The 144,179-nt window shown below is 35.3% G+C and overlaps 3 pseudogenes across 3 annotated transcripts in view; 2 read left to right on the top strand and 1 right to left on the bottom strand.

Moving 5' to 3' along the window:
• Positions 1–1,247, top strand: part of LOC306647155 (kelch-like protein 2) — a 1,662-nt pseudogene extending 415 nt beyond the window's left edge. The window contains exon 1 of the transcript in view: positions 1–1,247. This exon is cut by the window's left edge and continues 415 nt beyond it. The product of the transcript in view is annotated as a kelch-like protein 2 (transcript).
• A 32,022-nt stretch (positions 1,248–33,269) lies between these two features.
• Positions 33,270–35,221, top strand: LOC306647154 (serine/threonine-protein kinase D3-like; annotated as a pseudogene). The gene has a single exon. The product of its transcript is annotated as a serine/threonine-protein kinase D3-like (transcript).
• Positions 35,222–44,357: 9,136 nt separating this feature from the next.
• On the bottom strand, positions 44,358–125,167 carry LOC306647153 (son of sevenless homolog 2-like; annotated as a pseudogene). The gene is made up of 19 exons (XR_013766928.1): positions 125,135–125,167; positions 122,164–122,278; positions 120,935–121,099; positions 99,463–99,666; positions 97,002–97,145; positions 93,397–93,456; positions 91,157–91,285; positions 79,958–80,085; positions 78,659–79,317; positions 78,085–78,166; positions 76,050–76,171; positions 63,249–63,352; positions 61,422–61,644; positions 59,813–59,932; positions 59,499–59,660; positions 54,108–54,225; positions 51,797–51,969; positions 46,674–46,790; positions 44,358–44,781 (listed from the first exon to the last, which is right to left on the bottom strand). The product of XR_013766928.1 is annotated as a son of sevenless homolog 2-like (transcript).
• Positions 125,168–144,179: the final 19,012 nt, after the last annotated feature.

Genomic DNA, 144,179 nt, shown 5'->3' with positions numbered 1-144,179 from the left:
ACACCTATACAGGACAACATTTTGCAGATGTCATATTTAGTGAAGAATTTCTCAAATTGGGCATTGAACAAGTGTGAAGCTTAATCTCAAGTGACAAATTTACCATTTCCTCAGAAGAGAAGGTATTTGAAGCAGCAGTAGCATGCATGAACCACAAGGATGTGAGGCAGCAGTTTATGTCTCCACTGATCAAACATGGTAGAATTGGTTACCTTTGCTTTCTCAGAAGTATTTGGTTCAGAGGTTTGAAGAGGAGGCATTGGTCAAGAACAGCAGTACTTGAAGAGATCACCTCATTGAAACTACAAAGTATCATTTGCTGCCAAACAGAGCAGTGGATATTAATGAAGAGCATCCAGACTTGGCTGAGGACACCATGAAACTTCCCAAATTGATGGTGATGGTTCGGGGCCAAGCACCAAGGGCTATTCAAGGTGTGGAATGTTATGACTTTTAGGAAGAAGGATGGCACCAAGTGGCAGAATTGCCTTCCGGAAGATGATGGGCAGGCATGGTCTACATGATTGGGCTTGTTTTTGTTGGTGGTGGCTTTAATGGCTCACTAGGAGTTCACACAGTGAATTCCTATGACCTGATGAAGGACCAGTGGACCAGTGTTACTAACATGTGAGCCCAGAGAATCACTTTGGGAACAGCTGTGTTAAATGGATTGTTATATGCACTGGGAGGCTTTGAAGGGAGTTAAGGTTTATCATCTGTGGAAGCATATAACATAAAGTCTAATGAATGGTTTCATGTAGTACCAGTGAACATGAGGAGGAGCATTGGTGTGGGTGCTGTTGGAGGTTAGCTCTATGGAGTTAGGATGGAGCTTCATGTTAGTGTCTTAGCACAGTAAAATGCTATAATGCTACAAGAAATGAATGGACCTGAATAGCAGAAATGAGCACTAGAGGGAGTGGAACAGGTGTTGGTGATTAAACAACTTAATTTATGCTGTAGGAGGTCATGATGGCCCTTTAGTATGAAAAGCGTTGAAGTATGTGATCCCACCACAAATGCCTGGAGACTGGTTGCAGATACGAACATATGCAGAAGAAATTCAGGAGTTCCTGCAGTTAATGTACCGTTATTTGTTGTTGGAGGGAATGATGGTTCCTGTAACTTGGCATTGGTAGACTATTATAACCCAACAACAGAACAACGGACAGTGGTGTAATCTTGTATGGGCACAGAGAGAAGTTATTCAGGGGTGAAAATTACTGGATAAACCATTAAGAGCCTGAAGCACATTTTCAGCATATTTACACATAAGAAACAAGCTTCAACAAGTATTTCTGAAGTGACTGAGAACCTAGCACTTCTCCACTTGTAGTTGCACTTTCTCAGCAGAAGATAAAATAGGCTGCCATTACAGGCTTCGGATGTTGAAGATTATTTTTGGTAGAAGCACCGTGTAGGCTATTTTTGCAATCAGCAGCAGCTGAGTAAACTTTAGTAAGAAAAATAGACTGCAGTACTTATTCTGTAATCTTTAGCTAACAGTTGCTTTCATAAAGACTAGTTCTCATCAGCCTGGAATGACTATGGGTCATTTTGTGAAGGAGGATTAATGTGTATTCTTGTAAAATTAAGTTTTATCATTATTCCTTCTCCTGAAAATCAGTATACTAAGGAACTAAAACTCTCTGAACAGGTATTAAAATCTGCACAACTATACAAAATGATTGAGGAATAAAACTATTTGTTTTTATAAATATCTTTGATTGGCCAGGCACATGCCTGTAATCCCAGTGGCTTGGGAGGCTGAGGCAGGAGGATCACAATTTCAAAGCCACACTCAGCAAGGATGAGACACTATATAAATAAATAAATAAATAAATAAATAAATAAATAAATAAATAAAAGGGCTGGGGGTGTGGCTCAGTGATTGAGTGCCCTGAGTTCAATCCACAGTACCAATAAATAAACACATAAATAAATAAAATTTTTTATTTCATGAAAATAGTAAATTTTGTACATATAAATGTGTGTTGGTATGCTTCCTTTAAATGTTTGAAAAGATATTTGAAACTTGATTATACTACTTATATATGGCACAGTACTTTGAATTATGCCAGTACTACATTGTAAAACAGTTGTATTTTTTGATATTTAACAATGCTTAACACTTTAAGATGCCACTTTTGAGGAATGAACATGATGCAATACACTGGAATAGGAGTGATGCCAAAATTTAAAAAATAAAGTATAAATTATGCTTTATTATTTGGTTTCATCTTGGTCATGGTTTGGTATTTTTAAATTTTTTCTTAAAGGAACACTTGGCATGAACATAACTGCAGGTTTTGATGAATATAATAAATGTATGGAATTCAAATGAATTTGCATGGTCTTAAGAACTTTTTTGTTTATATAAATTTAGCTGTTATTAACAGAAGAGAGTTTTCTGAGAGTAGCCATTTTGAAGCTGAAGAAATGTCCTGGAATTTTTGGGGAGACCATTAGCCATGACTTTTTTTAGTGTCTCTTTCCTTATGTTTTTTTATATCTCTAACACCCTTCTGCTTTTACTGTCCCCAACATGTTCTTTCCTCTTCCCCTTTTGAACACTCAGCTTTGAAACTTTGTACCTTTTGTACCATTCCTCTCTTTCTGTTTGGTTCATGTTCAACTGTGGTATTATGCCCTGCTAATCTGTGCTCATCATGCCATCTTCTTGCACTTGTTTCATCCATCAATTTCACTTATTTGGAGCATCGCTGTGGTAGTATCTGTGACACTGGCCTGCAAACTGCATCCTCCAGGGGCTGATAAAAGCACCCTTGGCCTTCTCACACAGGGCCTTTTACCACACAGGCAGTAGTCAGGTCAAGTGAATGAACCCTTATGTGAAAACAGATTGGCAGGATACCTCTGCATCTCCAGGTCAGTTCAAGGGCCCCTTGGAAACTCAAACCTAGAGAATTTCTGAGAATAGCCTAGTAGTAAGCAGCAGCAAAGTAGGTGGGGCCTGGCATGCAGAGTGAGCACATCTCTCTTAGCTTGCGAGCTCCTTCCAGGCCTCCATCACACATGCTGAGTGATTGACCCGTCCTCTGCTCATGAGGGATCATGGCAGCCACCCACCTCCACTTAGAAGTCATACTTTCCCAGTTCTACCTGTCTCCTGTTTGGGCATTGTAGCAAAGTAGGGGCAGTTGGTGTGATGTTTCCGATTTCAATCATCATCAAACACACCGAGCTGCACTGCAGCTCCCCTGCCCTGAGCTGTCCACAGTCATCATTCCATGAGGCTGGTAGGGCCCTAGACGAGCTTCCTCACTTGGCAAAATTCGGGCGAGCCCAGACCTGGAGGTGTATGTTCAGAGGGCAATGCTGTTTGACAGGTGGTAGGCTGGAAGACTCATGTGCCCTCCTTCACCCTTCCTTCCCTCCCAGGTCCACTAGACCTGGTGGGGGCTAATTGCCTGCAGCAGGATCGTGGTGGCCTGGCTGCCACGATGCCTGGTGAGGCCAAATGAAAACAGCGCCACCTACCTAGTCTGCAGGGTAGTGCGGGCTGTCAAATTTCAGCGGGACCCATGATCCTCCAAGGAGTTGGATCAATGGAAGACCCAAGGGGCACGGCTCCAACACAACCTGACCCCCTCTTCTTCTGGTCAAAAATGTTGGGATCGCACTTCTTCAATACAGCAGGTGCCTGGACTCGCTCCCTTCCCCTTCTCTCACACCATCACAACTGAGTGATGCTTGTCTTCAATCTTGGTCTGAAGTGGCCAGGACCTGAAGGCTCTCTGGTTGCCATGGGAACTGTGATGCTTCCTGCTGTGATGCTGCCTTTCTGTGACATCAAGTGGTATGGGCAGTGCAGCCAGGAGCTCAGGGAAGCCACTTACCAAAAGCCATGTTGCCCAAGGCCCAGAAACACCCACTAGGGAGCAAAACAAAGTGCATTCTCCAACTGGAGCCTGGAACCCTCCCACCCTCCAACCCAACATGCCTAATGCCAGCCCCTTCCTCTTTGAAAATTGGAGCACTTGCATCTTTGGCTCTCATATCACAGGAGCACTGGTAACCAAGCTAGGCATTTTTTGAGAAGGATCAAAACAAGGTAGAAGGGTTTTGAATGAGAGTGAATGATGAAGGGTTCAATGGATATGACTTTCTGTAACTAATCTCACTGTAATGAATCTTGAGAGGAATTGCAGCAAATATATCTAGTGGAAGTTTGAAAATTGCATGAGGATTTTTTCTGCCAGCAAATATTGTTCGTGGGATCATAGACCTCATGAGCCATCGCCTCTTTCCTTTGTCTTTTTATATTTGTCGGCAGGGTTTTCCTAAGTGGCTTAAGAATTCTGTATTTTAGGGAACCTTGCTTTTCCCTGGAGAAACACCTTCCTCATTTCTTCCATACTTGAGTTGAAAGACAAGACCCAGCTCCTCCAAGGGGCTGTGCATATTGCCCAGATATCTGCTGGTAAGAATGTTTCAAAAGAAATGTCCAGGAGGAATAAAAAGAGTTAGAAAGGAATGAGTAGATTGTGATTGTAATGGTTTGTGGTTCAGGTGTGAATGATCTCAAAAATCTCCTTTATACTAGTAATCTGAGCATACAATGCTCCCCACATATGCCTCACTCTCCTCCTACCTCAGGCTACCATGGATCACTGCAATCATTTCTTCACAGTGTTCAGCTAGAACCCTTTTCCTTGGTAAAGAAACAGGGACAGGCCTGGGGTTATAGCTCAGTTGATAGAGTGCTTGCCTTGCAAGCACAAGCCCTGGGTTCGATCTCCAGCAAGCAAACAAACAAAAAAAGAAACAGACAAATCTTTCTCTTCTGACCTCTCCCCAGTCTGTGTGTCTTGACATGCCACAAAGGTTACTTGCAGGATTGTTTGCAAAAGACAAATTAAAAATTCATTAGAAATTCTTTGGCTTAGACTTTGGGTGTTTTTTTCTGCAAAGCCTTTTCCAGAATGGGAATGGAAATGGATTCATTCACCTACCTTAAAGAACCTCTTCAGATAACACCAACCCTCCAATGTCTCAAAATTTTGTCCTCTGCTAACTTCCAGGAATACAACATGCTTGGAAAAGCACCAATTTTAAGTGGAAGCTCATTCCAATGAGAGTTGTCAGCATGAGGCTTCAGTGGCAATCAGCACTGCTTTCTGAAGTGCAGGTATTCCTGGAGAGGAGACAACACTCAGGAACTGATGGACTATAGCATTCTCATGAATATGCTCATGTGGGTATATAACCAGCAAGTTCTTGAAGAAGAAAATGCTCACCAGGATTTAATGGCATGAAATTCAAACTGTCAAGTGCAGTTGTCTTGCAGAAGTAGTAGCCATCTGATGCATAATCCCATGCTCTCTGCACATGATATGCACTTCTACACCAGGGCGTTTTCCAAGACAACCTCAATGTCAACTGAAAACCAAGAGCTGAAGACAAAAGACTGTTGTCCTTGACCCTGCTTTTTCTCAATCTCTTGTGTTCTGGAGTAAGCCTCTATTGTTTCCTCCCTCTTTCCATATAAATCCCTGTCTCCTTTCTCTTCAGCTGACACTTCTCTCTCCTCTACCCTACTCTAAAATCCTCCTCTCTTTGCTCTCTCCCCAGAGTCATTTCTCTCTCTTGGGATGATCATGTTGGGCTCTTTGTAGTGATTTTCCCCTGAAATGAGGATCTGTGCTCTGTACATGAATTTTTTTTAGTTCATCTTCCCATGATCTCAGATGGGCAGATCACTGTTAAGACACTTATTGACTTTTAGGAATATTTTTGTCACTGCATTTCTGAGACCTAGAATTTTTCCTTGTGTTTGCAAGAGGTGCTCACTCAGATTCCAGAGGAGAGCTTTGGCTGTTAGTTAAGGGTTTGTACCTTGGGACGTCCTGCCTGGGCAAGTTGACACTCCGGCAGGTGGGTCACATCTGCCATATCTTGTGACCCAACACTAGTCTCTTTTATTTTAGAGATGCCATGTGTTTTCTTTTGTGGCTTTGGTATTTCTTGTTTATAATTGAATTTTCCAGGAGATTAAAAATCTATGCTGTTCTGGGCATGGTGGTGCACACCTGCAATTCCAGCAGTGAGGGAGGCTGAAGCAGGAGGATTTCAAGTTCAAAGCTAGCCTCAGCAACTTAGCAAGGTCTTAAGACAGAGTTTAAATCAACATAAACTCTGTCTCTAAATAAAATATCTAAAGGGGGCAGGGCATGTGGTTCAGTGATTAAGTGACCGTCTTCCTCGATCCCTGTTTGCCCCAATTCCTTTCCCCTCGGGGGGCGGGGGGAACGATGCTGCTACTGTGATCTCATCCACTCGGTATTTTAAAGAACAGCCTCACAGAAGTGAACTGTTACAGCATCATATGGCAGAAGGTGTTTGCCCAAGACACTGTGTAGTCAAGGACTTCCTCCAAGTGTGCCCTCTTTAGCACACGGCAGCTGTCTTCATTGATATTACTACTCAGTAGTCTTTCAAACATCCACTGAACCTGGTGGTTTACTGCACTTATGGGGCTCCTGGGTTGTGTGGGAGATGTGGAACTGTCATCAGTGTGCTGGGCTTTGTGTATACAGTCTGGCTCTTCCACTGTTGCTGCCAGTCTGCTCTGCACAGAACCCCAGCCTCCCCTCTATGTAGGCAGGAGTCACCAGCTAGAGATCAAGGTGGTGCCCAAAGGAAACCCTTGCTAAACTAAGCTTCCTCTTGAGCCCACAGAGCTTCCTCTCCAGGAAGGAGAACACTCACATGATGGGATCAGAAAGCTCCAAGGTCAGGAAACTACCCTGCCTCAAAGGAGAGCCACAGCACAGAGAAGTACTAGAGTGGCTGTTTATTTCCCTGGAGCAGCTGAAAATTACCAAGTCCTGGGTAAGTTCTCTGGTCTATTCTATTCCATTCATTCCTTTATTACTTTTTTTTGTGTTTTTGGTGGGGGTAGGCTGGGGATCCTTAGGTCAATGGGCTACGTCAATCACTTCTTGGTTACTATCTTTCATATGTCATGCAAGCTTTGCATACTCTTGTCATATGTTCACTTATATCTGCAAACTTGATTGCCACCTCCTTCCCAACCCCCAAGAATTATTCTTCGTTTTAGAGTATGCTTTTCTTTATGCATGTCTACAAGGTGTGTTTTGTTCTGGAAGCTATTAGAAACAGGATTGCAGACGATGCCACCATTCTTAATTAATCTTCATTTTACAACAATTAATATCAAATTCTTTGCAGGGCATGATGGAGTGCATTAGTCATCCCAGAATCCTCAGACACTGAGCCAGGAGGATCCCAAGTTCAAGTACAGCATGAGCAATGCAGTGAGGCCAAGCCTCAAAATAAAAATGGCTGGGGATGTGGCTCAGTGGTTAAGTGTCCCTGGGTTCAATCCCCAATGTAGGAAAAAAACAGACTGTTAATCTCTATGATTTGTGCATATTAATATTTACAACAAACTTGATACAAACCTATATTCATATTTTACCTGGGGAAATTTTAATACCAACATTTTTTGTTAGGAAATTTTTAAATGCAGGGCAGAACTGAAAGGATGTTTCCAGTGAGCATATTTAGGTTCATCACTTCAGATTTCCTAATAGCACTAGTGTTCAATATCTGTTCAGGTTTTTTTTTTTTTTTTTTTGGCATGGGATTTTCACTTTATTAATGTCCCCCCACGACTGACTGGATGGCACATTCTGTCACAACCCCCACTCTCCTTCATGAATATATTCATGTGTTTCTCCTGGGAGGAGTGGCAGCTGTTAAATCCAGTACAAAAATGCCTCTACCAGAGTGTGATACTAGAAAATTGCAGCAGCCTATGTCCCTAAGTAGGTGCCAACTCCTGAGGACAGCATGTGCAGGACTAAGGCTGTCCATCCTCGCTGCTTCTTTTTCTGCACAGAGCCAACCCCAAGCCCCGCACCCAGCAGTGGGCCCTGGCCCACAGGCGGCTACTGGGACCAGGCAGGACAGGGAGAGGCTTTCCCCAAGCAGCCTGGCTCCCTCAGGTGGGGGCAGGCCCTGTCTATAGCCAGTTTCTAGGACTGGGACAGCCCAGTGAGATGATTTCCATGCAGAACCAGCTCCCAGCCCTGGACCCAGTAGCAGGCTAGGGGCAGCTTTCTTTGGAAGCACTGCATTATCAAGTTCCTCCAAGACGTCAGCCTACTGAAGGCTGGGAGGTGATATACTGGAAATCTACAGGGACACTATAAGCCAATAGAGGAAATCTGCAATATCTCAGAGTCCCACTGATATCTGACCACCATGAGAAAACAATGGAAGAAAATGTCCAAAACATACCTAGATACTATATCAATAAAACCCAATGAAAGCACAGCACAAGAAATGTCAGAAAGGGACTTCAGAATCTACATAATTAAGCCAATCAGTGAAACAAACGAGGAGATGAAAGACCAAATGCAGGCATTGAAGGAAGAGATGAAAGAGTAAATGCAAGCATTAAATGATTGCACCAATCAACAGTTAAAAGAACAAATATGGAAAGCAAAAGATCATTTCAACCAAGAGTTAGAGAAAATGAAAAAAAAAAAAAACCAGAAACCCTACTCCTCAAAGTATTTCATGAAATAGAAGACGAGGGAACCCTCCCAAACTTTCTATGAAGCCAATATCACCATGATACCTAAAACAGACAGAGACATATTGAGGAAAGAAAATTTCAGACCAATATCCTTAATGAACATCGACGCAAAAATTCTCAACAAAATTTTAGTAAATTGCATACAAAAATATATTAAAAAGATAGTGCACCATGATCATGTGGGTTTTATCCCAGGGATGCAAGGTTGGTTCAACATCCGTAAGTCAATAAATGTCATTCACCATATCAACAACTTAAAGTTAAGAATCACATGATTATTTCAATAGATGCAGAAAAAGTGATTGATAAAATACAGCACCCCTTCACTAGAAAATATAGGGATAGTGGGAACATTCATTAACATTGTAAAGGCCATCTATGCCAAGCCCATGGCCAATATCATTCTAAATGGTGAAAAACTGAAAGCATTCCCCCTAAAAACAAGGCAGGGATGCCCTCTTTCACCACTTCTATTCAACATTGTCCTTGAGACTGTGGCCAGAGCAATTAGGCAAACCAAAGAAATTAAAGGGATACAAATAGGAAAAGAAGAACTCAAAACTATCCCTGTACACTGATAACATGATTACATATTTAGAGGAACCGGGAAATTCCACCAGAAAAAAAAGAAAAAACAGAATTGGAGTGCAGTATCTAACTTTTTAAATTACAAAGAATAAAATTATAGACTAAACCTAAAGAAAGTTAATAGAGCTGCACAGAAATTAAGTTAATACAAAAGAAAAAAAATTAAACAATAAAAGATACAATAAGGAAAACATAAAATAAAAACACTTTAGGCTAAGGAAACAAAAGAAAACTTAGGAAACTTTTGCCAAGTTGTTGAAATGAACTGATTCCAAAGAAACTGCAAAGTACTAAAACTGATCCTACGGTGCTGGGAGTACAGCTTTGCAGTATAGTGCTTCCCTAGGATGCATGAAGACCTGGGTTAATCCCCAGAAACACACACACACACACAACCAACCTCAGAAGAAATAGAACGTTTAATTGTACTAAAACAATAGAAATTGAATCAAAGATTGAAAATCTTATTATTAAAACAAAGCAGGTTCAGGTGGGTTAAGAGATTATTTTTCTCAAACTGGATCATTGGAATCTTAAATGAACTCATACAGAGAATAGAAAAAAAAAAAGAAATATCCCCTACATTGTTTATAGTAAGTATAATCTTGATACTAAAATCAATGAAAATGCAAGAAAGTAAACTTAGTTATGAAAGCATTTGTAAATATCTTAGTCAAAAGATTAACAATTATACTAATATATTTAAAAATAATACAGCATAATTATCCTGGGTTATTTAAGAATGCAAGATCACTACAGCATAGAGGATCTACTGATGCAACTAAAATATTCAAGATTTAAAGAAAAACTAAGTATCATTTCAATAATGGAGAAAAAAGGGGGCTGGGAATATAACCCAGCACGAGGCCCTGGGTTCAATCCCCAGCACCAAAAATAATAATAATAATAGTGCAGAAAAAGTATTTGCTAAAAATGAATAAATACATTAGAATTCAATATCCAGTGATTACTGAAAAAACTATTAATTGGTAATAAAGAAGAACAGCCTTAATTAGATGAACTAAAGCAATAAAAAGACTGGAAGAATTCTGGGAAGACCTCTAGAGTCTACTGAGAGTTTACAACTTTCTGGGGTAAGCTTGGAAAGTTAATTTCAAGTTTAGCTCTTAGCTTAGTAACGCATCCCTCACCCCATAGCCTCACTATAGGCAGCCATGCAGGTGCTTCTGGTGCAAATTTCATGCAGGTTAGGGGGATCAAAGTGGGCTATAAGACCTGAAATGACAAGTTTGCATCTCAGGCTGATCCTTGACATGGAGTCATCCTATAACAATGAAAACAAAACAAAACAAACAAACAAACAAACAAAAAATAACAAGCCCTAGGGAAGGGAGACAATCCAATTATCAGATACTTACCACATCATTAGATTCAAATATCAAATTTTCACCAAATCACAAAGCATACAAAGAAACAGGAAATATGGCCCACTTGAAAGAAAAATAAGAAAAAAAGCATCCCAAATAAGGACAAGATAACTGACTTAACAAGACAATTACTTTAAAACATTGTCTTACTATGTTTTAAACAACAGAAGATATGTAGGAGAACCAAGAAAATGATGTATGAACAAAGTGGAAATTTCAATAAAGAGTAGAAAACCTAAAAAGAAACCAAGATTCTAGAACTAAAAATACAGTAACTAAACTGAAAAATTCACTAAAGAATTTGAAGAAACATATGAGCAGGGAAAAGAAAGAATTAGCAAAGTTGAAGATAGGACAATAAGAATTATTGAGTCTGAGGATGTTTTCCACATATTTAAGAGACTGATGCAGTTTCAAAATTAATTTATGGTATTGAACACACAATGTAATTGTAGGTAATAACACAAGTATGCAATTTTGTGACAATAATAACCAAAAGGGGGGTCAAAAATATAAAGAAGCAGAATTTTTGTGTGTGATTAAAGTCAAACTGGCATAAATTCAAATTAGAGTGTTATAACTTTAGGAAGCAAAATGTAATTTCCATGATCACCACAAAGAAAGCATTTATAAAATATGCACAAAATTAAATGATAAAATAATCATTTACATATTATGCTACAAAAAATCCACTAAACACAAAGTAATACATGAAATGAGGGACCAAAAAAGCTATAAGGAATATAGAAAACAAATGACATAATGAAGAAATAAGTCTTCCTTACCATAAAACTACTTCAAATGTAAATGGATTAAACTCCCCAAAGGACAGAATTGTCAGAATGGAAAACACACACACACACACACACACACATACACACAAACAAAAAGGGAAAAAAATGAATGAATTATATGATGTCTACAGGAAACTCACTTTAGATTCAAAGACACAAACAAATTGAAAACGAGTGGAAAAAGATATTATAAGTACCACATGGCAACCAACAGAGAGCAGAAGTGGCTATAATTTTAGAAAAACATCTTTTTTTTTTCCAGTGGGGGGGATCAAACCTAGGGCCTCACATATGCTAGGCAAGTGTTTTACCCTCTAGACAAAATAGTCTTTAAGTCAAAAATGTTACAAGAAACAAAATAAGGACATATTTAATAAAACATATTTTATTATAATAAAAATGTCTTCTTTCTGAACATAGTAAGAATACATAACAATTATAAACTTCTGCATTCCTAATAGCAGGCCATTAAAGTATGTGCATCAAAAATTGACAGAATAGAAAAGAGAAATAAACTGTTCCACAATAATAGATGAATTCTTCAATACCCCAAGCTCAATAATGGATAGAATAAGCAGACAGGAAATAAGCAAGAAAACAGAGGACGTAAACAACACAATGTACAAACTAGATCTAACAAAAAATACAAACACTCTATATGACAATATAATTTATATTCTTCCAAGAGTTCATGGGACATTCTCCAGGACAGGCCATATATTATGCAACAAATTAAATCTCGGTGCATTTTATAAGATGGAAATAATACCAAGGATCTTCTTTACCCATAACATGATAAAGCTAGAAACTGAGAACGAAAGCTAGGGATGTAGCTCAGAGTTGAGTGCTTGCTAGGCATGTGCAAGGCCCTGGGTTTGATCCCCAGCACAAAAAAGGAGAAAAAAGAGGTAGAAAGAGAAGAGGAATGAGAACAATAAGAAGGAGGAAAAGTTAAGAAAAGAAATGAGAAACAGAAAAAAAAGTAGAAAATTGGTGTCAACTAAGCAACACTCCACCAACCAAACAACGAAAACAATAAAAAACCCTAATAGAAATTAGAAAATTAAATACAAGTAGAACCACAATGAGTGTTACCATTTGCATATTAAAGAGAACATCTGACTTTGGTTTTCTGGGATTTTATCACACAGTAAAGGGCACAGAGGGGAAAAATAGAGGTTCAATGGACTAGACAAAGAGGGATGAAGGGAAGGGAAGAGGGACGGGAATGGGAAAGACAGTGGAATGAGTCTGACATGACTTTCCTTTGTTCACACATGAATACACTACCATGAAATCCACCTCATGTACAACCACAAGAATGGGACCCTTATTAGAATAAGTTGTATTCCATGTATGTATAGAATATCAAAATACGTTGTCATGTATATCCTAAAAATAAAAAATAAACACAATGAGACGACATGTAATACCCATTCGGATTTTTTTGAAGTGTTGGCAAGAAGGTTGAAAATTTGGAAACTAAGGGCACTGCTGGTGAAAATGTAAAATGGTACATTTGCTGTGAAGAAAACAATGTAACAGTTCCTTAAAAGTTAAAAATAGAATTGCCGAGGACCAGCGATTCTGCCTCTTGCCATATACCTAAAAGCAGAGTCTCAAAGAGATATTTGTGCACCCATTTCACAAAAGCATTGTTCACAATAGCTAAAATGAGGAACTGAAGTGTCCATCAACAGATGAATGGACAGGCAAAATGTGATGCATACATACAATGGAATGTTGTTCAGAGTTTAAAAGGAAATAAGTTATGATGTCTGCTACAACATGGGTGAATCCTGAAGACAATGTACCAAGTGAATAAGTCAATCACAAAAATAAAAATAGTGTGTCATTGAACTTCTGAGTAAAGAACATAGAGGAATCAAGATTCACAGAGAAAGAAAATAGAATGGTGGTTAGTAGGGGGCTGGGGGAGAAAGGATGCGGAGTTATTGTTTAGTAGGTACAGAGTTTAAGTTTTTCAAGAGGAATAATTCAAGAGAAGGATATTAGTGATGGATACATAACAATATCAGTACACTTAATATCACCATACCATACACTTATAATGGTTAAAACAATAAAATTCATGTTATGTGCATTTAACCATAATAAAAACATTGAAAACACTGAAGTGCAAAAAATTAAAGCCAGATAAGATATTTTACAACTTTGAAATAGGGGAAGATTTCTTAAAAAAGAAAAAGTACAATCCATAAGGGGAAATACTGATTACATTTAAACATGAGGTATTTGTTTATTAAAATATATCACACAGAGAAAAGTCATGTCACAAAATGGCAAAAGAGGTATTACAATCAACAAAGTACTTCTACCCTAAACTTTGTAAAGAACTCATACAAAGCAAGAAGAAAAAGATAACCTAATTTTAAATGGGAAAGGTCAATGGTATAGAGAAGGACATATGAATGACCAATAGATAAATGAACATATCTCACACTCAGTGGCAATCTGTAAAAGACAAGTTGAAACTATAATGAGGTATCATGAACATATTACAACACCAAGAGTGGGTGAGGGGATGTGGAATGAATGAAGTATTTTTGGAGTACATGCTTATCCTAGAGTCTATTTACATTAGTTTCTTAAAAGTATAAAACTAATATGTTATTTATGGATATATATTCACGTGGGCCCTGTCTCCTGGTAGGCCTATGTGGTCAGGAGACAGACACACCAAACAGACCACTCGGGGACGAGGGTTCTGCTCTGTCCCCTGGAAGAAGATCGACATGGCATGTGCCTTTCAGTCCTATCCTCCTTTCCTATGTTCAGTGAACAGGATGTTCTTCTGTGGTCTGTAAGACAGTTCTTTGGGATCTGTGAAACAGTCACCCTCTGTGTTCACACGGCAGTTTTTTACTTTCTGTTACCAACCTATAATCTGCCAAATAGGCTAGTAACTTTTACACAAGGCTTGACCTTTAAGATGTATGGCTAGCTTAACTATAAGCATATAAAAGACAGTGTTATGTGCAATAAAGACAGAAGCAGCTTCCTCTGTGACAAGTGCTCCAACTCTCCTGAATAGAGCTCTTCTCCTCAGATCTTTGCACAGTCTGAATCCTTTTCCCATCATATGCTGAAGCTTCACTTGGATAGTGCAACTGGCTCTACCTCCAATCTTGAGGTCCACGCAACATATTCATTTATAGTAAGACTATAAAAATGATCAGGAAACCAATTTTGTTCAAGTGTCTACATTTGCAAGGGTGAGGTGAGGTTGTCATTAAGAAAGGTCACATGAAGAGTGAGAAAATATTGATAAAGCTCTATTTCTTCAACTGATGAGGTTGGCAACATTATTACTCTTTTTAAAAACTTAACGTGTATATTTTATATTCTTTTGTATACAGACATGTTTCGTAAGAATGTTTATGTAAAAGAAGAAATCCTCCAAAACTAATTATTTTTTAATCTTTTACCCAAAATCACAGGTTCCAGCTTAGTCTAATCTGGTTTGAAATGTAATACAGGTTACTACACGCACACACACACACACACACACAACACAGATGAGAAATGCATTAGAATAAAAGATTCAGGGAAGGCAAAATTTATCAGAAAAATGTGGGGGAAGAGAGTCACAGTAAATGCCATACATATACTAACTGTATACAGTAAATGTAGAACCTCGTAGGAATTCCATTTTGATTTAGGAGAATAAGGTATTTAGAAATTGAGGTAAGAAAAAAAGGAATGTTAAATAGCCAATTTTAGGGAAAACAGAACATAGCCAAGTAGAAAAGAAAGAAGATCAAGAGGTAACTACATTATTCTCAAGGATGATTTTAACCTCTCTTCAGAAAATGCCCAGAAACCTAAAAATTAATTTCCTCAAATGCCTTTTATTGTGAGGCTCATTTCCCTCGTCTTTTTTTTTTTTTTAAGTCAGGCAAAGCTGACACTTTAAGTGCAAATGTTATACTTCTAAAGCAATAATCCACCATTGTTTTCTGTAAATTGTAGAAAACTCAAATGTCCATGTGATATACCAAGTTTTAGCAACTTTAATTAACAAAAACAAACAAACAAAAAAGTATGCACTTCTGTTTTGTTTCTGGTAGTAAACTCTAGTCCAGCATTGAAAGGCTACTTTATGGGCTACTGTTTCCAATACTTATCTGTCCCCTTAATTAGGACATTCTTTGCCTACTTTTCTAGTCCAAAAGTGATTTAAGTAACACCAGCTTAATCCTAAATAGGCTTCTGGTGAGACCTTTTGGCATGTTATTCTAGTTTCCTGTTCTCATCATGTGGACTCTGGAAGCAGCCAATGCTGAATTTAAAATCTAGAGGTAAATTATGGTGCCTCTGGCAAGTTCTTAATGCTCTCTGAATCTCAGATTCCTAATATATTAAAATAAGAATAAAATGTCTACCTTTGAAGAGTTGACTATTAATTGTGTAAAGACTTCTTATGGGACACTAAGAAAGCAGTTCTTAGAAAAAATTTATTTCATGGAGCACATTCAATAAAAGAAAAAAATCAACAAATAAACAAACACTACAACTCAAAGCCCTAGAAAAAGAAGATCAGAGCAACACCAAAAGTAGTAGAAGACAGGAAATAGTTAAAATCAGAGCTGAAATCAATGAAATTGAATCAAAAGAAACAAATGAAAAAATTGACAAAGTAAATAGCTGGCTCTTTGAAAAAATAAACAAAATTGATAAACCCTTATTGTTAGCCACAATAAAAAAGAGAAAGAGAGAGAAATTCACTCAAATTACTGAAAATCAGAATGAACAAGGAAATATCATGACAGACACGAGTGAAATATAAAACATAATTAGAAGCTATTTTGAAAATCTATACTCCAACAAAATAGAAAATCTCGAAGACATCAAAAGGTTTCTAGAGACATATGAATTACCTAAACTGAACCAGGAGGACATACACAATTTAAATAGATCTATATCAAGTAACAAAACAGAAGAAGTCATCAAAAACCTACCAAGAAAGAAAAGTCTGGGACCAGATGGGTTCTCAGCCAAGTTCTACAAAACCTTTAAAGAAGAGATCATTCCAATACTTCTCAAAGTATTTCATGAAATGCAAAAGGATGGAACGGTCCCAAACTCATGGCTATGAAGCCAATATCACCTTGATTCCTAACTTAGACAAAGACACATCGAGGAAAGAAAATTTCAGACCAATATCCTTAATGAACATCGACGCAAAAAATCTCAACAAAATTTCAGCAAATCACATACAAAAATATATTAAAAAGATAGTGCACCATGATCAAGTGGGTTTTAACCCAGGGATGCAAGGTTGGTCCATTATCCAGAAATCAACACATATCATTCACCATATCAACAGATTTTAGTCAAGAATCACATCATTATTTCTATAGATGCAGAAAAAGTATTTGATATAATACAGCATCCCTTCATGCTCAAAACACTAGAAAAAATAGGGATAGTGGGAACATTCCATAACATTGTAAAGGCAGTCTATGCTAAGCTTATGGCCAATATCATTCTAAATGATGAAAAACTGAAAGCATTCCCCCCAAAAACTGGAACAAGTCAGGGATGCCCTCTTTCACCACCTCTATTCAACATTGTCCTCGAAACTCTAGCCAGAGTTTCCTTAGACAGACCAAGGAAATTAAAGGGATATGAATAGGAAAAGAAGGACTCAAACTACCCCTATTTGCTATGACATAATTATATATTTAGAGGAACTGGGAAATTCCAATAGAAAACTTTTAGAACTAATAGGTGAATTCAGTAAAGTTGCAGGATATAAGATCAATGCTCATAAATCCAATGCATTCTTATACATAAGTGGTGAATCTTCAGAAAGAGAAGTTAGGAAAACTACCCCATTCACAATAGCTTCAAAAAAAAATAAAATACTTGGGAATCAATCTCACAAAAGAGGTGAAAGACCTCTACAATGAGAACTACGAACACTAAAGAAAAAAATTAAAGAAAACCTTAGAAGATGGAAAGATTTTCCATGTTCTTGAGGACACAGGAAGAATTAATATTGTCAAAATGGCCATACTACCAAAAGTGCTATACAGATTCAATGGAATTCCAATTAAAATCCCAATGGTGTACTTTAAAAAAATACAGCAAGCAATTATGAAATTCATCTGGAAGAATAAAAAACCCAGAATAGTAATCCTTAGCAGGAAGAGTGAAGCAGGGAGTATTGCAATACCAGAACTTCAACTATACTACAAAGCAATAGTAACAAAATGGCATGGTATTGGCACCAAAACAGACAGGTGGATCAATGGTACAGAATAAATGACATGGACACAAACCAAATAAATACAATTTTCTCATACTAGACAAAGGTGCCAAAAATATGCAAGGGAGAAAAGATAGCCTCTTCAACAAATGGTGCTGGGAAAACTGGAAATCCATATGCAACAGAATGAAACTAAACCCCTATCTCTCACCTGCACAAAACTAAACTCAAAATGGATCAAGGGCCTTGGTATCAGACCAGAGACCCTTCATCTTATAGAAGAAGAAGTAGGTCCAAATCTTCAACTTGTTGGCTTAGGATCAATTTTCCTTAACAGGACTGTCATAGCTCAAGAAATAAAAGCAAGAATCAACAACTGGGATAGATTCAAACTAAATAGCTTTCTCTCAGCAAAGGAAACTATCAGCAATGTGGAGAAAGCCTACAGAGTGGGATAAAAACTTTCCCACTCATACTTCAGATAGAGCACTAATTTCCAAAATATATAAAGAACTCAAGAAACTCTACACCAAGAATACATATAACCCAATCAACAAATGGGCTAAGGAAATGAACAGACACTTCACAGAAGAAGAGCTACAAGCAATCAACAGATACATGAAAAAATGTTCAACATCTCTAGTAATAAGAGAAATGCAAATCAAACTACCCTAAGATTTCATCTCCCCCAATTAGAATGGCAATTATCAAGAAGACAAACAACAATAGGTGTTGACGAGGATGTGAGGAAAAAGGTACACTCATACATTGCTGGTGTGGTTGCAAATTAGTGCAGCCACTCTGGAAAGCAGTGTGGAGATTCCTTAGAAACCTTGGAATGGAACCACCATTTGACCCAGCTATCCCACTCCTTGGCCTATACCCAAAGGACTTAAATTCAGCATACTACAGAGATACAGCCACATCAATGTTCATAGCTGCTCAATTCACAATAGCCAGATTGTGGAACCAAACTAGATGTCCTTCAATTGATGAATGAAGAAACTATGGTGTATATATATGTATACACATATATATACACACACACACACACACAATGGAATATTAGTCAGCCATAAAGAATAAGAAAATTATGGCATTTGCAGGCAAATGGGTGAAACGGGAGAATATCATGCTAAGTGAGATAAGCCAATTTCAAAAAACCGATGGACAAATGATATCACTGAATAAACGGATGATGACACATAACTGTGATGGGAGGGGGGCAAGAATGGAGGAAGGCAGGACTATATGGAGGAAAAAGAGGTGTAGGAGGGGTGGGGGGGAAGGAAAAAACAACAGAATGAGTCAAAAACTATTACCCTAGGTAAATGTATGATTACAGGAATGGTATGCCTCTACTTCATGTACAGAGAAACAATGTATCCCATTTGTTTACAATAAAAATAAATTTAAAAAAGACTTCTTAAGTGTATATTTAGATACTAGTGGTGAGATTCTTAGTTCTATTTTCAGACCTGCTTCCCAGGATGTCTCTGAGTGTGAACCTAAACACCACCTCCATCTCTGGTGGATAGCCGAGTTGTTTTTCTGCTTTGTATCTTCCAAGGTCCTGGCAAGACCTAACAGTTCTCTGGCCACTCATTAAAAAATGACACCTGTTCCATGGTCCTACACAGTCTTTGTCTGATTTTAACTCTCCTGCACAGACTGCAATATCTTACTTGCTCTTTTCTTTGGAAAAGTAATATTTTCTAATTATAGAAACTTATATTTTCTAATTTATAATTATAATTTCTAATTTCTAATTATAGAAACTTAACTCTCTGCCTTTTTTCTCTCAAAATTGTCCAAAAATATTTCCTTACCTAGAATGATTAGGTCAGTTCACCGTCTTCTTTTTTAAGCTGTCATGACTGTTTTCTCATCAGATACCCATGGCTCCTGTGAGGGCCTGTTTTCTCTACTAGCCTCACAGCCCAGTCCATTCTTTCATAGAAATATTCCACAGTATAATGCTATAGAAAATATATTAGGGGGAAAACCCCTAGGTTCTTTTTGTTATAATTTTTTAAAATTTTTACAGACTGCATTTTGATTCATTGTACACAAATGGGGTACGAATTTTCGTTTCTATGTTTGTACACAATGTAGATTCATACAATTCATGTAATCATACATGTACACAGGGTGATGATGTCTGTCTCATTCCACTACCTTTTATACCCCTGCCCCTTCCTCCCCCTCATTTCCCTCTACATAATCTAATGTTCCTCCATTCTTCTCTTACTCCCCAGCCCCCAATCCCCATTATGTATCATCATCCACTTATCAGGGAAAACATTCGGCCTTTGGTTATTTGGGTTTGGCTTATTTCACTTAGCATGCTATTCTCCAGTTGCATCCATTTATCTGCAAATACCATAATATTATTCTTCTTTATGGCTGAATAATATTCCATTCTGTATACATACCATAGTTTCTTTATCTATTCATCTGTTGAAGGGCATCTAGGTTGGTTCCAAAATCTAGCTACTGTGAATTGAGCTGCTATAAACATTGATGTGGCTGCTAAAGCTTAATTATGCTAATTTTACCCCTAGGTTCTAACCGCAGTTTTCACATTTACTAAATATATGACTTTCATCAAGTCATTTAGTCTACCTAAAATTTAGGTTTTTCCCACACACAAAAGGGAATGATATGTCCTAAAATATATATTATTACTTAGGAGACTAAAGACAAATGCAATTGTGCAAGTGAATGAGTCTTAAAAACTGTAGTTCTATGCTATGTAGATAGTATTACCCATTCAGCAAAGAGGCGGTATGGATTAATGATAAAGACAAAATAATCTGAACTCCAACTGACAAATGGAATCCTGGCTCTATCATTTACAAGCTCTACCTTTTGATGTTTAAAATGAAGATTAGAGTACTTAGTCCATGTAATAGCTCAATGACAGCTACTGCTCCTATCATTAAACAACTACTGTGCATTAGGCATTTTAATAAGTGCTGTTAATAAAATGAAATTAAGACAGACCTGGCTAACAACTTTGCTAAAATTTCTATCTCCTACTCCATATGCTACATTTTCAAAATCATTTATGTCATTGATATTCAAAGCAAATAAAAGTCTAAGTAATAAAGCATTTGCATAGAACATCAAGATAAGACTCCAAAATTCCACTATATAATTTCTGTGAAAAAGTCCAGTCACCACATAGTGATGAGCATTTCTTTTCTCAATCTGTCACTTAAGCTGAAACTGTCCCAATGACTACTGAGTAAACTGATATGTTTCTGTCAAACATAACTGAGCTAAGACAATGTCTCTCAAATAAAATCCGGAGACCATCTGCTTCTCAATCTCCCATGATGCTAATTTGAAGATAGATTTCTGGGCCCTAGAGTACAGATCTACAGATTCAAAATCTCTGGCTGGAAAATGTATGGATCTACATTTTTAATAAGTCCCCAAGGTGATTTGTATGCAAATTCAATTTGAGAACTAATTTAGCTTCTTAATATTTTTTTAGTTGCAGATGGACACAACACCTTTATTTTATTTGTTTATTTTATGTGGTGCTAGGGATCAAACCCAGTGCTTCACCAAGCACTCTACCTCTGAGCCACAACCCCAGCACCTAATTTAACCTCTTAATTGTCTTTATCCCTCTTACAGAATGTATCAGTAGCAGATAAAATGTTCAATAAATTGCAACTTATGTAGCTTTATAAAGGACATTCAAAACATCAAAATGAAACTAAAACATGGCCCAGGGTTGTAGTTCCGTTGTAGAGCTATCATGTGTGAGGCACTGGGTTAGATCCTCAGCAAAACATTAAAAAATAAATAAAGATAGTGTGTCCATCTACAACTAAAAATATTTTAAAAAAAGAAATGGAGAAATAAACCAAATAGAATTTTATAAGTGATCCAGTTTTATTTATATCATGTTATCTTCTGAAAGGAGCTCATAATAGGGTTATTAAAAAAACAAGTTTAGTTCACCTTAAAAATCCAAGTGAGATTAATTCAAAATAGATTATATTTTTACAACTGCCTTCCTATAAACTGTTAAAGAGAAGTAATGCCATCTACAGGGAACCTTCAGAACAGTCATATTTCTATGACCCACACTCTTCAATATTTAAAATCTAAGTTAATATGTAAGTAACATCATTTAACAAGGAAACTTTCAGGAAAGGGGTAAAAATAATTGAAAAGGTTTGTGATATAAAAAAAAAACACTACCATTATGGATTATCAATACTTCTTAAATTAACCTAACTTCACTTCTAAATCCACCTAACATGATCCATAGATGTTTGGTTGGAACTGCAGCAGGTTAAGATGCAAAGCTATACAACTTCAAAGATCTCTAAAGTTACAGCTAGTAGAGAGAAAACACTCCAGTCATTGGAGATTAAACCAGTGACAATTTTCTTTTTCCAAACTGTTGGATCCCCCTTTCCTCTTGAGTAGCATCACCTTTATCTTCTCGGCTAAATTCTCTAATACTTTAGGTATTTAGTAGTCTATTTCAACTTCCAAGGCTCAGTCCTGTTTATTTTAAAATCTCCTATTTCATAGACAATTATACAACCAAGTTTTTTCCTCTTTATGCAACATATGGCCATTCTAACTGCAGATAATTTCATTTTATATTCTTCCCCTCTCTCTGCTGTCTTCCTCTTGGGAAATACATGCTAAAAGAAGTTTCCTTGTTGACATGGCTTAATTTAGGATAAATATTAAAACTACCCGGAGTCTTTAGTAACAATACCACACCTCTAACTTTGTTGGACTGGGATGAGGGTTGAGTATGGATTCTGTGGCTTTCAATGAATGATCTCTCATGCAACCTGGCTTGAGAAATAATGACTTACTGTGGGGTTAGAGCCCTTTCCCTAATAGCCTCCAACAGCACTCAAAGTGGTTTATGAGTTCCAACATGCACAGTTTCAACCCCCACTTGCCCTTCTTGCTTGTTCTTGAGCTGTTTCCCCAGTCACTAGCAATGTCTTGAACTGAACAGTTAAGCTATATGCTAGATGACCCCCAGCTAATGGCACCACACCTCATTCATTTGCTGTAGTTACCCACCCCTGCCTGATTGCCATAGAAGACTTCAAGCCCACGGCTCATGGCTTAATACTAGATCAATCCTCAGACTGGAAGAGTACATACATCTATCCTTCTATGACACAGTTCCCACATCACTCCTACAATTCTGCCTCCATGCCCTGAAATAAAACAACTGAGTTAATCTGGATAAATCCAACCAGAGGAGAAAATGTTGGTTCTTCCCTTCTTACAATCATCTTGAATTTTGAGTTATTGCTTCAGCCATCCTTCCTATGGTTTCTGAGTGCAGATGCACTGTTCCCTTCCCTGTTGGGAGAGCCCAAAGGACTAAACCTCATTCCCAAACACTGTAATCCTCCAAGAAGGAAATTCTCCCAAGATAGATAGAAATTCTTCCCTGATAGTTTGTGATAAAACAAGTTCCCTCAACTGGTACCCTTCAGTAAGCTCTCTGCAGTACTCGCCTGCCCTGACAGTAGGGGTTCTCTGACTTCAGACTGTGGAACCTGGCATGTTGTGATACCTATGTTCCTATTGTTCCAGAATGGGGTGGGAGAATCAATACAAATCAATTCTACTGTCAGTGCCTTAGGTCAGTTCCCCAGAAGCAGACAAAAATGAAAGTATTCAAGTGATTTATTATGCAGTGATAAGTAAAGGGGTGGGGCTAGCAAGACAGGGAAGGCAAGCAAGGGTGAGATTTCAGCAAATTTGTGTAGAAGCTCACTTCAGTGTGATTCACTCAGAAAATTTTTGACTCTAAGTTGCATCTTTCTGGCATAAAGAAGTTGGGCTTTCATAAAGTATATCTATGGATACTTCAGGTCAAAGACTCACAAACACTACAAATTAAAAACTACAGGAGGGCATAAAAAGTGGAGGATGAAAAGGGATGTGAGAAATTCAGCTGGACTATGACAGTCAATGTCAAATTTATTTTCACAATTCCATAATGTTATGGAACAAGCCAGAAAGTTGCCATTTGTCCTAGGACCTCACTAATAATAGGTAGTGCTTTCTGTAACTATCAAAAGCATCACACATTTACATGAACTTCGTGCTTCAATGAAATGCAGGGGCAATATAACCAAAGTATTTTCAAAAGGAAAAAAGCAAACATTAAAGACTAAAATAAGCCTGAAAAGGAGAGAACTATTTCCTTTGCTTTGATCCTCAAAGCCTCTAAACAGAGCTACTTTTGCTCTTTCTTGGAAGCAGTCCCCTGCTTTAGATGTTTATTTTCTTTAAAGCTATTTCTGAAACATTCACAAAGTTACAGGGTCTCAATCAGTGTTTATTTTAACACATAAAATGTGCCATTGAGCAACAAAGCTGGTAAATACCAGAACTTTGGAACCAGTGTGATGGAAGTCTGTATGTGCAGAAGATAATCATAACACAAAACAAAAGTGACACAGCATAAAAATCACTTGATAAATGTGTACAGAACTACAATTGTTGTTATTCAATAATCTTTCATTGCTTCATGTAAACGAGTTAACTTAATACCAGTGTTTTTAAACCAGATTCCCCTGGAAGACAATCGAGGAAAACTGCATGAGCCACACAAGTGCACAACCCTGGAACTGGGCTTTCTATTCTCACTTCATTCTCAAAGGAAAAATTTTGTAAAGGTACACTTGTTTCCCCAATGTCTTGATTTTTCTTCTTAGTAACTAACTATGGTATTGTTCACTATTTAGATTACTTACACACTTATGGTGAGAAGAATAAAACTTTGGTCAATGTAAGTATATAAGAAAATACCCTCAGTTTTTTTTTTGTTTTTTGGTGCTGGGTTTCGAACCCAGGGCCTTGTTCTTACAAGGCAAGCACTTTACCGACTGAGCTATCTCCCCAGCCCTACCCTCAGTTTTTTAAAGTAAAAGAACAATTAAGCATCAAAGATATCATAAGAAGCAGAAGATAAAATTATTGCCTTAATAACATAATAGTGAAATATTTTAAATTTACTTACTTTCAATACAAACTTTGGTCTACTGGTTTTAATTGAGAACATTATTATATAGTGATATATTTCTAGAATTTGATCAATTTACCTCTAGTTTCCTGAAAGTGTGTCAAATTAACTATGATGCTTCACTATTTACTTTTGGCAGACTTTAAGCTAACCTCAAAACCAATTTTTATTTGAGTAACTGACCTCAATGTTTCTTTTTAGCACAACCTGAAGCTGAGGCTAAGTAAACCTGAGGTGGATTTCAGGCCCACTGGCAGGTAGGCAGTCATTTTTAATATTGTAAGCAGATCATATTGTCATCCATATATCAGCTCTCTAGGGACAAGCTGGAAAAATCTGTAAACACAATCTTCCCATGCTTCACTCTCTTTAGCTTACACAAGTTGTTAGAAATTTGGGTAGGATGGTTAAACATTTCACCATGGCAATTTCTGCAAGGAAAAAGAAGGAAACTTCAAACGATTAATTTTTCTTTAGCAACTATATATGGAGTACTTAATATTAGGCAATAAGCCCAGTAGTTGCTAAATATAAGTCAAATGAATAACCATGTATAATGTTTAGAGAATTTTTAAATCTCTAAACTGTTAAAGCTGATGCATGTTAAAGCTGTAGCAAACAAGGGAAAACAAAAACAGATACACTGGACATTATTAAAATTCAAAACCTTAGTACTATAAAAGACATACTACCAAAAAATTAGGACAACCTGAAGAATAGGAGGAAGTATTCTGCCAAGTGTACATTGGATGTTTACTATCCAGAATATATAAAGAACTCTAAAACTTAACAATAAAAAAACAAATAATTTGAAAATGATTCTTTATTCTAGAGACAAGATAGTCAATCAACATCATTAGTTATTAGGGAAATGAAAATTTAAAAATCCACAAGATCCTATTTCATACCCCCTATGATGGCTGTAGTTGAAATGACAGACAAGAGCTTGCAAATACAGTTGGAAAATTCTTCAAAAAATTACACTGAGAGTTCCCATATAACCTGGCAATACCACTCCAGGCACATACCTAAGAGGTCTGAAAACATGCTAACAAACACATACACACAAAAAAATTCTTCCAAATAAATTCTCACAGCAAATCACTCATTATAGCTAAAGAATGAACAAGTAAAATGCTGCCGACTGATGAATGGATGGGTAAGATGTATACATTCATAAAAAGAAATATTATTCAGACATAAGGAGAGTAAAAGCATGCCACAATATGGATGAACCTTGTAAATACTGTGCTGAGTGAAAAGCTAGACATAAGAGGCCATATAATATGTGATTAATTCCTATGGCACGAGCAGAATAGGCAAATGCATAGAAACAGAGGTTAGTGACTGCCAGGGGCTGGAGATAGGGATAAATAAGTAACTGCTAATTGTATGGAGTTTCTTTTGAGGGTGATGAAAACTTTTTGTTTAAAATGAAAATATTTTACTGTCACGTACAACTAATTAGTACAAATAAAATAAAAATTTAAAAAAGAAAAGAGACTTTGAAAAAAACAAACATGAAAACATTTAAAATTACATAGTGGTGATGGTTTATACAACTGTGTGAATATATTTCCACTGAATTGTGTACTTTAGAAGGGTAAATTTCATGGGTATGTAATCACTGTCAATTTAAAAGAAATGATTCTTTGCGAACAAAAAATCCAAAAATGTCTTTGTATTTAGGAAACCAAAATTTTTATTCCTCAAAAAATTCTCCTTTTATAACTTCACAATACTTCAGATAAAAGTGACTCCCTTAGCTGGGTGTGTTGATACATGCCTGTAATCCCAATGACTTGGGCAACTGAGACAGGAGAATCACAAGTTCAAAGTCAAGCCTGAGCAACTTAGTGAGACCCTGACTCAAAAAAAAAAAAAAAAAGACTGAGATGTAGCTCAGCGCTTCTGGGTTCAATCCCAAGTACCAAAAACAAAAACTGGATACCTTAAGGCGTAAAAACATTTTTAAGTTTGTTCACATTTATAAAAGGTGCAGAAGCTACAACGTGGATGAGATACAGTTCTACAGGTTAAAAACTGCCACAGATGCAACTTCATAAAATGTGATTGTTGCACCATGTAAAGTAAGCACAAAACAAAGGAAACAAAAATGAAATCTACTTAATTGGGTGCATTTTTCTTTTAGAAACAGATCTGCCTGATTTTATTTTAATTTTTGAAAAATAATATGAATGGGCCGGCCCACTGACTCCCATGCTGAAGTCGGATGCCATCACTGAGCCTGCATGCCTGCCTGCCCCCTACTGCTGAGGAACACTGCACTTGCCTCTGTGCTGACTCACCACACCCTCGCTGGGGCTCCCCAGCTTCTTTGGAGACTGGTGCAGGCATTTTTAATTATTCCTGAGGGCATGGCCATCATCATTGGAAGGGCAGCTCCCTTCCTGAGACACCTACAAGACACTGGAGGCCCTTTGACAGGAATCAGGATTCAAGAAGAGGAAGTACTGGGAGACTCAGGACCAACTCAGAGACACTGGGTGAGTCTCTCCCACTGGGTGAGGCTCCCTGGACTGGTCAGTAGTCCTGGAATGCAGGGAACTTCGTGGAGTAGAGTTGCCAAGTGAGACTCCTCCACTGGAGCCATGAACCCAGACAACCGGGAACATTATAGAGGAGGACCACCCAGCAAGAGGCTTCAGTGTAGAGCAAGGGTCACAGGCCTGGGCAGTAGATCCAGTCCCCAGGGAACATTGTAGAAGGAGGCCGCTCAGAGAGAGAGTCCCTCAGAGGGCCAGGGTCCCCAGCCCAGGTGGTAGTTCCAGGCCACAGGGAACACCACAGGGGAGGGATGCCCAGCAAGAGTCTCAAATGCAGGGCGAGGCTCTGTGGCCCAGGAGGTAGGTCTAGACCCCTGGAAACGTTGCAGAGGAGGGCTGACCATCCCTGGTGGTAGTTCTGGATGGAAGGGAACTTCTTGGAGGACTGCCCAGCGAGAGGTCCCCACTGGGGAGTCTTCCCCAATAGGCAAGGCTTTCCCACCAGGGTAGTAAAACCAAAGACACAGGCCCAGAACAGCCATGCCCCAGCCCGCAGTCTAGTCCTCCTTTTGACAGACCATTGGTCAGCAAGTGGAGGCGGCTCTGACCACCAGCAGGAAATATACCCCACCTGAAGGCTACCACCCATAGAGGGGCAGATTCCTTGTGTATCACTGCATTATCAAGTTCCTCCAAGACTTCAGGCTACTGAAGGCTAGGAGGTGAGTTATTAGAAATCTACAGGGAAAATATAACTCAACAGAGGAAGTCTGCAATATCTCAGAGTTTCACTACTAGAGGGTTAGATACCTGAGCAATATGAGGAAACAAGGGAAGAAAATGTCCCAAACAAACCTAGATGCTACATCAATAAAATCCAATGACAGCATGGCACAAGAAATGTCAGAAAGTGAGTTCAGAGTGCACATAATCAAAATGATCAGAGAAGCAAATGATGAGATGAAAAAGCAAACGCAGGCTCTGAATGATCGCACCACTCAAGAGTAAAAAGAGCAAATGTGGGGAAGCAAAAGATCATTTCACTGAAGAGTTAGAGACACTGAAAAAAAAAAAACCAGACAGAAATCCTTGAAATGAAGGAAACAATAAACCAAATTAGGAACTCCATAGAAAGCATAACCAAGGATTGAACACCTGGAAGACAGAACGTCAGACATTGAAGACAAAATATTTAATCTTGAAAACAAAGTTGACTAAACAGAGAAGATGGTAAGAAATCATGAACAGAATCTACAAGAATTACGGGGTATCATGAAAAGGCCAAATTTAAGAATTATTGGGATAGAGGAAGGCACAGAGAAACAAACCAAAGGATTGAACAATCTATTCAATGAAAAAATATCAGAAAATTTTCCAAATGTGAAGAACGAAACAGAAAATCAAATACAAGAGGCTTATAGGACTCCAAATGTACAAAATTACAATAGACCCACACCAAGGCACATTATTATGAAAATACCTAATATACAAAATAAAGACAGAATTTTAAAGGTTGCAAGAGAAAAGAATCAAAATTATATTCACAGGGAAACCAATAAGAATATCAGCAGATTTTTCAACCCAGAACCTAAGAGCCAGAAGGGCCTGGAACATTTTTAAGCTCTGAAAGAAAACAGATGCCAACCAAGAATCTTATACCCAGCAAAACTTACCTTCAGATTTGAGGATGAAATAAAATCCTTCCGTGATAAACAAAAGCTAAAAGAATTTACAAAAAGAAAGCTGGCATTACAGAACAGTCTCAGCATAATATTCCATGACGAAGAGATGATAAACAATGATGTAAATCATCAAAGGCAGAAACTACCCTAAAGGAACAGCCAAATAAAGGAGAAACAAAAATGAGCCAAATGACTGGGAATACAAATCATATCTCAATAATAACCCTGAATGTTAATGGCCTGAACTCATCAATCAAAAGACATAGACTGGCAGATTGGATTTAAAAGAAAGATCCAACAATATGCTGCCTGCAAGAGACTCATCTCATAGAGAGATCCACAGACTAAAGGTGAAAGGATGGGAAAAATCATACCATGCACATGGACTCAACAAAAAAGCTGGAGAATCCATCCTCATATCAGATAATGTGGATTTCAAGCCAAAGTTAGTCACAAGGGATAATGAAGGACATTTCATACTGCTAAGGGAAGCATAAATCAGCAAGACATAACAATCATAAATATCTATGCCCCAAACAGTGACTCATCCATGTACGTCAAACAAATCCTTCTCAATTCCAGAAATCAAATAGACCACAACACAATACTACTAGGTGATTTTTAACCTCGTATTAACCTCTCTGACCACAGGACAGATCCTCCAAACTTAAATTGAAAAAGAAGCCACAGATCTCAATAACACAATAAATAATTAGACTTAACAAACATATATAGAATAAACCATCCAACAAAGAGGGAATACACATTCTTCTCAGCAGCACATGGATCCTTCTTTAAAATAGACCATATTTTATGCCACAAAGATACTGTTAGCAAATATGAGAAGATAGAGATACTACTTTGTATTCTATCAGACCATAATGGATTGAAATTAGAAACAAGCGACAGAATAAAAAACAGAAACTACTCTAACACCTGGAGATTAAATAATATGCTATTGTATGATGAATGGATAACAGAAGACATCAGGAGGGAAATTAAAAAATTCTCAGAGGTAAATGAGAACAAAGATGCATCATATCAAAAGCTCTGGGACACTATGAAAGCAGTACTTAGAGGAAAATTTATTTCATGTAGCGCATTCATTAAAGGAAGAAAAAATCAAATAAACGACCTAACACTATAGCTCAAAGTCCTAGAAAAAGAAGAAAAGAGCAACACCAAAAGTAGTAGAAGATAGGAAATAGTTAAAATCATAGCTGAAATCAATGAAATTGAAACAAAAGAAACATTCAAAAAAATTTTAAAAATAAAGAGTTGGTTCTTTGAAAAAATAAACAAAATTGATAAACCCTTAGCCACACTAACGAAGAGAAGAGAGAAAATTCAAATTACTAAAATTTGGAATGAACAAGGAAATATCAGTACACACACAAGTGAAATACAAAACATAAATAGAAGCTATTTTGAAAATCTATACTCCAACAAAACAGAAAATCTCGAAAACATCAAAAGGTTTCTAGAATCATATGAATTACCTAAACTGAATCAGGAGGACATAAACAACTTAAATAAATCAATTTCAAGTAATGAAATAGAAGAAGTCATCAAAAGCCTACCAACAAAGAAAAGTCTGGGATTGAGAGACTTGGGACCAACTCAAAGCAGCCGGGTGAGTCTCTCCCATTGGGGAGGCGTCCCGGTTGGGGTGGTAGTCCCGGAACACAGGGAACTTTGTGAAGGAGAGCTGCCGGCGAGACGCCCCTCCCCCCGCTGGAGCAGTGAACTCGGACAACTGGGAGCATTGGAGAGGAGGCTGCTCAGCACAGCGCTGGGACTCGGAGCAACCACTGGGGCTCCGGCGGCTGGCCAGGGGAGGAGCGGCGAGGAGAGCTGTTTGGACTCAGAGAGACCGCTCCTGAACACCCCTGCCCTGAGGAGGAGGAGGAGGAGTGTGGCTGCTTGGATTCGGAGTGACTACACCAGAGCTACAGGCAGTTGCCAGAGGAGAAACGGTGCAGCGAGCTGTTTGGACTCAGTCCACTTCTGAACATCGGGGCCTGCCCTCAGGAGTAGGAGGAGGAGGAGCGCAGCCACCTGGATTCGAAGTGACTGCACCAGAGCTACAGGCGGTTGCCAGAGGAGAAGCGGCGCGGCGAGCTGTTTGGACTCAGACCACTTCTGAACATCGGGGCCTGACCGGAGGAGTAGGAGGAGGAGGAGGAGGAGTGCGGCGGGTCATTTGGACTCACAGTGACTGCATTAGAGCTCCAGGCGGCTGCTTAGAGGAGGAGGCGAGTGGTGAGTTGTTTGGACTTAAAGCGACCGCTCCTGAACACAGGGGGCTGCGTGGAGGAGGAGCGTGGTAGGTGCTTGGTCTCGAGTGGCCGCACCAGGGCTCCGGGCGGCTGCCCAGAGGAGGTGTGCAGCAGGTCACGTGGATTCAGAGCCACTCAGAGAGACCGCTCCTGAACACCCGGGGGGTTACCTGGAGGAGGAGGAGGAACGGGGAGGGTCACTTCGACTCGGAGTGATTGCCTAGGGCAACAGCGTTTGGTGGGAGGAGGAGGCATGCAGTGAGTGGCTTGGACTCCTAGTGACCGCACCTGAACACTGGGCAGCTGGCTGGAGGAAGAGGCATGCGGCAGGTCTCTGGGACGCAGAGCGATTGTATGGGGCCCCAGATGGCTGCTCAGAGGACGGGCCGCATAGCCAGGCGATTAGGTGCAGAGCAGGGTCCCAGGATCTAGGAAGCTTCTTGGTGGAAGAGACGCACAGAGACACGCCTAGGGCGGAGTGAAGGTTCCAGGACTGCGGGCAGATTCTCTGAGGAGGGGCAGGCTAAGGAGATTCATCTGCAAACGGTGAGGCTCCCAGGCCCAGGAGGTAGGGCCGGGTCCCTGGGAACGTTGCAGAGGAAGGCAGCCCAGCCAAGGTGGTAGCTGTAAATTCAGGGGAACTTCTAGGAGGAAACTGACTAGCGAGACCGCCCCACCGAATGAGTCTTCCCTGCCAGGTGAGGTTTCCCCAAAAGGACGGTAAAACCAGAGACACAGGCCCAAACAGGCCTTGCCTCAGCCTGCAGCCTAGGTCTCCTTTGGATGACCATTGGTCAACAAGTGGAGGCACCTCTGCCCACTAGCAGGGAATATACCCCACCTGAAGGCCACCACTCCTAGAGAGGCAGCTTCCTTGTGGTGCACCACATTATCAACTTCCTCCAAGACTTCAGCCTACTGAAGGCTACGAGGGGATATATATAGAAATCTTCAAGGACATTGTAAGTCAATAGAGGAAATCTGCAATATCTCAGCAGTCCACTGATACCTGAACAATATGAGAAAACAAGGAAAGAAAATGCCCCAAACAAATCTAGATGTTACATCAATAAAACCCAATGACAGCATGGCAGAAGAAATGACAGAAAAGGAGTTCAGAATGTACATAATTAAAATGATCAGGGAAGCAAACAATGAGATGAAAGAGCAAATGCACGCACTGAATGATGAGATGAAAGAGCAAATGCACGCACTGAATGATGAGATGAAAGAGCAAATGCAGGCATTGAATGATCGCACCAATCGACAGTTAAAAGAGCAAATACAGGAAGCAAAAGATCATTTCAATAAAGAGTTAGAGATATTGAAAAAAAAACCAAACAGAAATCCTTGACATGAAGGAAACAATACACCAAATTAAGAACTCCATAGAAAGCATATCCAGTAGGATAGAACACCTGGAAGACAGAACCTCAGACACTGAGGACAAAATATTTAACCTTGAAAACAAAGTTGAACAAACAGAGAAGATGGTAAGAAATCATGAACAGAATCTACAAGAACTATGGGATATCATGAAAAGGCCAAATTTAAGAATTATTGGGATTGAGGAAGGCTTAGAGAAACAAACCAAAGGAATGAACAAGCTATTCAATGAAATAATATCAGAAAATTTTCCAAAATCTGAAGAATGAAATGGAAAATCAAGTTCAAGAGGCTTATAGGACTCCAAATACACAAAATTACAACAGACCCACACCAAGGCACATTATAATGAAAATACCTAACATACAAAATAATGACAGAATTTTAAAGGCTGTGAGAGAAAAGAACCAAATTACATTCAGGGGGAAACCAATACGGATATCAGCAGATTTTTCAATCCAGACCCTAAAAGCTAGAAGGGCCTGGAACAACATTTTTCAAGCCCTGAAAGAAAATGGATGCCAACCAAGAATCTTATACCCAGCAAAACTTACCTTCAAATTTGACGATGAAATAAAATCCTTCCATGATAAACAAAAGCTAAAAGAATTTACAAGAAAGCCAGCATTACAGAACATTCTCAGCAAAATATTCCATGAGGAAGAGATGAAAAACAAAGAAGCAAATCAGCAAAGGGAGGAATTATCCTAAAGGAATTGTCAAATAAAGGAGGAACCAAGTAGTGTCAAATAAATAAATAAATAAAAATTTAAAAATGAACCATATGACCGGGAAACCAAATCATATCTCAATAATAACCCTGTCTCATAATCCTGTTCTTGCTGCCACTGGAGTTGGACTTGATGTAGCACAGAGCTGGGAAAAAGCAATTCGCCAAGCCCTGATGCCAGTGACCCCTCAAGCAAGTGTTTGCACTTCTCCAGGGCAGGGGAAAGACCACAAAGATCTGTCTACCAGTATCTCTGTATCTAACTGTCAGGTCCAGGAGAATGTGGACATCAGTACTGTTCACCAGATCTTTGCAGATGACAGGTGCTTGGTTCAGGCCAGTTTGGCATTTTTTATGGAGGAAAACATAGAAAGACTGGAAGGGATGTGGCTATTAAAGTAATTGATAAGATGAGATTCCCTACAAAGCAGGAAAGTCAATTCCGTAATGAAGTGGCTATTTTACAGAATTTGCACCATCCTGGGATTGTAAACCTGGAATGTATGTTCGAAACACCAGAACGGGTCTTTGTGGTAATGGAAAAGTTGCAAGGAGATATGTTGGAAATGATTCTATCCAGTGAGAAAAGTCGCCTTCCAGAATGGATTACAAAATTCATGGTCACACAGATACTTGTTGCTTTGAGGAATCTACATTTTAAGAATATTGTGCACTGTGATTTAAAGCCAGAAAATGTGCTGCTTGCATCATCAGAGCCTTTTCCTCAGGTGAAGTTGTGTGACTTTGGATTTGCACGCATTATTCGTGAGAAGTCATTTCGGAGATCTGTAGTAGGAACTCCAGCATACTTAGCCCCCGAGGTTCTCAGAAGTAAGGGTTACAACCGTTCTCTAGATATGTGGTCAGTGGGAGTCATTGTCTATGTGAGCCTCAGTGGCACATTTCCATTCAATGAGGATGAAGATATAAATGACCAAATCCAAAATGCTGCATTTATGTATCCACCAAATCCATGGAGAGAAATTTCTGGCGAAGCAATTGATTTGATAAACAACCTGCTTCAAGTGAAGATGAGAAAACGTTACAATGTTGACAAATCTCTTAGTCATCCTTGGCTACAGGACTACCAGACGTGGCTTGATCTTAGAGAATTTTGAAACTCGAATTGGAGAACGTTACATTACACATGAAATTGATGATGCTCGCTGGGAAATACATGCATATACACATAACCTTGTATACCCAAAGCACTTTATTATGGCTCCTAATCCAGATGATATGGAAGAAGATCCTTAATTATCAATGAGCTAACTTCAATAAGGAAGAATTTTATTTTATGGACTGATATTTTGCTTCCTAACTATTATTTGTATGTTGTCATCTGCAAGGAAGCAAAGATATGAGGAAATATAAGGAATTGGTGATAACCAATACTGTAGTTCATGCATAGGTACAGGAAGGGAAGCTGAGTAATAACACATAATGGAATCAAGGGGAAGTTTTCTATAAATTTTTATAGCATAAGTAATAACTGGTTTTGTATTTTTTCCTGTTCCTTCACTTCAGTACAATAATGCCACTTAATTTATCTTCCCTCTCCTGATCTTACATCATTTATTATTAAAGGCAAGCTACCATAGCTTGACTAAATCTTACAAGGATTGTAAAATTGATTACTAAACAGATTTGCATTGAAGCAATAACTGTGAGGCTAACAGTATGTGATTTACTATAAGGTCTTTTAAATGTTTGTCTAACGGACCATAGAGGCATTGAAGCATTTTTCCTAGATGCCTATGGAGAGCCAGCTGTTTTACCTTTCTTGTTTACATCAATTAAGACTCTAAGGCAGTGATTCCTTACTTTTTTGGAGCTGCAACGCTCTCCATAAAAATGAATTGTCATCTTTTGTGAGTATTTTTCAGTAGCTACTAAGATAATTCGGAATGATTGGTGTTACAAAAAGTAGGAGTAGGAACTGCTGGTATTAAGTATTGTGTGGTTATGTGTGCCTTTGTGTAGCTCAGTTCTGCTGCTAAACACTGATGTTCCCACCTGACACCATCGTGTATCCCATGGGTGCAAATCTGAATTTCAATTACATAATTGATATTTTTACCCAAGATTGAATAATTTGAGGGAGAAAAGAAATATATACTAAAAGGCCAGTGTAGGTCAGTTAATGCTATCTATAGCATCACTATATAGCAAACAGTATCTCTTTTTCTTCCCTCAGCATATTGGAGGGTTTTCAAGTATCTGGAATGTTTTTAAATCAGTATTTTATTTTAAGCAATTTGGGAGGCTGTGGGTGGGATAGACATGAAATACTCAGTTATGAGGGTTGGGCTGTGTTATCAGCCCAGCAAATGAAAGAATGGAGTAAGTACTTCTTTTTACATTCAGCTCCAGCAGCCAGCTATTTAAAATAGTTACTAATAAAGGTTGAAAATCCCTTATTTGAAATGCTTGGGATCAGAAGTGTTTCAGATTTGGGTTTTTTTTTTTTTTTTTTTTTACAATATTTACAAAAACTTTACTGGCTGAGCATCCCTGATCTGGAAATCTGAAATCCGAAACTTGAGCTCTGCATTGCTTTCAGATTAAGGATGGTGAGCTCAATGGTAGTGTTTGCCAAATATGCACAAAGTACTGGGTTTGATTCCCAGCACTGGGGGAGACAGATTAGGGATGTTCAAGCTCTATTTTTCCCAAAGAAACTTTAAGATCTGGGATCCATTTTAAAAAATATATATATAATGACTTTTTGTTTCTTCATTTTTCAGTAATCTCTGTGACCACTGTTTGTTTGTTCTCCTTCTTCCTCACTCTAAAAGCAAACATTTGGAGTCAGAAAATCTGGGTTTAAGTCTTTGGCTCCATTATTTATTACTTTTGTTGGCCTGGGTAGACAACAGCCTGTTTTGAGTGTTTAGTCCTCAATTGATTAAATGAGGACCACAGTTCTTTCCTCTACTTTCCTCAGTGGTTACAAAGATCAGATATGAATGAATGTACTCAATAATATCAAAATTATAAAAATATTATCCATTGTCCATTGAATAAGTAGTAAAGGAAAAGAAGATCTTGTATCAACAGACTAAGACTGAGAGGGCCTTTAGAGACCCCAAAAGCTACTGTTGAACCTACAACAAAAATATCCTTGAGAGAATAGAAACATTATGCAGTGGTTATACAGTCTAAGTTCTTTATGTTTTAATTTATCCTCACAACACCACATGGTAAATTATGAACCCCATCTTACACATGAAGAAACTGAGGCACAAGGAAATTAGCTGCTGAAGTTCATACAGTTAGTATGTGAATATGAACCCAGGCAGAATCTCCCCAGAATCCCTCTTTTTCTTTCTTTTTTTTTTTAAGGTACTGGGGATTGAACTCAGAGGCACTCCACCACTGAGCCTCATCCCCAGCCCTGTTTTGTTTTTTATTTAGAAACAGGGTCTCACCGAGTTTCTTAGGGCCTCACTAAGTTGCTGAGACTGGCTTTGAACTCGAGATCCTCCTGCCTCAGCCTCTCAACCACTGGGATTACAGGTCTAGAATCCCTCTTAACCCTGCTGGCCATTATACTGTATGCGATCCTTTGTGGATATATTTTATTGTGGAGAGATATTCCACATATGTCATTAATGTATTCTCACAGGGCAGTTGCCTCTGCAGTTAAACCAAATTAGAGAAAACTTTCCGGATTTTTCCCTGTGTCAGAGGATGGCTTCCCCAAATTTCTCCAAAATCTGTTTATGCAAAAGTGCACAAAACAGAAATATTTTGAGTCACTACTGTGGTTTTACTGCATAAGGTGAAAATTAAGTGGAATGTTCATTTGCTATTCGTATATAATCAAACTTTACAAGCCATGAAAATAATTGCACTCTTTTTGTTAAATGCCTAAGTTTTCTAAAAAATTTTGTAAGGGCACTGTCAGATAATCTGGAGTTGAGTAATTACTCCAGATACTGTATAACCCGCATAACCTTCTGTCTTGAAATTGTGTTTGTATAAGGAATAATTGCTAGAAACATTTGATAATGTACAAAGTAGTCTATGATGACATTCTTCAATACATTTTTATATTTTTTGTTACATCCCACTTTTTGTAAATATGCTCTAAGAAGCTTGATAATAAAATGTATTTCTGTATCACTAAAAAAATAATAATAATAATAATAAACCTGAAGGTTAATGGCCTGAATTCATCAATCAAAAGACATAGACTGGCAGATTGGATTAAAAAGAAGGATCCAACAATATGTTGCCTACAAAGGACTCACCTGATAGAAAAAGATACCCATAGACTAAAGGTGTAAGGATGGGGAAAAACATACCATGCACATGGACTCAGCAAAAAAGCTGGAGTATCCATCCTCATTTCAGATAATGTGGACTTCAAGCCAAAGTTAGTCAGAAGGGATAAAGAAGGTCATTTCATACTGCTTAAGGGAAGCATAAATCAGCAAGATATAACAATCATAAACATCTATGCCCCAGTGGCTCATCATGTATGTCACACAAATCCTTCTCAATTTCAGAAACCAAATAGACCATAACACAATAATACTAGGTGATCTTAACACACCTCTCTCACCACTGGACAGACCTTCCAGACAAAAATTGAACAAAGAAACCATAGATCTCAATAACACAATCAACAATTTAGACTTAACAGACATTTATAGAATATACCATCCAACAAAGAGTGAATACACTTTCTTCGCAGCAGCACATGAATCCTTCTCTAAAATAGACCATATATTATGCCACAAAGCTAATGTTAGCAAATACAAGAAGATAGAGACACTATCTTGTATTCTATCAGATCATAATGGATTGAAGTTAGAAATAAATGAAAGAGTAAAACACAGAAACTATTCCAACATCTGGAGATTAAACAATATCCTATTATATGATGAATGGATAACAGAAGATATCAGGAAGGAAATTAAAAATTTCTTAGAGGTAAATGAGAACAAAGAAACATCATATCAAAAATCTCTGGGACACTATGAGAGCAGTACTTACAGGGAAATTTATTTCATGGAGCGCATTTAATAAAAGAAATAAAACTCAACAAATAAACGACCTGACGCTACAGCTCAAAGCCCTAGAAAAAGAAGAACAGACCAGCACCAAATGTAGTAGAAGACAGGAAATAGTTAAACTCAGAGCTGAAATCAATGAAATTGAAACAAAAGAAACAATACAAAAAATTGACAAAATAAATAGTTGATTCTTCGAAAAAATAAACAAAATTCATAAACCTTTAGCCACACTAACAAAGAGAAGACGAGAGAAAAACCAAATTGCTAAAATTCGGAATGAACAAGGAAATATCACAACAGACATGATTGAAATACAAAACATAATTAGAAGCTATTTTGAAAATCTATACTCCAACAAAATAGAAAATTTCGAAGACATCAACAGGTTTCCAGAGACATATGAATTGCCTAAACTGAATGAGGAGGACATAAACAATTTAAATAGACCAATTTCAAGTACTGAAATAGAAGAAGTCATCACAAGCCTACCAACAAAGAAAAGTCCGGGACCAGATGGGTTCTCAGCCGAGTTCTACAAAACCTTTAAAGAAGAGCTCATTCCAATACTTCTCAAAGTATTCCATAAAATAGAAGAGGAGGGAACCCTCCCAAACTCATTCTATGAAGCCAATATCACACTAATACCTAAACCAGACAGAGACTCATCAAGGAAAGAAAATGTCAGACCAATATCCTTAATGAATATCGACGCAAAAATTCTCAACAAAATTTTAGCAAATCGCATACAAATACATATTAAAAAGTTAGTGCACCATGATAAAGTGGGTTTCATCCCAGGGATGCAAGGTTGGTTCAACATCAGGAAATCAATAAACGTAATTCACCATATCAACAGACTTAAAGTCAAGAATCACATGATTATTTCAATAGATGCAGAAAAAGCATTTGATAAAATACAGCACCCCTTCATGCTCAAAACACTACAAAAAATAGGGATAATGGGAACATTCCTTAACATTGTAAAGGCCATCTATGCTAAGCCCATGGCTAATATCATTCTAAATGGTGAAAAACTGAAAGCATTCTCCCTAAAAACTGGAACAAGGCAGGGATGCCCTCTTTCACCACTTCTATTCAACATCATTCTTGAGACTCTAGCCAGAGCAATTAGACAAACCAAAGAAATTAAAGGGATACGAATTGGAAAAGAAGAACTCAAACTATCCCTGTTCGCTGATGACATGATTATATATTTAGAGGAAACTGGAAATTCCACCAGAAAACTCTTAGAACTCATAAGTGAATTCAGTAAAGTAGCAGGTTACAAGATCAATGCTCATAAATCCAACGCATTTTTATACATAAGTGATGAATCTTCAGAAAGAGAAGTTAGGAAAACTATTCCATTCACAATAGCCTCGAAAAAAATAAAATACTTGGGAATCAATCTCACAAAAGAGGTGAAAGACCTCTACAATGAGAACTATACAACACTAAAGAAAGAAATTAAAGAACACCTTAGAAGATGGAAAGATCTTCCATGTTCTTGGATAGGAAAAATTAATATTGTCAAAATGGCCATACTACCTAAAGTGCTATACAGATTCAATGCAATTCCAAATAAAATCCCAATGACATACTTCACAGAAATAGAGCAAATAGTCATGAAATTCATCTAGAAGAATAAGAAACCCAGAATTGCCAAAGCAATCCTTAGCAGGAGAGGTGAAGCAGGGGGTATCGCAATACCAGGACTTTAACCATACTACAAAGCAATAGTAACAAAAATGGCATGGTATTGGCACCAAAACAGACAGGTGGATCAATGGTACAGAATAGAGGACACAGACACAAACACAAATAAATACAATTTTCTCATACTAGACAAGGTGCCAAAAACATGCAATGGATAAAAGATAGCCTCTTCAACAAATGGTGCTGGGAAAACTGGATATCCATATGCAACAGAATGAAACTAAACCCCTCTCACCCTGCACAAAACTCAACTCAAAATGGATCAAGGACCTCGGAATCAGACCAGAGACCCTGCATCTTATAGAAGAAAAAGTAGCTCCAGATCTTCAACATGTCCGCTTAGGATCAGACTTCCTTAACAGGACTCCCATAGCACAAGAAATAAAAGCAAGAATCAAGAACTGGGATAGATTCAAACTAAAAAGCTTTCTCTCAGCAAAGGAAACTATCAGCAATGCCAAGAGAAAGCCTACAGAGTGGGCGAAAATCTTTGCCACTCATACTTCAGATACAGCACTTATTTCCAGAATATATAAAAAACTCAAAAACTCTACACCAAGAATACAAATAAGCCAATCAACAAATGGGCTAAGGAAATGAACAGACACTTCACAAAAGCAATCAACAGATATATGAAAAAATGTTCAACATCTCTAGTAATAAGAGAAATGCAAATCAAAACTAAGATTCCTAAGATTCCATCTCCCCCAATTAGAATGGCGATTATCAAGAATACAAGCAACAACAGGTGTTGGCGAGGATGTGGGGAGAAAGGTACACTCATACATTGCTGGTGGGGCTGTAAATTAGTGCAGCCACTCTGGAAAGCAGTGTGGAGATTCCTTAGAAAACTTGGAATGGACCCTCCATTTGACCCAGCTATCCCACTCCTTGGCCTATACCCAAAGGACTTAAACTCGGCATACTACAGAAATACAACCACATCAATGTTCACAGCTGCTCAGTTCACAATAGCCAGATTGTGGAACCAACCTAAATGCCCTTCAATTGATGAATGGATAAAGAAACTGTGATACACACACACACACACACACACACAATGGATTATTACTCAGTCATAAATTATGGCATTTTCTGGCAAATGGGTGAGATAAGCCAATCTCAAAAAACCAAAGGACAAATAATCTCGCTGGTAAGCAGATGATGACCCATAATGGGGAGTGGGAGGGGGGCAAGAATGGAGGAAGAAGGGACTGTATAAAGGGAAAAGAGGGGTAGGCAGGGTGGGGAAGGAAAAAAATAACAAAATGAATCAAAAACTATCATCTTATGTAAATGTATGATTACACAAATGGTATGCCTCTACTCCATGTAGACAGAAACAAGATTTATCCCATTTGTTTACAATAAAAATAAATTTAAATAAAAGAAATATGCGCTGAGCTGGATGGCACAGTGGCACATGCCTATAATCCCAGATACTGCAGAGTCTGAGGTAGAAGCATCACAAGTTCAATGCTAGCCAGGGCAACTCTTTCAAAATTTTAAAAACCCTATCTTAAAATAAAAAATAAATATGGCTGGGGATGTAATTCATAGGTAGTGCCCATAGTTCAATCTCCAGTATAACCAAAAAAAGGAAAAAAAGTGCATTAAATATGTGAATGCATTAATATGGTATTAGACTTCTTAATAGCAATTATGAAAGCTAGAAGATAGTAAATAAAAATGATTCAAATTCTATAGTTAAGCACACTATTAATAGTTGAATGTATAATATACTTCCAGATATATAAGAACTTAAATATTTATATTCTTTGGTATAATTTCACAGGTAGCCATAAAAGTATGTGCCCCTACCAAAATGAGGGAACATATCAAGAAAGAGATCTAAAAAATAAAAATTCAACACAGAAGGGAGTTGATGTGAATTTCTAGGATGATAAAGAGAGTTCTAAGATGATGGCTGGGTCAGAGTCTAAGACAGCAACCAGTCCAAACTGGAGAATGCCAGGAAGGAGGTTTCCAGGTGGAAGAGGAGAAAGGGAGGGGAGGGGAAGGGAAGAAAAAACCCTGACAGATTTTCTAATTGACCTTCTCTCAAAAATTTGCTATAAAAGGTCAGGGGAACACCAAGCAATATATCTTAAAGAAACAAATATATGTTTTAATGAGGAAATTCTTAAACTTCAGGAAAATGAAATATAATAAACACCATTTGATCTAATAGTGAATAATATTTGCCCCAAATGTCATAAGTATAGGCAAGGTAGAACATGGAATCCTCATTATTATAAAAGGAAACCAGTAAACATTATTTAAATTAACGATTCAAAAGAGGGAGCAATATAAAAATATCATTTATAAATGAGGAAGTGTCAATGGGGAACAAGAAAAGGGGTGAGGAGACATGGGGTAGGGAAGTTCTGTTAATTTCATTTTAAGTGTTTAACCAGTTTGCATTGGTTGCTAGCCTCTGACCATGAGCCACTGAAAAGACTGAACTTTTCTCATAAGACAGGAATTCCCGCTACTGTCTAAATTATATACATTTTACTATGTTAGAATAACTAGCAGAGATTCTCCAGACTGAGAAAATTATTTCCAAAGCTGCTGTGATTCATTTTGGGTTATTTTTGTCTTAAACGAATGACCACAGAAAGTTAACAGCATTTAGATAATAAATTATGAAATAATTTAGATTGATAGAATAATACTTTCCTTAAAATATTGCTTTAGGTAAAATGTGAAGAAATAAATCATCCAAGGCTAGCCTGAGAACTTAATAAACATTTAGAACATTTAGTATAGTCATCCCTTGGAATCTGGGACTGGTTTCAGGATAACCCACTCCACAGATGCTTAAGTCTCTTACAATGCATAATACTGTTATAAAATGCAATGTATTATAATGTATTTGCATATAACCTACATATATCCTGCAACTTTAAATCCTTTCTAGATTATTTTTACTTATTTATTTTTTGGGGTGGGGTACTAGGGATTGCACATGCTGAATAAGTGCAATACCACTAAGCTACAACCCCAGTTTTGTTTTGTTTTTTTTACTTCTATGACAGGGTATTACTAAATTGTACAGGCTGACCTTGAATTTGCAATCCTCCTGCCTCAGCCTCCTTGGTAACAGAGATTACAGGTGTTTGCCTCCATGTCCAACTCTAGATTACTTGTAATACCTACTACTATAGAAATATTACGTAAATAGTTACACTGTTTTGTTTAGGCAATGAGGACAATGAAAAAAGTCCACATGTGTTCAGTACAAATGCGAACACCTTAGGCATAACTGCATTTTTATTATGTGGCTGACGGAATCCATGAGTATGGAAGCTGCATATATAAAGTGCTGACTGTGTATTATTCCTACAGGAAAAATGAATTGGAAAGGGTGGAGAAGACAGGCAACAAATATGACATAAGTGTTCATTCTATGCTAAGCAACATAATAGGTGTTCTACATATTTATTTCATTTGATCCCTAAAATGTTTGAAGGTGGTAAATAATTTGTTCAATATCACACAGTCCCTTGAACAGACAGGTTATAAAATGATTTTTAAAACTGTAACAAAATTTAAGCAGCTATAAGTAAAAATTCAATTTATTTATAAAAAATTATTTCAGATTGGGAATACAGCTCAGCAGTAAAGGGTTTGTCTAGAATGCATAGGGCCCTGGGCTCAATTTCTATTACCACAGAAATAAAGAAATAAAGAAGGAAAGAGAGATAGGGTGAAAAGGAGAGGGGAGGGAGAGAGAAATGTTGTTTTATTCTTTCCATGTTGCTAGGCCCAAATGTGTTCAAATACAAATTTGGTTAACCTGTTTATTATTATTCTAGTCATTTCATTAGATTCAACTTAGGGTCATAGTTATAGTTATAGTCCTTCTATTGATACCTATTGGAATGAAAAAAATTAATTTGAAATGGTAGGTAACATGCATGGTTTTATTTTTTAAATGTCAATGTAAGGTAATACATAATATACACATAGCACAGAATTTTGGAGGGCGGATACCGGGGATTAAACTCACGGGCACTCAACCACTGAGTCCCATCCCCAGTCATATTTTGTATTTTATTTAGAGACAGGTTCTTAGTGAGTTGCTTAGCACTTTGCTTTTGCTGAGTGTGGCTTAGAACTCGTGATCCCCCTGCCTCAACCTCCCAAGCTGCTGGGATTACAGGCATGCATCACCACACCTGGCTCATAGCACAGAATTTTATCACCATCTTTCAATGTGTCAGTATTTTTTAAAAATTAAACCAAGTATTCCTTGTACCTAGAATGCGTTTTTCTTTTTTAGCTTAAATGAATCCCTCTCTATCACATTCCCTTTCGATTTTCCTCAGTGAATTTACGTGCTTATTTTCTTATTCACTGCCTATTGCTCCCTTTCAAATGGAAGTGGGGCCCCATAAGTACTAAATAAATCTTTTTGAATGAATAAATTAGAAAATAACATGCATAAATAATGCACAAATGTGATAATCACTATTTAGATGCCTCTTTCACACTAATTTGTTTGCAGAGGATTCTATAGTTTGTTAATTACAATGATGAGGAGAATTATCTGAATCATAAATTCCAACCCAAATGCTTTGTATCAAATACTTACCACAGGAACTACGTTCTGAAGAAGCAGACACCGGTGTATTTGGAGAGGTTAGTGTTGACACCATTGATTCAAGCTCAGTTTCAGCAACCTGACTAAAGCTTATTATCTTATAAGTTTCTCTTTCTAATGTTGTTGGATGACTTCGCACAGTGCCTGAGGTAGAGCCAAGCTGCCCTGAATTAGGCCTTATTCCAGGAGATTTTAAGGAGTAGGTTGATTTTCTAGGCTAGGAAAAGTAAACAAAATTAATATTTATTTGCATATACTTTGTTTTTATGAGTTAGAGCTACATTATTAATTTTCAAGGAACCAGTTAAAAGAGTACAACGAAATCTCAATCTGCAGGGCCAGTTTGTGGCATTTTATTAGTAACTTCTGGATTTAACTGGATTAATTTTAAAATGGACCTGAATATAAGTAAATCCCTTTTAGTAAGTATAGAAATAAAATGCTTGAAAATTTGTGTCATCAACAACTTTTTTGCTCCTAAAACACTTGCATCTAAACTTTCCTTTCAAATAATTTATATCAATTTAATATTTACTAGGGAACATAATTTTAATATAATATGCTATGTGGTTCATTCTTTTAAAAAATTCTCTTTTCCCCTTTTCTTATACTACATGTTCAACCTTTACAACAGTGCTTTAAAAAGTCTAGTGAAGAGTGTTATCATTGTTCCTTACCCTAATCTCTGTCCCATCTTTAAAACTATGGCACTGGTAACCTCACAAAAATATACGAAGGTGAGTTGGGGTCTGATGCTGTGGAGAATGCCTATAATCCCAGCTACTCAGGAGGCTGACGCAGGAGGATTGCTAAATTTGAGGCCAGTCTGGTTGTTGTGATTTGGATATGTGGTATCCCCCAAAATCTAATGTGTGAGACAATGCAGGAATGTTGAGGGGGGAAATGATCAGATTAGGGGGCTATAACATAATGAGTGGATTAATCTACTCCAATGAATTAACTGAATGGTAACTATGAGCAGGTAGGGTGTGGCTAGAGGAAGTAGATCATTGGGAGCTGTGCCTTTGGGTTTTTATTTTGACTCAGGTGAGGAGAATTGCCCTCTGCTTCCTGGTCTCCACATCTTGAACTAATTCACTTCCTCCATGCCCTTCTGCTTCTGCCTGATATTCTGCCTCACCTCAGGGCCAAAGCTATGGGTCCACAGACCATGGATTGAACCTCTGAAACCATGAGCCAAAATAAACCTTTTCATCTCAAAGTTATTCTTGTTGGTCAGTAATGAAAAGATGACTAAAACACTGAGTAACTTAGTGAGATCCTGTTTCTAAAATAAAAAAAGACTGGGGATATAGCTTGGTGATGGAGCCCTTGCCTTCCATGCATGAGGCCCTGGGATAGATTTCTAGTACTGTCCTGCACCTCAAAAAGAGTTGAGTTAAAAGCTCAACTGGGCCAATAACTAACTATTCAGTCTTGAAAAGTTATATAATCTCTTTGAGTCTTAATCTGTTATGTTTTTCATTCATAAAGAAGGATAATCTCTATTACACTCATGTGAGGTGAGAGAGTATTCAACTAGCTAGATTACTGCTTTCCCAAAGCTGGTCTGTTTATAAATATTTCTACTTTTTCCCAAATCTTGCTTCACTCTCATTACTTAAAATCAGTCTTCCACTATTTTTGTTGCCACTGCAAACCTGTGAATAACTAGAAAGTGTAGAAGCAATTCCTAGTGTGAGAGAAGGGTTTCACTGACCACCATGGACCATGGAGCCCTAAGGCAAGAGCCAGTGTTCAAGCCCAAAATGCTATAATACTTCTGCTTACTCCTTCCCAGGTCCTTTCACTTCCATTGTTCCATTCAGCAACCTGCTAGGCTCACATATTCTCATACCTGTTCCTCTTATACGAAAAGGGATCAAACATGAGTAGATAGATAAGTGGCACTAAATCAAAAGATACATCAGAGTTTATCAAAAAAGGTGACATCTTCCCTTACAGTATACATAAGTTTAGAAATAGTATACTACTATAAACATCTAAAAATAGCTATTTGATTATAATTTAAGGGAATAGGGTGTTAAATATTGAAAATAATATTATTCTTCAAAACAGAAAAAATTTCCAACATTGTCATGGACTTACAAATTGAGGAGGCTGTTTGCAGTTTTGGGGTTCAATTTCTAGTTACTTGTTGAACAAATAATCAGTAAATGCTTCTTCAGATGAACTTCCGATGGGGTTAAGGTTATTAAAGAACCTCTGGAATTAAAGATAAACACCTAAGCATGCATTTTAGATCTTATTACAATAAGATTCTATTCAAATTTTTAATACATAAATTGTATACTATTTTAATAATTTTGGAACATATATATAAATACACATTTAAACACAAACAGATATGGCTAAAATTAAATTCTGTTCCAAAGATATCCTTGCACTGAATTTAAAACCTATCATTTAACTTGATTCTTACTTCAAAGGTAATCGGGCCTTTTCTAAATCATGGTAGCTCACAACAACCTTTTTCTCTTCAGAGGGCTTAACTGTACCTCTATCATTTGGCCTAACTTGGAGCTAAAAATCTTTCTATAATCCTTTAATAGGTCATGAATCTTAGAATACACATAATATTTGTTAGTTAATTTCCCAGCATTTTTCCCTATGGCTTCAGAAACATCCCCCTAGTTCTTTTTTTTTTTTTTTTTAACACGTTCATTCCTAACATTCTTATAAAAATTCCTGTTCTATATCTGAAATACTTTCATGCATACTTGTTTCAATATTCTCTTCTCCAGTAGTGTGTTCCAAACCAGGAGATAATGAATGTGCAAAAATGTTTCTCATTCGAGAGGTATTCTTAGAGGTATTCTTAGAGGTGGATCGCGGACTAGCTGAAACTAGATCCTGAATAAAGCTACAGCTAGGATATAGCTGTTTATGCTTTTCAGCAGGATTGTATTCTGTTTCCAGTTATCCAGCACCAGAAAACACCAGAAGCATCTGATAATAATAATTCATGAGCTTTGAACAAAATTCCATCCTTATTTTTTGTTGCAAGGGATCTTAGGTAATTCTTTAGAAGTAGTTTTGTGCATGAGTAGGTACCAGTACTTTCTGATGGCTAAAACTGTTGCATAAATTTCTCCTGTCACTTTTTACAAAAAAAGAAACAAAGACTCCTATTTAGTTGAACCACCACACTCTCTCTACTAGATTTATTTCTGAATTTAAACTCAGGTGGGATCAATATCTCTCCTAAATTACCAAGATACTTTTGAGTACTTTGGGATTATATTAACACTTTTAAGTAACCCACATGCTATTTGCTCACAAATTGGTACAATAACTGACTTAAAGGCCTGAGAAAAAGTTTATGCACTTCTAAAAATAGTAAAACTTCTTTTTTTCAAAGAAGTTTATAAAATTCTAAGTAACTACAGAATACCTAAATTATGCATTTAATTTGCTTTTGGTTACAAGCTATGAAGCCTAGCTATCAGGACAGTTACTGATTATGCCACAAAAGTAAAGTTAAATGTAGGCCTTTTACCCTTTACAAGCACTTTTACCATGACATCCAAAATACTCCCATCTTATTCCAGCAAATAAGAATAATTAAAATCTTCAAAGGACCACATTATCTAAAGACTAATTTCACACAGTTTACCACAGAATTGATTTATGTGGGTAATATTACCTTCAGTAACAACTTTTGGGGACATCAGCACCAAAGCTTTATTATACCTATGGCTTTATATGTGATGTCAAATGAATTTTGTTTAAAGCTCATGAATTATTAACTCTTCTACCTTTAATACACATTATATTTGTTTCTACTTCCTGCAGTATAATGTTGTCTTTCTTTTAACTCTGCATATCTCTTTATTATACCTGCTAAACTGATGGTATTTTCTCCATAAACTTAGCCATAGAATTTCCACAGCACACACTTTCCATATTGCATTAAAAATTTAAATAAACTGATCTTCATTTAGGGATCATTCAAATATGGTATCAGTCATCCTATAATTTTTGGAAGAATCAATTTATCAAAAGACAAATCTTTTCTTATCACAAATGCCTAACTATATCTTACCAATTGAAACACTGTTTGCCAGAATATACCAGAATTGACTAGCTTTCTTTCTGAAAATTCAATATTTTCAAACTGTGATTCATACACAAAATTATACTTCATAAAATTCAAATTGTATTCCTTTATAAAGCTTTGTACTCTCCATAATGAAATCCACTTCTGCAGGGAAAAAACGAGTAGGGGGAACTCTTCATGGCTGTAAATTGCAGTACCTGCACTGAAAGCATGAAAGCAGGGCAGAGGCTGGGAGGCCTCCTCAGACTAGGGAAGCAACAGGGTCTGTGAGAACCAGAGCCAGGTACTGACCAGTACTCAAATTTTTAATGAAGATTATTTATTTCATCATTTTAAAACTAAAAATTTAGCAAATGAAGAGATCACAACATCTGGAATGTTTATAACACCTGTTTAGTCCAGTCACTCTACTTTTTAATAAGATTGCATAATTTTTATGGAAGCAGTATTCTAGTCAAATGGCACAATTAAAAGATGAACAGATTTTTATGTGTTACCATCTTAATGGCTCAGTAGGTATACTTATCCCTTAGTATTTCTACTAATTATATCATAATCAGGAGTAAGTTGCCAAAACTGTTTAGAACCAAAATTGTAGTTAAAAATCAACAATAGATGTTTGCTAATTAGAAAGAGTATTCAAAAGTAATAAACTTTATAACTTATTTGTGTCAAGCTCTAGTATAAAAGTATTTCTATCAAAAATATTTTATCCTTATCAAAAAATAATTACCAAAATATTTTGCAAGTGAAAATTTAACTTACTAATTAGGAAATAGATGTTTTTAGATGCTTTGCCCCCTCAAAACATAAAAACATAAAAAAGAAAAAGTAATCTCAATAACTAGAAACTACCCTGTTTATATTTTACTATATTTTCTGATGTTTTATTATGTGTGATCATACATACCAAAGTAAGTAAATAGAAACTTTTTTCTGCAAAACTGGGGTAACACCATATTTATTTTTAAACTTTTTTTTTGTTTATAGTCAATTGTTCCCATGTAGTTTACTTATCTTATAAAGCACAGATTTTTAACTCTATTGTATTTCATTAGACATGTTCCAGAATTCATTTCACTAATTCCCATATAAGTAGTTATCCAGATAAAAGTCTTTTAATTCTTCGTTATAAAATCAATTATTAGTTCATTTTGCCTGTATTTTCTACATAATTCTTACGATTCTCTTTGAAAAATCCTTAGAAGCAAATTTCTGGATTTAGCTTTATTTCATTTATAAGTGGTTTAGAAGCAAATAAAAGATACTTATTGAGTTTGGAAAAATGTACTTTAAAATTTCTAGTATGACTTTTTTGTTGCTTTTTAGGCATTCTGCCAATTTCAAGAAAATTGTATCACTCCTCTAACAGAAACAATTTGTTTTCATATTCAAGTTAGTTGACTTATATTACATAAGCCAGTGGTAATTTAAGAACTTTTAGAAAGTTGCAACAGCTGTATTTTTTATTTTTTTCATCCTTTGCTCCAATTTCAAAATACTATCTAGTTTAAATTTGGTTTGTAAAATGAATAGCTTAGTTTATCCACATTATAAATGTACTTTGACTCAATCATAAAGAAGGCACCCCTTTTCCCCAAAATGCTTTAAATGATGATAAGAAACCTAGACCATAACAAAAAATTCTATTAGCAGATATGCTACTGAGATACAAATGCTTAAAGTACTATTTCAAGAATACCCAACTACAAGGTAACACTATTTCTGTGGGAAAGTGTATTGTGAACTCTAATCTGAGCTTTTAAAAAAATTTTTGTACTTGTACATGGGACAGCATGTACATATTTTGTTTAGTTTTATGTGGTGCTAAGGATTGAACCCAGTGCCTCATACGTGCTAGGCGAGTGCTCTGCCACTGAGCTACATCCCAAACCCCATCTAATCTGAGATTTAATAACACATTTTCCTAACCCTGTGAAGCTCCACATCAGACAAGGTGGGCCCAATGAAATAAGTAATGAAAATCGCTATTTACTTTAAAATAATTATCTGCTTGCATTTTCATAAATGATATGCTTTAGGTCATTCTTTCTTAGGACTGTAGGGTATTTAAAATGGGAACAAAGAGTATTAACATCTCATAATTTAGGAGGGTAAGAATGATAGTGGCTATTTTCACTCAACATGCCCAACCTTAGACTCCGTTTAAGAGTGTAGCAAAATTTTTAATGTGACAAGTGAAATTATTAAGGTTGACAGCTATAATATGTTCTGAATTTCAAATACATATGATACACTAAAATTCATTTAACATAAACCTGGCATCACAATTTATTTATTTATTCTAATTTACATGGCATCCCATATTTTTTCATGTTACGAAAAAAGAACAATCCTCACTCTCTTGGGGACAAAAATTTCAGTGAAGACAGAAATGGCAACAGGCCACTAGATAGACATACTGGCAGAGTAACAACCAAAATAATGCATTCCCTTAATGCTCAATTTGAAATGAGACAAATCCATAGAATACACCAAACATAAAGTTTCTAAGAGGGTTCATTATCAGATTTTCACTGCTAAAATATTAGCAAGAACACTTGTTCCCAGTGAACTGAAGTATATCTGTAGAAAAGTCAGAAGATGCACAATTATGGTACCACAATATCAACATTACACACCATTGTTTAAAATAGAACATCAATTGACAGAATTTTTTTAAAGTCCTTTTATGCTGTGCATACATACCACTCTTGCAACTCTTGCCCTACTTAAGTACAGTGATCTTCTGAAGAGATGAATACTCATGTTATACTGGATCAATAAAATATCTAAAATGGTTATCCATCAATGATAGCATTAGTAGTGGATTTTCTTTTCACTGCATGAACATCAGAAAAGCTACTTCTGTTCTACTTTGTCATTCACTTTTTTCTGGAAGTGTTGCTTGAACCAAGTCAACAAAGAAATGATATTTTCAAGAGAAGTACATCATATTAATAAGTGCAGAAAATGTCGATATCTAATATTTAACTGTTAATTAATATTAATATTTAACTGTTAATTAACAATTATTAACTCATTATTTACAAAGCAAACTAAACAGCATGATATATGATTATGATATTTCTTAGAGATCACACAGGGCTTAACATCTTCACTTTTAAAGACAACCAAAGAAAATATTTACCCTCATTTCTGGCTCTATCCATAAACAGTAAGGCTCATTCTGATATTGCTGAATTTCTCCAATAATTTCAGCCACTTTCCTCCTCTTACTGAAATTGATTAAATCTTTCCCTTTCTTTTTTAAAAAATCATGATTCCCTTCTTCAGTCTTCAGAATATTTATTAAATATATTCCTAATGAAAAAATATTTAAATGAAATTTATTTTAAAACTGGTGATTTAATCAATCATTTGGGAAAACAATCTAGTAAAATTGAAAGATTTACTAGCAATTCCACTCCAAAATGTTGATAATGCAAGGCTCTGATAGACCTTATGATTACCATCAATTCTGCATTAAAAATTTTTAATGTAGAAAAAAATTAAAATTAAAAAGAAAATAAAGGCTACTAGTCTAAGAAATAGAAAATTAAGCTTTCCTTAACCCTGTTTACAAAGTCTGAATTATAAGTTTTAAATCTATTCTAACCAAAATTTTAATGTTTCATTTTAAATATTTATTGTCAATAGTCTTTAAGTGATCAATACTGTAAGCATTGTCGGTTAATAGAGTTCAGACTTAAACTGTTTTCTCAGAGTCCATAATTTAGATAGAAAAAAATTATTATTTTTAAATTTTTGACAATAAAATCTTTAATCTCCTTTTCATGTATAATTACTGATTTATTTAAACCAGTGGTTATCAATTGATAATTTCACTCCTCAGAGTGTGCTGGGAATGTCTGGAGACATTTCTGGTTATCATGACAAGGGTGTTACTATAGAGTGAATAGGAGACTTAGAGGCTACTAAACATCCTACAAGCACAAGACACATACATATTTATTCATTCCAAAAGTCAATAGTACTGAGGTTGGAAAATCTTGATTTAAAAATTATGCAATTTAGTCATGTACCACATAATGATATGTAGATAAAAATTGAACTGCATATACAAAAGTGGAACTATAATACTGGAACAGAGAGACTAGAAGTATTGCCCAGTGATAAGGACACGTGCTTAGCATGAAAGAAGCCCTGGATTTAATCATCAACATGCACACACAAAAAGACTAGAATGAAGCTGAAAAATTGTTGTAACATTATAATATATTACTCAAGTGTTTGTGGTAATGCTAGTGTAAACAAACCTACGTTTGCTGCCCATCATATTAAAGTATAGCATATAAAACACACCATAAGTAGGACAGTGATCCCATAAGATGATAACTGAACTGAAAAATCCTCATTGCCTAGTGATGTAACTGTCAAGATGCCAACATGACATATTATTCAAGTGTCTGTGTAAACAGCTGTCAGAAAAAAGAATAGCACATTTGACAATGAACAGTGCTTAATACTTGAAAATAGTAATAAGTGACTATGTTACTGGTTTATAAATTTACTACACTACACTTCTTTATCATTACTTTAGAGCATACATGTATTTACAATGAAAAAGTTTACAGTAAAACAGAATTCTATATTATGCCACAAGCAGTCTCATATGTATCCTCTCATGTTGAATGCATCAAGAGGCCACGTTCAAGGCAGGCGCAATGGCACATTCCTACAGTCCTAGCTACTCAGAAGGTTGAAGAAAGAGGATTGCTTGACCCAGGATTTGAGAACTGCCTGGGAAACACAGCAAGACACCATTGCAAAACAAAACAAAACAACAACATAAAACAGACAGGCAACATTGAATAACTGAAACAATTTACATTTGTGTGAGTACACTCTGTTTGCACAACAGAATTTCCACTGATGCATGTCTCAGAACATGTCCCTGCAACTAAGCAATGCATGACTGTATTAAGAAAAATTCAGTTTATAAAACTTTGCCAAATATGATATATAATAGTTCTGATTCTGAGTTTGTTTTTATTAGTGAATTAAAATTATGCATAACAGTGGAATTGGTTGTTACATTTTTGTACATGCACACAATATAATAATATAATTTGGCCAAAGTTGTTCTAATTCTGAGATTAAAAAATCACTTAAAAGCATTTAGTAAAGAGAAAACAAACACAGTAGATATGACAAATATGTAAAAATAATAGTTACCATTTTCTCAGTGCCTGTTCTGTGACAGAATTTGTATTACTTAGTACAAAATATATTTTAATTCTTAAAACTCCATGAGGCAATTATTATAACCTGCATTTTATAGACAAAGAAATAGTAGAGCTTCAGGTTTTATTTATCGATACAGATAGCTAACGAAAATAGACAAAGTAAAATAAGATACCAATTGACCTCTAAAGACAGGCCTCTTTGGGTTATAACACATTCACCCTCAAAATAAATATCCATCTTCAGTAACTTACCAACAAAAGGCACACAAGGTGGATTGACTGACTTTAGTTTTACTAGGTATTTTTTAAAGTGATCTTGACTTAATTCCATAGCTTCATCCAAAATTCTCCGTTTTCTTTTATGTAATGCCTTAAAAACATAAAATGAGCATAATTTTTATAATTCAATCATATTTATGGATACAGAACTTTAGAATTTATAAAATTTTGGAAACATTTAAAAATATTTTTTTTAAATTAAGAGATATGTGGTAATCCTTTGGGCATCCGCCTAAATGATTTCTCTTCTTTTATCTTTAACATAAAATTTTAGGTTTATTTACATTTTTCTAATTAGAAGGTTAAGCAATCAAAAATTTTCATCCTCAGGACCTTGTTAGTCATAATTTTGATTAGCCAGAGTTTGAAGTCATAGGTTTAGAGAAGAAGAATCATAATTTTTCAGTATTTAAGTGCTTTGCCACTGAAAGGTCTTTGGGGGATACAGGTAGAATTTTGGTAAGGAGTTGACTGCAGGAGAGTGAGGAAACCTGAAAAAAATTAGTGAATGTAGTAAACAGGTATTTATTTTAAAATTTCATTGTTACATTTTCTTACTAGAAGTTCATTAGTTTATAACCTGATTAAGGGCATGCACGTGCACAAAACCACAGCAAACATAATTCTTGATGAGAACCATTCAATGCATTTCCTTTAAGCTGGGAAGAAAACAAGAGTGCATCATAGCTTTTATTCAATACTGTATAGAAGTCCTAGCTAAAATGGACAAGAAACAAAATAAAGAACTAGGAATTTTAAAAAATGACACTATGTACATAAATTATGACTGCCCACAAAGAAGCTCCAAAAATCTACCTGCAGAATGTCAATAAGAGAATTTAGCAATGTTGCTGTTAAAAAAATCAATAAACAAAAATCAACTAGATATGAAAATCTTTCATCATAAGGAAAATATGATTTTTTTTAAAAATCTAATATAAATCTAACAAATATAGCAGAAAGTCTCTGTCAAGAAAACCATAAGATAGTATTAAATGAAAAAAATAAATGGAGAGATATACCATGTTCCCAGTTGGGAAGATTCATAACTGTAAATTGACACTAATTGATTTTACAGATCTAATGCAACTTCATTAAAGTTCCACTTTTCAACCTGTCATGATGGCAATGCTTGTAATCCCCACTACTCTGGAGGCTGAGACATGAAACTGTGAATTCAAGACCAGCCTCAACAATTTAGCAAAATCTTCACAAAATAGCAAGACACTGTCCTTGCCACCACCACCAAAAAAAAAAAAAAAAACCCTGGAAATGTGACTCAGTGATAAAGTGCCCCCAGGTTCAATTCTCAGCCCAATAATAATAATGATAACAATCCAATTTTTTTAAAAAAATAAAGTTTAAAATAATTCTAAAATATATATATGAAATTAAAGGGCCAAGAATAAGTCACCCTTGAAAGACTGGTAAAAGTTTGTTCTACTTTCTTTTAAACAAATCAGTATAAAGTAGGCTCAGGTTATAGCTCAGTGGCAGAGTACTTGCCTACCACATATGAGGCACTGGGTTCAATCCTCAACACTACATAAAACTAACTAAATAAAACAAAGGTATTGTGTCCATCTGCAAATAAACATATTTAAAAAAAGAATTAGTATAAAGTTATGGAATCAAAATGAAGTCTGTAAAAATAAAAAAATTTTTAATAAAAAGATAAAGTTATGGTAAGTTATATATGTGGCATAGGAAAAATCAAATTGATCTTGAAAAAAAGAAAAATAAGGGTTGGGTTCATAACTCAGTGATAGAATACTTGCTTAGCACATGTGCAGCATTGGGTTCGATCCTCAGCACCATGTAAAAATAAATAAATAAAATAAAGGTACTGTGTCCACCTATCACTAAAAATGTAAAAAAATAGAGACCAGAAACAGGTCTACATATATGGACAATAAATTTATTACAGCTGACACTGTAGGTCATTCAAAATATGGACTATCAATAAATGTATGCAAACAACTGGGTAGCCTTATGGAATGAAATATGAAATAATAGGGGCTGGGGTTGTGGTTCAATGGTAGAGTGCTTGCCTAGCATGTGTGAGGCACTGGGTTTGATTCTTAGCACTGAATGTATATAAATAAAACAAAGGTCCATTGACAACTAAAAAAATACATTAAAAATTAAATAATATTCCAACCTCGTCACATATTCAAAACACATTTTCACCTAGAGTAATGACTTAATGAAAAAGACAAAACATTAGGATAATAGAAGGGGACCTATTAAAGTGAACCAAAAAAACATATATAACGAAGAAAAATAAGTAAATTTGACTACATTAAGAATTCTGGTTCATCAAAAGACATCACAAAAAACATGAAAAGGAAGCTTATCTGGGAAAAGATATTTACAACACATATAAATGAGGAAATATTAGAATCCAGAATATAAGAGAATTTGCACATATCCATATAAAACTTAAAATTTTTCCATAAGAAGAAAGAACCAATAAAGTTTTAAAAACAGGTTCAAACTCATTAAAAATCAGGAAAATATAAACCAAAACTACAAGAATGGAAAAGTTAAAAGACTTGAAAATATCAAGTATTGGTGAGAATATGAAATAACTGGATCTCATATATTTCTGAAGGGAGTGTGAAATGGTACAATTACTTGAAAAAACAACTTGGCAATATCTAGTAAAGTTGAAGACATCAATACCCTATCATTTAGCAATTCTATAAATTCTACTTTTAGAATAACATGTTTGGGTATATAGGAATATATGTAAAGAATGTTCACAGCAATATTGTTCATAACAGTTTCACAATGGAAACAATCCAAATGACTATTAACTAATAAAAACATGATTAAATTTTGGTAAATTGATTTTTATAATTATGATATAGTTATGAAAAAGAATGAACTATGGATACAAACAACATGAACTAATCTTAGGAATATAATGCTAGTAAAAGAAGTCGTTGAAGAATTAAATTCATATAAAATTAAGAAACATGCAAAATAAATCAATGTAGTTTAGATAAATACATAGTTAAATTAGATAAAAGAAAGAGAATTAAAAGCCTAAGGTTCATTACGGTGCTTGGTTTTGAAGCAGCAAGGAAGGAGATGGAAATGGAGAGGCTCTTAGACTGAATGCCAGGAATATAGATGTTTTTATTCTTTATGCCTTATATATAATTTTAAAAATACTGTTGCTCAACATTTTTTAAAATGAATGCTCAGCCTCTAAAATGAATAAAATGCCTCAGTTTTTCAATAACTGGGTTGAAATAATTAATCTAAACAGACTGTGTTAATTTCTTTAATACATAAAGTTCATAAAAGTCAATAAAATGCAAATACTCAATTATAAAACTACAAACATAAAAGCAGTTTTTCTTCTTCTCCCGTCTAATTACAATGCACTAAAAGAATTAATAAAGAGAATGTATGTTTTTCACTATTCTTAATATTTATGCAACTCCACTTAGAGGTTTAGGGTTTGTTCTGTTTTGTTGTACTAATATGGAATCATGTTACAGTCACTCTGAACTTTCTTATGGTATTTCCCCGCAAATATCACAAATATTATTGTAAGTTAATACACAAAAATCCCAACAGTTTTTCTATATCTGGACAATATTCCATATTATAAGATAATATATTTAATCATTCTACTACTGATGGACATTCAGGATGTCTCCAGTTTCTGCTACTACAATAATGATGCAATAACTGTATCTTCATACATATAACTCTATGGTTTGGTGCTTTTCTTTCTTTAGGATTTTATTTCTTTAATATTCTGGGTCTCAGAATATGTATATTTTAAATTTTCAACACATTGCTAGAGGGCTTTCCAGAAAGATTTTATAAATTTACATTCTCAAAGGCAATATTAAAATAGTTGAGTTTGCTCCTTCTTAGTTTTCACATAGAGAAAGACTTTTACAGAATAAAAACAAAGGAAGAACCCATAGATTGAGAATGATTTGAATCCATATATCAAAATAGTATAAAATATTTAAATGAAAAAGCAGACAAAATAAAAAGACACTGAAAAAATATAGTTTGACTGTCTTAATATCTTTAATATACACAAAATTCACATAAGTCAAAAATTAAAACATCCAAAAAGAAAAATGAAAGATGACATAAATTAAATAAATCATAAAGAAACAATAAAAGTTACCAATAAATACATTTAAAACTATTCCAACTCACTAGTGGTCAATAAATACATTTGAAACTATTCAACCTTGCTACATTTTAAAAACACAAGGTTAAAATGAGAATTTTTATTTTTAGCCCATGAAATCTGCAAAGTGTTTAATATAGTAATACCCAGATCCATTTATCATTTCTTGCTAGAAAACCCTTGGCAAAACTACAAAAATTCTTAACATGTGCAAATCCTATTGAAAATCCAGGATTTCCATCTCTAGAACCTTACTCTAAGGAAATAATCAAATTTTTACAAATACTTTTGCATATGGATGGTCCATGATAAATTATTTCTCACAACAATAAATTTCAAAATAACTTTATTGTTCCACAACAGAATGATGGAATAAACTATGGGTTTATGCATGAGACAGAAAACTATATAATATTTTGTGTAAACAAGATAAAATAGGAAAGTATTAATAAAGGTGTAGGTATAAAAATCTACATACAGTATAATCTCAACTCTGTTATTTTAAGACATAAAATGTTTCTATGTTCTGTATCTCCTGAATTTTATATAAACACTAAACTCATTATTTTATAATTTAAAAAAATAAAATAAATTTAAGTTTCAAAAAGGGTCCTTTACATGTTATTTTTTTACTATAACGAAAGGTGATTAAGAAGTTATTTGTTTAATTTTATTTAATATATTTTGTCATTTATGTGAGATTATCATGTGCCATTAAAAAAATCCATGTGAAACTTTATCAAATTTATGTTGAACATATTAAAAAGAGACACAAGTACCATATTCTTTGACAAGTCCTAAGCTTACTGGTATATATTGATATATGTTTTTAATATCTTTAAATCTCTATGTTTAAGGTTAAAATATGGATTTATAAAAGATTAATCAAGCCAGGAGTGGTTGTAATCCTAGCAACATGGGAGGCTGAGGCAGGAGAATCAGAAATTTAAGGTCAGCCTCAGCAACTTAGTGAAACTCTAAGCAACTTAATGAGACCCTGCCTCAAAATTTAAAAAAAATTAAAAAGGGCTGGGAATGTGGCTCAGTGGTTGAGTGCCCCTGGGTTCAATTCCTGCTACAAAAAAAAAAAAAAAAAAAAAAAGATTGACTCAAAAAGTCAGGAAGTAGAAGCAATCCCTTTTACATTCCATTTTATCTTCCCCCCAAAGCATGAAATATTTAAGCCTAAAACTTACCTCAAAAGTATGGGCTAGTTTGTATACTGACACTGAATTTACTGCCCTGACTATCTCCAATATGCCATTAAAATTATTCAAATCTTGAAACCTTGCAGAATTTCTATAATTCTACTTAGAATTGCCACTCGTTCTTTAAAATTTTCTGCTTCCACAATGCATCTAATAACAACAACAAAAAATTCATGGCTTAGAAAAGTTTCTCCACCTCACTTAAAAAACAAGAGACCTCATTAGAGTCAGAATTCAAGTTTAAATAGGACTTAATATTATGACTGTTTTGAAGCAATAATAAAGAATAAACATAAACTTACTTTTCAAACCACAGGGTGAGATTTGTGGTATGACGAATCAATTTTAATAAATTTTGAGAATTTATCTCTTTATCTTCTTTGGTCCACACACTCCCTACGAGTTCAGAAGGTTGGACTTTCCTGTGAAATAAAAAAAAAAATCAATACAATTTAATTCATAAAAGATCAGTATCAAGGTTATTTAACAATATATAATTTTTAAAAGATAGTGAACCCACAACATAAATTGACAAGCATATGAACAATTCAGAAAAATAGACATGAATGCCATAAACATGAAAAAAATACTTTCTCAGAAAAAAACTGCAATAATTCCGTTTTACTGCCAAAGCAACAAAAAGCAACAAAATCTTAATAACATAAAATTTGCAAAAAATTAAAAATTAAAAATAAGAACTCTGCATCTCTAATATGCAAGCAAAAACTGATACAATCACTTTGTAAAACAATTCAGCTGGATTTTCTATTACTAAAGATAAACATACTAACTGACCCAACAATTCTACTGTTAAGTACAATATAAACTCTTACATAAAGTTAAAATAGCACATTTACAAGACTGTTTAGTGAAGCATTGTTTGTAAAAGTGATAAACCCCAAACAATCTACAGGTTCACCAATAAGAGACTGGATAAGCTGTGGAATATTCATATTACATAAAATAAGTAAACTAGAACTATATTCATGGACTTTAACAGATATCAAAAAGAATACAAGTAAAAAAAATGATGCAAAATAAGTGTATTTAAAATGTGCAAACCAATGCTATATATTATTTAGGGAAATATATATATATATATATATATATATACCCATGTATGTGTACATATAATATATGTATATAGATAGATAGAGAGAGAGAGAGAGAGAGAGAGAGAAAAGAAACAGAGGAAGAGTCAACATCAAATTCTGGGTAGCTATTATTTCTTAGGGGAAAGGAGAGCAATGAGATTAGGAAGAATTGTAGAACTTTAACTTTATCTGTAATGTTTTTGTTGTTCATGAGCACTCATTACATGGCTGCTTATCATTGGGATAAATTCTCCAGATATTTGTATTTTAAATTGGGGGGGGGGCGTTTCCTGGATACAGAAAAGATTTCGATGGAATGAGAGCAGTAGGGGCTTACTTTTGAATAGGTAGCTGTTACATGCAGGGTCTGCAGTCTTCATAGGAGCGTGGGTCATAAGTAAAAGAAAAAAGCATGCTTCATTTATTATTCTATGCATTTAGCTATCTAGAGCCTAACATCCCTACAGACAGACCTGGCTTAATAACCTCAAACTAAAGCAATCCGAGGAAGTACTAAGAGTAAGAGAGGGATGAATGACTTGAAATCTGTTGCTATTGTACTGCAGTGGCCTTCATCCTGCCATTCCTCTTGTGAATGACTGCTCATCTTTAACCTAGGTCTATATCGCAACAAGTTAGAAGACTGTGACCTACAAAACAGACTGTGATGAAAGACAGCTATGAGCTTTCCTCCAAACCCAGGAGAACAGATGATGTACTTTTAAGCACTCATGAATATTTAGCAAAATGTTTCAAAAATAGGGAAGAGCAATGTTCAAGGTTTTTGAAAACAGACCAAGAAATTACAATTATCTACCTGTAGAGATCAGATTCCAAAAATGTTAGCTGGCGTGCAATTTCTACTGGATGAAGTGTCATAAGATCAAATGTTTCAAACTGTCCTTGTTTACTGATATGCCATTTGATTGGTGGAGGTGGACTTTTAAAGGTAATATTCTGGTTTATTTCATTTGCCTGAGCTTGCTTCTTCCTCCTGATGATCTTAGCAACTGACTCTACCCATTCCTTCATAGCTTTTCCTAGGAAAGAACAAATAATCAGAATGACTTTTACTTGACAGACATACTGTGAATCTTTGCATTAATCTTTTACATTCACCCCAGCTCCAATAATTATCAATTCATGGACAAGTTTTGCTTCATGAAACTCCAAATCATGTTTTCCCTTCCCTTTCTTTATTTTCTTTATCTGTTTTTTGGTACTGGGAATTGAACTCATGGGCATTTTCTCACTGAACTACACCTCCAACCCCTTTTTATTTTTCATTTTCAGACAAGGTCTTGCTAAACTGTTAAGGAGCTCACTAAATAGTTGGGGCTAGTCTTGAACTTGTGATGTTCCTGTCTCAGCCTCCTGAGTCACTGGTACTACAGGCATGCACCACTATGTCCACTTGTAGGTTATTCTTTAAACAAACTCAAGAATCATATCATTTTGTCTACATTTAAGTCTTTCTCTCTAAGAGACTCTTTAAAATAATCACAGTATCATTATGACATATAATAAGTGAAGCCTTTTTTAGATTTTTTATTTGTTCTTTTTAGTTACACATAACAGCACAATGTATTTTGACAGATGATACATACACGGAGTGTAACTTTCCATTCTTGTGGTTGTACATGGTGTGAAGTGACACGGGTCATATATTTGTGTATGAACATGAGAAGGTTATATCCAATTCATTCAACTGTCTTTCCTATTGCCATCCCCCTCCCTTCCCTTCATTCCCTTTATCTAATTCAATGAACTTTTTTAGGATTGGCTTATTTCACTTAGCATGATATTCTCCAGTTCCATTCATTTACTGGCAAATGCCATAGCTTCATTCTTCTTTATGACTGAATATTCCTCCATTGTGTGTATATATATATATACCAGTTTCTTTATCTATTCATCTGTTGAAGAGCCCCTAGGATGGTTCCATAGCTTAGCTACCAATTGATCTGCTATAAACATTGATGTGATTGTGTCAAAAAGTGAGGTCTTTAAATCTCCAAATATTTAGTTAATATTCAATTATCTGCCTCTTCAATGTTTTCTTATAGTTGTTTTGTTTTAAAAGAACATAAATAAGATTTCAGCTGGAGAAGCTGAAGCAGGAGGATTGAAAGTTCAAAGGCAGCCTCGGCAACTTAGCAAGGCCCTAAATGACTCAGTGAGACCCTGTTTCTAAATAAAATATGAAAAAGGGCTGGAGATGTGGTTTAGTCGTTAAGTGCCCCTGGGTTTAATGCCCAGTACCAAAAAAGACTTAAATTATACATATTTTAATTTAATAGAAAATGGCAAACATAAAACATTGAGGTGACATAAAATTAAATAGTTTTAATTTATTAAAGAAGACTTTTGACTTTTTTAAAGTCAAGCATATAGCTCAGTGGTGCAACACTTGCCTAGCATGTGCAAGGGCCTTGGTTTGATCCTCAGCACTACAGACAAATAGTAATATGAAAAGGCAAGGTTCAGATAGTTCTAAACCTATGTGAGCTTACTAGAGACAATAAATATCATCAAATGTTATTTTAGCTTTTTAAAAATGCAAAGTAGCTTAGATTCTTAATCACACGATTTTGAAAATAAACAAGTACAACATAAGATTCAATAAAAACTTTAAATAATGTACCTCTTACACTTGAAATGATGGATTCTAGTCTTTTACACAATTCCACATCACTTTCAAAGTCATAAAAATGGTGTTCAACCCACTGGCAAAATACATTTAAGATCCTGGTAAGTGAAAGAATCGTATTTTAGTGAAACCTAAACATTCAATTATACTTCTTTCACTTTTATAATGCCACGCATATTTTATATGCAAGAACCAATGTAATACTTAGAGTCTCTGTTTTTAATTAGTACCTTAAGTGCCTCAATAATAAGGAGAAAATCAATCTCCATAATATACAATGTTTTGAAATTATACTTTAGCTTGTAGTGGTGGCACACACTTGTAATCCCAGCTACTTGGGAGGCTGAAGGAGGAGGATTACAAGTTCAAGGCCAACCAGGGAAACTTTCGTAAGACCTTGCTTCAGTATAGAAATAAAAAGGGCTGAGGATGTGGGTCAGTGGCAAAGTGCCTCTGGGATCAATCCCCAGTACTGCAAAAAAATAAATAAATAAAAATAAAAATAAAAAATTATACTTTCGTTTTTTCCACGGGGCGATCCAAGATGGCGGACTAGAGGGTGACTGCATCTCCAGTCACTCCAGAACCCATGATTCAAGAAGGGGAGGCATTGAGAGACTCGGACTAAAACAGAGCCACGGGGTGAGTCTCTCCCAATAAGTGAAGTGCTGCCCGGGTGGCAGGCCCGGATTTGGGTAGCTTATTAGAGTAGGGCAGAGCAGCTAGAGTCTTCCCCAGGCAGCTCTGCGCGCTCCAGCAGTGGGCTCCTCCCACAGGGTCAGATTCTCCAGCATCTCGGAGCAGGCCCCCCAGTGAGAGCCTTTCTGCACAGAACTAAGCTTCAAGTCCCTGAACCAGGGTGGCGAGTTACAGCCTGCAGGTTGCTTCAGGGACCAGGACAGGGCAGCCAGGGACTTCCCCAAGCAGCCCGCAGCCTGGCCCCCTCCGGCAGGAAGCGCCTTTCCAGGCTAGCTTCTCAGAGCAGGCCTCCCAGTGAGAGCCTTTCCACACAGAGCCAGCTCCATGTCCTGGAACCAGTAGTGGGCTAGGGGCAGCTTTCCTTGGAAGCACTGCGTTATCAAGTTACTCCAAAACTTCAGGCTACTGAAGGCAGGAGGGTGAGACACTGGAAATCTACAGGGACAATATAAGCCAATAGAAGAATTCTGCAATATCACAAAGTCCCACTGACATCTGACCAATATGAGAAAACAAGGGAAGAAAATGTCCCAAACAAACCTAGATACTATATCAATAAAACCCAATGACAGCACAGCAGAAGAAATGTCAGAAAGGGAGTTCAGAATGTACATAATTAAAACAATCAGGGAAGCAAACGAGGAGATGAAAGAGCAAATGCAGGCATTAAATGATTGCACCAATCCACAGTTAAAGGAGCAAATACGGGAAGCAAGAGATCATTTCAATAAAGAGTTAGAGATATTGAAGAAAAACCAAACAGAAATCCTTGAAATGAAGGAAACAATACACCAAGTTAAAAACTCCATAGAAAGTATAACCAAGAGGATAGAACACCTGGAAGACAGAACCTCAGATATTGAAGACAAAATATTTAATCTTGAAAAAAGTTGACCAAACAGAAAAGATGGTAAGAAATCATGAACAGAAACTACAAGAATTATGGGATATCATGAAAAGGCCAAATGTAAGAATTATTGGGATTGAGGAAGGCTTAGAGAAACAAACCAAAGGAATAAACAATCTATTCAATGAAATAATATCAGAAAATTTCCCAAATCTGAAGAATGAAATGGAAAACCAAGTACAAGAGGCTTATAGGACTCCAAATATACAAAATTACAACAGACCCACACCAAGGCACATTATTATGAAAATACCTAACATACAAAATAAAGAGAATTTTAAAGGCCGTGAGAGAAAAAAATCAAATTACATTCAGGGGGAAACCAATAAGAATATCAGCAGATTTTTCAAACCAGACCCTAAAAGCTAGAAGGGCCTGGAACAACATTTACCAAGCCCTGAAAGAAAATGGATGCCAACCAAGAATCTTATACCCAGCAAAACTTACTTTCAGATTTGACGATGAAATAAGATCCTTCCATGATAAACAAAAGCTAAAGGAATTTACAAAAAGAAAGCCAGCATTGCAGAACATTCTCAGCAAAATAGTCCATGAGGAAGAGATGAAAAACAACGATGCAAATCAGCAATGGGAGCAACTAGCCTAAAGGAATAGCCAAACAAAGGGGAAAACAAATCATGACAAAAAACAAAAATGAGTCAAATGACTGGGAATACAAATCATATCACAATAATAACCCTGAATGTTAATGGTTTGAACTCATCAATCAAAAGACACAGACTGGCAGAACGGATTAAAAAGAAAAATCCAACAATTTGCTGCCTACAAGAGACTCATCTCATAGAAAGAGATACCCATTTCTCATAGAAAGAGATACCATAAAGGTGAAAGGATGGGAAAAAACATACCATGCACACGGACACAGCAAAAAAGCTGGAGTATCCATCCTCATTTCAGATAATGTGGACTTCAAGCCAAAATTAGTCAGAAGGGATTAAGAAGGACATTACATACTGCTTAAGGGAAGCATAAATCAGCAAGACATAACAATCATAAATATCTATGCCCCGAACATTGGATCATCCATGTACATCAAACAAATCCTTCTCAATTCCAGAAATCAAACAGACCACAACACAATAATACTAGGCGATTTTAACACACCTCTCTCACCGCTGGATAGATCGTCCAAACAAAAATTGAATAAAGAAACCATAGATCTCAATAACACAATCAACAATTTAGACTTAACCGACTTATATAGAATATACCATCCAACAAAGAACACATACACTTTCTTCTCAGCAGCACATGGATCCTTCTCTAAAATAGACCATGTCTTATGCCACAAAGCTACTGTTAGAAAATACAAGAAAACAGAGATACTACCTTGTACTCTTATCAGATCATAATGGATTGAAATTAGAAATAAATGACAGAATAAAAAACAGGAACTTCTCCAATACCTAGAGATTAATTAATACACTATTATATGATGAATGGATAACAGAAGACATCAGGAGGGAAATAAAAAAATTCTTAGAAGTAAACGAGAACAAAGACACATCATATCAAAATCTCTGGGACACTATGAAAGCAGTACTTAGAGGAAGATTTATTTCATGGGGCGCATTCAACAAAAGAAGTAGAAATCAACGAATAAACAACTTAACACTACAGCTCAAAGCCCTAGAAAAAGAAGAGCAGACCAACACCAAAAGCAGTATAAGACAGGAAATAGTTAAAATCAGAGCCGAAATCAATGAAATTGAAACAAAAGAAACAATCAGAAAAATTAACAAAATAAATAGTTGGTTCTTTGAAAAAATAAACAAAATTGATAAACCCTTAGCCACACTAACAAAGAGAAAGAGGGAGAAAACTCAAATTACTAAAATTCGGAATGAACAAGGAAATATCACGACAGACACGAGTGAAATACAAAACATAATTAGAAGCTATTTTGAAAATCTATACTCCAACAAAACAGAAAACCTCGAAGACATCAACAAGTTTCTAGAGACATATGAATTACCTAAACTGAACGAGGAGGACATACACAACTTAAATAAATCAATTTCAAGCATTGAAATAGAAGAGGTCATCAAAAGCCTACCAACAAAGAAAAGTCCAGGACCAGATGGGTTCTCAGCCGAGTTCTACAAAACATTTAAAGAAGAGCTCATTCCAATACTTCTCAAAGTATTCCATAAAATAGAAGAGGAAGGAACCCTCCCAAACTCATTCTATGAAGCCAGTATCACCCTGATACCTAAACCAGGCAGAGACACATCAAGGAAAGAAAATTTCAGACCAATATCCTTAATGAACATCCACGCAAAAACTCTCAACAAAATTTTAGCAAACCGCATACAAAAATATATTAAAAAGATAGTGCACCACGATCAAGTGGGTTTTATCCCAGGGACGCAAGGTTGGTTCAATATCCAGAAATCAATAAATGTCATTCACCATATCAACAGACTAAAAGTTAAGAATCACATGATTATTTCAATAGATGCAGAAAAAGCATTCGATAAAATACAGCATCCCTTCATGCTCAAAACACTAGAGAAAATTGGGGTAGTGGGAACATTCCTTAACATTGTAAAGGCCATCTATGCTAAGCCCATGGCCAATATCATTCTAAATGGTGAAAAACTGAAAGCATTCCCCCTAAAAACTGGAACAAAGCAGGGATGCCCTCTTTCACCACTTCTATTCTATATCGTTCTTGAGACTCTAGCCAGAGCAATTAGACAAACCAAAGAAATTAAAGTGATACGAATTGGAAAAGAGGAACTCAAACTATCCCTGTTCGCTGATGACATGATTATATATTTAGAGGAACCTGGAAATTCCACCAGAAAACTCTTAGAACTCATAAGTGAATTCAGTAAAGTAGCAGGTTACAAGATCAATGCTCATAAATCCAATGCATTTTTATATATAAGTGATGAATCATCAGAAAGAGAAGTTAGGAAAACTACCCCATTAACAATAGCTTCGAAAAAAATAAAATACTTGGGAATCAATCTCACAAAAGAGGTGAAAGACCTCTACAATGAGAACTACAGAACACTAAAGAAAGAAATTAAAGAAGACCTTAGAAGATGGAAAGATCTCCCATGTTCTTGGATAGGCAGAATTAATATTATCAAAATGGCCATACTACCAAAAATGCTATACAGATTCAATGCAATTCCAATTAAAATCCCAATGATGTACCTTACAGAAATAGAGCAAGCAATCATGAAATTCATCTAGAAGAATAAGAAACCCAGAATAACTAAAGCAATCCTCAGTAGAAAGAGCAAAGCAGGGGGTATCGCAATACCAGCTCTTCAACTCTATTACAAAGCAATAGTAACAAAAACGGCATGGTATTGATACCAATATAGACAGGTAGATCAATGGTACAGAATAGAGGACATGGACACAAACCCAAATAAATACAATTTTCTCATACTAGACAAAGGGGCCAAAAATATGCAATGGAGAAAAGATAGCCTCTTCAACAAATGGTGCTGGGAAAACAGGAAATCCACATGCAACAGAATGAAACTAAACCCCTGTCTCTCACCCTGCACAAAACTAAACTCAAAATGGATCAAGGACCTCGGAATCAGACCAGAGACCCTGCATCTTATAGAAGAAAAACTAGGTCCAAACCCCCAACTTGTTGGCTTAGGATCAGACTTCCATAACAGGACTCCCATAGCACAAGAAATAAAAGCTTGAATCAACCACTGGGATAGATTCAAACTAAAAAGTTTTCTCTCAGCAAAGGAAACTATCAGTAATGTGAAGAGAGAGCCTACAGAGTGGGAGAATATCTTTGCCACTCATACTTCAGATAGAGCGCTAATTTCCAGAATTTATAAAGAACTCAAAAAACTCTACACCAAGAATACAAATAATCCAATCAACAAATGGGCTACGGAAATGAACAGACACTTCACAGAAGGAGATGTACAAGCAATCAACAGATATATGAAAAAATGTTCAACATCTCTAGTAATAAGAGAAATGCAAATCAAAACCACCCTAAGATTCCATCTCACCCCAATTAGAATGGCGATTATCAAGAACACAAGCAACCATAGGTGTTGGCGAGGATGTGGGAAAGAAGGTACACTCATACATTGCTGGTGGGGCTGCAAATTAGTGCAGCCACTCTGGAAAGCAGTGTGGAGATTCCTCAGAAAGCTTCGAATGGAACCACCATTTTACCCAGCTATCCCACTCCTTGGCCTATACCCAAAGGACTTAAAAATCAGCATACTACAGAGATACAGCCACATCAATGTTCACAGCTGCTCAATTCACTATAGCCAGATTGTGGAACCAACCTAGATGCCCTTCAGTTGATGAATGGATAAAGAAACTGTGGCATATATATACAATGGAATATTACTCCGCCATGAAGAATGATAAAATCATGGCATTTGCAGGCAAATGGATGAAATTGGAGGATACCATGCTAAGTGAGATAAGCCAATCTCAAAAAACTAAAGGACGAATGATCTTGCTGATAAGCAGATGAGGACATATAAGGGGGGGTATGAGGGGTTAGCATTAGGGTTAGGGTTAGGTTTAGGGTTAGGGATAAGGAGGGTGGTAAGAATGGAGAAAGGAAGGACTGTATAGAGGGAAAAGAGGGGTGGGAGGGGTGGGGGGGAAGGGAAAAAAATAACAGAATGAATCAAACAACATTGCCCTATGTAAACTTATGATTTTCAATTAAAATTAAGAAAAAAAAATAAAGAAGGAAAAATTTGGGAAGGTGCGGGCTGGGAATATATCTCAGTGACTAGGCATCTTTGGGTTTAATCCCTGGTACAAAAAATTTAAAAAGCAACATTGTAGGGAACATTCCTCAATCTTATCTGACAGCAGTTGCTGACACCATGGTCTAAGTAAGCCAAACAGTCTGGACAGAGAAACTGAGGTAATGGTAAAGACTCACCATGGAATGAAGGTCTTTGCAGCTGCTGAGGCTGAGTTAAGAGCTGAAGGGAGGCCTCGCTTATCAAGCATCCCAGCAAACTGTGATGTGAGCTTGCCCGAGCTGCCTTGCCTCATGCTGTGTGCTGGAGTTTACCATCCCCCCAGTCCTTTGTCTCAGACCTGTTGCTGGGCAGAATTACTTAGGCATGCTTGGTTTGTTTACACTACCTCAATGTATAGTTCACCCATAGGCTGATTCTGTTATGCTTTAACAAGCATGTTAACCGGATTGGATAATGTGCCTATATATGTCTTATACAGTCCTAAGTAAAATTAGATCTGAGCCTTCAGAGCCTGGTCTCCGATGTCTGAGTGCACTAGGTAGGCGTCATACGTCCTCACCCTTAATGGACCCCGTCTCCAAACATCTACACAATCTCACAATCTTCCATTAGGCATTTGCAGTCTCTGGGCTTGTCAGAACCCTGGACTGTACTGGTCCATTTCGGCCTTCATCTGAGTTTTGAGTAGGATTTACCTGCTCTCCTCTCTAGATGAAATGAACAGTTTGTTTACAAGACTTTGCATCATTTTAAGGATCTGGGATAGAGGATTTAAGATCTGCTCTTTTAAATTATAGATTATTCAGTTGACTGGGTCCTTGAAGGAACGTGCTCTTCAGAATGCTTGGCTGCAACTTAGGATACCCTGGGGTGGTGTGTGACCTTAGCTAAGCTGTGTTGTGAACCAAATTAAATAAATATCTGGGCTGATATTGACTGAAAAAAAAATTATACTTTAAAATAAGCATGTTAAAAATTATGTTTCCTGTGCTTAATTACCAACTTATGTTAAGTAAAAGTGCCTTTTCTTTATTCATACATAGAAAATGCATGCTCTAGAGTAGAAAAGCTATTTTAAGTTCTCAAATTGAAAAAAAAGTATTTTAAGTTCTAAATTTTATTGTATTTTTCACAGAAAATGGGAAATTAAGTAAGATTTAGTGTATTGGTTCTAAAGTCAAGTGCAAGCCCAGCATAGTAGAACATGCCTATAATCCCAGTGACCTGGGAGTCTAAGGCAGGAGGATTGAACTTCAAGGCCAAACTCAGCAATTCAGCAAGGCCCTCAGCAACTGAGTGGAACCCTGTCTCAAAATAATAAATAAATAAATACATAAATTCATAAATAAATAAAAAGGTTGGGTATGTAGTTCAATGGTAAAGCACCCCTCTGTTCAATTCCAAGTACCAAAAAATAAAATGAATTCAGGTGCTATCATCAAATTTCCATGTAATCTACAAATATGCCTATGACCTTATTTCATTTTTAAAGACAAAAATATTTTTTCAGTTGTGGAGAGCAGGGACAGGATGGGAGAGCAGTGACTGAGATTCGGGGTCTCTGATGACCTCATGGCTGAGGCATGCCTGGTACCTGGGAATGTTCCTCTGTATGCTCAGCTGCTGTGGTAATTCCCTGCATAAGGAGGCTCTGCAGAAGAGTCTTATCAGCTTCAACCTTTGTAGGGAACATTCCTAAAGCTTATCTGACAACAGTCACTGACACCATGATCTAAGTAAGCCAAACAGTCTGAAAAGAGAAACTGAGGTAATGGTAAAGACTTGCCATGGAATGAAGGTCTTTGCAGTTGCTGAGGCTGAGTTTGAGCTAAGAGTAGTCCTCATTCTGTCAAGCATCCCAGCAAGCTGTGATGTGAGCTCAGCCACATGCCTTGCCTCATGCTGTGTGCAGGAGCTTGCCATTCCCCCAGTCCTTTGTCTCAGACCTGTTGCTGGGCAGATCGCTTAGGCATGCTTGCTTTGTTTACACTACCTTAACCCTCAATGTATAGTTCACCTATAGGCTGACACTTTTATAATTTAACAAGCATGTTAACCTGATTGGATAATGTGCCTATATAGGTCCTGTGCAACCCTAAATAAAATTAGATCCATGCCTTCAGAGCTTGATCTCCGAAGCCTGAGTAAGTGCGCCAGGTAAGGCTAGGTAAGGTAGGTGTCATTCATCCTCACCCTCAATGAATCCCGTCCCTGAACATCTACAAACCTTGATCTCAGCAACACACCTCCCAGGGATAGATGAATTCTTATTCTAGACAACCACAAGGTTTCACCAGCTCTACTGTACTCCTGAGCCTGATTGTTTAACAGTAACTTTAAACAATGGACCTTCTTGAGAGTTACACAAATTCCAATCATTGCACATTGCAACTGTGGTTTGCAACTGCAGAAAAATTGCATAGTTGTTTCTAGTTCTATAACTTTCTGAATACAAAGAATAATGCTTGCATAGTCTTTAATCTGATAATGAGATATATATAAAGACAGCTAGCATAACTCTTTAGATATGCTTCTCCATGAAAAGTAGCTCTCCACCTAATCCCAGCTACTTATCTTCAAAATCTGCATGTATGAGTCTTTATTTTTCTAATTCCCCATCTCCCCTAGCCAGAATTGCCAGTTTGGCTACACTGGTCGAGGCAGAGAGTGATTTTGTTTTGCATATCACAAAAATAATTACTCCTGATCTTGCAAGTATTTAATGATATATACACATATGAAATTCTTCCTGCCTTACAGCCATCCTAATAATATAAATCATTATTTTTTTCATTACTCCAGCAAATAGTCATTTTCATGTTGGCTTTTATTTCCTGACCATAGACAACTATATTTCTCTCAGACTATGCAAGTACTATTTAAAAACATTTTTAGATGTTGATAGACCTTTATTTTATTCATTTATTTACACATGGTACTGAGAGTTGAACCCAGTGCCTCACACATGCTAGGAAAGTGCTGTATCACTGAGCCACAACCCCACCCCTGTATGTACTTTTAATTAACCAGTCTTTGTCATGCTATTTGTATTAAAACAACCTTAAGTCATTTTGTGTCTGGTTAGTTCAGTGGTTTAGAATATATATCAACAGATCATAAATTGTTAGCTTCTAGTTTACACTTATATCAGTTCAAACAATTCTGCTTACATTTTCTTTCCTTTCTAGTTTCTAGAGAATTGATGTAATTTTAAAATTACAATCAGATAAAAAACAATTATAATCAGACTTCATCAAACTTAAAAAACTTCATCTCATAAAAATGTCATTAGGAAAATTAGTAGGTAAACCCCAGTCTGTGGGAAAATATTTAAAAAACCTTTTTCTGACAAAGGACTATATCCAGTCATACTCAATATACTTCTACAACTCAGTAATAAAAAGACAACTCACCAAATAATAGACATGATTCAAACCTACCCTTCACAGAAAAAGAATGACTGGCCAATAAGAGACAGTAAAATATTCTCAACATCATTAGTCAATAGGGAAGTACAAATAAAACCACAATGAGATACCACTGTATACCCAGCAGTATGACTAAGATATAAAGACTAACATCACTAAACAATGGTGAAGATATGCAGCAATAGGAACTCTCAAATATTGCTGGTAAGAATGTTCAGAAAACGTTTTGACAGTTTCTTTTAAAACAAAACACAGAACTACCTTATGTCCTAGTCATTCCACTCTGAGTATTTTATGCAAGTGAAATATATATACATATATTCATGATAAGACTTGCAAGGTAAAGTTCACTGAAGATTTACTCATAATCAAAGACTAGAAAATGCTCAGGTGTCTTTCAATGGGAAAAATAAATGAACTGTGATATACAATGAAACACTATGTCAGTAATAAAACAGAAGAAAACATTGATTCAAGTAACATGGATGAACCTCAAAAGCATGTTGAGTCAGACATGGAAGTTTAAGAATCCATTTCTGCTCCATCCTAGTCAGAGTCACACCCACAAGAAGAATGAAGTAATTCAGACTTGGGGATGGCACCAGAAGATCTCAGAAATGACTATCTCCCAACTTAACAAGTGAATTACAACTCCTGATGAATGCATGGAATATAGCCTTTGAATTGCCTCTTTAAAAAACACCTGTGCATCCTGATGGGCAGAATCAAAGCCTCTGGGATAGGAGTCCCCATGTTTCTCTTTTGCTAGCAAAGCAATAAAACTTCTCTTTCCTTTTTTTCAAAAAAAAGTGTAAGAATCCATTTATGCAAAATTCTAAGACAAGTAAAAAGATCAATAGTGGGATAAATCAGAATACTGCCTTTGGGCAGTGGGAACAAAAATTGATTAGAAAAGGCACAAGAGAACTTCCTGGGATGTGGCTTAACATTTTGTATCTTGAAAGGAGTTTGGATTATGAAGATTTATTAAAATTCAACCAAAGTCCACTTAAAATGTGTGTATTTCACTGAATGAACATTTTAGAACAAATGAATAATAAATACTAAAATGTTAATGATATAGAAGTTGAAGTATTTAAGAAGCAGTGTACTTTGAAATATATTCAAAATTAGTTGATTAATGGACTAAGTGAGGAATGATAAATGAATAGATATGTGATAAAAGTAAGTAAAAAAAATGTTAACAGTTGATCTGGTGGATTTATGGTTGTTCATTTTGAAATTCAATTTTTCTCTGTGTTAAAATGTTATAGTAAAATGCTGAGAAAAAATATTAGCTTGCATTTTGCTAAAATCCTTCCGTGCTCAAAGAACAAGTTTAACAAACTGACTGGAATTTCCAAGCCATCTTCAACTCCACCCCAATTCATACAGTTAATCTCATCTACTACTACTTGCAATACAATGTCTTCATTCCTGATTAAGATCACTTTCATTACCTATTTCCTCTGCACACCACTCACAATTCTGCCTTTTTACCTCTGTTCACACTATTTTCCATTACCCTCATTACCTACAATCACCTTTCTAAAGGTGTGTAGGATATCTAAATCCTACACACACCCCTTAGGGACAATCTCAGATTTTGCCTCTTCCAAGATGTCTTCCCTAACTACTAGAGTCTAATCTCAGCTAGTCCTAAAATTTTATAGGGGTATATTTATATAAGCCATGAAACTATTCAAAGTAGTATAATACACAACTATTTCATATATTCTTTTACACCAATAAAATCATGATATCATGGCACCATATCATGACAGTTTATTATTTTTGTACTCAACATAAATAGAGTAGACAAGTACAGAATTGAGAACATGCTTACAAATGCTTACAAATAAATTGTTAAAGAATTTACATGATTGAGATCTAAGATCTTATTTCCTGCCTACCCTATAATAGGAATGAATAAATGAATGCCTCATTTGAGTACAGATTAGTACAAATGCATTACAGTTAGTTGAGAAAAATTATTCTTCTTTCTTGCTAATGTAATGGGTAAATAATCCATTTGTTTATCTTCTTGTACAAAGTATGACATGTTAAAAGTTTTGGGTAAAAGACATATGGCTAGCAGCACTTCCAAATTGAATTTATTTATGGAAAATTATCCTGGAAAATAATTAATAAATTTTCAAAGCTATAATTTATTAGTTAACAGTGGTCAAGGAAACAATATTTAGAGAGAAAATATATAGATCATATATAGTTAATATGATAACTCAGTACCCAAAGAAAATGAGTAAATAATACTTTGGTTCACATTTGGACTGTAAGAAGGTTAATCAAAGGAGCTTCCAATTTTCAATGTTTAGTGGAACAAAACAAAACACAGTGGCTCCAAAGGTCACATATGGTCCCATTCTGTCACTACCTTTACATGACCAAGTTCAAATTACTTATCCACGATTAAGTTTTCCATTTCCTAACATATAAAGTGAGAATAATCATAATGTTACACCTTAAATTATATTTTGGGGATGAGATAAAAAATATAAAGTACCTAGGGTAATACCTAGTAGAGTAAGTACCTAACAACTGGAAACTGTTATAATTAAATATATTTTAGAAATTACTGCAATGATTCCTCAGATAATGTAAGATAAAGAGAGTAGGAAACGTGCGAAAACTTCCATAAGTATTACAAATTATAAAAAAAAAAAATCAGGACCATGTAATGATCATTACAAAGGGACATGAAGGAAATAAATTGGAAGGTTGATATTAAGCAAGCCTATATTTGTAAGTTTTAATTAAAATAACAAATACTTATTTTGATCTGTAAAATTATCATATGACAGAGAGATCTGGTATAGAAATTTCTTCAGGGTATTTATTTAAAATATCTTCACAGAGAAAGAAATTTGGAAATTTAACTCTCATAAACTTAATACTACTTATATTTAAATTAAGAGCTAAGTACTTTTGTGTTAACTATGAACTGAAAATTGAATGGCACATAAGAGATGTAATATTCAGGTCAAACCTAAGTTGTACTGGTTGGACATATTCTTTTTGTAATCTTTTAAGGTCTGCGCTGATTGGCTGCTTCCTTTCTCTATTGTCAATTTTTCTGCTTCAGAAGATTCTGGCTCTGGAATTTCAAATCTAAGAAGAAAACCAAAAGAAAAGAAATTTGTTCATACATAATGAAAAAGATTTTAAATACAACAGAAAAAATATTCATCTGAAGAATCCCCTTTCATATCATTTATAGAAGTGTTATGTTACTGTTTAACCTTCCCTACAGTACGGCACACTACATAACTACAAAAAATGACCTTCAGCTATATGATCATAACATTGTATGTTCTTAATCCTCATCAAACCTTTTTTTATAATTAGCACTAACTGACAAAAAAGGTCCATGGAAAAGATCTAAGACAAGAATCCACAGAAATTTAACTTCTTTAAAGATCATCACAGAGCTGGGAGATATGGTGCACACCTTTAATCTCAGGGAGTTGAAGCAGGAGAACTGCAAGTTCAAAGTCAACCACAACAATTTAGTGAGACTACCTCAAAAAAAAAAAAAAGAAAAAGAAAGAAGGCTGAGCATGTAGCTCAGTGGTAGAGCTCTAGCTAGCATAGGTCAGTCCCTGTATTTAATCCCCAGTACCACAATATGAAAGAAAGGACTTATCTAATCATCTATCCTTAATGTTTATATTATAAAAATAAAGTAGACTAATACATTTCTTTAAATATGTGAGTATGAAGTTCAAAAAGGAGGCCCAAGATGTAATTTTAAATTAAGAACTTACTTAAATGGGTTAGGTAAAAAATCAAAATTAAAAAAACAAAATATTGCCCAACCATAGGAAATAAAGCTATAATGTAAGTCTAACAAATATTCTTTCCTTATTTTGCACACAGAAATCACAACAATGGATTTTCACAATATATTACACTGAGTCTTGTAAATTTAGTTTCGTAGAACAAAACAGAAATTTAGGAGTCAAGATAAAATTATAGTAAGTTTTAAACATAAAACAAAAATCATTTTGTAGTTCAGATTTTAAAGTACATATAAGTACATGTGTACATATATATATATATACATGTGTACATGTATACATATTTGAATATATTTAGTTCTTGTTTTTTGAAATGGAATCTCACTATGTAGCACAGGCTGTCTCAAGTGACCCTCCTGCCTCAGTCTCCCAAATACTAGACTTACAAGCTCATTCCATAGCATCCATCCAGATTATTTTTTTAAAAATACAAAGTATTTAAAATATCACTAAGTAAAAAACATTCAGTAAAAAAAAATTCAAAAATTTTTTTTCTTTTTCTTTTTTTTTCTGCAGTGCTAGGGATTGAACCCAGGGCCTTGTACTTGGAAGGAAGCACTCTACCAACTGAGCTATATCCCCAGCCCCTCAAAAAGATTTAAATTAATAATAATAAAGGAATTGGTTATTAGTTTTAATAATGATATATAAATTTTTTAAATAAGAATTCTTTACTTTTAGAGATACATATAGAAATATTTACAGATGAAATATGTGTTCTGAGATCTACTTCAAAATAATCCTGATGGTAGAATATTTAAATCTGTAGGGAAGCAGATGAAACATGTGTTGATATTTACTGAAGATAGACAATGGATAAATGGGCTTATTATATTTTTATGTGTACTCTGGCACATGTTTTGAAATTTTCCATAACAAGTTTGTATATAAAGCAAAAAGCTGAAAATTCCTTTTAAGGAACAGAACAAATTTTACTAAAATGTATTTGTCCCTCTAAATTGGGTCTTTATGATTATCTCTTGAATTATTGCTAATAGGTGAAAAGAACTATATTACAAACAGTGATTCAGTGAACACTATTTAAAAAGTACAGTAATACTTCTAATGTAATGCCAAATAAGTTATATTCCACACCTACCTGAGTAGTTATTAGCTACTAAGCACTTTGCAAGGTACAGAACAGATATTTATAAATTATTCATAAATATTCATAAATAAATATTCATAAAATATTAATGCGAGTAAAATATGCATTTTTCTCACCGTTCAATCAATAAGTTTAGCCAGTCCCATGGTTTACAAAAGGAACGATAGGTAGTAGGAAAAGTATGAACCAAATAGGGATCTGTAAAAGTGGAGCATAAACATATCAGGTTCAATTTTTCAGTTTAATTAATTCAAAGTACCATATTTTCCTTCCTTTTTCTTTTTACTTAGTCTCTTCCCACTGTAGCTTTTCCTGTCAATGGCAGTATTTCCTTGATAAATAAGGACTGCTTTCAAATTTAAAAACCATGAAAATGCAAATTTTATTAGCACTTATTTAATAACTAATGAAGCTAACAATATTATATTTTAGAAGCATTTAATTAGTTATTTCACTTTTAATTTTGCAGTATTTTAATATTTTGGAAACAATCCATTTATTTCCCCTTAAATCTTCAAAATAATTCTAGGACTAAGGTATTTCCATCTGCAGTGAAATAGATCAAACATGAGCTGATAATTATTAAAGTTGGATGATGGATAAATGGGTTTATGCATTATCTTTGAACACTGTTAAAAATATTTTGGGGAACTGGGCCCTCGGCAAGTAGTTGTAATGAATTTCACTTACCTGCATACATATGATATGTTAGCCTTTCAATTAATTTCACCACTGTTCCTCCTTTAATAATTGGGATTCCACTTCTACTTTGCAAGTTGTCTTCAAAAACAATGCTTTCCTCACAGTCTCTTACCACAAAACGATACACTTCTGGACTTGGTAATCTCAGTGGCTGCTCATTTTCTTCTTTCAATAATACAGAATCTAGCATTTGATCTAGAGTACTAAGATAATGAAGAGAAATAAGAGCTGCCATCCAATTATTTTTCTCTTCCGCAGACTTAGCAGCAAATATTATGCTCTTTTCATCTTTGGATACTAATTCAAAAGCATGTCTGCACTCACAGATATCTTCCTTATCACAGATTTGTACTTTCCTCATGACAAACTTTTCTTTTAATCTATATTCTGCACTGCTGCAACCTGGAAGCTGGAACTGGCCACAATTAGGTTTACAGCTTATCATTAAGCCATCAAAGAGAAAAATATGTCGTTCATGTTTAGCACCAATTCATGTCAATGGTCCTTCCATAATGAATTCATTGCAACACTGTCCAATATCTTTGCCTTCCCAACCATCTATGTTTTTCTGAATTTCATTCATTTTTTCGATGGTCAGGTGCTTGCTTCTTAATTGACTGCCCTTAATAAAAAGGGCAGAAAGATCCCTAATTGAAAAAAAAGATGAATTTAAGTTATTCAATTATTACATGATTCTAACTCCTAATATCTTTAAGTGTGAACTATCTCAAATCAAGTAACGAAAAATATTAAACTGGGCTGAGGTGTAATTCAGTGGTAGAGTACACAATTATTAGCATATGTGAAGCCAGGGGTTAAATTCCCAGACTTTCAAAAGAAAAAAATTAAATAACCAAATACTAAACTTTATATACAACATTCACTTTCTTCTAACTTTGTCCCTGAAGAATAATGCATAAATTCATTCTGTCATGTATAATTAGAATTTAAAAAATTAAAATATAAAAATATGTCCCATTTCATTACTGTGAAAGAGAAGCATTACAGACTCTCTATTTCAAAATTCCTGATGTCATAAGTATTAAAATTACAAATAATCCTAAATTATGGTACTGCTCTTACAAAAATATTTAACACATTTTTCAAATTTATTAATTGTATCTTAACGTTACTACAATGCTAATCTTAAAACTAAAACTACCAGAAAAATGAAAGATAAGTTTTAAAAATGTTACTGTCATTATATATTACACTTTTTGAGAAAACCAAGTATCAGATACAATGAAGCATATACAAATATTCATATTTTCAATAGTTTAGAATTACCCAGGTTGGTGTCTAGGTGAAAACTGCTTGTAAATTCAATCCACACTACCTTGAAGATTCCTGAGAGCAGTAATAGCTTGATTCAAACATTCTCTGTCTTCTTGTTCTTCACTACACGTTTTCAATTGCTAAGGAAAAAAAAAAGATAAATTAAAACTGCATTGTTTGATTCTTCCCTCAATTTTATTGTAATTAGAGAAAGCATCATCAAATGTTCAAAACTTTAAATACACTATAAATATACTTAATAAAAACAACTATTTTATACAACTATGTTTACTCTATGATGCCTTAAATCAACATTCTTTCCACAAATATGATACAGATATAAATTATTAACAAACAATAAAAAAGATTGTGAACTCAAAAAACTCTACACCAAGAATACAAATAATCCAATCGACAAATGGGCTAAGGAAATGAACAGACACTTCACAGAAGAAGATGTACAAGCAATCAATAAACATATGAAAAAATGTTCAACATCTCTAGTAATAGGAGAAATGCAAATCAAAACCACCCTAAGATTGCATCTCACCCCAATTAGAATGGCGATTATCAAAAATACAAGCAACAGGTGTTGGCGAGGATGTGGGGAGAAAGGTACACTCATACATTGCTGGTGGGGCTGCAAATTAGTGCAGCCACTCTGGAAAGCAGTGTGGAGATTCCTTAGAAAACTTGGAATGGACCCTCCATTTGACCCAGCTATCCCACTCCTTGGCCTATACCCAAAGGATCTAAAATCAGCATACTACAGAGATACAGCCACATCAATGTTCACAGCTGCTCAATTCACAATAGCCAGACTATGGAACCAACCTAGATGCCCTTCAATTGACGAGTGGATAAAGAAACTGTGGTATATATACACAATGGAATATTACTCAGCCATAAAGAATGACAAAATTATGGCATCTGCAGGCAAATGGATGAAATTGGAGAATATCATGCTAAGTGAGATAAGCCAATCTCAAAAAGCCAAAGGACGAATGATATCGCTAATAAGTGGAGGATGACACATAATGGGGGGGAGGGAAGGGTTAGTGTTAGGGTTAGAGTTAGGGTTAGGGAGGGGGGCAAGTATGGAGGAAGAAAGTACTGTATAGAGGGTAAAGAGGGGTGGGAGGGATGGGGGAAGGGGAAAAAATAACAGAATGAATCAAACAACATTACTGTATGTGGATTTATGATTACACAAATGGTATGCCTTTGCGCCATGTACAAACAGAGAGGCAACATGTATCCCATTTGTTTACAATAAAATAAAAAAAAAAAAGATTGTGAAAATCACTTTAACATCTTCCAGATTTACAAAAATAGTTTCAATTATCAAAAACATGAAGACTACAAGTTACTTTTATTCATTATTCATTAGCAACCATGAATACAGAAAGCAGGATAAACTCCCACAAATGATGTCACATTCTCGAATGATTAAATACTTGAGTTTCAGCAATTTCAAAAAGCTTACAAATATTTCTTTTACAGCATAACAAAGTAGAAAAGCTTTTAACACTTCAATCCATTAGAAACCTTTCTGCAGGGCTGGGGAGATAGTTCAGTTGGTAGAGTGCTTGCATTGCAAGCACAAGTCCCTGGGTTTGATCCCCAGCACCACATAAAAAAAAATTTAAATAACCTTTCTGCAAACAGAATTCATAAATGTTTCTACTAGTATTTTTATAACACAAAATCCAACCATTCTGGTCAATATCAAGAAACCATGAAAATTAATATTCTGTTATAACCATTAGAAATAAAATTTAAAATTGGTTGGTTAATTTCCAAAGTTCTGGTTTTATTTCATTTTCCAAAATTTCTCTTGTAAAGTTCTCAGAAAGTTTACTTTATAATAAAAAATTGATATTGGATTATGTACCTATGTCACAAATCTTCTGACAGAAAAATTCAAAAGTTGAATATTATATAAATGTCATATGGAAATTACATAAATATGTATTTATGTAAGAAGAAATATCAAAAATTATCATTTCTTTCAGAAAAATTTTTAAAAATTAAATATGTGTTAAGATTTTTATCTTCCTAGAAAATTTGTGCAAACTTTATATACTCTTCATATTCCAACTGCAATCTCAAAAGCATTCAGCAAAATTTTCCTTTCTCAGTAAGAAAAAGGTTGAATATTGTTTGAGAACTTGGTCCACTACCTTTCATTTATGCCCTAAAAATTATTCCATATATGAAACATAGAGACATTTGGCTATTTAATGATACTTTAGAGTTTGAACATCAAGAGATTAGCAATTAAAAATAATTTAAGGGACTATCATTAGAATATCTTCTTTTTTCTTTTTTGCCATGCTGGCGATTGAACCCAGGGCCAAGCACTCTACCAACTAAGCTATATCCCCAACCCAGAAGTAATATCTTAATCTCTAGTCTGAGAAATAAAACATTCAGGCATTACCACAAAAGGTTCAAATTACCATATAAGTTTTCAAAAATACAATGCTTGGTTATTCTGACCTTTAAAGGTAAAAATTACTAGCAAAATCACATATTTTGCCACTTTAAAAATTTCATATGATGCATCTCAGCTCCACTCTAAGATATTTTCATAATAAAGTGGATGTTGATAATATAAAATAATTAAAACATTTTTATTCTGTTTTTGAGGATAGAAATTTCCAAATTATCACCAATATTGAGATTCTAGGGTTACAAGGATACTTAATTTCTACTATCTACTTAGCTTAAGCCCACCCAAACCCTTATACACATCTTTTAAAAATAGTTGTGTAATAACTAGTCAATTATTTGTGAAACAAATAAATGACTCAGGATATTTAGAAAATGAGATTTCCTACTGATGATAGTATAGAAAACATGTCTCCAGGATAACATTTGTCCAATAATTTGTAAAACATTTCTTGAATATTGAGCAGCAATATTTCATAAACATCAGCTTAAGAATATCCAAGCTAGTTCTCTGTTGATATTTGAAAGATTGTATTCTAAATTGTTGTATTAACATAGAAATTACCATATTGAACTATTTTCAAATTAGTCATGCACTTTCATGAGCTCCATACACTTTCTACATGTTGGGCTCTCCTAAATATCCAATGAACCTCTAGGAGATCTACCCAATGAAATACCTCTAGGATATCTAGAAATGCCCCTTCTCAAAGAAGATGGCTTCCAATGATGCCTTTTCTCTCTCCTTTTTTTTTTCTTTTGAAGCAACAGCACATTTACAGAAAAGTTGCAAAAACAACACAAGCCAAATCCTGTATACTATCAGTCCCTATTTTTTCGACATTTTGTCACAAGCATCATCGGTCTGTGTGCACCACCTTCCCCCTTAGGGTAGTTTGTGATACTATCCAGTTCCTTGCAGAATAAGGAGAATAACTGATGAATGGTTCTGAGATCATTTTTGGAAAATAAGAAAAACTCAAATACATCACAAGTTACTGTCAAATAGGATTGTTCCCTTTGCCTCCTTTAATATTTCAGTGGTACTTTTTTTATTTTTACTTTTCTGTTGTCAGTGGACCTTTATTTTTATTTATTTACATGCAGTGCTGAGAATCAAACTCAGTGCCCAGCACATGATAAACAAGTGCTCTACCACTGAGCCACACCCCCAGCCCAAGTGGTACATTTTAGAATAAGGATTTTCTTTTTTTTTCTTTTCACAAAATCATAGCACAGTGACTGATTTCAGGAAATTAAGCATTGATAAAGCTCTATTACCTGTTCTACAGTACATATTCCAGTTCTGTCACTTGCCCCAGTAACATACTTTAGGATAATTTTTTCTCAATTTAGGATTCAGAGTTGCATTAAGTTCTCACATTTCTATTGTCAATGTAAATAGTTCCTCAGCATTTGTCTTTCAAGACTACTTCAAATAAATAGGACATACACACTTACGAGGATAAATCCCTATTCACCCAACAACCACAGAAATTTTTTTCTGACTGCCCTAGGCAGAGTTAGTTACTCCTACGATGCTGGTCTCACAGTATTACTTCTGTTACACTCTTATATTGTAATTCCTTGTTCTTCTTCATTTCCTTCACTAACTATAAATGTCTTAAAAACTGTGGCTCTTCTATTCACTTTTAGTATGCTACCTGTGCACTGTAAGTACCCAAAAAGTAACTGGCAGAAGTTATTAGAATAAATGACTTATTTTATAAACACTTAAAATTTTAGGTGTTAAGACAAATAATGATGAATACTTTTTTAGTTCCCTGTGCATGTTTTCTTACTCATTAGCTTATTTAATCTTTATTACATCTCTGTTGTTAAGTGATAAGTGTTATTAACTTAAACACGGTACACATGAAGGAAGTGATGCATACAGAAGTTAAATAATGTGCCTAAAAGGAGTGTAGCAGAACCTATATTCAAACCCAGGAGTCCTAACCCCAGTGTCCATACTTTTGGCTACATTATTAAACTCCAGTGTTGATACTTTGGCTACATTATTATGCTGTCCCTCTACACTAACACCAGACAAAACTGTGTAAAACGCTGGTCTATTTCCAAATCTTATGACGAATTTTAAAGGATCCCTTCTATGTTAAAAGCAAAGTGAACAATTATAAATTAGTGAAATTGAGTGTGCTTTAGAGGAAAGTTCAAGGAGAATAAATACCCTTGCACTATATCCTAAAATCAAGTAATAAAATCCAAATGATTAATGTGTAGTATCTTATAAACCTGACTGAAGAGATAATCATTTTTCTCAGTTGTGTGTTCATGTATCTTATCCAAGATTTTACACCTCATTGAAGCTTTTCCACAACTATAGGTTACTTCACTGAAATATTTATCAAGCTTCTCTTTAATTCCTGTAAAATGCTACAACTACTATGAAATATCTGTGTGTCTAAAGCATGGGAAATTATAATAAATTATGAATTTGTCTCTATTTCCATGGACCAGGACCATAGATGTGAAATAATATGTGATTATTTTTTGGTAGTAATAAACCTATTTCTAGATTTTCACAAAAGTATAGTTAATAATCTTGTGGGAAAATCAACTCACTAAAACTTTTTTATGACATTTTTTAAAACATGTACTTTAAAAATCAGCCCCATATTATTTTTCTTCACCATGTCCTTGAATCAGATGTGTCAGTACTGAAAGAGTAAATGTGCAGTAAACTATTTCTCATAGTCGTTTTCAAGGGTCAGGGCATTTCTTTCAATAGATATATAAAAAGTTTTTGAAGTTATGAACATACTCATACATACACACAAAAAGAAAGACAAAGCAAATTTACATAATGTTAAAACCTGGTGAATCAAGGTGAAGGGAGTTTACTGTACCTTGTAACTTTTTTGGTTTTCAAAGTGAAAGGTAAAAAAAATTTACCTAAAGAAACTTGAAACTATTTCATGTTGAAATAATAGCTTATTTTTCCCAATGACCACATTAAAATTATCAATAATGCACCTTCCTGTGAAGCTTTAAACAAGAGACCTCCTGAAATAGGGAACAAATTTTATTCTGTTCATTACTAAATTTCCTGGAAATGCCCATGGAATTGGGAAAATAAGAGAATGTTACATGCCTTTGAATAAATCCAGGCTAAAGTGAGAGAGTAAATATGTCTTAGTAATGAAAGATAAAAGTAGAATTTTGTGTGGGAAAAAAATGACATCATAAAGTATTTGTAAATTGGGAAATGGTATTTCTTCCTTTTCCTCTTCCATAAAGATTGAAGTATGATTTATGGCATGGTATTGGCACCAAAATAGATATGTAGCCCAATGGTATAAATAGATGACACAGAGACAACCCCACATAAATAGCATTATATCATACTAGACAAAGGTGCCAAAAACATTCACTGGAGCAAAGATAGCTATTCAACAAACAGTGCTGGGAACACTGAAAATCCATATGTAACAAAATAAAATTAAACCTCTATCTCTCACCCTGCACAGAAATCACTGCAAAGTGGATCAAAGACTTAGGCACTAAAACAGAGACCCTGGAACTACTAGAAGAAGAAGTAGGCCCAAATATTCATCATGTTGGCCTAGGTTCTGACTTTTTTAACAAGATTCCTAAAGCACAAGAAGTAAAATTAAGAATCAATAAATAGGATGGACTGAAACTAAAAACCTTCTTCTCAGCATAGGAAACAATCAACAATTTGAAGAGAGCGCCTACAGAATGGGAAAAAATCTTTAATACATGCACCTCAGATACAGCACTAATCTCCAAGATATATTAAAAAATGCAAAAATCTTAATACAAAAAAAATCCACCAAATCATTCAATCAATAAATGAGCTAAGGCACTGAGCAGACACTTCACAGAAAAAGAAACACAGTTAACAAATATATGAAAAAATGTTCATCATCTCTTGCAATTAGAAAAATGCAAATCAAAACTACTCTAACATTTCATTTCACTCCAGTCAGAATGGTTAATTATCAAAAATACAGGCAATAAGAAGTGTTAGTGAGGATGTGGGGGGAAAAGTACACTCATACGTTGTTGGTGGGACTGCCAGACTTGTGTAAACACTTTGGAAAGCAGTATGGAGATTCCTAAGAAAACCTGGAATGGAACCACCATTTGACCCAGCTATCCCACTCCTCAGTTTATACCCAAAGGACTTAAAATCATCATACTACAGTGACACAACCACATCAATGTTTATAGAAGCTCAATTCATGAGAGCAAAACTCTGGAACCAACCTAGATACCCTTCAGATGAATGGATAAAGAAAATGTGGCACATATACACAATGGAATATTACTCAGCCTTAAAGAAGAATGAAATTATGGCCTTTTCAGGTAAATGGATGGAACTGGAGAAATTCATGCCAAGTGAAATAAGCCAATATCAAATAACCAAAGGTTATTTCTCTGGTAATAACATGCTGATCCACAGTGGGGGTGGGTAGGGAAGAATGAAGGAATTTTGGATTGTACAGAGGGGAGTGAAGGGAGAGGTGGGGGGGTGGGGGTGGGAAGGACAGTAGATTGAGACAGATATTATTACCCTACCTACATGTATGAAAAAATTTTTTAAATATTTACCATTGTCAAAAAATTTAATGAAAAAAATAAATAAACAAAAGTATTAAAAATTTAAAAAGAAAGTAGAGGTAACAAAAATAAAAAATAAAAGATTGAAGTGTATTTTAAAAACTATAATTTATCTTTATAAAAAAGTAGTCTGTAAAGTTAATCTGAGAGAAAAATGAAAAAAAATGATTTGTAATCAACCCTGGGGGCATTAAATTTGTAAACAACAAAAAGAAAAATATTATGTATAAAATGAGCCTTAAAATGTTGGTACTAATAACTGTAATTCAATAATGTATTTTAAAGTAAATTTTAGGCATACTGTATATGGTATCTTTCAATTTCTCATTATATAAATGTTTTTCCATCTTGCTGTATAAAAAAATCTGTTTCTGGGAAATAAAACTCAAAAAATTTTTAAATGCTAAGTTCACAAATAAATTTTTCTTGGTATATCACTGAAGTAGATAGACATTTTAATTAAAACAGTGGCTAAAAACTGCTCCAAGATTGTTTACTACTCCAAAAGAATAGTGATAACCTTGAGTCACACCTATTCCAACCTTCTCTCTTATGGGTCTCATGCCAAAGAGAGCTTAAGGAAACTGAACTTATTTTGAATGAGTGCTAAGTCAAAATAATATCACAAAAGCCATGTCTCCAATACACATCCTGAATATACAAAGAACTTCTACAACTAAATGATTCAAAAATTCTGGTTAGAAATGGGTGAAGGTAGAGCAGGGGATGGAGCTCAGTTGGTAGAGTGATTGTGAAGCACTGGTGCTTGGGAAGGCTCTGGGTTCAATCCCCAGCACTGCAAAAAAAAATAAAAAAAAAAAAAGAAAGAAAAAGAAAAGAAAAGAAAGAAAAGAAAAATGGGTAAAGGTTTTACTTAGACATTATTCCAAGAAATGGCCAAAAAGCACATAAAAAAATACCCAACACCACTAATCATTAGGGAAAAAGATATGCATGGTAGCCAAAACGTGGAAGGAATCCAAAGTATTTATCAACAGATGAGCAGATAAAAGATGGTACATACATACAAAGGAATATTTGTAATCTCTCAAAGTTGTATTTGTAAGCTTTACAGATGCTGTACTAAATTTTCTCCCACGGTTCTAGGTAAGCTGTAATTTATTCTTTTCTAGTTCACAATGTTTTACTATTACTAATAACACTTGCTATTATGAACATTCTTTTTTTGCAACTTCTTTTAACAATATTTATTGAACACCTACTATGTGACAGGTACTGTTCTTTTTTATTTGTTCCAATTGGTTATACATAACAGTACAATGCATTTTGACATATTATACACAAATGGAGCATAACTAATTTCTCATTCCTCTGGCTGTACATGGTGCTGAGTCACATCAGTAGTGTAATCATACATATACAGTGGGTAGTAGTGTCTGTCTCATTCTACTGTCCTGCATTCTCTACCACCCCATCCTTCCCCTCACTCCCCTCTGCACAGTCCAAAATTCCTTCATTCTTCCCTAACCCCCACCCCACTATGGATCAGCATCCACTTATCAGAGAAAACAATCAGCCTTTGTTATTTGGGATTGGCTTATTGCACTTAGCATGATATCTCTAGTTCCATCCATTTACCTGCAAATGCCAAAATTTCATTCTTGTACATTTCTCTTGGTATACTTATGCATTTTATTTCTCTATAGTACATACTCAGGGACAGAACTGTATGGTCATCGAGTGTGTGTATCTTCAAGTTTAAGAAATAATGCTTAAGCAGTTTTCCAGAGTAGGCTGTACAGATTACACTACTACTAGAATACATTATGAGATCATGTTGCTACTTATGTATATTTTCACTTTTTAATTTCTGTCGTGTGTGCAGGCAGTGGTATCTTGCGGTTTTAATTTGTAGTTCCTTGATTAGTAATGAGCTTCAATATATGTTCACTGGCCTTTTGGATAGCTTCTTTTGTGGAATTATTAAAGTCTTTTCACCATTTTATCTCCTCTTGGCTTACCTTTCCATTTTACACGTCTACTGGTTCTTAACTATGGCTATGCATGAATTAAACTAAATATATTCCATATTTATTCCAAGGATTATAGATTTATTGATCAGTGATGGGTGATTTCCTTTGTTGCATTTTTGAAGCTTTAAAGTCCCTAGTAAGAAAGTACCTGCTGCCCTTTGATAAGCATCAGAACTAACCAATGCGTTTCTTTCCTCACTTCGAGTGCCCATGTACTTTCCTTTGATCTTTAAAAGGCAGGAGTGACTACCAAAGTGGGCATGTGAGAAATGGAGATTTTCTGGCAACCATCCAGTTTCATCCCCTTCCATAACTGGTATGATCTTCACTGATTTCAGCAAACATCAGAGAAATTTTGTCTGCTTTCAGATTGCTTTTCTATTTCAAGTGTAATTCCAACAAATCTTGCTCAGTGAAATTTTCTTCCCAAACTTTTTTACTGCTCTTCAGAAACAAAACAGTTTTCTGCTTGACTATTTTCTACTTTTTTAAGAAGACCAAATTGTTGGTACAGACAGCCTGTTTATACTTTTTCCATCCAATTCTATCGCTAAAACATATTAAATAAATTCAGAATAATTATACATATATACCTTGTAGGAATTTAGGCAAGAAATTTTTCAGTGATTTCTTTGATTTGGTTTCATTTTGTTGTCAGTACTGGGAACTGAATCCAGGAGTGCTCTACCTCTGAACTATATCCCCATTTTTTTTTTAATATTGAGAGAGTTGACCATGCTGGCTTCAGACTTACAATACTTGCAAGCCTATTGTGTAGCTATAATTACAAGGATGCACCACCATGTCTGGCTCATTTGGTGATTTCTAATGAATACTTACCTACCTAAAAAACTGTTTACTAGCTGGGTAGAGTGGGGTTTGCCTTTAGTAAAATCAGCTTCTTAGGAGGAAGGAAGATTGCAAGTTCAAGGCCAGCATCAACAATTTAGCAAGATCCTGTCTCAAAAAATAAGTAAATAAAATGAAAAGATCTGGGGAAGTAGCTTCAATCCCCAGTACTTCAAAACAAACAAAAAGAAAAAATTGGAGTAATATTACTCATATTGAGGTACTATTATTTATATAATTTGACCGAACATATTATCCTCATGAAGACTAATCAATCCATAAAGAACTCATAAAGTAAATGCAGGTTTCATATGAATAATACATGCATGGACTCAGGTATGTACTTGAACTCCTAAAATATTTCCAGATAATGTACATGTCTTCTTAAAAGTCCTATAATTAGTCTTATAGTTGTCTTTTAAACTTGCAAACATTTAAAATCCTGATTTGACTATATAGTTGAAATATTTCCCTATCTCGACGATTACAAGGTTGCTCTTAATAGCTACTTCTGTCTGCATCTAAGATTAAGACATTGACAATGATGGCCTCACTCATCCTGAAGTCACAGCTAATGTGTCACCATTCACTCACTGGATCTCTTGACTCCTGACCAGTGTGATTAGATACTAAATGTAAATAAAGGAAAGAATCATTTTTTAAAAAAGACATATCATATGTATATTATATACATATAAAAGCATATATTACATATGCTTTTGAATGTACTACTTGGCCTTGACTGTGAGAGAAAGAATACTATACTGCACCTAAAAAGCAGAGTCAACTTCACAAGAGATTTTTTTTAATAAATAAAATAGTTCAGCATTTTATTGTAGGAGCATCATCATTAGAAATGGCCAAATATGACTTAAGTAAGGCAGTTTTTTTTACAAGTGATTTTCTTAAGTAGTTAAAATAAGATGAAAATTTAGAGCAATGTTATGTATGAAAATTATTATATAAATAAATCATGAATTAAAAGAGTAGTATTGAGTATATCTGAAAGTTAATTTCAAAAGTAAACTCTTCTATCAGGTTGGTAATGCAAGATCTATTGTGAAATGACTAATTGTCCTATCTGTCTACCACATGGAAATGATCTAAATACAAGAAATACAGAATTTTCTTCAAAATTTCTGGAAAGTTTATTTTACACACACACACACATACACACACACCCTTAGACCTAAGATATTTTATTTTTGTGAATAAAGAGTATTTAAAATAATATGGTCAGGTCAAAAACTAGTTTTCCAATCTCATAAATGTACCTTCTATAAAGTTCAGGAAGTTTTTGCCTTACCTTTAATAATTCAAAATAATGCCAACAATGATACACTGGCACCAGCATAAGGCGAGGAAGGACATAATGAACTGCTTCCTTAAAAACATCAGCAATGGACTGCAAAACAAAAAAGATGCAAAAGTGTACCTCTGACAGCCAAGATACATAAAAGCAATTCCTAACCAATAGCTTGTATAATTACACGATTTAATCTTGTCAAAATTATAATGAAAAGCATAAGCTATACTGAAATTGTAGTATTATAAATTTTTACTCCTCCTTTCCCCACTTTATTAAAGAAATATATACATTTCTTCATCTTGGATAAAGCTAAATAACTCTCACTAAAGCTTCTGTGCTTTTCTTCAAACATTTGGGCTTCCAAGTAACCTAAAGGAATTTTGAAAAGGTACATACTCTCTTGAACATTTTTATGTTGTCATTACAAATGCTCTAAGTTTAAACACCTATATAGTATGTATTTAAAGAGATGATGAATAGTAAAAATGTGACCTAAATATATTTTACCAGTGACTGAATAAATTTCAGACTAAGGCCATTTAACTTATGAAAAATGTTTGTTATATGATTTAATTGACAAAGTCAATCTTCATTGGCAAAACAAATATCCAGATCAGATATTTGTCAGAAAGACTGAGTTGATTATTATATTCAAATAAACATATGAATACCCTGGTCTCAAGGAGTAGAAGCATCAGCAAGAACTTAAAACTGCTTCTAACAGAGAACATCCCAGTATGAGAGCTTTATAACTTCCCCTCTATACAGTGAATGAATAAGGGAGCACTCTTTTTAAAAAGTTAATATTCACCTTTGTCATCAATATCTTGCTTCTTAATTCTTAAGTAGTCAGAAAAATGTGACAAAGGAGAGGCAATTATGGCATTTCACTACCAAGAGTTTTTACTGTAATTACTCCACATCTTTCTTTTGGATATTCTTACTTTGTACTCAATGAACTGTGAGTAGCAATGCTTTTTCCCCCCTTTGCACTGGTGCCCTGGGGATTTTCACATCTTGGAGCAGTGCATAATAGGAAATTCAATATGGCATGGGGTAATATATAAGAGAAATTGGAAAAGAAAATGTAAAATGCACAAACAAGGTCTCAGACAAACTAGGAACTAATTTCCTTAAAGTTACCTGTGCTTTTATTATCCCATGAAAAACTTTCATGTGTACCTAGGGATACGTATACCCAGGTGTTGAAAATTACTGCTATGTAGAACAAATGATTTTCTAAAAGTTATAAGGAATTTAAATCAACTCATGTTGATTTTTTAAAGTCGATTTACTGATAATTCTGCCCACAAGACAAATAATTTACAAGATCAATATTAAATTACTTTATTAAAAGTATAATTTGCTTTTTAAAAAATTTCCTCAAAAAAGCTCCATTAATTCATATATGTATGCTATGGACAAAAGTATAAAATAAAAATATCCACTTTATTTGGCAAATTAAGTTAGTTGAAAAGGTAGTTTTTAGTATTATATCCTGGTTAGAACACAGATGGTAGTGTTTGAGGCAGAAGGGTAAAACCTAATATGAAGATAACTGACTGCAGAGTGTAAAATGGAAGCATAGAACAGCTACAGTGAAGAAAGACTGGATGGTTTGCTTGCTTGTTTTAAAACAATACAGATTTGATCATTTCCCATGCTGAGAAGAGCAAGCCAGTCTAGATACAGAAGTTGCTACAGCTAGTAAGTAATCAGGGTCACTTATGTCAATGGAACATTTAGGAGCTGACAGAATAAAAATTTTATGTCTCTTCACCTAGTTTCATTTTATCTAAAAGCATTATTAAACCAAGAAATTTACATCTTCCACCTCACTTCAGTATTCATCTCCTTTAAATTGTAGACCTGATAGAGAAATCAATGTGAGAAAGTGTGAGGCTATTCTCATTTCTTAATGATTTCTCCAACTATTCCTACAGAGAATATGACACTGAAATAGCTCCCCAGATTCATATCTATACTCTCATCCAAAATGTGCCAGATTCTTCTGGTTATTCAATATTTGTGATGTGCTACAAAATATTTACCACATTAAGCGCACACTGAAAAAAGGACACAGAAAATAATTTAAAATGGGCTTAGAATTAATGGATTTTTGAAGGACTAATGAAATTTATTTTCCTACTTGCTTTATAAAAGGATTCTAGCCTTACAAACATTTCAACAATAAGATGATGATATATTTCTTTATTTGTTTCATAAAAGAAAATAACATTAAACTCTGGAGAAAGAATATCCTGTGATAATGTTTCATAAGGATCAAATGCTTGCTCCTATTTAAAAAAAATATGAAAATGTAAAAGAATATCTTTACTAATATGCTACAGATTACCTAAGACAACGTTATGTTCAAGTCCTCAATGAACAATCATCACTTATTGCTTTCTACTTTCCAAAGACAAACAATAACTATGTCTGCAACCGATAATTTTTTTTTAAATATAAGCACTGACCTTGAACACTAGATGTCAAGAGGCTATGGATCTTAAAATAATTAATGGACTGTGTGATCCCAAGTATCAAGCTATTAAAATGTACATTTTATCCCCAATAAATGGAAAGTATATTGATAAGGTGGGAAACTCAAGCTTACCCAGGTTTACATAAGTTTACATTTAGCATACTTTCAAAGGAAAAAACATTGATACTCAATGGTTTCCAATGTTAAAGGAAAGCAAAAATAACAGACAGTAAAATAACAAAACATTAACTGCCCATAGCTTTCCCAATGTATTTATTTAAACAAATTGCTACCTCCGATAATAAATAATAACTCCCATGTTCACTTAGAACTAAGGCCATTGGGAATATAAAATGGTACAGCCCCCATAAATCAATTTGGCACCAGGTGTGATGGCAATACCTATAATCCCAGAGACTTGGGACGCTGAGGCAAGAGGATCACAGGTTCAAAGCCAGCCTCAGCAACTTAATAAGACCCAAAGCAACTAGCAAGACCTGTCTTTAAATTAGAAAAATAAAAAAGGGGCTGGGGATTTGGCTCAGGGGTTAAGCGCCCCTGGTTTCAATTCCTGATCCAAGAAAAAAGAAAAAACAATCTGGCAGTTCCTCAAAAGCAAACACAGAATTACCGTATAAATTCATAATTTTATTCCTATGTATACACCTAAAGTAATGAAAATAATGCAATGTTATTCATAATAGCTAAAAGGTGAAAATAATATAACTGTCTATCAACAAACCAATAACATGAATATAACAAGGTAAAGGTTGAGTATCCCTTATCAAAAATGCTTGGAACCTAGAAGTGCTTCGGATTTTGGAGTTTTTCAGGTTTTGGAATATTACATAGATTTTGTATGTTGAGCATCCCTAATCTGAAAATCTGAAATCTGAAACACCTGGAAATTACAAACATATTTGAATGATGGCTCAAAGTGCTTTGGAATCCAGAACTTTTTGATACCTGGTTGGCAATCAAAAAATTTGGAACTGGGCATGGTGACACATGCCTGTAATCCCAGCAACTCAGAAGGCCGAGGCAGGAGGACTTCAAGTTCAAGACCAGTCTCAGCAAATTAGCAAGGCCTTAAGGACTTAGCAAGACCTTTTCTTAAAATAAAAATGTAAAGAAAGAGCTGGGGATAGGGCTCAGTGGTTAATCAACCCTGGGTTCAATCCCCAGTACCAAATATTTTCTTTACAGTTTTGGATATCACAGCATTTCAGATTAGTGATGTGCTATCTGTATGTATATAAAATGGAGTATTATTCAGTTACTGAAAGGAATAACATTCTGAGTCATATATTGAAATTGATGAACTTTAAAATATGCTAAATGAAATAGGCAGACACAAGTGGATAAATATCATTCCAATTATATGAAATATTTAAAATAGGCCGATTCATAGGGATAGAAAGTAGATTAGAGGTTACCAAGATCTGGAACAGGGAAGATCAGGAAGCTATTGCTCATTGTGTAGTTTTCTATTTAGGTGATGAAAAAGTTTTGGAATGAGGTAATGGTGATGACGGTATAATACTGTCAACTGAATTAATACAAATGAACTGTACACCTAAAAATGGTTAATATGGGGCTGGAAATATAGCTCAGTTATATTGCACTTGCCTACCAAATGTAAAGTCCTGGGTTCAAGCCCAGGAAATTGGAAAGAAAGTTAAAATTGCATTTACATTTATAACCAAAGTATAAATAATATAGCATTTTAGAACCATATAAAATAATGTAATATTTGAGAAACTCATGGTATCTTTTAAGAGTAGAGCAAATTAACAACAAATCAACAATTAATATGACATCACAATATAAAAAAATTCTATTAAGAATCAAGACTAGGGCAGGGTTGTGGCTCAGTGGTTGAGGGCTTGCCTGGCATGTATGAGGCACTGGGTTCTCTGTACCACACATAAACAAATAAAGACCTATCAACAACTTAAAAATATTAAAAAAAAGAATCAAGCCTAAATGTTAAGTATGAGTAACTGAATATTTTCATCCTGTCAATTTCTTTGTCCTACAAAATAGACCTAATAAGATTGATCTGTTTTCAGAAAAATAAAGGCAAAGTTTATACAATTAGGTATTTTGACATGAAATCAAAAACAGCATTAAAATAACTAAAAGAAATAAAATGATCAATGAGTATTAAGGAATTCTTGACATCACTGGTTGAAAAAAAAGAACAATGACATGCATTTCTTTTCCCATTAAAATGCCAAAAATTAATATTGTTTACAATAACAAGAAAAAAAGAGGAAAGAAATTATAAACTTGTGGATAAGAGATGGCTAAATGTTATGGTATAACAGGGTATTTATGATTTATAATTTATATTTAAAAATTTTGGGGAAGTGTATTTATTAACTTGGAAAATGTTCATAACATATAAGTTAAAAAGGTTATAAAACTGGACAATCAGGGCTGGGTTTGTGCCTTAGTGGTAGAGCACTTGCCTAGCACATGTGAGGCACTGGGATCAATCCTCAGCACCACTTACAAATAAATTAATAAAATAAAGGTATAAAAACAATCTTTTAAAAAAACTGGACAACCAATTTTCTTATAAATACACACAGGTTTGTTTGATGCATACAAAAATATTTGTAAGGATAAATGAATGTTACCTAAAGGATAAGTTATCTCAGAGAGCTGCAAAATAAAACAAATTTCATTTAATTTATATCTGCCTCTACTTTTTTGAATATTTTGCAATAAGCCACATTACTTTTATAATCATTTATAAGATTACCTAATAATTTTCACTTTGGAAAAAATTAATATAAACCTTTTTTATTTTTGAAAATTCAGTCTAAAGTTCACAAAAGCTAAAGGACTATGGTTAATAAAATTTATTTTCTTTCATTTTAAATGCCCTTAAAAATCCTAAATGTTCATACTCTAGTATATAAATGATCACTATAAATATATCACTATTATATCACTATTGATATAAATGTACTATAAAGAGTTACTAAAACTATAAACAATGTAAATTTAGTTTGCTGTTTGCTAAACTTCATGTATATTTTTGGTACTAGGTAGAACTGAACCTAGGGTTCATTTACCACTAAAATCTCCAATTCTTTTTATTTTCATTTATTTATGTATTTATTTATTTAGAGACAGGTTCTTGCTAAGTTGCTGAGACTGGCCTCAAACTCATGATCCTCCTGCCTCAACCTCCCAAACTGCTGGGATTACAGGTGTGTGTCACAGCACCTGCTTTAAAGTATTTTTTCATATAGTAGTCAGATTTTACAAAGAATATCTTAATAAATTTCTTAATATAGTAATTTATGACTTTAAGAGAAATTTAAACTAGTTTTGTAAACTTACTTCTGCCAAATCTTCAAAACAGCTGCCAGCTAAGGGATGAGGGCTGCTTTTATCCAACACTTCAACTGTGTCTCTAATCAAACCTAAAAGTTTCACAGTCAATTCAAGTATATCTGAAATGTTACTGAAAATCTTTTCAATATCCTGAAAAAATAAAATGAAAGATTAAGGCATGGGAGAATGTGAATTATGCTTTAAAATTACTAACTAAAAATATAAGTGTTAAGGGTGCATTTTCACCCAATCTGATACGAAGATATTTGAAGACATAGTCGAAGTCAATTGTAAATATGAAGGAAAATTTGAAAATATCTTGTACTGAGCAAAAATACTGGAATACAGATTCTACATAGTTTTCTACATAATCCTAAAACCTCAAACTTTGAATGATTCTAAGCAATTCTTGAAATAAATTATTCTGGCATGTGTGTGTCTTAAAACTGGTTAAGATGTTATAAGACTTAAGATTATATAGAGTTAGTGAATGGTAAGAGATGAGACCAAACTGAAGATACCTCAGTTTGAAGATACCTCAGATACAGCCTGTTTTTATAATTTGTGACTCATCTCTAGAATTGAAGAAGAAATGAAAGATTTCACCCAAATTCCAGTGTATGAATTTTATCTAGGTTAAAAAGTTTTGAGTGGGCTGGGGTTGTGGCTCAGTGGTAGAGTGCTTGCCTAGCATGTGTGAGGTACTGGGTTTGATTTTCAGCAACACATGTAAATAAATAAAATAAAGTTACATTGACAACTACAAGAATAAAAGATAAATAAATCACCCTGTTTAAAAAAAAGTTTTGAGTCCTCTAGATACAAACAGATCATATATCTAATTATCCAAGTTATAGTCAACTATTATTCACCCTAGCATCTCCTATTGGAAATATCATGAGCTTTTGAATATGACAAACTTGAGCTTAAATTCTAGCTCCACCATGTGTGGTATAATATGACATGCTTGTTCTTTGTTTCTGATTTCTATGATGGGGCTCATTTTATCACCTCATTTAATCTTCAAAAGAATCCTATCAGAGCTATATGATAGTATATCAGGTATATGACCATGAGCAAATTACTTAAGTCCTTCCCAGCTCTTTTTAAAGGGAGGCCATGTGCTCAAGGTCAGCAAGGAAAAACAAAAACACAGAAACCAAATTCAAGCTTGAGGTCTTAATTAACCTGAGTAAGCCATAACTATTTTATGTCAATTTCCCTACCAGAAAGGTAGAAATTATGCTTGCCCTGTATATCTCACAACTCTGTTATGAGGTCAAATAAAATACTTAAGATAGTATGTTAGGTTGGAGTTTCTGATATCATTAAAGTAAATATATGTGCCAAAGTAAAGATGTCCAATGTGGTGGCACATGCCTATAATTTCAGATGCTTGGGAGGCTAAGGCAGAAGAACTACAAGTTTGAAACCAGACTGGGCAACTCAGAGACCTGTCTCAAAAATAAACTTTTAAAAACAGCATTATGGGGGCTGGGGATATAGCTCAGTTGGTAGAGTGCTTGTCTTGCATGCACAAGACCCTGGGTTCAATCCCCAACACTGCAAAAAAAAAAAAAAAAAAAAAAAAAAAAAAACGCATTATGGATGTATCTCAGTGGTAGAGAATTTGCTTAGCATGCATGAGGGCATGAGGCCATGGGTTCTTTTACCAGTACTAGAAAAAGAAAAGGGGGGGGGGAATAAAAGGCCAATTAAAACACCTAAAATTATCAGTTTAACTCACAACTCATTCTTTTCGAAAATAATGAGAAAAGCTAACTCAGTTCTTAATCTTAAACATTCATCCAGTTATGTCTTAGCACCACTTCCATTTGTTCATGTAATAGTTATTTTGAGACTGAACTTAGGAGGTATAAGACAAATAAGCTAAGGGCAGAGTATTTTTAAAATGAGAATCAGACATACCAATAGTTAAAACTAATCATATGATAAAGGAAGGAAACAAGAAAAAAATTACAGAAGATGTTTGTCTATCTGGCTTACCAGAGCCAACTTAAGAAGCTATAGAGGTAAAAGGTAAGTCTCTGAATCCTCACCCTACTCATGCCACACCCACCCTGTCTTTGGAAGAGCTGCTTTCCTTCTGTTTACGTGGCATTCAGTTAAAACTTTGAACTACTGCTTTAAAGTACCTATCAAAAGACAGGAGAAAGCATAGGTCTATTTTTTAGACCACATATCTTTTTCCCCACCTTCCAATGACTAACTCAATCTCAGATACTAGGTAGCAATAAAAGATTTCATGCCACAATAATTCCTCTTTCTAACTTTGTCCATTTTTCAATGTCACTGCACTTATTATATAACAATTTGTGTATTTTAAAATCCACAAATATACCAAAGAATATATATATATATATTAATAAAGTAAACATTACTATTTATATTTTAGATGCTATTAAGTTAGGGGGTATATAGAATTTCACACCCAAAAGTCACTTACAGAAGGTTTAAATAACTTTCTACCAACAAGAAAAGCTTCTCCAAACACTTTTATAATCATATTTAGTTCCCACAGATACTGTCTTTCTTCTGCAATTTCCGTTTTGACAAGGTCATAGTAGTTTAATTCACCTGAAGAACTAGGTTCATCTTCGCAGAGAGAAACCAAACCTATGTCATCCTGATCAAACATGTCCATCAAAACCTGATAGGTATAAATCAGGAATATAAATAAGTTATTTTCTTTAGTAAAACTTGTCTCAAAAAACTTGAAATTAAAATATTATACAATGAGAATTATAGGTATTATAGGGAAATTTATATTAGAGAATTTAGAAAAAAAGAAAAATGAAAAGATGAAGGTGAGTTAAAGTAAAGCTGGATATGACAAAATACTTCTAAAAATAAGATAAACCTAATGGTGATATATACACATACACACATATGTATAGGTATGCATCCATATGTATACATATATGTGTGTAATATAAGATTCACATACATGCACACAAACATATTTCTAAAAGAGCACAAGTGAATCTGAACCAAAATTTCCAGCTCACTCACTTACTGAACTTACTGATTATGGACAAGTTACTTATTCTTCTGAAAGTCAGATGTGTAAAATGTTATTGATGAAAGAACACAATGAGGTAACGTACGTAAAATGTAGACTATTCTGTCTGGCAAACAATAGGTATTTGCAAGGTAGTTCCTTACTGTATTATAAAGAAGGTAGTTTGCACTTGGGTAAAGTTAAAAAGGGAAAAATGAAATATTATTGTTAAGGTAGACAGTAGTAAAAGTGTGAATATTTTCTGATGCATTGAGTCAGCCTTGTGTATACATGGGTTCCATTATGGATCCAACCTACTTCAAATCAAAATTATTAGAAAAAGAAAAACTGCATCTCTGTTGAACATGTATAAAGAGTATTCTTGTCATTATTTCCTAAACAAAACAGTACAATAACAATTTATATAGGATTTATATTGTGTTATATATCACAAGTAATCCAGCAATGAGATATGCATAGGCTAAATACAAACACTACACCATTGTATGTAAAAGACTTAAGCACCTGTGGATTTTGGTATCCACCAAGGGTCCTGATACCAATTCCCCACAGATACAAAGGACAAATGTTATTTACAACAGAAACAACTGCTATTAGGTTGACTGGCTAAATCTAAATATTATGCTGATGTTTAATAGCTATAATGACAAGTTCTTCTTTCAGAAATAGTAAACATTCCTAGTATGATTAAATCTGCAAATAGGCAAGAACTTCTTGTAAATCAAAAACAACAACAATAAGGTGATCAAACATTTTAAATTAATAACGGTTACAAAATATAGATTGTACCTAGTTAATTATATATTCAAAAATGAAAGGAAAGAATACAGGAAAAAAAGGTATTATCATGAAAAGGAAACTCCATAGGAAACTACTTCAAAGGGATGAGGGGAAATTCTGACAACACAGTAAGATAATATTAACTGAAAGCATTCCCCCTAAAAACTGGAAAAAGGACCCTCTTTCACCACTTCTATTCAATATCGTCCTTGAAACTCTAGCCAGAGCAATTAGACAGACCAAAGAAATTAAAGGGATACGAATAGGAAAAGAAGAACTCAAACTATCCCTATTTGCTGATGATATGATTATATACTTAGAGGAACCAGGATTTTCCACCACAAAACTTTTAGAACTCATAAGTGAATTCAGTAAAGTAGCAGGATATAAGATCAATGCACATAAATCTAAAGCATTTTTATACATAAGTGATGATCTTTGGAAAGATTAATTAGGAAAACTAACCCACTCACAATAGCCTCAAAAAAAATAAAATACTTGGGAATCAATCTCACAAAAGAGGTGAAAGACCTCTACAATGAGAACTACAGAACACTAAAGAAAGAAATTAAAGAAAACCTTAGAAGATGGAAAGATCTCCCATGTTCTTGGATAGGAAGAATTAATATTGTCAAAATGGCCATACTACCTAAAGTGCTATACAGATTCAATGCAATTCCAATTAAAATGCCAATGACATACCTTACAGAAATAGAGCAAGCAATTATGAAATTCATCTGGAAGAATAAGAAACCCAGAATAACTAAAGCAATCCTCAGTAGAAAGAGTGAAGCAGGGGGTATCGCAATGCCGATATCAATATCGCAATATCTTCAACTCTACTACAAAGCAATAGTAACAAAAACAGCATGGTATTCGTACCAAAATAGAAAGGTAGATCAATGGTAAAGAATAGAGGACATGGACACAAACCCAAATAAATACAATTTTCTCACACTAGACAAAGGGGCCAAAAATATGCAATGGAGAAAAGATAGCCTCTTCAACAAATGGTGCTGGGAGAATTGGAAATCCATATGCAACAGAATGAAACTAAACCCATATCTCTCACCATGCATGAAACTAAACTCAAAATGGATTAAGGACCTCGGAATCAGACCAGAGACCCTGCAGATTATAGAAGAAAAAGTAGGTCCAGATCTTCAACATGTCGGCTTAGGACCAGACTTCCTCAACAGGACTCCCATAGCACAAGAAATAAAAGCAAGAATCAATAACTGGGACAGATCCAAACTAAAAAGCTTTCTCTCAGCAAAGGAAACTATCAGCAATGCGAAGAAAGAGCCTACAGAGTGGGAGAAAATCTTTGCCAATCATACTTCAGATAGAGCACTAATCTCCAGAATCTATAAAGAACTCAAAAAACTCTACACCAAGAATGCAAATAATCCAATTGACAAACGGGCTAAGGAAATGAACATACACTTCACAGAAGGTCTACAAGCAATCAACAATCATATGGAAAAATGTTCAACATCTCTAGTAATAAGAGAAATGCAAATCAAAACCACCCTAAGATTCCATCTCACCCCAATTAGAATGGTGATTATCAAGAATACAAGCAATAACAGGTGTTGGCGAGGATGTGGGGAGAAAGGTACACTCATACATTGCTGGTGGGGCTGCAAATTAGTGCAGCCACTCTGGAAAGCAGTGTGGAGATTCCTTAGAAAACTTGGAATGGAACCACCATTTGACCCAGCTATCCCACTCCTTGGCCTATACCCAAAGGACTTAAAATCAGCATACTACAGAGATACAGCCACATCAATGCTCAATTCACAATAGCCAGTATGTGAAACCAACCTAGATGCCCTTCAATTGATGAATGGATAAAGAAACTGTGGTATATATATATACAATGGAATATTACTCAGCCATAAAGAATGATAAAATTATGGCATTTGCAGGCAAATGGATGAAATTGGAGAATATCATGCTAAGTGAGATAAGTCAATCTCAAAAAGCCAAAGGACGAATGATATCGCTAATAAGTGGATGATGACACATAATGGTGGGAGGGAAGGGTTAGTGTTAGGGTTAGAGTTAGGGTTATGGAGGGGGGCAAGAATGGAGGAAGGAAGGACTGTATAGAAGGAAAAGAGGGGTTGGAGGGGTGGGGTGAAGGGAAAAAATAACAGAATGAATCAAACAACATTATCCTATGTAAATTTATGATTACAAAAATGGTATGCCTTTATGGCATGTACAAAGAGAGAAACAACATGTATCCCATTTGTTTACAATAAAAAAAAATCCACTGATCACCAGATATTCTAACAGCTACTAGTAAACTACCATAAAGAAGAAACGGAAATGAACCTTGCCCCCCTGATATTTCTGAATTCAACTCAGAAATCTCTCTTAGGGGGCTGGGGGGTGGCTCAGTGGTAGAGCACTTGCCTACCATGTGTGGGGCACTAGGTTCAATCCTCAGCACCACATACAAATAAATAACAAAACAGTAGAAAAACTAAGGATAGTAGGAACATACCTCCACATCATAAAAACCACATGCTAAACCCAAGGCCAATTTCCTTCTAAATGGAAAAAAACTGAAAACATTCCCTATAAAAATTAAAGAATGAGAAAAGGATGCCCTCTTTCACCACTTTAACTGAACATTATCCTTAAACCTCTAGCCAGAGCAATTAGACAGAAGAAAGAAATTAAAGCTATACAAATAGGTAAAGAAGAACTCAAACTATCACTAATTGCTGATGATATAATTCTATATTTGGAAAATCCAAAAAATTCCACCAGAAATCTTAGAGAATAAACAAATTCAGAAAAGTATATGGGTATTAAGTCAATACCCATATATCAAATGCATTTCTATACATCAGTAATGAATCCACTGAAAGAGAAATAAAGAACACTACCCCATTCACAATCACCTCAAAATATAAAACACTTGGGAATCAATCTAACAAAGAAGGTGAAAGACCTCTACAATGAAAACTACAGGACACTGAAAAAAGAAATTGAAGAAGACCTTAGAAGATGGAAAGACCTCCCATGTTCCTGGATAGGCAGAATTAATATTGTCAAAATGGCCATGCTACCAAAAGCATTATGCAAATTTAACACAATTCCTATTAAAAACCCAATGACATTCTTCAAAGAACTAGAAAAAGCAATCATAAAATTCATTTGGAAAAAAAAAGAGACCCAGAATAGTCAAAATTACTCTTAGCAAGAAAAGTGAAGCAGAAGGCATCACAATACCAGACCTCAAACTACACTACAGAGCTATAGTAATAAAAAACAGCATTGTATTGGCACCAAAACAGACATGTAGACCAATGGTACAGAATGGAAGACACAGAGACAAACCCACATAATTGCAGTTAATCTCATACTAGACAAAGGGGCCAAAAACTTTCACTAGAGAAAAGATGGCTTATTCAACAAATGTTGCTGGGAAAAATGGAAAGTCACATATAACAAAATGAAATTAAACCCTTATCTCTCACCCTGCATGAAATTCAACTCAAAGTGGATCAAAGGCTCAGACACTAGAACAGAAACCCTGTGACTGCTAGAAGAAAAGTAGGTCTAACTCTTCACCATGCTGGCCTAGGACCTGACTTCCTTAACAAAACCCCTAAAGTGCAAGAAGTTAAATCAAGAATCAATAAATGGGATAGACTCAAACTAAAATGCTTCCTATCAGCAAACGAAACATGATGTGAAGAGAGAGCCTACAGATTGGGAGAAAATATTTTCCACAAGCACCTCAGATAAAGCATTAAACTCTAGAATATATAAAGAACTCAAAACACTTAACTACAAAAAAACAAATAACCCAATGAATAAATGGGTTAAGGAACTGAGAAGACACTTCACAGAAGAAGATATACACTCAATCAACAAATACTTGAAAAATGTGCAACATCTCTAGCAATCGGAGAAATACAACTCAAAACTACTCTAAGATTTCTTCTCACTCTAATCAGAATGGCAATTATCAAAACTACAGGCAATAAAAAGTGTTAGTGAGAATGTGGGAAGAGGTACACTCATACATTGCTGGTGGGGTTGCAAATTAGTGCAGCCACTCTGGAAAGCAGTATGGAGATTCCTCAGAAAGTTTGGAATGGAAGCACCATCTGACCCAGCTATCCCACTCCGTGGTTTATACCCAAAGAATTTAAAATCAGCATACTACAGTGACACTGCCACATCAATGTTTATAGCCGCTCAATTCACAATATCTAAACTATGGAACCACTGAGATGTCCTTCAACAACAGATGAATGGATAAAGAAATTGTGGTGTGTGTGTGTGTGTGTGTTTGTAATATTATTCAGCTCTCAAGAAGAATGAAATTATGGCATGTGTTGGTAAATGGATGGAATTAGAGAATATCATACTAAGCAAAATAAGCCAAACCCAAAAAACCAAAGGCTGAGTGTTTTCTCTGATATGCAGTTACTAATTCACAATAAGGGGGTGGATAAGGAAGAATAGAGTTACTTTATATTGGGTAGAGGGGAGTGAAGGTAGGGCAAGGGGTATGGGGATGGAATGATGATAGAGTGAAACAGACATTGTTACCTCATGTACATGTATGACTGCATGACTGATGTGATCCTGCAATATGTGTAATCAGACAAATGAGAAATTATACTCTATTTATGTATGATTTATCAAAATGTATAAATGCATTTCACTGCCATGTCCAACTAATTAGAACAAATAAAATAAAATAAATAAGAAAATGGAACATTTGCACACTGTTGGTGGGAATGTGGTTGGTACAATCATTCTGGAAATATGGAAGTTCAATAAAAATATTAGGACTAAAAAATTTTTAAAATCTTTGCTTTTACCTATTAAAATATTAACAAATAAAGTAAATGTATTGTGGCCATATATAACTAAAACTATTTTTAAAAAAGAAAACTATCTTAGACCTGGTTGGTTTTCTCCATCCCCATCCATGCTCTAGTTTAGACTATTAAATAATCAGTATCTCTTACAAAGATATACAAGTCTCAGAATCTGATCTTTCTGCCACAGATCTTCCAAATCCATTTCCAAACTTTTGTTCTTAAAAACAAATTTGCATCACCAATGTAGTGATGCACACCTGTAATCCCAGTTACTTGGAGGCTGAGGGAAGAGAATCATTATTCAAGGTCAATCTGGGCAATTTTGAGAAAACCTGTCACAAAACAAAGAAATAAAAAGAGCTGAGAATTCTGCCCAATAGTGGAGTTCGTGTCTACCATGCATGAGGACCTGGGTTCAATCCCCAGTACCACAAAAGAAAGAAACAAAACAAAACACCAAGAAAAACACATAAAAATGATAATGGTTTTCATTGCCTTCTGGATAAAATCTTAATTTCTTTAGGATAAAGCCATTTATAGTTTAAACTTGCTTTATTGAATCTCTTGGATCCCTCTGCTCTTCACTGCCCACTACATGAGACACATCACTGAACACTATTCACCCATAGTTGCTAGCCATTTTAGACACTGAAGAAACCAATGTGGCTACACAAGGAACTTACTGATGAAATTTCATCAGTACATACAAAATGAAAAGTATGACACATAAAACACAGAGAACAGCTATCACTCTCTTTTTCTCTCCTTTATTAAAGATTCTTTAGTACAGTCTGTACCTGCTATCTCTTCTCACTCCCATTCACTCAGCAAGCCCAACAATCAATGAAATTGCTCTCACTGATGACTTCTGAGTGTCAGATCTAATGGTATATTTTTGTCTTTTACAGCTCACCTTCTCTACTTCTTAAAACATTCCCTTACCGTGGTTTCTGAAAAGCCATCCGGCAATGGGGCCTCCTTCCCAACTACTTACTTCTCTACCTCCCAATCCAGGGTTCCACTCTTAGAATTCTTTTTGCAACTACTAAAATTTGAAAAAGTTCTCCTAAAGGCCCATAGTAATTGGCCCATAGTAATCTCCTAAAGGCTTGGAACTACTGGGAAGTGGAACCTTATGGGAAATAGTTAGGTCACTGGAAGCATGCCCTTGAAGGGGATACTGGGACTAAAACTCCTTGCTCTTTTTGCTTCTCTGACACCATGATATACGTGGGTTGTTTGATCCATGTACTCCTTGTCATGATATGCTTTCTTACCATAAGCCCAAAGCAACAATGCCAACTGATTAGGGACTAGCATCTTGAAAATTCTTGAGTCAAAATAAACCTTCCCTCTTTTTAAGTTGATTACCTCCGGTATTTTGTTGTAGTCATGGACTGGTACACAGTAACAACACAAAAAGTCCTTAATTCAAACAGTACAAGAATTGGGCAGGCAACATTTATATAAGAAATAGCAGAGACTATGACAAATTGGGAGGTGTATGCACCTAAAGAGAAAGTCTATTATTCAATGCCACCTATTTTCTATTAGGCATTTTGACTTTCTTTTTTCAAGAAAAGTACAGAACTCAAATTTCTATGTGAAAAAAAATTATTTGTAAATACAAAAAGATAGCAAATAATTAATTTTTTTTAAAATCTGGAGTCTTTATTCCCTAACAAGCCACCAATCCAAAAACAACTGCTGTCTTTGCTCCATGAGTAAGTTCATCCATCCCCTTAGATGATTTCCAATTACTATCTAGATCATAATGATTCCTAAATGTTTAGATCTAATGTCAGTGTGTCTCTAGACTCTAGAAATATGTTACCAAATGCCTAATTTTCTCCTTTTCTAAAAAACCTACACATACATAGTCCATTTCAGAATCACTAATAATATCACCTATTTGTACTTGGTCTTTAAAACCACAAAACTTGCCACTACCTTACACTTAATACTCCTCAATTTCTCTCCTATATACAATCTATCCCCATATCCTCTTGATGCTAACTCAGAATGTCTCTTAAATCTGGACAGTCCCCTCTATTACTTTGTTTAGAATGTCTTCTCTTACCCCTCCTTTCCCATTGTTACATCTGGCCAATACTTACCCACTCTTTTATCATTTAGCTCAAATATAATTTTATATAGTTTTTCCAAACTCTCCCCAACTCCCTACCAGCTTCAGTTCTCTGTTAGCAATCTTACCTTTCCTATAGAGGCAACTAACCAATAAAGAAATTTCTATTCATGTCTGTTTTTCCCCATTAGTCAATAACCTTCTAAGGATCAAAAACCTTAAATTCCACATAATATGACACATAATAAATGTACAAAATATACTTGTTTAAAGAGCATATGTGGCCAAGTGCAGAGAAACGCACATTTAATCCCATCTACTCAGGAGACTGAGGCAGGAGGATCCCAAGTCTAAGGCCAGTCTGGGCAATTTAGCAAAAACCTGTCTCTAATTATAATGAAGAGAAAGAAAGGGCTGTGGAAATAGGTTGACTGGAAAGAGTTCAAACCCCAGTACCACAAAAAATAAGTAAAATAAATAAAGAGCATATGTATATTATATATATAATATACATTATATATATATATATATTTACAAACTATTATACTTTACTTTGGATAAGGATTTTACTATTATATTTTGAAGAAGGATAAAATGGTCAAATGAGTGAAGGATCATAAAAAGTGTTACGACAATAAAAGTAATATGGAGTCCTGTTTATAACAAGAACAATAAAGAAGTAGAGCCAGTTCTTGAAACAAATGAATTAATGATACCAGGAAAGAAATAAAGCCAGGCACAGTGGCCGACACCTATAATCCCAGCAACTTTGGAGACTGAGGTAGAAGGATTGCAAGTTCAAGTCCAGTCTCGGTAATTTAGTGAGACCATCAGCAACAATTGTGATATTGATTTTCAAAATAAAAATAAAAAGGATTGAGGTTGTAGCTCAGTGGTAAAGTTCCCCTGGGTTCAATACTGAGCACCAAAAAACAAAGCAAGAGAACTCAACCCCTATTACATCTAGGCCTGGAAAATTAAAATTTCTTCAGAGAAGCTCTGTGCCCTCTTACTTTTTCTCACCTTTTTAAAATAGTATTTTCCTTCTTAATTTTAAGGAATATTTTCACATTAAGTACTATTTTCCTTAGTAGTTATAGAAGTTGAGTACTATAATTCTTTCCTATAATCATCTAACTACTCTCAGCAATCTTTGACATGCCAGAATACCCCAGAATAGCCAAGTGTTTTTGTTTTTAATGTTTAAAAAAGTTTGATTCTCAAGTTGTCTGGAAAATCATACAGATTCCTAGAAATCAACAACTTGAACAATTTAATAAGCAGATGGTTTGTGAGTTCCTGAAATCATAACCACTAGAAATCAGTTTAGATTCACAAAGATCACACCATGTCAAACTCATAACTTAATTTACATGACTACAATCATGAATACAGTCATCTGGGTTTCAGCTAAGCATAGGACAGTCTCTTACAACAAACAGAAGATCCAAAAAGAGAAGTCCAAAACAAGGACTAGGAAACTAGAACACAGAGGCCAAATCTAGCTTACCGCCTGTTTTCACAAATAAAGTTTTACAAGTAGACAGTCCATGCTCAACTGTTTATGGTTGCCTTCATGATACTAAGGACAAAGATGAGTTGTTGCAAGAGAAACTAACCTGCAAAGCCTCAGATATTTATTCTTTGACCTTTAATGTTAAAGTTTGTTCCAGATTTGAACAAGAGATGAAATAGTAAATGAAGATCTATATTGGAAAAGTTGTTTCATTTAACCTAGAAGAATGCCTATTAATATTTAAAATCTCATTTCCCATACTATATTTTTCAACCATTTTGCTAAATAATTTCAAATAAAGCAATGTTTCTTGGATATATATATATATATATATATATATATATACGCATTATAAAAAGCTGGGTAAGATATTTAAAATATTATGTGTCAGAATTTGATTTTTTTAAATATTCTGATATTTTAGAACACACCTACAATAACAGTATGAAATTTTCTAGGGATAAACTTGAAATCAATCTTATATTTAAAAACTTAGCAGCATGAGGCAAAGAAATCAAAAACATAACATCATAATAATACTTCATAAGACAAAGTCCAAGGGGCTTCAAGTAACTATAAACAGTAACTATTACATGGGGATCAAAAAAGAAAATGCAGAAATTATAAAATAGGGTACAGAATCAAGAAGGTCAGAATCTCAACACAACCAGACCAAATCTGGACCTCTGTCTTTAATATTAGCAATCAGTCTGAAAGCAAGGGGATCTGAAAATCATGCCATATGAAGTTTTTTATTATTCTGTTTTGTTTCATTTTTAACTCTCAGAAGATGATGATTTAGGACATGGAAAAATGCTATAAATAACTGAATAACTTAAAACAGTGTAGTCTGATGTAAGGGCCTTCAGAATATATGAATGAAAGTCAACAGAGAAACCAATTTTTGCCTTATATGAGACAGAAATTCCACTTAATTCAGTTTTACAAAAACAAACGGTCTTATGACAAACAAGTTCACTAGTGCCCAGAGAACACATAATCACTTGACAATCTGTTCTTAGGATTCAGCATCTTCTAATTCTGAAACTGTTTTGAAATTAATTGCTTTTGCCTTTAAATAGTCATAGAAAAGGTGAACTTCAAGTATGGTATGAAGTCTCTCCTTTCCCTAATTTATCAACAGTCTGCTCAAGGTCACTGGGGGAAGAGGAAGGGCAAAGCAAATAAGGTAGGAATTCCTTCAGGGTGGGAAAAGAAGAAAAATTATGGTTTATATCAGAGTATTGGATCCTTCGTGTAAAAATAAGGGTGTCTAAGGGTGAGGCACAGTCTGATGTCAGAGACTACGACCTATCAAGATAAAGAAACTACCAACAGGAGGGTTCAAGATGGCGGACTAGAGAGTGGCTGCATTTCAGGTTGCTCCAGGACTCAGGATTCAAAAGAGGAGATATTGAGAGACTTGGGACCAACTCAAAGCTGCCGGATGGGGTCTCTCCCGTTGGGGAGGCATCCCGGATGGGGCAGTAGTCCCAGAACACAGGGAACTTTGTGAAGTAGAGCTGCCCAGCAAGACACCCCTCCCCCTGCTGGAGCAGTGAACTCGGACAACTGGGAGCATTGGAGAGGAGGCTGCTCAGCACAGCGCTGGGACTCGACGCAACCACTGGGACTCCGGGCGGCAGCCCAGAGGAGGGGCTTTGAGGAGAGCTGTTTGGACTCAGAGCGACCACTCCTGAACACTGGAGCCTGCCCTGAGGAGGAGGAGGAGGAGGAAGAGCGTGGCCGCTTGGATTCGGAGTGACTATACCAGAGCTACGGGCGGTTGCCGGAGAAGGAGCTGCGTGGGGAGCTGTTTGGACTCAAAGCGACCATTCCTAAACACCGGGTCCTGCCCGGAGGAGGAGGAGGAGCAGGAGGAGGAGGAGGAGGATGAGGAGGAGGAGCTCAGCGGGTCGCTTGGACTCGCAGTGACTGTGTTGGAGCTCCAGGCAGCTGCTCAGAGGAGGCGAGTGGTGAGTTGTTTGGACTCAAAGCAACCACTCCTGAACACTGGGGGGCTGCCTGGAGGAGGAGTGCAGTGGGTCGCTTGGTCTCGAGTGGCCACACCAGAGCTCCGGGCGGCTGCCCAGAGGAGGCGTGCAGTGGATCACGTGGACTCAGAGCGACTCAGAGTGACTGCTCCTGAACACCTGGGGGGCTACCTGGAAGAGGAGGAGGAACGGGGAGGGTCACGTGGACTCGGAGTGACTGCCCAGGGCTACGGGTGGTTGGCAGGTGAAGGAGGCGTGCAGTGAGTTGCTTGGACTCCTAGTGACCGCACCGGAACACCGGGCACCTGTCTGGAGGAAGAGGCATGCGGTGGGTCTCTGGGACTCGGAGCAATTGTACCGGGCTCCAGGTGGCTGCTCAGAAGAGGGGCCGCATAGCCAGGCGATTAAAAGCAGAGCAGGGTCCCAGGACCTAGGAGGCTTCTTGGTGGAAGAGCCCCACAGAGACACGCTTGGGGCGGAGTGAAGGTTCCAGGACTGTGGGCAGATTCTCTGAGGAGAGGCAGCCTAAGAAGACTCGTCTGGGAAGGGTGAGGCTCCCAGGCCCAGGAGGTAGGGCCGGGCCCCTGGGAACGGTGCAGAGGAAGGCAGCCCAGCCCAGGCGGTAGCTGTAGATTGAGGGGAACCTCTAGGAGAGGAACTGACCAGCAAGACCTCCACACCAGGTGAGTCTTCCCTGCTGGGTGAGGTTTTCCCACAAGGACGGTGAAACCAGAGACACGGGCCCAAACAGGCCTTGCCTCAGCCCACAGCCTAGTTCCCCTTTGGATGACCATTGGTCAACAAGTGGAGGCACCTCTGCCCACTAGCAGGGAATATACCCCACCTGAAGGCCACCACCCCTAGAGAGGCAGCTTCCTTATAGAGCACCGTGCTCTCAACTTCCTCCAAGACTTCAGCGTACTGAAGGCTAAGAGGGGATATACTAGAAATCTTCAGGGACATTATAAGTCAATAGACGAAATCTGCAATATCTCAGCGGTTCACTGATACCTGAACAATATGAGTAAAGGAAAGAAAATGCCGCAAACAAATCTAGATGTTACATCAATAAAACCCAATGACAGCATGGCAGAAGAAATGACAGAAAAGGAGTTCAGAATGCACATAATTAAAGTGATCAGGGAAGCAAACAATGAGATGAAAGAGCAAATGCACTCACTGAATGATGAGATGAAAGAGCAAATGCAGGCATTGAATGATCGCACCAATCGACAGTTAAAAGAGCAAAGAGGAAGCAAAAGATCATTTCAATAAAGAGTTAGAGATATTGAAAAAAAAAACAAACAGAAATCCTTGAAATGAAGGAAACAATAAACCAAATTAAGAACTCCATAGAAAGCATATCCAGTAGGATAGAACACCTGGAAGACAGAACCTCAGACACTGAGGACAAAATATTTAACCTTCAAAACAAAGTTGAACAAACAGAGAAGATGGTAAGAAATCATGAACAGAATCTACAAGAACTATGAGATATCATGAAAAGGCCAAATTTAAGAATTATTGGGATTGAGGAAGGCTTAGACAAACAAACCAAAGGAATGAACAATCTATTCAAAGAAATAATATCAGAAAATTTCCCAAATCTGAAGAATGAAATGGAAAATCAAGTTCAAGAGGCTTATAGGACTCCAAATACACAAAATTACAACAGACCCACACCAAGACACATTATAATGAAAATACCTAACATGCAAAATAAAGACAGAATTTTAAAGACTGTGAGAGAAAAGAACCAAATTACGTTCAGGGGGAAACCAATACGGATATCAGCAGATTTTTCAATCCAGACCCTAAAAGCTAGAAGGGCCTGGAACAACATTTTTCAAGCCCTGAAAGAAAATGGATGCCAACCAAGAATCTTATACCCAGCAAAACTTACCTTCAAATTTGACGATGAAATAAAATCCATCCATGACAAACAAAAGCTAAAAGAATTTACAAAAAGAAAGCCAGCATTACGGAACATTCTCAACAAAATATTCCATGAGGAAGAGATGAAAGACAAAGAAGCAAATCAGGAAAGGGAGGAATTATCATAAAGGAATTGTCAAATAAAGGAGGAACCAAGTCATGTCAAATAAATAAATAAATAAATAAATAAATAAATAAATAAATAAATAAAATTTTAAAAATTAACCAAATGACTGGGAAACCAAATCATATTTCAATAATAAACCTGAATGTTAATGGCCTGAATTCATCAATCAAAAGACACAGACTGGCAGACTGGATTTAAAAGAAAGATCCAACAATATGTTGCCTGCAAGAGACTCACCTCACAGAAAAAGATACCCATAGACAAAAGGTGAAAGGATGGGGAAAAACATACCATGCACATGGACTCAGCAAGAAAGCTGGAGTATCCATCCTCATTTCAGATAATGTGGACTTCAAGCCAAAGTTAGTCAGAAGGGATAAAGAAGGTCATTTCATACTGCTTATGGGAAGCATAAATCAGCAAGATATAACAATCATAAACATCTATGCCCCAGTGGCTCATCCATGTATGACAAACAAATCCTTCTCAATTTCAGAAATCAAATAGACCATAACACAATAATACTAGGTGATTTTAACACACCTCTCTCACCACTGGACAGATCTTCCAAACAAAAATTGAACAAAGAAACCATAGATCTCAATAACTCAATCAGTAATTTAGACTTAATGGACATTTAAGAATATACCATCCAACCAAGAGCGAATACACTTTCTTCTCAGCAGCACATGGATCCTTCTCTAAAATAGACCATATATTATGCCACAAAGCTAATGTTAGCAAATACAAGAAGATAGAGACACTACCATGTATTCTATCAGATCATAATGGATTGAAGTTAGAAATAAATGAAAGAGTAAAACACAGAAACTATTCCAACACCTGGAGATTAAACAATATGCTCTTATATGATGAATGGATAACAGAAGATATTAGGAAGGGAATTAAAAAATTCTTAGAGGTAAATGAGAACAAAGAAACATATCAAAATCTCTGGGACACTATGAAAGCAGTACTTAGGGACAAATTTATTTCATGGAGCACATTTAATAAAAGAAGTAAAACTCAACAAATAAACGAACTAACGCTACAGCTCAAATCCCTAGAAAAAGAAGAACAGACCAGCACCAACAGTAGTAGAAGACAGGAAATAGTTTATCTCAGAGTTGAAATCAACGAAATTGAAACAAAAGAAACAATACAAAAAATTGACAAACTAAATAGTTGGTTCTTTGAAAAAATAAACAAAATTGATAAACCTTTAGCCACACTAACAAAGAGAAGATGAGAGAAAACCCAAATAACTAAAATTCAGAATGAACAAGAAAATATCACAACAGACACGCTTGAAATACAAAACATAATTAGAAGCTATTTTGAAAATCTATACTCCAACAAAACAGAAAATTTTGAAGACATCAACAGGTTTCTAGAGACATATGAATTGCCGAAACTGAACGAGGAGGACATACACAATTTAAATAGACCAATTTCAAATAATGAAATAGAAGAGGTCATCAAAAGCCTACCAACAAAGAAAAGTCCGGGACCAGATGGGTTCTCAGCCGAGTTCTACAAAACCTTTAAAGAAGAGCTCATTCCAATACTTCTCAAAGTATTCCATAAAATAGAAGAGGAGGGAACCCTCCCAAACTCATTCTATGAAGCCAATATCACACTGATACCTAAACCAGACAGAGACACATCGAGGAAAGGAAATTTCAGACCAATATCCTTAATGAACATCGATACAAAAATTCTCAACAAAATTTTAGCAAATAGAATACAAAAACATATTAAAAAGATAGTGCACCATGATCAAGTGGGTTTCATCCCAGGGATGCAAGGTTGGTTCAACATCAGGAAATCAATAAATGTAATTCTCCATATCAATAGATTAAAGTCAAGAATCACATGATTATTTCAATAGATGCAGAAAAAGCATGTGATAAAATACAGCACCACTTCATGCTCAAAACACTAGAAAAAACAGGATAGTGGGAACATTCCTTAACATTGTAAAGGCCATTTATGCTAAGCCCATGGCTAATATCATTCTAAATGGTGAAAAACTGAAAGCATTCCCCCTAAAAACTGGAACAAGGCAGGGATGCCCTCTTTCACAACTTCTATTCAATATTGTCCTTGAAACTCTAGCCAGAGCAATTAGACAGACCAAAGAAATTAAAGGGATACGAATTGGAAAAGAAGAACTCAAACTATCCCTATTTGCTGATGATATGATTACATACTTAGAGGAACCAGGAAATTCCACCAGAAAACTTTTGGAACTCATAAGTGAATTCAGTAAAGTAGCAGGATATAAGATCAATGCACATAAATCTAATGCATTTTTATACATAAGTGATGAATCTTTGGAAAGAATAATCAGGAAAACTACCCCATTCACAATAGCCTCAAAAAAAATAAAATACTTGGGAATCAATCTCACAAAACAGGTGAGAGACCTCTACAATGAGAACTACAGAACACTAAAGAAAGAAATTAAAGAAAACCTTAGAAGATGGAAAGATCTTCCATGTTCTTGGATAGGCAGAATTAATATTATCAAAATGGCCATACTACCAAAAGTGCTATACAGATTCAATGCAATTCCAATTAAAATCCCAATGATGTACCTTACAGAAATAGAGCAAGCAATTATGAAATTCATCTGGAAGAATAAGAAACCCAGAATAGCTAAAGCAATCCTTAGCAGGAAAAGTGAAACTGGGGGTATCACAATACCAGATCTTCAACTCTTCTACAAAGCAATAGTAACAAAAATGGCATGGTATTCGTACCAAAATAGAAAGGTAGATCAATGGTAAAGAATAGAGGACATGGACACAAACCCAAATAAATACAATTTTCTCACACTAGACAAAGGGGCCAAAAATATGCAATGGAGAAAAGATAGCCTCTTCAACAAATGGTGCTGGGAGAATTGGAAATCCATATGCAACAGAATGAAACTAAACCCATATCTCTCACCATGCACGAAACTCAACTCAAAATGGATTAAGGACCTCGGAATCAGACCAGAGACTCTGCAGATTATAGAAGAAAAAGTAGGTCCAGATCTTCAACATGTCGGCTTAGGACCAGACTTCCTCAACAGGACTCCCATAGCACAAGAAATAAAAGCAAGAATCAATAACTGGGACAGATCCAAACTAAAAAGCTTTCTCTCAGCAAAGGAAACTGTCAGCAATGCGAAGAAAGAGCCTGCAGAGTGGGAGAATATCTTTGCCAATCATACTTCAGATAGAGCACTAATCTCCAGAATCTATAAAGAACTCAAAAAACTCTACACCAAGAATGCAAATAATCCAGTCGACAAATGGGCTAAGGAAATGAATAGACACTTCACAGAAGAAGATCTACAAGCAATCAACAAACATATGGAAAAATGTTCAACATCTCTAGTAATAAGAGAAATGCAAATCAAAACCACCCTAAGATTCCATCTCACCCCAATTAGAATGGCGATTATCAAGAATACAAGTAACAACAGGTGTTGGCGAGGATGTGGGGAGAAAGGTACACTCATACTTTGCTGGTGGGGCTGCAAATTAGTGCAGCCACTCTGGAAAGCAGTGTGGAGATTCCTTAGAAAACTTGGAATGGAACCACCATTTGACCCAGCTATCCCACTCCTTGGCCTATACCCAAAAGACTTAAAATCAGCATGCTACAGGGATACAGCCACATCAATGTTCTTAGCTGCTCAATTCACAATAGCCAGACTGTGGAACCAACCTAGATGCCCTTCAATTGATGAGTGGATAAAGAAACTGTGATATATATATACACACACACACACACACACAATGGAATATTACTCAGCCATAAAGAATGATAAAATTATGGCATTTGCAGGCAAATGGATGAAACTGGAGAATATCATGTTAAATGAGATAAGCCAATCTCAAAAAACCAAAGGTCGAATGATATCGCTAATAAGTGGAGGATGACACATAATGGGGGGAGGGAGAGGTTAGTGTTAGGGTTAGAGTTAGGATTAGGGAGGGGGGCAAGAATGGAGGAAGGAAGGACTGTAAAGAGGGAAAAGGGGTGGGGGGAAGGGAAAAAAATAACAGAATGAATCAAACAGCATTACCCTATGTAAATTTATGATTACACAAATGGTATGCCTTTATACCATGTACAGACAGAGAAACAACATGTGTCCCATTTGTTTACAATAAAAAAAAAGTCAAAAGAAAAAAAGAAACTACCAACATAACAGGCAGCTTTGGTAAACAGTGTTGGCGCTTAGTAGCTAAGAAAGACATTTTCATGGGAATAGAGCCTACCGTGTTGTGTTAGGAGCCAAGAAAGGGGAGAAGGGTATTTATATGGTGGGGGAGTGAGGCTTCAGGGGAGGCAGCAGTATAAGGTTGTCCAAGTTTGAGATGGATAAGGAGACTGTATATGAAAGGGACAGTACTAAGTTAAAATAGGGTTAAAGAAGGGACCAGTGCCAATGGAAAAAGAAGAGGTTGGTTATGTACTAGAGGATTGATTAAACATGAAAAGGGAAGACTAATATGAATCTTGTAGTGTTGGATTTGGATTAGAGAGATGAGAACTAATTACAAGTTGTGTGTGTGTGTTTATGTGGACAGATGGGTGGGGGGTACATTTTGTATACACACACACAGCACAGCCTTTAGAACCAAGACCTGGGAGCTGGATGAGTCCACTGCGGTTGGGTGTCACTGCTGAGCATCTATCCATACACACATTCCCTCACTCTGGCCTTTAAGAGTAAGGGAGGGGCTGCGGTTGTAGCTCAGTGGTACAGTGCTTGCCTAGATGTGTGAGGCACTGATTTCAGTTCTTAGCACCACATAAAAATAAATAAAATAAACGTTTGTTGACAACTAAAGAAACAGAGGGAATATGTATACACGCACACACGTGCCAGAGCAGTGACACTCCAACAGCAAGGACCTCATCTAGCACCCAGACTGTGGATTCAAAATCCAGAGTTTGGATTCTAAAAAGACACTTCATTAAAAGGAAGCAGGGTTTTTAGAGGAACAACTAATTCCAGAGTTTGAAGAGCTGATGAAGAGTACTCTGAACCTGAAATATCTAGTGTCAAAAGAAAGTACTCCAGAAAAGACAAACACCATAGTCTCATTTCTATGTTGAATCTAAAATAATCAAATTCACAGAAGCAGAGAGCAGAATGTTGTTACCAGAGGCTGTGGGATGGGAGAAATGAGAAAAAGAAGGCCAAAGGGTACAAACTCTCAATCACATAGAAGGAAAGGATTTTTCTGTTTGTTTTTGTGAGATCTATTGCACAACATGGTAAATGCAGTAAATAACAATGTGTTATACATTTCAAAATGGAAAAGAATAATTCACAAATGCAAGGCCTGGCAGACAAAACCTTAATGAAGTAATCAGAGTGAACATAACCACTAATAAAACACACTGAAAATTATATACCCATGTTCCATGTGGGAAAACACAATGAAAAGAACATAGCACAACTCTGGTGATATTCCTGCTAAAGAATATAACTTGATTCTAATCAAGAGATTATATCAGAGAAATCTAAAGCTGTGCACAGCGATACACTCCTGTAAGCTCAGCTACATGGGAGGCTGAGGCAGGAAGATCACAGGTTTGAGGCCTTCCTGGGCCAAGACCCTGTCTCAAAATAATTTTTTAAAGGCTGGGATGTAGCATGCCTATCATGGGTGAAGTTCTTACTCCAAAGTACAGCAAGACAAAAAACACAAACCTAAAATGAGCAATATTCTACATAATAGCTAACTTGTAACCCTCAAAAAAGTAAAAATCAAAAAAGTCCAAGGAAGAATAAGGAATAGTTCCCAACTGAGAAAAAAAGACAAATGATAACTAAATTAAAAATGCTTGATTTTCACTAAATCATTTTGCTATAAAGGACATTACTGGGACAACTTGCAAAATTTGAATTGTATAAATGTACTAATTTCCTGGATTTTGACTGCCATACTGTTGTACTGGAGGAGAATGTTCTTGTTGTAGGACATACTATGTTGGAAACGTATTCTCAAATTGCTCAGTAGCAAGGGGGTTTATTTATTGTACTTCCAACTTTTCTATAAGTCTGAGACACTTTGAAAGTAACCAAAAATATGTTGTCTTAATTTTAGACATTGTAATTAGAAATAAGGAATTTCCAAAATAAAATGTAAGTGAAAAATCATCTTTTTAATTTTGGTATACTACAATGGATTATATACACATCAGAATCAGGAATGTTTTCAAAAGAAATTCCAACCCAGGCCAATTAAATTTCTGGGGGTAAGATGTGGGCATCAATATTCCTTAAAAGCTTTCTAATAGTTGCAATGTGCAGTCAAGGCTGAAAACCACTGGCATGTGGCAGGTCCTAGAGGCCCCAGATTAGACACCTTTTTCTGTGGAGTCTTCCAGGCTTCTCCCTGATGACTTCCGTAACTCCATCTTGTACTTAATAGTGTAAAAGTTTAAATCACATTGTGCTGTAATAATTTGTTTACAATAGTTCCCTTTCATGCTGAAACAAATTACTTCTACAACATGGGTTGCTCCCTTAGCTTTGTATTTTCCCTACTTGGAACAGTGACAGTGCTCAGGCACATAACAGGCACTTTAAAAATGCTTATTTTTCTTTTGAATATGAATGAAAACTTTATTTGCTCATTTCTTGCATTTGAAGTATTCTTCAATGACATCGTTGGCCTGAGATTCTTTGCCATAACCACTACACAACTGCAATCAACCACTTTATGGGGTTTGCCCTCTTGGTCAATTTTACAAAGGCCTGCCCATTCTCCTAGTTTCTTGTTGTCATTGACCTTAATTAGGTTGATTTGGTGCTCAGCACAAGAGGCCTCTACCAACTTGACATACATAGGCTCATTACAGTTGGATGCAAGCACACAAAGATGGACCTGGCGCACACTTGCTCTCAAAGTCCAGATGCTTCTGCAACAAACATCAGCTTCATGTTCTACTAATTTAACATAATGCTTGATTTACTAACTCCTACAAATGAAATGAGGCTTAGGATCCTCAAGACAAAGAGACTAAAGCCACAGCCTACAAAGAAAAATAAGAAAAAGTGAAACTGGAGGAAAAGGAAGAGAGAATAAAATGGACTCAATTTCTTCCCTTAAGTAGCTTATAGCCAAGAAGGAGGACACATATGTAAACAAAAAGTTATCAGAAGGGAGTAATTCTGGCTTTCCAAACTCCTTTTTCTCTGCCTGTACCCCACTAAACTATCCTGTGAAACCAAAGTATGTTCTTCAAAATTAGCTGTACTTAGAAGTACCAGAGTGAACTATACATGTTCTCCGTCTAAAACTATAAAATTCAAACTACTTTTCTTAAAATGGTTTGAAACTTTGCATGTTTTTTTTTTATCCTGAAGGTAAAAGATTCTTGATGGAAAAAAAGAGAAACTCCCCTCCTATTCTGGCATTTGCTTAAAAACATGGAAATATCACGGTTACTCCATAAAGCCAAGAATTTTCTGTCTTCAAATATCAGGAATCATAAAATTTACTAAGATACTAATATATTTAAAAACTGAGGCAGAAATGACACATGCTATTATACAGTTTAAGTAATTTTAACACTTACCTTTTCTGTGCAGATTGACACTTTAATATCCTGTTGAGATATTTCATAATGTTGGATATTAAAAACATAATTACCAGCCAATCTCAAAATATCTGCTGATATATACTCTAATACAGTCACAATATAAAGGGACACATGATAGTCCACTTTATACCCCAAAACTTCCTGTGGGGGAAAAAAATAATTTAATTCAAAAACATAAGCACTGTTCAGTATCAGTTAAACACTTTAAAAATTCCTACTTTTTTGCTTTTAAAAAACTTTCTATAAGCCAAAGGTCTCAAATTATGGGTATCACAGCATTAAAAAAAATTACCTTTTGATCCCAGTGTTATGGACTTAAAAATTTTTTTAAAGGTATTTGATGGAATAAATATGATTTCTTATCAAAAAGAATAGTTGATTCTAATATAGCACTTGTGGGCTATACTCCACTGAAACCTCTTAACACATTATCTGAAACCCATTTGACAAATATCTCCTTTCTTCAATGACCTTGTTTTAAACCAGGATCCCCTATTATAATAGTTTCCACTGGAAGGAAGGATATGTGTTTGTTTGTGAGTAGGGGGGATGTTCTTGAAATTTCTTCCAAATGGTCTTCAAATCCATGTACAACAACCACATTCTCGAGATTAAATAATACTCTTTCACTTGCTATGTGGAAACATCTGTATTACAGATTAACTGTAAAACTTTTAGGAACTCACGGTAGCTTTTGACAATACATATCCTGTTTTAATCAACAAAAACTTAGTAATCATGGCCAAATACATAAGAAGTAGATTAGGGTAGCATTCTTTGGAAAATATCACAAACGTGTCACAATGTATTCTATTATTAACTTGTAATATTATTTAATAAATTATTTATATTAAATATTAAACATATTAAATATTATTTAATATAATTTTAATAATATTATTTGAAAGCAATTGTAATTCATCAGAGCACATTTATTTTTATTTTGTTCTTTGGGGGAAGGCAGTGCTGAATATTGAATACTGGGCCTCACACAAGGTAAGCATGTGCACTACCACTGATGTATATGCCCAACCCTATTTTTATTTTGTACACATATTAGTATACACATATATATGTATAAGTACAATACACATGCAAGTGCACATATATATTAACAGACCATGCTACATTAATACTCCATAAATACACCAATGCTGTATAAATAATTGTTTGTTAAAGAATTTCCAAATATTTCATCTTACCACCTTCAATAAAGCATGAATTTTGTCCACAGGTAGTAAAAGAATTTCTGCATTTTTGTTTCTCTATGGCAGATTGTGCATCAGCAATAGCCCATTTGTCAATTGGATGAGGAAACGTCTTTCGAACTCATTACTGTTCAGATCATTGCAATACCATTGCAGAATTTTAAAACGTGTTCACAAATGGAAAATTCATAAAAAATTCAACTTTAACATGAATTTTGGTGCAAAAAGAGAGCACTGATATAATATGTTTACTGCATTAAATAAATTTTTATGTTGAAAAAGGCCAACAGGACTATCAAGATTTTTCCACATAATTTAAGATGAACTGGAGACTTGGAATGTAGCCCAGTGAGAAAGCACTTGTCTAGTTAGTATGCATAGCACTGCAAAAGTAAAAAAGAGGAACTGGAAAAAGGAAAAGATACAATGTACAGGACATTAACATGAAATAGTATATCATGATTTTAAGTTAGGTTTTTAGAGTTAAGTATTTACCTAGAAGTTATTCATTCAGTATTATTAATTATTATGCAGTCTTTCTTCTTTTGCTTATCTTAGCTCTTTAAATAAAGAGAAATTGTAATTACAGATATCACAGAATCATGTGCATGCAGGACCTCAAAATGACTGTGGAAATACATATTTTGGCAAAAATAATCCAAACCTTGGTAGTTCACCTAATCTTAAATTTAATCAGTGATTGACACAAACAATGAGAACTACTGAAACCTGAATCAAACTTCAATTTAGCAAAGTTTCTTACTTTTAAAATTATATTCTCATATTTTAGCAAATTCAGATGCTGAAAACTGTTCTTTCTTTTTATTTATTTAAAGTTCAAATCTTGCAGTGGAGAATATGGAAACAAATGCTTTAATTCCAAGGGTCCCAGAAAAAATTAATAACTCAAATAGATTTTTCCTTTATATTGCAAGTTGTTGCTTTATTATAGAAATCTCCAAAAGAAAGATAATGTAAACAGTATAGTACAAAAGTAATTTTTAAATCTGTACTAGAATTTCTACCATTCTAAAAATACTCCCACGTAACTGAGGCAAAACAAGTACTTGAACACTAATGCACACATATTCTTTTAGAGGTACATGTACTTTAATCAGTAAGTAAAAATCCTTAGGAGGTACATGTATCTACTGAAATAATACTTTTATGCAGTAAAAGACACAGACCTTAAGTTTACAATTGAATGGGTTTGTGGAGGGTGTTTTGTTTGTTTTGTACTGGGGATTTAACCTAAGAGCACTCTACCACTGAGCCATACTCCAGTCCTTTTTATTATTTTCATTTTGAAACAGGGTCTCACTAAGTTGCTTAATGTCTCCTTAAGTTGCTGAGGCTGGCCTTGAACTTGTGATCTACTAGCCTCAGCCTCCCAAACCACTGGGATTATACACGTGCACCACCATGTCTGCCCAATTTGACAAGTTTTTAAAATGTTCACATTTTTGTATCCATCTTCTAAATTAACATGCAGAACCTTTCTATGACTGATTTTCATCCTTCATAGGCAACCACTATACTGATTTCTACCACCATTGGTTTTGTTTGTTTCTAAAGTTCTTAACATGAAATCTTACAATAGGTAATCTCTTTGTTTTCTGTCTATGAATTACAGCTATGTGATAGCATGTATCAATAGTTGCTGATAAGCATTTAATTTTAGGAATCTACCACTATTAAGAATTAAACTGCTTAGACATTCACATATAAGACTCTTCATGAAAATATATTTTCTTTCTGTAGGGTAAACACCTAACAGAGAACTGCTAAGTCATACAATAGATATTTAACTTTATTAGAAACTTCTAAACATTTTCCAGAAGTTGTTACACAAGTTTATACTTCCACAAGCAATATAAAGAGTTCCAGTTGCTCCATATTCTCACCAACATGTGGCATAATTAATCTTTAATTTTATAGCTTTTTGTTGGTATGAAATATGTCACTGTGATTTTTATTTTTGCATACTAGTGATTGTACCCTGAGCCTCACACATACTAGGGAAGTGCTCTACCACAGAGCTGCACCCCAGCTCCCTCACTGTGATTTTAATTCCTATTTCCCAGATGACTCCTGAGCTTTAGTACCTTTTCATGTACTCACTAGCTATTAAATATATCTTCTTTTATGAAATTTCTGTTCAAGACTTTTGCCCATTTGGGGGAGGAGGGTATACTTTTTCTTATTAATTTGCAGAAGTTTTTAACATATCCCAAGTACAAGCCCACTGACATTAATACATATTACAAGTACCTTCTCTTAGTATGGGATTTACACTTTTCACTTTCCCATCAATTTTATTCTTAATAAGTTACTGTGTTTTGAGTCCTCTCCAAAAATACTTGCCTACCCCTGCTGGGTGTGGTAGTGCACACCTATAATTCCAGCAACTCAGGGGAATGAGGCAGGAGGATCACAAGTTAGAGGCCAGTCTTAGCAACTTAAGTGAGACACTGTCCAATTAAAAAAATAAAAAGGGCTACATATGCAACTCAGTGGTAGAGCACCCTCAGGTTCAATCCCCAATACAAAAAAGGAAGACTAATCCCAGGGTAAGAAGATATTCTCTGGCATTGTTTTTCTTGAAACCTTATAATTTTTCATAATTTCAGTTGTTATGTCACACATCTGTAATCCCAGAAACTTGGGAGGGTAAGGCAGGAGGACTGCCAGTTCAAGGCCTGCCTCAGCATCTTAGCAAGGCCCAAGTGACTTAGTGAGGTCCTATCTCAAAACAAATAAAAAGGGCTGGGGATGTGACTCAGTGGTTAAGCACCCCTGAGTTCAATCCCTAGTACCAAAAGAAAATAGAAAAAAAAAAAAAAAAAACGGCCAAATATATCACATATACTTTCAGTGACTTTAGTATTCATAATAATATAGATCTATATACACAAATTAATTTGTATAGTAATTCCACAGCTTTTTGAAGTAACAAAATAATTTTTACCTCGACATCTTGAACAGTCCTTGGTTGGGCCATGCATAATTTATTAAGCAGCTGAAAAATCAGTTCTTCAAAATAATAAAGAGACTCTTCATTAGCTGAGAGATTTTGATGAACTTGTTCCTGAACCTTAAAATAGAAGTTCTCAATCACAATACTGGTAAAATAATATGAAATGAATGAAAAAAAAATCAAAGAAAAATTTATATATGAATAACATTTTGCTACGATGGGTAGTTACTGTAATACAAACATAAATCAAAATGAAAAACTATTTATTGGTTCATGTAAATTTCCTTAACCCACAGAGCAGTGGTTCTTTATACTGTTTTTGGATCTTTTGAAAATCTGTGAAAAGGCAATTGAGTGCTCTTCTCCCTAAAACAAAAAAGTATGTGTCCATGTCTGTGTATTTCTATACAATCCCAAAGGAATCATGTATACCCTGAAGCCAACTAATAAAACCACCTGGTCATTAATCCCAGTAATAGAGGTACCTCTAAAAACACATATACTATACAAATTATACAGATGCTTTATGAAGTAGGTGCTACTCAACTTTTATAATGGCCTGTGTTGCTTATTGTCACGACCTAACTATACTAAACCCTTTTTGTTTTTAAAATTACTAAAGCTAAAACCTAGTAATTTATCCTAAAAACAATCCAGTTTGACTGAATATAAGAAATGCTATAAGTAATATCACCTATTATAGAGTAGGTGTCTTATCAATACTTGTCAACAGAAGTATTGCTTTAAACTTTTTATGGCATGGTATTAAAAGGATATCAGTGCCAATGACAAAGAAACAAAAATCCCTGAAATCTTTAATAGTCTCATAGTTACTTTAAAAACTTGAATCAGTAATTACATCCATCCCACAAAGAAAACAGCATGAAATTGATTATTTCATCTAAATTCTCAAATTTTAAGCACAAAATCCTCCCTCAGATCTGGATCATGTACTCATTATGAAACCAATGAATTCCAGTTAATGAATGGCTTATGATTCAGGCTTTACCATTTCCTAAGTGGTCCATCCTTGAACAAAATCAGTACAAAAACATTAGCATAAAATAGAGCATTATAGCCTCTCCTATTTTGTATGTATTAAGAGATCTATAATGATATCCCTTCTCACAATGCCAATATTAGTTATTTGTATGTTCATTCTTTTTCTTGATTTACTCTCAAAAGTTTATCAATTTTATTAATCTTTTCAAGAATCAACTCGATTTTGTTGATCCTCTCTACTTTGTTTCATTTATTTCTGCTTCATCTTTATTATTTCTTATGCTTTTTCTCTTCTTTTGCTAACTTGCTGAGATGTATACTTAGCTTATTATTGTTTAACCTTTCATCTTTAATATGAGCATTTTCTCAAAGAGCTACTTTTGTTAAAATCCACAGATTTAAAAAACATTAGTTGTAGATGGACACAATACCTTTATTTTATTTATTGAGTTTTAAGTGGTGCTGAGGATCAAACTCAATGCCTCACATGTGCTAGCAAGCATTCTACCACTGAGGCAGCCCAAAATCCACAGATTTTGATATGAAATGTCTTTGTAAACATCCAGTTCAAAATAACTTAAAATTTCTATTATGTTTTTTCTAATATACTTCAGAATCTAGATGTGAATTTCTTAACTTCTAAATATATGGGATTTTTTCAGCTTATCTTTTTATTGATTTCTAGAATAATCACATGTACTCAAACATACTTTCTATAATTTCAATTTTTTAAAATTTGTTGGAACTCAATATTATAGTTCATTATATGAGCCTACTTGATTTCATTGACAAACATCAAACATGTAAGGAATTAATACAACAATCTTATGCAAACTCACCTAGAAAAGAGAAAAGCACTTAAGATTTCTAAACTCATTTTGAGACTACCCTTGATATGAACACTCAAAAAGAAATGAAAATCATAGGATTTTTGTACTCATGAACCCAGAAACAAAAGCCTAAACAAATATCAGTCAACCTAAATTCCATAATACTTTTTTTTTTTTTTTTTGCCATGCTGAGGATTGAACTCCAGGCCTTATGCTTTCATATATATTTTAAATGACTATATATAACATGACCAATTTGGTTTAACCTAGGAAGGTAAAGCTTATTTAATGCTAGAAATTCAAGTAATATAACCCAATAAGTTAGCAGATTAAAAGCTAAAAAAATAGCATCATTTCAACAGATGTAGAAAAAGTATCCGAAAATACTTCCACATTCATCATAAAATCTCTCAGTGAACTTCCTTAATTTGGCAAAGGATCTAAGGAAAAAGGTAAAATAAAATTAAAGTTAATGCTAAAATAATGAAAATGTCCTTTTGAGAACAGGAAAGGGGCAAGGCTATCATCATTTCTATTCCACATTGTACTGGAAATCCTGGTTAATGCAGTAAAGTAAGAAAAAGAAATAAAAGTATACGAATTGGAAGGAAGAAACTATTTGCAGATACTTTGATTGTCCCTTGTGATAGTTGGTTTTGGGGAGACTAGATATTTGGTTATGCATTATTTCTGAATATCTGAGGGGATTGTAGATTAAATAAACCTTTAAATGGGTAGAATTAGTAGACTTCCCTCTCCAATGTGGGTGGCCTCATCTAATCTATTAAAGCCCTGAATAGAATTAAAGGGTAAGTAATAAAGAATTCTTTCTCTGCTTGATTGTATTCAATATAAGTCTTCTGCATTTGGCTTGGGACTCAGACAGGAACTATGCTATACCGAGTCTCCAAATTAAGATCCTGGACTTCTCAGCCTCTGTAATTGCATGAGTCAATTCCCTTATAGTAAATCTCATTTTAAATGTCTCTGTGTATGTGCATATGTACTATTAGTTTAGTTTTTCTAAAGTCTGTAGACTAATACACACATATAAGACCAAACTATTGTACAGATAAGTTAATTCGAATTCATAAAAACTAAACTTTCATGTCTATGTACCAGCAATGAAACTAGGAAACAAAAGATTCAAATAATAGCTTTTATAGTAGAATAAAAAATATCATGTATTTTGGACTAAATATTACAAAAGAAAACAACCCCTCAGGAGAAAATTATACTATTAAGGGAAACTAAAGTTCTAAATACATGAAAGAGAATACCTTTATGATCATCAGACTTAATATTATAAATATATTAATTCTCCACATGAAGTTCACAAATTACAAACAAAATCAAGCAGGCTTTTTTTCTGAAATTGACAAGATAATTTCAAAAATAATATAGAAAATGAAAAAGGCTAAGAAAATCAGTCACGTACTCTTAAAGAAGAACAAGTATTTGCTCTCCTAGTTGTTATAATTTACTACAAACCTGCAGTAATTAATGATATTGGCATAAGCATAGAGAAGTAGATTAATGGAACAGATGAGAAGGTTCAGAAGCAAGATCACACACACACACACACACACACACACACACACACACACACACAGAACCTTGACCTAAACAGAAGTGACACTAGAGTATGGCAGAGTGTAGACTATGGAGAGGTAGGGCAAATGGATGGGTAGTTCTGAACAATTAAGATATCTATATGGAAAAATATCAAACCCAAACCCTACTGCATACTTTACAAAACAATCAATACTTGCTGACTTTCAGACCTATTAAATACATATTTAATAAAGTTCTGATGATGTCAATAGATATCTTCATGACCTTAGGATACAAAAGGACTTCTTAAATAGAACACATAAGTTCCTAATCATAAAGGGAAGAGCTAACAATATTAACACTTCAACTACATTTAACTCAGATTCATCAAAAGCTGCCTTAAAGAAAGTAAAAAGTCAGTTATGGAGATGGAGATGTATGCGACACATACAACAAAATGATTCATATCCAGTCTATAGAAAGGACTTTTAAAACTTCCATAAGGAAAACTTAACAAAACCCTAACAGAAAAAATAGGAGTGTGGATAGGGACATAGCTCAGTAGTAGAGTGTTTGCCTAGCATGAACAAGGCCCTGAGTTTGATGTCCTGCCCCACAAAATAAAAATAAAAATAAAGTAAAAATTACTTAAATGAGCACTTCACAAAAGAAGAAATTTAAATATCCAATATACATACAAAGGTGCTCCAGTTCTTTAGTAAACAAGGAAATGAAACTCAAACCACACTGAAAACTATTACCCACTCACCAGTCAGCAAAATTAAAAATTCTGTTATTATCAGATGTTGGTGATTATATGGAGCACTAGGAACTCTCCAACATTACTACTAGAGCATTAGATGCCTCAACTGCTTTCAAAAACTTCGCCATTATAAACAGACATGAGCCACATGACATTCTGGTCAGCAACAGATAACATATATGACCGTGATCTCACAAGATTATAATGAAACTATCCAGGTGCAGTGGTGCATGCCTACAAGTTCAGCTATTAGGAGGCTGAGGTAGGAGGACTGAAAGTTTGAGGACAGTCAAAGCAACTGAGCACGACCTTGTCTTAAAATTTTAAAAAGTAATAATAATAATGGGCTGGGCATGTAGCTTGGTGGTAGAGAGCCCCCGGGCTTAACACCCAGTACCACCAATAAATAAATAAAGTGGAACCAAAAAATTCTTAATACCTAGTAAGGTTGTAGCTGTCCTAATAATGGACTGGGCATGTAGCTTGGTGGTAGAGAGACCCCAGGTTTAATGCCCAGTACCACCAATAAATAAATAAATAAAGTGGAAAAAAAAAACTCTTAATATCTAGTGAGGTTGTAGCTGACTACTCAGATGTTTGCGGTGATGTTGGTGTAAACAAACCTACCGTTCTGCCAGTCATATCAAAGTACAGCACATACAATTCTGAAAAGTGCATAATATTCGACAAAGATAATGAACACCTTTATTATTGGTTTGTATATTTACTATCCTATACTTTTTATTTTTCTTTTGGAGCATGTTCTTACTATTTATTTTAAAAGTTCATAGCCAGGTGTGGTGGCACACACCTACAGTCCTAGCAACTCAGGGGCTGAGGCAGGAGGATGGCTGAGGCAAGAAGATTGCTTTTACCCAGGAGATTGGTGCCAGCCTAACCAGGACCCCATCTCTTCAAAAATAAAAATGGTAAGTTTACTATAAGAGAGTATGCATTAAGAGGCCACAGTAAGCCATTAACCAACATCATCTAGGTTTGTGTAAGTATATGCCATGATGTTCAAACAAGGAAAAAAATCACATAATGATGCGTCTCTCAGAACGTGTCCCATCATGCTGTATATATATTCTCTAGAGTTATGCAGATAATAGAGCAGACATGTGTGGCTAATGAACACCTATAGTGTAGCTCCACTGAATTGAAATGGGCTCTAAAGAGTATAAAACACATAACAGAATTCAAATATTTAGTATAAAAATGTCAAGTATCTTAATTTTTATACTTATTACATGCTGGAATTATTATATATTTATTAGGCTAAATAATATGTTACTAAAATCAATGTCTATTCTTACTTTTTAAACATAGGTTGGAGAGAATTTTAAATTATATATGTAGTTCACATTATATTCCTATTATACATCACTGCTCTAGAGAATTGAGCTCATTCATTTGCCTGAAGACATGTACCAGGTTTATAAGTAACATTATTAATTATACTTCCCAAACTAAAAAACAACTCAAATATCCATCTACAGTAAAATAGATATATTGTGGAATATTAATAGAATGGAATATGTTTAGCAAAAAAATAACAGTAGTAATGAACAGCACATAAAACGTGGATATATCTTCAAAATAATGTTAACGGAATGAAGTCAGGTAAAAAGAGCACATATGATATATGATAGTTTCTATTTACAAAGTTTAATGTCAGACAAAACTAAACTATGGTATTTAGAGACACTAGATTAGATGAGAACGTTATAAAGAAAACAGTGACTATCATAAAAGTGGGCAACATTTTAGAGAGATTTAATGAAAAAAGTGCTGACAGTGTGCTGTCTTCTAACAGTGTACTGGGTGAGAGTTAGATACTGGTGCTCCTTAAATCATATATTTATCCTTTATGCATTTTTTGATTGGGTTACAATTCACCATAAATTGGATTTAAAAAGAGAATCATCAGGCAAAGAGAAAATCAAGGAGTGAAATTATCAATAAGTCTAAATGACCATCCTAGTACCCAGTTCAATGAAAAAAATTAAAATGTCAGAATTCTGTACAAGCACAGCAGCATACAGCTATAAAACCAACTACTTAGAAGAGTGAGGTAGGAAGATCACAAGTTCAATGTCAGCCTCAACAACTTAGTGAGAATCTGTCTCAAAATTTTAAAAAATGGAAATGAAGGGCTGGGGATATAGGTCAAGAGTACAGTGCTCCTGAATTCAACACACACACACACGCACACACACACACACACACACACACACACACACACACACACACAGAGAGTCAGAGCTTCAGAGACAGAGAATACAAGATTGGGGGGCAGGGGAGGGAGGAAGAGTGAATTATATACAAGCAGAAGACATGAGCTAGTTCCAAAATTTAATAGAAGTTAAACACAATGGTTTCCAAACAGAATTCAAGATTCCAACAATGTATCAATCATTTGTCATAGTAATGTAAAGATGTTCATGGATGTAAGAAGGTAAAAAATCTTATCTCCCATACAGTCTTTCTCAATAAGCTTCTGTAGGTTGTACTACACTAAAATGACTATGAAAATCTAGAAAGAGAAAAATCTGGGATATAAGAAAAGAAGAAATTGATAAGGAAGATTGGCCAGGATGAAATGAAGGGAAATTATAGGATGAGAACTATCTAATAACCAGATTCGGGTCAGAAGGCTCTGGGAGAAACTCTCAAGAAAACAAAATGGATAGAGTGCCTGGTGAACTAGAACTCTTGAGAGAATATTTAGAAAACTGGTAGAGAGTTTGAGTTTGAGAATCAATACAAAAAACTGTACAAATAAGAAAAACAAGATAATTATTGCCACCAGTCAAAGCAAAAAATACAAAAAACTGTACAAATAAGAAAACAAGATAATTATTGCCACCAGTCAAAGCAAAAAGTTAAAAAGAAAAAGTGGGTTAATACAAATAGCAGGAATAGTCATAATGATGTAAACTTTTAATATTATTTCAACCAAAACTAACATATAACCATGAGCAGGGAGGCAGAAAGTATGCTTGTGTGGTAAGGTGTATGGTTGGAGTGGGTAATGTATACACGTATTAGAGAATACACAGGAAGGGCTGGGGTTGTAGCTCGGTGTTACAGCACTTGCCTGGCACGTGTGAGGCACTGGGTTCAATCCTCAGCATCACATAAAAATAAATAAATTAAACAAAGATACTGTATCCATCTACAACTAAATATAAAAAAGAATACACAAAAATATTCTTTTCTTCCAAGAAAAGAATTCAACAAAAGCAATATAAAATTATTATCTTCCTTAAAAATATAGAAGTAAATACAAAGCAAGGCATTTTGAAAAGCTAAGTGTTGTCTCTCAAGAAAGCAGACATAGAGCTAGTTATCTTTTTACTTGCATAAATAGCTTTGATAAAACACAAAGATGATTAAGAAAACTCGTGAAGTGAGGAACAGGAAAAATGTAGGTCACATGAAAGTGGAGATAGACTATTTTAATAGGTCTGGATAAGATGAGTATAAGTAAAGCAGTTATAAATTGTACAGAAAACTAACATCAAAAAATCAGCCTTATATTTCTTAGATATTGAATTTTGGGAAAAAAACAATTCCTCTTACACTCTGTACTTTTTTAATATGACAAGAGGAAACCTAATTATAACTAAATTATACACTTCTAGGTCAATGGAATAAAGGAGACTTTTTTCATATAAAAGTACTGGACTTCATAAATTGTTTCATATAACACTTTTCCCTAAAAAAAATCTCAAGGCCCAACTCCATGAAAATAACTACATATACGAATTAAAATAATGTGTACCAGGGAAGGATATGTTGTCTGTGATTATGGTTTTGGTACATAACCATAATTCTTATTGTGGTTATTCACAAGGATTAAAAGTTCTCATGCCAAACTTTTTTAGTTAATATCAAATAAGAAAACATCTATGAAAACAAACATGCAATGTTAAAATTCCACCCACAGGAACAAAGCTGGAGCATTAACATTACCTGATGTCAAGAATTTTTATATAAATATATGAAAAAGTGTTCAACATCTCTAGTAATCAGAGAAATGCAAATTAAAACAACTCTAAGATTTCATCTTACTCCAATTAGAATGGCTACCATCAAGAACACAAGCAATGAAAGATGTTGGCGTGGATGTGGTGAAAAAGGCACACTTTTACATTGCTGGTGGAGTTGCAAATTGGTGCAGCCACTCTGGAAAGCAGTGTGGAGAATCCTCAGAAAACTTGGAATGGTTCCACCTTTTGACCCAGCTATCCCACTCCTAGGTTTATACCCAAAGGACTTAAAGTCAGCATACTACAGTGACACAGCCACATCAATGTTTACAGCAGCTCAGTTCACAATAGATAGATTGTGGAACCAACCTAGATACCCTTCAACAGATGAACTGATAAAGAAAATGTGGTATATATACACAATGGATTATTGTTCAGCCATAAAGAAGAATAATATTATGGCATTTGCAAATAAATGGATGGAACTGGAGAATATCATGCTAAGTGAAATAAGCCAACCCCAAAAAACCAAAGGCCAAATGTTTTCCCTGATAAGTGGAGAATGATATACAATGGGGTGGGAGGATGGGGAGGGAGAGAAGAATGGGGAAACTTTAGGTTATTAACTTTAGATTAGAAAGAAATGAGAGGGAGGGGGCATTAAAAATGGTGGAATGAGACAGACATCATTACCCTATGTACATGTATGATTACACAAATGGTGTGAATCTACATCAGGTACAACCATAGAAATGAAAAGATGTACCCCATTTGTGTACAATGAATCAAAATGCAGTCTGTACAAAATTAAAAGATAAATTTATTTTTTTTTATAAAGCAGGGCTGGGTTTGTGGCTCAGTGGTAGAATGCTTGCCTAGCATGTGTGAAACACTAGGTTTGATCCTCAGCACCATATAAAAATAAATAAGTAAAATGGACTTATTTATTTATAAAAATAAATAAGTAAAATTCTTTATAAAAAAGAATTTTTATAAAGCAACAATACAGATATACACAAAGATAGAAAGGACAGAAGAGATTATCCAGAATTAAACCGATACATATATGGAAGGTGTAAAGACCTTTAGCAAAGGAGAAAGGACAGTCTTTTCAATATCTGATGGAACAACCAGATATTCATATGCAAATAACAAAGCCTACTAAATATGGAATTATCATAGCAGATGCAAAAACAATTCAAGGGAATCACAGATCTAAACGTAAAGACTAGAACTATAAAACTTGTAGAGGAAGAAATTAGGAGAAAATGTTTATAAGTCTGGGTTAGGCAAAGACTTCTCAGATATGACACAGTCCCTAAAAAAAGCAAACAGATAAACTGGAATTCACAAAAATCTGAATATTTGCTCTTCAAAAGACAGCATTAAGAGAATGAGAGCTGAACATGGTCATGCACAAGGGTAATGCCAGCTGTTCAGGAGGGTGAGGGTGGAGGATCACAAGCTGCAGAAGCAGGTCAGCAAGTTAGTGAGACTATTTTTAAAATATATATATACAAAGTCTGGGGATATAGCTCAATACTAGATCATCTTGGGGTTCAATCCCAAGTACTGCAAAAAAAAAATAAGCTACAGACTGGAAAAAAAATCTTTGAACTATATATAACTGATAAAGGGCTTACTTATATCAGACAAAGAATTCTCAAAATTCAATCAGAAAACTAGCAAAATGGGCACAAACTCTAAACAAACTTCACAAAGGAAGACATATGGATAGCAAAATAAGAGCAGGAAAGATGTTCAACATCACTAATCATTAAAGAAATGTAAATTAAAACCACAAGATACAGTTGCTCAAAAGTTTGGGTAAAATTAAATTATCAAGTCCTGGCAGAATGAAATGCTAAATATTGCTGATAGTAATATAAGACTGTACAATCAAACTTTGGAAATAGTTTGATAGTCTCTTAAAAAGTTAAACATACTACCAATCTAATTATTATTCTTTGTATTTACCCACGAGTAAAGGAAATACATGTCCAAAGATTTGCACATAAATGTGCATAGGAGCTTTATTTGTAATAACCAAGATCTGAAAACACAAAAGTATGTCAAGAAGAGAAGGGAAAAATAAACCGTAGTATATTTATACAATGGAATACTACCAAACAATAAAAAACAAACTACTGATACATGCAACAACATGGATAAATTTTAAAATAATTAGGATACCTGGGCATGGTGGCACAAGCCTATAATCACAGCAATTCAAAACCTGAGGAAGGAGGATCAAAAATTTGAGGCTAGCCTCAGCAAATTAGTGAGACCTGGTCTCAAAGAATACTAAAAAATTTAAAAATGAGGATGTAGCTCAGAGGTAAATCATCCCTAGTTTCACTCTCTAGCACCAAAATAATTAATAATAATAATTAATAATAACAATAATAATTGAAAGAAGACAGATTTTTTACAAAAGAGTATATACTGTATGATCCCAGTAGGATAAAACTATAGGAAATGCAATTTATAGTGATAACAAGCATATCAGTGATTGCTTGGGGATCGGCAGTGGGGAGGTATAAGAGAGAGAAGTACAAATAGCCAAAAAATTATGGAGGTTAAAGGATGTGTTCACTATCTTTATGGTGGATTCACTGATGCATACCTACATCAAAACTTATCAACTTGTACACTTTAAATATATGCACCTTATTATATGACACATCCCCAACAAACCAGTTAAAGAAGGTAATATTTTTAGGTAACATTTTTATGATTAGGGTATATAATCAAGAATTGAAACCAAAGTTGTGCACTCAATAAAGTCAGGAATCATTTCTTGGTTTTGATACCCTCCTATCCTCCATGCTGCTTTTATTCGTACCTACTGGTAACCTAGGACCTTGCCATTAAAGCACAGTCATTTGCATAAAGTTAGTCAACAAATTTCATGAAATCATGTGGAGACAGAAAAAGTTAACTACTCCATAAAATTTATTTTTATTCCATTGGATATACTTGGAAACTAAGTTATCCCATATAACATTATAAAGGAAAGGGTTTCCACTCCATTTCCTCTCTTCTACTAACATTTATCTACTAGCATAACATAGTGCTTAACCAATGAGCTCCATCCCCAGTCCTTTTTATTTTATTTTTTTATTTTGTGACAGGATCTCACTGACTTGCATAAGGGCCTCACTAAATTGCTAAGGCTGGCCTCCAATTTGCAATCCTCCTGTCTCAGCCTCCACAGTTGCTGGGATGCACCTGGCTTTCTTGACAGGTTTTAAAAATGTTGATTTTTTTTAAATGTAGAGAAGTCTCCATGTATGTGTAGTATGTCAAAATACACTCTTCTGTCATGTATATTTAAAAAGAACAAAGAGTAAATAAATAAATAAAATGTAGATTATTAAATTCGTTTTATTCAAAGTTCAAGAATTTCTGGTTCACTATGGAAATCAGTATGGAGATTCCTCAAAAGACTAAGAATGCAATCACCACATGCCCCTGTTATAGCACTCTTCAGTATTTATTCCAAGAAGTCAAGTCACCGTACTATAGCATTATAAGCATTATAAGCCCATGTTTATATTGGCATAGTTCACAACAGCCAAATTATGGAACCTAGGTGTACATCAACAGATGAATGGATAAAGGAAATGTGGTATACATACACAAGGTTTTATCCATCCTTAAAGAAAAATGAGATTATGTTATTTGTAGGAAAATGGAAATTGAGAGCATTATGTTCAGTGAAAAAAGTCAAGCTTGAAAAATTAAGGGTCATGTTTTCTCTCATTTGTGGAAGCTAAAGAGGGAAAAGTGTAAAAAAAAAAAAAAAAACAGGGATCAGGAATCTCATGAAAACACAAGGGAAACCAGTAGAATAGAGGAAGGGGGCAGCAGGAGGGAGGAAGGGAGAAAAACAGGAGGTATGGTTCTGGAACCAAACTGATCAAATTATAGTATTCTATTGTGTGCACATGCAAAAATACAACAAGGAGTTCTGCTACCATGTATAATTATAATACACCAACAGAAAAATAAGAGATGAATTTATATATTTATATAAAAGAATTTCTGTGCCAAACACCCAAGTGCATTAGCATACTACCTAAACTACTATATATGCCCTTTCTAAAAGATCTGCAGTGAGGTGCATCTGCCTGACAAGGTACTTGCACATAAGGAGTAAAGCAAGTTGTTCTTTCCAGCCCTCCTTTCACAATTGCCCTCTTTCACCTAACTGACGAAAGGCAGATTCTTAGCCTGAAACTCACTACCATTGCTGCTCTACGATGCAATCAATAAATAAATGTGTTCTAGGACAGTAAACAGAAAGACAGTTTTCATTTAAAAGATTATTCACTAGGCCTGTTCAATAATCTACTGTTTAAAAAAAGCCCATTGTTCTGAGTGGATAGGCCTAAAAAAACAGAGTGCATCTTTAAGAAATACCATCATGTTAAACAAAATAAGTCAGACATAGGAAGTATCACATGTTCTCTCTCATATATGAATACTGAAAAAATAAATCTGAAAGTACAATAGTGATTACTAAGGACTAGCAAAGGGGCAGGGGAGTGGAGCAAGGGTAGAAGAAGGGTGAATGGACATGATTAATTCATGCTCTATGAATGGATGGAATTCCATTAATATGTACTAATAAAACATAAAGTAAAACTGTAAAAAAGAAATACCTAGGGCAATATAATTTCATCCATGAGAAAAAAATCCAAAGCCAATTCTCATACTTTCTGTAGGTTTCTACCTTATAGTTTGCATCTAGAAATTAGATGGTTGGCATATAACATGTAATAACACATAACTTGAATTTAAAAATTAAGTCAGACTTTGACAAAAGATAAATACTAGGTTGGCTGGTTTGACAATTAAACTGACCTTACTTATTAGGTTATTTGATAGACATTCTCCATTAAATGAATGAGGATGGTAAGCAAAATTCTAAGATGGCCCCACAGTCCCCAATCCCTATTATACATGCCCCTTTAGGAGTCCTTTACCTTTGCCTGTCAACAGGATCTGTGAATAAAACAGGGTATTATTCCTGTGATTAGTTTGCCAAATATTACAAAAGTCACTACTCAGATGACTTTGTGTTAATCGATATATTATCCTGAGTCTACCCAATCTAATCTTTTAAAAGTGTGTCTAGAAGTATGAGAGAAGTAGCAACAGCAGTAGGAGTGTAGAGCACTTGCCAAGCAAGCACAAGGCCCTGTGATGGATCCTCAATGCCCTACTCTTCTGGGTCTCAGGTAAGATCCTGTACAGTCTTCTAAAACAAACTTCCAAGAGACATTAGTACAAAGATAGAAAACACTAAGATCTTTCAGATTTCACAAAAGCATTTCTTAAGCAGAGCCTCTATCTTCTTTTTCTTTACCATGGACTGTTATTAATTAACTCAAACACTCACTCACATTACTTGCCTTTTAGACAGTTACCTGAGAGCATTTGTCACAGGGTGGGGAGGTTGATATTTAATGGAAATTGAATTAGACCCAGGAATTCAACCAATTATTTCTAGGTCTCACTGATATTTATAACTATAGACGGTAAGAAAACAGACATTTTTCTTTTCCATAGCTAGCCTGGTAAAGAATGCCTACAGAAAGGTTATCTACCAAGGAAATAAACAGAGACTAAAAAACCTGGTAAAATGATTTTAAGGCATATTTCTCATATGAACTGTGTTTACTTATCTCAGCATAAATCAGCACATGCATAAAGTACCAAAGATACTTCAAAGTCAAAGGTAATAAACTACTATTAGAAATATAGCCCATGCTCTTTATTTTCTCCAAGCTTCAATGTTCTTGGAGAGTAATGGACATGGCATTTGTTTCTGGCAATTTATACAAGATACATAATTTAGCAGTAATGTTAACAATCCATGTATTATCAGTTAGGAATGTCATTTCGCTCTTATTTGTAGCCCTGTATGTTTTTAAATGTCTTAGGTGAGGTTTTGCTTTGAAAACTAAAGAAAGTGCAGATCAGTGGTAGAGTGCCTGGAGACCCTGAGTTCAATCCCCAACACCACCAAAAAATTTAAAGAAATAAGCAAACAAAAATAATTAAAGAATATCACATTTCTATATCCATAATTATTTTCCAAAAATGCATTCCTCAAACTTTGTGTATGTACATAGTGAAATGAACAGTCACATATTGTTTTTTTAAAAATCCCTTACATTTTTCTTTTTTTGCAGAAGGCTTAATGAATTTGCTATCATCCTTGCACAGAGGCCATGCTAATCTTCTCTCTATGATTCTAATGTTAGTATATATGCTGCAGAAGCTATCACCCCTTGTTTTTTTCAATTTTGAAAATGATGACTTTGCCAAACACAGTCTTCATAAAATTTAGTCAAAATTTGAAGCTAAACAAAAGATAATAATAGGCATTTTCAGTGCAGTGTTCTGCTTGAAACGTTTATTATTTTCTATTATTATCTGTAAGATAAATTTATAGAATTTTGGCTGTTAGAGATAAAAATAATCTGTATCCAGTGGAAAAGATAACCCCAAACTTACTTTTATGTACTTTTAGGTTGCTAATTTGTATCTAACATGACTGTAATTTTTTATTCAATGACCTATAAATACTAAAAGGTTTATATGAATTTTTAACATTTTACTAGATCTCTCATTAAATAATGATATCACAGACAAGTTTTTTACATTTGCACAGAAGTCATGATTCTTCCTTGTGAAAATTCTATTTTAATAGTTTTGGAGGTTCCACTAAAATGTCTAAAATCAGTTAACCTGAAAGAGAAAATTAAACTATATTGATCTTTTCTCATACTGGATATTCATTACAGAAATCTGAGCTCAGAATTGGGGTCTCGTTTACAAAAACCAAAACCTCTAAACTTAGAATTTTTGGTCTAGCTGGCAAAGGCCTTTACTTTTTAAAATTTATTTTTTGTATCCTTAGTATCCAATATGGTGTCAAGTACCTAAAATGTGTTAAGTAAACGTTAACCAATGAATAAATCTAGAATACATCAAATGTTCAATGGTAGTGCCACCTGGAAGAGAGAAGTAATATGGTCAAATCCTAACAGTCTTTGTAACTCTGTAGTCATCTAGAGGAAGGTGGTTAAATTCTGGATGCTTCTTTTCTTTCCAGCTTTAGGGATAGAACTCAGAGCCTTGGCATGCTAGCAAGCATTCTACCACTGATATATATTCCCAGCCTAGATGCTTCAAATATGAAGACAGAGTCTTCTTCAGAAATAGTGAAAATTCTTATCATACAAAGACATGGTTAGGAAATGCATGCAAGAATTGAAAACTTTCTCCAGAGCAAATCTTGAGCACCTTAAGAGCTATAATGCCTGCAACTCCACAGGCACTATGAACCTGCATGTCACAATGTCCAAATACTGTAAAACTGGATTGAATCTAAATTACTTTCACCAAAATTTTTCCAAAGATATAAAAAGTGTTTCCCTGGGAATGGACCTCATTCTGCAACAATGGTAAGTTAATAAATGAATAGAAATTGTTTTCATAATTTACCACAAAAAGCCAAATTTTCCTAGACTTATTTTATAAGCCAAGGATATAGCACAATTGTTGAATACAAAAATGTACTATCTGCAAGGCACCTAGAAAGCAAGCACAACATATAAATGCTAAGTAATGGGACTAAAGCAATGGAAAAGGATTATATGCTAGTCCTGGTTTTGTTCTAATCTAACATAGAAAAAATAAATCTGAAACTGTACATGAGGATTATTAGTTAAAACTACCTACATTTGATACTATTTGCTACCACAAAGTACTAATGGGCATGTAAGTGCTTCATACTGCCAACAACATAGGCCTACCCGGTAATGGCACTCACACTTGTGCATGATAGATGGGCTAACTACTATCTGAGCATTTCCCCCTTTGCCTTTAATTCAGGCCAGAGTTCATTATCACCACTCAGCACACTTCCAATTTCATTCTACCCTTACAGAATTGAACTACTCATGGAAGGAGTCCAATTTAATACTTTAGAACCTGGTACAACAGTGAAATGACAGTTACTCCACCAAGTGTTTTAAAAAGCCATGTCTTGGTATCTGCCCCAAAGGAAGCAATGTCTACTAAGAGTCATGAAATTAGAAAATCTGAAATTCTGAATGCATGAGGGAAACTTTTTTACCTTTAAAATGCACTACAGCCTTCCATTTCTAGAAATTAAAGCATGAAGAATTATATTCCAAATGCAGTCTTCTAAATTTTTTTTTCCTTTTTATTTTACTATTTGTTCTTGGTTATGTTGCATAAAAGACTCAAGGGACTAAGTCTGTATGAAAGGTAAAGGAAGCCCATTACCGGTAATCATGACAGGTAAGCATGACAGGTAATCATGAACCCATGTACAGTCTAAATTTTTCTTGACTTCACAAAACAATGTTATAAAAATGATAGTATAATTATTATGTAAGTTCCCAGAGGAAAACTGACAGCAGGAACAGGAGAGATGCTTCCTAACAATGCTCCCCCACTTGAAAGATCAATTTGTATAAGTGGTTCCCTTTTTGTTCCTTAGAGTGATTCCACATTCAAAATCACACCCAGAGAAGAAATTAACTACATTTTATGAGAAAATCTCTTGTATTAAGGCAACATATCTTTGCAGGAAGTGGGGAGACCGCTTCAGAATCATCCCAAGAACTGTAAAATGAGCTTGATGACTCACTGACACTTTACACACGTGAAACATCCCTATCAGAATGCCTCAAAAGCAAGTGGACAACCTTGGCAAGAAAACTGCCCAGGGGAACACCTCCATATAACTCAACTAAATGTAATTATCCGACCTGAAAATGAGCTTTTGTTCCAGAAACTGCCTAACTACCCGCAGGACTTCCTCTTGCCTGAATCTCGACTGAAGACAACCAGCTGGTCAACAGCGGAAGTTCTCTGACACAATGACTGCGACGTGAAATCCAGTTATAATATAACAAAACCTTCCCTGCGGGACGCGCCCAATAAAAGAAAAAAATGAGAAAACTTCCTTCGGCATGCAACAGGAATTGTGAGTCCCCTGTCGCCAGCCAAAGCGCTGGGCCTCGGACCGAGGGCTGGGAGGACAGGTGCTACCCGTTAGAACTCTGGGGGACCCGGCCTGGCACCCGCCCGCCGTCCAGCGCAGCCCAGGACCTGGCGGCTGCCCCTGCCCCAGTACTGACCTTCCGCAGGGCCGGGACCAGCAGTGCCCGCCATTTCCGACGTCCTCGTCGCTGAAGAACCCGTGCGGCTGCAGCGCCTGCTGCATGGCCCCAGCGGCAGAGCCTGTGCATCTGGGGCGGCCCTCGAGCCCCGCCGCCCGGCCGCTGGCCTCGGAGGCAGAGCGCAAGCCGCCTGGCCTCACCGGCGGCGCCACCTCCCGCCTGGGCGTCTAGGAGGCGGCGCCAGCCGGCGGGCGGCGGCCCTGGGGGCGGCTTCCATGGCCCTGCGGCCCTCGCCTCTCGAGGCGCCTGCCGAGGAAGCACAAGGGCGGCGGATGCCGGCCACCCTGGGCAGCGACCCCCTTTCTCTCGCGCTGGCCCGCTTCTCCTGCGGCTCCTCCTTTGTCTGAGTTCGCAGGCCGGCTTCGCCTCTGCGCGGAATCCTGCCACAGGGGCGGGGCCTGAGAGCGGCGGGTGGAAAAGAACCTAAGAAGGAAACCAGTAGTCTCCAGTCAGCCAAGTGGGCCGTGGAGGAAAGAAGTTGGGTCCGTACCCCACACGTTACACCACCGTAAATTCCTGAGACCTCAAAAATGTACATGCAAAATAAGAATATATACATTTGTAACTTCAGACTACAGGTTTATGAGGTTTTTTGTTTGTTTGTTTGTTTGTTTTGGTTTGTTGTGTGGCTCAGGCACCACAAAACCCAGGGCTTTAAGCGCTAGGCAAGCGCTTTACCACTCAGTGACATCCTGAACCCTCCAATTCATTTTTTAACTCCCCCCTTTTTTTAACCTATTTTTTATGTGTAGGTGGATACAATGCCTTTATTTTATTTTTTAAAAATATTGTGCTGAGGATTGAACCCAGGTCCTCAAGCATGCTAGGCAATCACTGTGCCACTGAGCTACAACTCCAACCCTTAACTCACTTTTTAATTAATTTCCCTAACATAGAAAAGTGTTCCTATGAATTAGTAAAACTGAAATCAATATGAAAAAACGGGCATGAAAAGCTAGTTCACATAAACGAAATATAAATGTCTCAAACATTTTAAAGATGCTCAACTTTGTTTTTATTAACATACAAATTTAAATTATACTTATTATTTTCATCTATTAGAACAGCACAGCTCAAAAAGGTTGAGTGCCCACTGTGATGGTAAACATATGAGGAAATAGTAACTATTTTATTGATAGGAGTATTGTAAAGATAGAAAGGGCCCGCACCTGTGTAAACAAAAGCTTCTTCCCTAATTGCGCTCAAACCCCTCATAAAAGCTGCAAAGAATCTTCACCTCTTATCCGTAAAGGCCAGGCAGCTGACCTTGCTGGTGCAAAGGCAAACTTAAAAGATAATGATAACACTCCTCTCCGAGACTCAGAACTTAAAATAACATCACATATAATTTTATGTCAGCCAATTAAAAAAGAACACTGTAAAACTTTTCGCCTTTCATTATAAATAGGCCTGTTGAACAAAGGCTCGGGGCCTCTTAGCGTCACCGGGTTACCGTGTGGGCAGAGGACCAGGCTGGAGCTTGCCAATAAATGACTCTTTGTTGCTTGCATTGATCGTGGTCTCTGGTGGTCTTTGTGGGATCTCCTGCAGCTGGGCATAACAGTATAAATTGATCATTTATAATATTTGGAAGGAATCACACAGAGACATGAGCCAAAGCCAAATTCCGAAGCAGTTACCTTTTATTTTAAAATTGTACAC

Source organism: Sciurus vulgaris (genome assembly GCF_902686455.1).
Source record: "Sciurus vulgaris genome assembly, chromosome: 16".
NCBI classification, from domain to species: Eukaryota; Metazoa; Chordata; class Mammalia; order Rodentia; family Sciuridae; genus Sciurus; species Sciurus vulgaris.
The sequence above is the reverse complement of the archived record's forward strand: the minus strand, read 5'-3'. Positions and strand labels throughout refer to the sequence as shown.